The 144179-nt window shown below is 43.5% G+C and overlaps 4 protein-coding genes across 4 annotated transcripts; 1 reads left to right on the forward strand and 3 right to left on the reverse strand.

Annotated features, from left to right (window-relative positions):
• Window positions 1–912: 912 nt before the first annotated feature.
• Window positions 913–14042, reverse strand: LOC142199917 (chymotrypsin-like elastase family member 1). Its single transcript, XM_075269845.1, has 8 exons — window positions 14009–14042; window positions 10196–10296; window positions 8412–8521; window positions 7131–7259; window positions 4211–4347; window positions 3024–3169; window positions 1308–1457; window positions 913–983 (listed from the first exon to the last, which is right to left on the reverse strand). Exons 1-8 carry the CDS (start codon window positions 14040–14042, stop codon window positions 963–965), a joined length of 828 nt encoding a protein of 275 aa, XP_075125946.1. The 3' UTR covers window positions 913–962.
• A 5116-nt stretch (window positions 14043–19158) lies between these two features.
• Window positions 19159–64284, reverse strand: TTC21A (tetratricopeptide repeat domain 21A). Its single transcript, XM_075272006.1, has 29 exons — window positions 64258–64284; window positions 62304–62433; window positions 61313–61423; window positions 60217–60383; window positions 58143–58259; window positions 56812–56969; window positions 56555–56639; window positions 54477–54575; window positions 52264–52456; window positions 49404–49501; window positions 47789–47989; window positions 46084–46213; window positions 45629–45786; window positions 44947–45162; window positions 44081–44319; window positions 40425–40497; window positions 39612–39722; window positions 37088–37226; window positions 36259–36362; window positions 34988–35176; window positions 32277–32387; window positions 31262–31343; window positions 29166–29316; window positions 27434–27595; window positions 25649–25844; window positions 22896–23120; window positions 21069–21189; window positions 19376–19443; window positions 19159–19300 (listed from the first exon to the last, which is right to left on the reverse strand). Exons 1-29 carry the CDS (start codon window positions 64282–64284, stop codon window positions 19223–19225), a joined length of 3939 nt encoding a protein of 1312 aa, XP_075128107.1. The 3' UTR covers window positions 19159–19222.
• A 302-nt stretch (window positions 64285–64586) lies between these two features.
• On the forward strand, window positions 64587–93973 carry GORASP1 (golgi reassembly stacking protein 1). Its single transcript, XM_075271499.1, has 9 exons — window positions 64587–64747; window positions 76869–76949; window positions 79612–79815; window positions 81448–81534; window positions 82108–82238; window positions 83261–83402; window positions 84154–84298; window positions 84464–84616; window positions 89403–93973. Exons 1-9 carry the CDS (start codon window positions 64685–64687, stop codon window positions 89642–89644), a joined length of 1248 nt encoding a protein of 415 aa, XP_075127600.1. The 5' UTR covers window positions 64587–64684; the 3' UTR covers window positions 89645–93973.
• A 24810-nt stretch (window positions 93974–118783) lies between these two features.
• WDR48 (WD repeat domain 48) lies at window positions 118784–141974 on the reverse strand. The gene is made up of 19 exons (XM_075271500.1): window positions 141897–141974; window positions 138591–138731; window positions 134748–134826; window positions 132821–132903; window positions 132270–132399; window positions 131430–131518; window positions 130363–130464; window positions 129802–130026; window positions 128461–128535; window positions 128248–128350; window positions 127783–127880; window positions 126285–126392; window positions 124693–124789; window positions 124516–124611; window positions 124032–124140; window positions 123830–123917; window positions 122578–122654; window positions 120480–120672; window positions 118784–119791 (listed from the first exon to the last, which is right to left on the reverse strand). The coding sequence occupies exons 1-19, from the start codon at window positions 141942–141944 to the stop codon at window positions 119696–119698; spliced, it is 2037 nt and encodes a 678-aa protein (XP_075127601.1). The 5' UTR covers window positions 141945–141974; the 3' UTR covers window positions 118784–119695.
• Window positions 141975–144179: the final 2205 nt, after the last annotated feature.

A 144179-nucleotide genomic window follows, 5' to 3' on the forward strand; every position in this document is an offset into this window, starting at 1 on the left:
TACAGGAAAAAAAAAGAGGCCTTCAAAGAAAAGAACACGGTCCCTACAGTCAAACATGGCGGAGGTTCCCTGATGGTTTGGGGTTGCTTTGCTGCCTCTGGCACTGGACTGCTTGACCGTGTGCATGGCATTATTAAGTCTGAAGACTACCAACACATTGTGCAGCATAATGTAGGGCCCAGTGTGAGAAAGCTGGGTCTCCCTCAGAGGTCATGGGTCTTCCAGCAGGAAAATGACCCAAAACACACTTCAAAAAGCACTAGAAAATGGTTTGAGAGAAAGCACTGGAGACTTGTAAAGTGGCCAGCAATGAGTCCAGACCTGAATCCCATAGAACACCTGTGGAGAGATCTGATGGCAGTTTGGAGAAGGCCCCCTTCACATCTCAAGGACCTGCAGCAGTTTGTCAAAGAAGAATGGTCTAAAATTCCAGCAGAGCCTTGAAAGAAACTCATTGATGGTTACCGGAAGCGGTTGTGCGCAGTTATTTTCTCTAAAGGTTGTGCTACCAAGTATTAGGCTGAGGGTGCCAATACTTTTGTCCGGCCTGTTTTTGGAGTTTTGTGTAAAATGATCAATGATTTGACTTTTTTTTTCATTCTCTTTTGTGTTTTTTCATTGCAAGCAAAATAAATGAAGATATTAATACCAAAGAGTTTGTGCTAGCAATCATTTTCTGGAAGAAAATGAGTATTATCTGACAGAATTGCAGGGGTTCCAATACTTTTGGCCAACACTGTAGTCACATTGTGCTTACCCCCTGAACAGGATCTATCTAGAACCCAATGGTTTTACGTGCAATGTTACATTCAGTATCACCAGGCTATAGGAATAAAGGACATTCATTAACAATATTATCATTGATATTTGCAATTTATTACATTAATTCCATATCAGGAAATCCAGATAATAGTTTAACAGGAAAATGTAGATCTGGAAAGGATTCTTAAAAAACTTAATCTTCATCTTTGGTCTCCTATTATCTGTACGTAAAAAATAGAAAACATTAAAAATGTAGAAAACCAGAATCAGTACTATATGCGGATAAGGTTATGTATCAGTGGGGTTTTCCACTAGGACTTCCCTGATCACTAGAGGGGGGTACAATGTCCCCAGTAACTCCACACTGGACATCTATGTGATAATCCCATTCTTCACCACCATCCTAGTGATCGTTGGGTCCCCAGAGACCATATATTGATCATCTATTATTTGGGTAGGAGATCTATGTACTTGTGGGAAATCCACTTCAAGGAAAAACTTGCACAAAACACAAACATTCTTAAGATACGCTGCCATACACTTACTCCGTCTATCCATTTGTTGAAAGCTGACACTCGTGTAAAGACGGTTGGCTTCTGGCGTGTGCTGCAGAACGGCACCAATCCATAACTTGCGATGCCATGAACTTCCCAAGCGCCATTCCTATAGCAGTTCAGAGGACCACCGGAGTCTCCCTGTTTATGCAAGAAAGCTATGAGATCTATATGGTTATGGTCACATGACTGCGCTGATTCTTGGCTGTATTTTTTTTAATGGGCCCATTGACAAAGCAGGCAGAAGGGGTCTTTCGATTTAACTCTAGGTTAGCATCTGTGCTTGGGTTTCTGTTCTTCAGATCCCAAAAAAACTAAACCCAATCCGCAAAAAAATCTGCAACGGAAATGCTGCAATTCCAAAATCATTACGTTTTTGTAAATCCCAACATATCAATGATACCTGCGGAAACGCCGGAAGTTTCCCTATAGGTATAATAGGGGCAGAAAGTCTGCAGAGGAAAGCTTTGCAGACTTTCTGCAAAAACCCCCCCAAACTTTATGCATTTCCGCCACAGTCTTTTCTGAAGCATTTTTTGTCTATGGCTCCCTATGTGTAGTCCACAGGATAGGGGATCATTGTCACATCCGTGGGGGTCCAACTTCTGGAAGCCCCGGTGATCAGGAGAACAAGGTGGCAGGTGACTGAGAGGCTCTTCCCTATGCATGGAGTGCTAGTACATTTGTGTGAGTCGGGGGGGGGGGGGGGGGGGGGTCTGTGAGGACTGCAGTCTCTGGCAGCTCCAGGACCAAGAGGTACACTACCCAAAAGTATACTAAGATATTGGTAGTACCAATGTGGGTAAGTGGACGCGCTCACTCGAGTACTAGTTTAAAAAGGTAGGTATTTTATTCATAAAAGGATGACGCGTTTCAGGGTTTTTGGAGTATAACAATACAAACTACCCCTTCTTCAGATCTAAAAACAGACAAAAAATCGACAATAACTGCATTTGTTTGACCCAAAAAATGTGTACATATATATATATATACACTTTGCTATGTCATTCAGATATAGTAATTAGCATATTAAAATATAACCTCCAAGGGCAATAAAAACATTTCGTTGTAAAGAAACTTCACATATTTAAAAGAATTTTTAAATTCCTCCTTAATACACTAAAATAAAATAAGCTGATAAAGATCACATACATAGTCCAAAATTTTCAAAAAATGGATACTTTAACATCAATTGATACAAATATCATTTTAAATAAAAGAATGAGACAGGTTACCTCACTTCTTACGGCTGGAACAGCATGCAGTAATGTTTACTCATTGATCAGTGTCTTTTTAAAGTGAAAAAAGACCGCGAAAATACTTTGGCTTCGTATCCGAAGCTCACTGCTATCGCGAGGTCCATGTCTCGCGCATGCGCTATTGCACTCTAGCGATCTGTGTAGATCGGGCAGGTTCCCGGCTATTCCGATCTCCTAGCGCATGCGCAGTTCATAAATAGGAACCATGCACTACCCAAAAGTAGCTTCTCAGAAGCTTTTTTTTTTTTTTTATACCACTTTTATGTGGCAAAACCCAGTGTCTAATGAGATCACACCTGTAGTGCCGAGTTTTATAGCAATCTGACATTTCCATCGGGGCTTTCAATGAGTGTATTTACATACATGCCTATATACATATGTTTGCCATTCATCTGTTAGATAAAAGAGGCATTCCCTCTCTATTATAGACCCTACACCTAGAACTTACACTGCAGCCAGATCTCACACCGTCGCCTCCAGCACAGATCATACTGTCTCTTGCATCCTCGCCCCACCAGTCTGGTTGTGAGCAGATAGATATTGGCACAATTGGGAGCTCAGCTTCTTGCAGTTTGGGTGGGATGCCCCCTCCGACTGAAATGGCAACAAATATCTTTCTGTAACTGTGTCAATGACTAGATATTATATTTCACAGTACATTAAAGGGGTTGTCCCATGAAAAGCATCCTATCTATACTGCTAGTTTATGTGGATTTAAGACTTTTCCTAAATACATTGCTTTATCAAAACTGCTTTGTTTGGCCGCTATCTTAATTTATTCACTTCATTGTTTACATGCGTTTCTATGGCCACTGGGCTTATCTGCTCATTTCCCAAGTGACATATCTGCCTGCTCTCAGGGGGGAGGGAGGGGCTGAGTGCTGGGAGCAGCTCTGAGCTGTGTATGTCTCTATCACAGACAGCAGAGCTCCTCAGATAGGGGGGAGGTGAGTGCTCCGAGATTTCTGAGCTGTCTATCTTCAGCTTTTCCACTTATCAGCCGGTTTAATTGAATTTGGCTGATACGGGCTGAGATAAGGAGTCCTTTACCTCTGTATGTAATGCAAGCTGACTCAAATCCAGCCCTGCTACATCAGTTTCCACATCAGCGTCATACTGTGGTAATGCATTTACAACCAATCCCTCATTACTGACTACAAACATAGCAGAGCAAGTGAAACCCCGCCCACCAATGTGCCGAGAAAACCAGGAAGTGACGAGAGCACACAGCCTGCAGGCTGCAGAACAAGAGTTATGGGAATACCCCTTTAAAGGGGTTGTAAGAGCTGTACTTTATTTAAAAAACAATACACTTTTTCTAAGGCCTGGTTCACAGATGTGAATCGGGCCTAACTTGGCTTTCACATGACCGAGTTTCAGCCATGACACATGGTCGTGTGAATGCGGGGTAAGGGTTACAGCTCAGTCTCTTTCAAGTGAACACCTCCAGGAATCGTCACTTTGGGTTGCAGTTTTCGCCAAGACGTGGCTGACATTTGGAGAAAACTCACCTACTATGCCCCCACTGCACATCACAGCAGGTTAGCTGCTGGCAAGAACAAGGCTACTAACCCACTGCAAGTATAGCCTGAGCAAGATGAGAAATATTTTACTGTACAAACTGATTCAAGTTACCGTAAGTTATCCCCCATCCGGTCACAAAGCAAGTGCTGGTACTAGGCAGGATGTCATCGGGACTCGCAAGCCTTCCTATTGCTACATATCCATTATAGAAGGCATTTTCACTTAGATGTATCATAGCTATGTCAAATCTGAAAAGGAAGACAAGTTATAAACATTTAATAATGATGATGTAGAGAATATAACACTATACATATATACATATACAGGTATATGGAGGCCTGTACTCCTTCTGGTCTACATGAGCAGTAGCATGCATGGGCAGGGGAGGGATTCAGCCTTTGTTCACACTGAACATTCAGTTTTGCATAGATTTGCAGTTGGTGTAGTAATCCACAGAATAGTGGGGTCCAACCTATCCGTGTTTCCCCTCCGGTTTTGGCTGGACTTCGGGCTTCCTTTCCATACACTCCTCCTCCTTGAAATATTTGGGAATTCACTTGACTGGGTAATACTCTCAATTGTATCAGGCGAACTTCCCACAGCTTTATAGGCATATACAGTGCTGCCTTGTCAAATGGCGGGGCTTGCCTCTGTCTTTCTTCGGCCACATTGCTGCAGTTAAGATGACTGTGTTGCCTAAAATACTCTTCCTTCTTCGTTATGTGTGGGCCGGGAAGAGACACAGGCTGTCCCGTCAGCTTTTGATGACCCATAGATCTCGAGGTGGCCTTTCTTTTCCAAACCTGACACTGTATTATTGGGCTGCTCAATTGTGTAGGATCCCGGCTTGGTCTACTCTCCATGCATACTCTAAGTGAATGGAGATTGAGAAGTTGTGGATGGCCTCCCACCACCCTAGTTCACTGATCTGGTCAGCCCCATATTCACCCCCTGGGTACTGACCTCCTGGGCTCTATGGTGCTTACTAGAGAGGTTTGGCGCACCTGTTTGACTCGTTTCCCTATTTCCTCCTCTAATTCCTCTATGACTGCATTTCTCCTACACCCTCATTTTTCACCTGGGCTCGCTGGACCTGTGGCTGGGCTGTGGCTGAAAGCTGGCCTTTTTTGGCTAGCTGATAGTACTGACTATCGGACCCGGGCTCTCTTGCCATTCGCTGAGCTCCGGTCAAGATTTGGCTTACCTGGATCTAGCGAGTTCACTTATGTCCAAATCTCCCACTATGCAGCTTCAGTGTTTCAGGGGACTGTTGCGCCCACCCCTACAATGTTTGAGCGACTCTGCAAGGCTGGTGCTGGAACACAGGGGTTAGTATCGGACATTTACCGCATTCTATCAGATCCCACCCTAGAGGTCTTGCCCAAACACCCATACATGTCCTGGTGGGAAACTTATTTGGGTCATCCCATCTCAGACGCTGACTGGTCCCTCATTTGGGATAGGGGGCTCAAGTCCTCGAATTGTGTTGTTCATGAAGAGAATTCTTTCAAAATACTGATGCACTGGTACCATGCTCCAGCCCTTCTCCACTCCTTCGACAGGTCCATCTCAGATTGTTGCTGGCATTGTGGCGCTCGCCCCGCACATATCTTTCACCTATTTTGGTCCTGCCCTTCCCTTATCCCTCTCTGGTGCCAGGTTCAGGATCTATTACAGCGGGTGTTGGGGGTGCGATTTCCTCTCTCTCCTAGGATGCTTCTCCTTCATCTCCCGCCTGTCAAGTTGCGCAAGCCAGTCCTTAGCCTCTTTTTATTTCTTTTGATGCCTGCTCGATGTTTGATAGCTAAACATTGGCGCCAGCAGGCCCCCCCCATCCCTGGAGGAACTATACTGCAGGATCAGGAGTGCGTGTTCTCTGGAGTACCTGACCACCATCCTTAATAATGAGGAGGAGCGATTTCACCCCAATTGGAACTTATGGGACACATTCTGGGCAACCCAGCCTACATGACTTTGTATTTCACTGCACTCTTCCGGTCTTCCCTTATCCCTGTTTTCCCCTTGTTTCCTGTCTTGTCTTTGTCTATTGGTGTTTTTTTTGTCCTTTTGGTTGTGCAATATATCTATGTCGGTTTAATAACCTATGACATTGTCATTTTGATGGTCAGTTATCGAATCTTTTTATTGCTAAAAGAAACTTCTTAAATAAAAAATTTTATAAAAAAAGAATAGTGGGGTCCAAACAAATGGCTTGATAGGTTTCCCTGGCTCCCCAGGGTGGGAAGATGGATACCACTTCAGGCCCGCTCCTCGGTGTGGAAGAGTAGTGGGAAAGCTCTGGGGCAGCAGTTTGGTGCCCTAAGGTCAGAACAAAAGGCCTCAATATGTTTGGGAAGAAGGCACCATTACACCAACACGTCAACTAGTTCTTAGAACCGGAGCACCACCTGTATCCTACACCACAGCGGCATGGGCTTAAAGGAGGCTGGCATCACATCCCCATTGTGTCTGTCACCGGGGACCAGAGAACCGCTCACTGGTTCTACTACTGTGAAGTTCATATTTCATCAATGACCACTTAGGATGTCTTATAGATGTGGACCCTTGGATTTCCAAGAATAGCCAAGTGGGTTGCCTGCCATACAAGTAAATGTAGAGACCAATGGCCATTTCTCCCTTTCCTGTGGCCTCAAGACATGGATTAGGATACCCCTTCTACAAAATAGATGCAGATGTCAAAAGATTTGACCCCCATCTATACGGCATTTATGGCATAAAAGGGGATCTATAGGAAAAGAAAAACAGAATATGGGCTGGGGCTGGATGAGTTATGTGATGAACCCCAATGGAGCCCAAAAGATCCAACTGACTATAATGGGTTCTGTTGGCTTCCTGTGATAAACAACAGCACTTTTTCATCCAGAATTTTTAAAACAATTTGCAATGGAGGCTTCTAACAAAACCTCCTAAACAGATGTGAATAAAGCCTAAGTGGAACCAAGGGGGTCTAGGTGTTTCTGGCCAAATCTGTATTATAAAGGTTCTATAATAATTCATAATACAACCTTACCCTTTGGCGATGTTGGTGTTATCCCAGTTTTCATGAACAATAATTTTGTCAACAGCAATGAAATATTCAGTGCCATCATCTTCATAAAGGTTGTGTTCTCCGAAGGCAGCTCTGTACGTAACGCCTGTGCTAAGGAAATAGAGATCGAAATCATGACCTGTTCTTTATAGTCTGGTAGATCAGCCGTCCTCACAATGAGCCGTGAAGAGTTATAATTCTAACCATGTAATATAATGTATAGAAATTCTCCTATAAGACAAAGGCCATTTGAAGAATAAAGTTCAATCATAGATAACAGGGATTCTTTACTGTAAAAGTAGTATTCTGCCCTAAACGCATTGGAATCACCATACAGCGACAAATGTGGTGTCTTCACAGTAATTCCATTTTATAGGGCCATAAGCACTAGATGTGCCTCCAAACAGGCCCAGATACATTGAAGACCACTGAGTACGATAGGTGGTGGCCCAGGGGAGGTTAAAAAAAACCAACAAAAAACCCATTTATACTTCCTTTACCTATTTTGGGCCTCCTTGGGGCATCGTCATGCCCATGTCACTGCTAAGGCCCAATCACAGGCCTCAATGGTGTCCCTGGAACAATCATGTCACCAAGGAGATTGAGAGAGAGCGTTGGTGCTGCAAGGCTCGGCCTCCTCCTATTATATTATGATAGCCGAAATGTATCAGAGAACCACCTGAACCCTAAACAAAATGAATCTTGGGGGATTTGCCCACCCCAAGTTACCATATTCCACCTACTATACAGCATATACTGTATATGTGCTTGATATTTATTATATTGATTCCAAGTCCTTCAATTACTGGGACAAAGGCTCAAAATATATAATTCTAGATCATTTCATATAACCAGCCCTCTGATCTGTGTGGATGATCTCCTGACTATTTCAGTGGCATGGCATAGACCCATGATGGCGAACCTATGGCACAGGTGCCACTCAGAGCCCTCTCTGTGGGTACCCATCTTTAGAACAGATGGAACTGTGTAGAGGCCACCGTGGAGCAGATTGTACTGTGTGGGGGCCACTGTGGAGCAGATTGTACTGTGTGGCGGCCACTGTGGAGCAGATAGGACTGTGTGGGAACCACTGTGGAGCAAAATTTACTGGTAAGATTAAACTGTTGGCATGTTCTGATAAGTTAGTGGGTTTTGGGTTGCAGTTTGGGCACTCGGTCTGTAAAAGGTTCGCCATCACTGGCCTAGACAATAAAATAGTGAAATGGTTGATGTTTCCTTTAAGATTTTCTCTGATTTACTCACAATTCCACACAGTGGGCTGCAGTCAGAACCCAATCTCTGCTGACCAGAGTCCCACCACACAGATGGTAAAAGTATTCTGGATCGTCGTCATAGGCAATTTGTAAGGATACCTGTATAAAATATGGTAAGTAATATGCTCTAACAAAACAGAATTTACATTGATGAAAATCCAATCCAGTGGTTGGAAAAGTAATTTCTGATTTGTGACTAGTTCTCTGTGGATGATCAGTATTGCCAAGAGCCAGGACAAGATTTGTTCCAAATTTTGCAAAAAAAAAAAAATGTGGGTTCCAAGCCAAGCCTTTTGCAGTTTAGTTCAGATTGAAGTGGCTAAAGTGGTGGCCACCATGTGGAAAGCATGAGAGAGTATAGACTTTAGGGATTAAGCGGGCTCATCCATAAAGACTTGGAACAACCCTCATTATAAGGTATGAATAGATCTAAGGTCTCACGTGACTCAAAGGTGGTATAAAATTCCAGGCAAATAGAGATGGTGTCAATTATGTGGGAAGAGATTAGAGAGAGAAGATGTCAGACTGAGAGAGATATCGGTATGAAACTAATGACAGTACCTTGTAGGGTGCCTTCTACACTTTCCAAAGATGTCTTTCTTATTTTGCATCGCAGCCCCATTTTCATGAAAATCAGGATTTTATTTGTATACAAATTAGCTTTAGAGGAAATTTTTTTCCTGCCAGGGCTTCACTCTTTGCTCTAGATAATCATGTCTAACGAGAGGCAAAGTGTGACAAAGTTTGGAGATGTCACTCAAGGAATGGGGAGTGGAACTCATTGGTAGGAGGGAGAAGATAACTAGTGCAGCCCTGGCAGGAGAAGACACAAAAGCCTAAAGCCTTTTTTATCTGTATATTTATCCCTTAAAAATTGTTCACTTATTCAATAATAAAATTGGAACTTTTTCTCGGAGACAGCCGCTACACCACTGCGTTGTTTTTTTTTTTTTTTTATAGGCCATTACTGGCTGGAGTAACTCCAGCCGATAACGGGCCCTGTTTACGTACTTCTCCTGGCTCTGGGCAGGCTTCGGGCCTACTTGTGTGACGTCCCTGACATCACATGACCAGGGCCTGCATCCTTATGCGTCACGACGCAGGCCCCGGGTCACGTGACGAACAGTACGACATTGAAGATGGCCGACATCAGAGGGAAGGGCAACGGAGCAAGGGATAGGTAAATAACAGTGTTTTTTATGTTTGATCTCCCCCCTCCCCTCGGGTCTTTGATTAGTATACTCTGGGATGTGAAAAGACCCCAGAGCATAATAATTGTTAATGGGTGCCCACAATGGGGTATAATACTGCGTGCAGGGGCCACTATGGGGCAAAATAGTACGTGCAGGAATGTGAGGAGGGAAGACAGTCAGTCGGGGTGTTCGTCATCGGTCAGGGGGCCCCATGTCAAAAGTTCACCCCGGGGCCCTGCCATTCCTAGTTACGCCACTGGATAGAAAGTCTGCAGAGGAAAACTCTACAGACCTTTTGTGAAAAATCCTGTGAAAAAAAGTGTTTTGCTACGTGGGGCCTTAGCCTAAAGAGCTAGAAAGGGGTTAGATACAGTCCTAGGAGGCCTCAAAGTGTCATAAACTCTGAACCGACAAACCAAACCAGATCTGAATCTTAAAAGGATTCTCATCCCTACTTATACTGCCAATGGTGTTGCTTAGCATATAAAAAAATATGATGGAAAACAAATCAATTCCCGAATAACTTCATTGTTGATTGAGAGAAGGTCACAATCCCATAGTCACGTATAGATATACCTACCTGCCACTTCCAGCTATTTTTTATGGCTTCCTGCCCTCCCATGACTCTCTCTGGCCTCTGCTCATTGTGGACGGCGTGATTATAACAGGAGGCAAAAACCACTAGAGAATAACATATAGACAGATTTTCCCATAAATCCAACAGTGTGCAGATATAATAGGATTTATAGCATATGTTTCTGCTCACAAACTCTGCAGCCACTGAAAAACATCCACTACTGGGCCTGAACAGCCGAATTTCCTCAAATTGTTACTGACAATATGGAACAACTCCAGCAAATTGGCAAGTATTGGAACGTATACTGCGGTAGTCCCCTCAGCTATTATACTGAAGGGCTACTGGGCTACCATAGGTCTGGGGCTACATGGATATTCTGCACCCCAGGGCCTTTTAAATGGCTGAATTCCCGTTCACACGTAAAAACCTCCTGGCTTATTTTGGTCCTGAAAAAAACCGCTTCCTAATTAGGAAGCTTTTTTTTTACATTGCCAGGCTTTTTTTGGAGCTTTTTTTTGTAAAAACCGCTTCCAAAAAAAGCCAGGCTGTTTTCCCCTCCCATAGAAGTGAATGGGCTAAAAAAAACGCTAGCGGTTTTTTCCGCGCGGTTTTTTGCATAAAACAGCTAGCGTTTTTTGCAAAAAAACGCGCTGAAAAAAACCTGCACTGTTTTTGCCTCCCATTCACTTCTATTGCTTTCTTCAGGCGGAAAACGCCTGAAGAAAGGTCATGTCGCTTCTTTTTTCTGCTAGCTGAAAAATAACTAGCAGAAAAAAAAAGCTAGTGGAAAAAAAAGCTAGCGGAAAAAAAAAGCTAGCTGTTCACATAGGGCTCCATTGTAAAGGGGCTGATTTTGAAGCGAAATCCGCTGTCAAAAAACTCCCCTTTGCCCACGTGTGAACTAGCCCTTAGGTTGGGTTTATCCACTGCACATGCAATGCACATAACATGCACCCAGGATACTATCAAAACCAGATGAGTGCAGCTGAGGAAATTTTATATTTAATGGGTACAGGAGGGGGGACTACACTGTGAAACAGCAGCACGCTGCCTCACTATGCCAGGGGTCGGCAACCACCGCCCACACTATGATCTACTGCCATTATTTATGGAAGACTAGTTGTAGTCACACGTGTATTTACAGGTACATGTAAAATTCTGCTGCCACTACAGGCCACTTCTAAGGCTGGGTTCACATCTGCGTTTGTTGACCATTCTGGGATTCCATCACCCAATCCAATTGCAAAATGCAGAGAGAAAAGTCATGCAAACAGGACTTTTCTCTTTGCATTTTTCAGGGGAGAATTGGGCAGAAACCCGGTGGACCCCATTATAGTCTATGGGGTCTCCAGGCAATCGCTTTTGGGGTTCCGTTTTTTGGGTCCTCAAGCAGACCCAAAGAATGGAAACCTCAGCACAGGTGTGAACCTATTGCAATGGGCATACACTTGTTAAAGTTGGTGAGAGATTTGGGCAGCCATGGTCCCGCAGGATCCTTGGGCCCTGGGCGGCTGCCAAAATAGGCCATATTATAAACCACATCTGGGGATCATACTACATAGAGTAGGACTGCAGAGTCTGTGTTAGGGCCGGGCAGAGAGATCATTGGAGACTTCCTACATACACCTATGTACGCATAGAAATCTGGTTATCCTGCTGGTCATCTTCTAGTATCACATAGTTGCCAACATTTGACACTTTCGTTCAGGGACACTATGGTGATGCAGACGATTGAGGCAGGATTGGGGTTGGAGTGTCCCAGAGAGGCTTTCTACAAAACACACACAGCTTTCCAAATCTTCTCTAAGTACTCAGACCTTTCATAGAAGACAGCAGCAGCGAATATACCATTGGAGCAACATGAGCACGGGCATGGGGACCAGTGGCGTAACTACCACCATAGCAGCGGTAGCAGCTGCCACAGGGCCCGGGACATTAGGGGCCCGGTGACAGCTGCTACCGCTGCTATCATTATTCTCGGAGGTCTTTTCGGACCCCCGAGTATAATGATCGGGGCCCCCTGTTGGTGGAATACTTTCCACCAACAGGGGGCCCCGAAGCTGCAGCAACGGCTGAGACACAGGAGCTGCAGGTCTGGCTCCTGTCAGCGCTGCAGGACGTTCCCCCCCTCTCTCCCCCCTCCCTTTCTCTGCTGTCCTCTGCCCACCAATGAGAGGAGGAGGCGGGGCTTATCCCTGCCGTCCAGCACAGAAGAGAAGAGGAAGAAGCTGCTCCAGGAAAATGAAACTGAAGCTACACAGGTACGTACTGGGGTTACTATACTTATTACTATCAGGCATTTGGGGGGATTACTTGTGTTTTAGTAACTCCATGTGCCTCATAGTAATAGCAGTTAACCCCATCATCTCCCTCACATTAACCCCTGTTTGTCTCACCATAAGAGTTACTGATATGTGAGACATATGGGGGTAATAGTAATGAAGATACTTTATTATTACCTCCATGTCTCTCACATATCAGTAACTCTTATGGTGAGGCATACAGGGGTTAATGTGAGGGAGATGATGGGGTTAACTGCTATTAATATGAGGCACATGGAGTTACTAAATTGTAATGCACAGGACCAGATTTTTTTTTTATCCACAATTTGTCCTGGTATAGCGGTCAGCGGTGACAGTATTTAGTCCTGTAGGGGCCACTAAGGGACATAATACTGTGTGCAGGGGGCCACTATTGGGTATAATACTGTGTGCAGGGGCCACTAAGGGACATAATACTGTGTGCAGGGGCCACTATGGGACATAATACTGTGTGCAGGGGCCACTATGGGGCATAATACTGTGTGCAGGGGGCCACTATTGGGTATAATACTGTGTGCAGGGGCCACTAAGGGACATAATACTGTGTGCAGGGGCCACTATGGGACATAATACTGTGTGCAGGGGCCACTATGGGGCATAATACTGTGTGCAGGGGGCCACTATTGGGTATAATACTGTGTGCAGGGGCCACTAAGGGACATAATACTGTGTGCAGGGGCCACTAAGGGACATAATACTGTGTGCAGGGGCCACTATGGGACATAATAGAGCGCGCAGGAATGCGTAGGAGGGACTCAGTCGAGATCTTTGGTGTCGGGGGGGCCCCATGTCAAAAGTTCGCCACGGGGCCCCGCCATTCCTAGTTACGCCACTGATGGGGACCCAGTGGGTAAGGGGGCCCAATGTCACCTTAAAGCAACTTCCTATTGTCTATTAGAATGTATATACTTCTTGAGCTATTAAATTACTAATATATTGTTATAGAGACATAAGGATGTTTCTCTATGATAAGGAATATCAAGGGGCCCTTATGCTGTTCCTGTGCAGGGGCCCTATACTGACTGTGTCCACCACTAGAGGGTAGTATAGAAAATGGGAACTGTCTGTAACTGCGATATGACACATGACTATTGTGGCTAGTGAGTGGCTGAAAGGGCCACATGCCAGTAGAGGATGTCACAACTGTATCTGCAGAGACTGGCAGGGAATTGGAAGGTGAGCTTAGTATTAGACCCCAAAGTACAGACACCAGAGAATGAAATTCTAGAACCCTATATTTGCTTAGCTGTTAAAGTTTTCAGAGGGTGAAGCAGAAGAACGAAATAGATTGAATGCAATCCTGTGATGGTAAATGCTTGTTGGATACTAGACATGACAGGTTGTTATATCATAGGAAAATCCTTATCATGGGCATCACTCATCACTATCCAGCACCCTATATGGTTTGGGAATGGGCCCAAGTAGAATTAAGCAGGTGCATATAATCATTTGGCCACTAGGTGTATAGCTGTAAATATAAAAAGTGACAACTTACCCTGAGAGACCACCAAGAGCAGCTTTCCAAGCATTGTAATGTGAAATCAAACAGGACATCTCTTATTCCTCCCCTAGATTTTATAATAAAAGCCTCGGCCTTCTGAATGTGACAACCAATGACAGGGCTGAATGTCAGCGTGTAGAGCAGATAATAACCGTTACGTCATCTCCTTTATCACATTACACCGCAGATGTCAATTTCCCAACACATTTATTAGATGCCTCGGGTATAATACAATGTCACATTAAGCCCGAGCATCTGGTGCCCATTGGAATATATAGTATATAGGCTTGGAACTCATAGGAGCAGGGAGTAGGTGTGCAATATAGCAACACTATTTTTGTGTGTGTACCTGCTGAGAGCACCTAGTTTTTTGGGGGGGTTTTCTTACAAGTACGAGATCATACCATCTTTTACCCATGTGCAAAAAAAAAAAAAAAAGTAGGTACGTGCCACATTAAAAAAGCGCTCAGGCATCGCAAGCCCTCCCTGAAAAGAGAAGGGTCCCTGAACCACCCCAACCCGGAAGCACCAGAATATCACCGACAAGGGTGGAGGCAGTGCGCTAAGCAAGGTAAAAGGCAACTCATACTTACCCGAACGCCCCACTACCCAGGAGTGTGGCCAAAGGGCGTGCTACACAGTGGACACCATAATAGTCAATGGGGTCTACTAGTGTCCGCGTGTAGCCGCTGTTTTAGTGTTCCGGCTCTCCGTCATTCAGGTCACCCAGTAGACCTAGCCTTACCGCTCGTTCACATCTGCATCGGTATTCCGTCTGGTGGAGTCTGCATGAGGACATCCTCGAATGGAACACCAAACGTAATTGCAAGCGCTGTGCAGTAAGAGTACACAGATCCCCATAGACTATAATGGGGTCCGTGTGCTTGCTGCCAGATCTCCGCACAGAACATGTGGACAGGAAAGTAGTTCACAATCTACCTTCCTGTCCACATGATACGTGCGAGCAGCGCGTGGCCAGCAGATGGACCCCATTATAGTCTATGGGGTCTGTGTGCTTTTACTGCACAGCGCTTGCAATTGCGTTTGGTATTTCATTCAGAGTCCCCATGAAGACGGATTACAGACGCAGATATGAACCAATCCTTACTTAATACCTACCACTGTGCACCCAAAACCTGAACAATTAAATGTCATTTGTTCTACAGTAATACTAAGGGGTATTACATGTGAAAATATCAATCTCAATAAATGAGTTTGATATTCCAGATATATTCTGTACGTTTGGCATGTAAGCAATATTCCACTGGCCTTGTAGACCAGATGTCTAATTCACACATCAAGCAGTTCAGAGCAGTTCATCTTAAGGATTATTTTCAATACTGTCTCAGTCTCCCTTTCTTCTAAGGATATTTCCAGGAGTATACAGTCACATAGAATAGAGCACGCAACGCAACAGTGAAAACCAGCCCAGATGTACATGTAAAACCTGGCTCGAAAACTAGCTGAATATGGCTGCTTTCTACCATGGGTAGGTTTGCTGAGGGATCAGAACCACTGCAGACCCGCTACATATGGCCTTGGCCTATATGGGTAGTGGGAATGGAGGGGAAGGTGGTAAGGGTATATTTTTTATTTTATCCAGTAATAAATAGAATCTGCAATACTCACCATAAAATCTATTTCTTGTGTCATCTACTACAAATGAAACACATGGGTTACATAATGTGGCCCCAATTCAATATTTCACAGCCTTCTTGTACCCGAGGGGCAGCTGTTTTCACGGATCCCCTGTACATTTCAGTGTATGGAGGAATCCATGAAAACGGCCAAAAATAGGACATGTCCTATAATTTATCAGTCAAAATAATAGTCATGTGCACAGTCCGAATTTACTGACAGTGAAGTTAATGCTGCCGTGTGAGTGTCGTCTGAATGTAGCTTAAAGAGGACCTTTCACCATATCCGGGCACATGCAGTGTTATATACTGCTGGAAAGCTGACAGTGCGCTGAATTCAGCGCACTGTCGGCTTTCCCGATCTGTGCCCGGTGTGAAGAGCTTACGGCCCGGTACCGTAGCTCTTCTATGGTCAGAAGGGCATTTCTGACCATTAGCCAGAGACGTCCTTCTGCCTCGCGGCGCCAATTGCGCTGTACTGTGGAGCGGGGAGGAACGCCCCCTCCCTCTGCTCACACAGCTTGTCCATAGACGAGCATTATCAGGAGAGGGAGGGGGGAGTTCCTCCCCGCTCCACAGCACAGCGCGATAGGCGCCGCGAGGCAGAAGGACGTTCCTGGCTAATGGTCAGAAACGCCCTTCTGACCATAGAGCACTACGGTACCGGGACCGATAGCGCTTTACACCGGGCACAGATCGGAAAAGCCGACAGTGCGCTCAATTCAGCGCACTGTCAGCTTTCTGGCAGTATATAACACTGCCTGTGCCCAGATATGGTGAAAGGTCCTCTTTAAGGCTAAGGCCTCCACGTTGCGGGAATGCAGCTTTTTATGCAGATTTTGCTACAGTTTTTTGAGCCAAAGCCAATAATGACTACAAAAGTGATGGAAAATATATAGGAAGCTTCTTATACTTCTCCCTTCTGCTCAATATACTCCTGTCTTACAAAATATCTTATAACATAACAATCCACTCATTTACATATAGCTCTAGTCACTGCCTCCATCAAAAACAGTATACTCATGTCCTACTGTTATAAACCATGGACCGTGTGTGTCTGATAAATAATACAGTCACCTGCATACAACATGGGGCGTAGTACAGGTAGTGCAGGAGCTGCAGTCACATCTAGGCCCTTGGTTCTGAGAGTGACAGTCTCTCTGGTTTTTCTATAAACTGTGACACTCCTGTTTACATTATTCCTGTGTTATGATGTTGTGTTCATAACCCATCTACTACAACGTCACTTTGGTCCTTGGCTATTAGCAATGATATCACTATGTTCATTATCCTTGTTCTGTGACATCACCGTGTGCCTTGCGTCCATACGGTGATATTACTGTGTGCATTATATAATCCATGCTGTGACATCACTGTGTGCATTGCACCCATACAGTGATATTACTGTGTGCATTATATCCATGCTGTCACATCACTGCGTGCATTGCATCCATACGGTGATATTACTGTGTGCATTATATAATCCATGCTGTGACATCACTGTGTGCATTGCACCCATACGGTGATATTACTGTGTGCATTATATCCATGCTGTCACATCACTGCGTGCATTGCATCCATATGGTGATATTACTGTGTGCATTATATCCATGCTGTCACATCACTGCGTGCATTGCATCCATATGGTGATATTACTGTGTGCATTATATAATCCATGCTGTGACATCACTGTGTGCATTGCATCCATACGGTGATATTACTGTGTGCATTATATAATCCATGCTGTGACATCACTGTGTGCATTGCACCCATACGGTGATATTACTGTGTGCATTATATCCATGCTGTAACATCACTGTGTGCATTGCATCCATACGGTGATATTACTGTGTGCATTATATAATCCATGCTGTGACATCACTGTGTGCATTGCACCCATACGGTGATATTACTGTGTGCATTATATCCATGCTGTAACATCACTGTGTGCATTGCATCCATACGGTGATATTACTGTGTGCATTATATAATCCATGCTGTGACATCACTGTGTGCATTGCATCCATACGGTGATATTACTGTGTGCATTATATAATCCATGCTGTGACATCACTGTGTGCATTGCATCCATACGGTGATATTACTGTGTGCATTATGTAAAACATGCTGTGACATCACTGTGTGCATTGCATCCATACGGTGATATTACTGTGTACATTATATCCATGCTGTGACATCACTGTGTGCATTGCATCCATACGGTGATATTACTGTGTGCATTATGTAAAACATGCTGTGACATCACTGTGTGCATTGCATCCATACGGTGATATTACTGTGTACATTATATCCATGCTGTGACGTTACCGTGTATAATTACTTTTTCCTGTGACTTCACAGTGTTTATTATTAATGTACTGTGATATCACTATTTCATCATGCCCATACTATGACATCACTGTGTGTAATAGCTCACAACTATCCATATAGTATATTGATGCTATATTTTTACAGTGCTATAAGTTATATCTTGGTGACCCTGATTTTGGGTCAGAGCCTAGGAACATTCAGGGCTGTCAATATGGAAAGTAGGGTGGCACTACTAAATGCGTACGGGCAATATGGTAAAGGATAATAGGATCAACCTCATGTTACTTTCTTGTGGTGCTCACAGTATATAAAGATACAAATACAGTCCAGTGGGAAAAAAGGTAGAAAAACTGGGCACTCACCACATGAAGCGTAAAATAAAAATCCAGTCTTTATTTCATGAATCCATATAAAAACACACGGGAGGAGGCACGCCTGAGAAGAGTGAGCGACAGCTGTTTCGTGCAGACAGCACTTTTTCAAGTTCAATTTTCAAAACTGAGCTTGAAAAAGTGCTGTCTGAAGCAAATTTTTTCTGTTTGTCAAAAACCGACGAGAATTTTGATGCTGAATTTGAAGCAGAATTTAGAGAAGAGTGCCACTGTATTTTGCCTTTATCGGGCAGGTCTCATGCTTCGTGCCAAATTCCGTGCACACAGAAAAGGTGTATTGTCTACCTCTGTTATTTCAATGGGAGTTCTCAGTCAGAATCCATAGACTAGTACTGGGATGGGGGAGGGTGTTCCTCACAGCTTAGCGTCATGGTTGGGCGGTAAGGAGCGCCCCCCTCAGTACAGGGCTATGGACAAGTATTGTCGGGGAGGGGGGACATTCCTCACAGCCCAACTTGACTGTCAGAAATGCCCTTCTGACAGTGGGCTCCGATCATTGCCGTTACAACGACACCAATATCTCCAGCACCAGGGCACATAATGGGAAAGCTGGCAATGTGCTGAATTCAGGGCTTCAGCCTCTTCAAACAGCTGATCTGCTGGGGTACGCAGGTAATAGACACCCACCAATCTTATATTGATGACCCTACTAAGGTTCCCAGAAAACCCCTTTAAAATATTCAGTCAGTGCAAACTCAGAATTAATACTAACCAAAATGTAATAGCCAACCAAATACAAAACCTAAAATAACCTTTTATTACAGACGTCAGTTCTTGGGTCACATTAATATAAAAGGAACACTGTGGTAACAGGCCATATACAACAGATATTATATTAGACTGGGGTCCTATGGCTTCAGATTGGCTTGAGCTTTATCCAGTATTTCTTTTTTCATTTTGGGATATGTGGGGTGAGCTTTAAGTACCTGGAAAACAATATATTGTAGGTAATGGACATAGAGAGGACTGGATGTTATAGGCACAATACAAACTGAATGTACCTTATGGCAAATATCTATGGCGTCCACATACTTCTTGTCCTTTAGATAGTTGAATGCAAGTCTAAAACCTGGAAAATAACATGACCAAAGTATTAAACACACAGTATGGCTCCTCATTTAGATCGGGGGTTTGTACTACTATAGACTACTACATGACTTTCTGCTTAACTTGCTGCAGTTACCCACTTATCCACTTTCTAACATGTATTTCCCACCCTTAGGATATCATCAATATTAGATCTGCAAGAGTCTGATACCCAGCACCCCCGCAGATCAGCTGTTCCAGGACAGCATGGCTCCTGGTAAATGTTTCCATGCCATAGAAGACTATGGGGCAGCGCTGTAGTACCCAAAGCCGCCTCTATACTTTGTACTGTGAGTGAGCAGTGTGACTCCTGGCACGTTAACATTATTGGGAGCCACGCTGGTCCCCGAATAGCCCATGTGTTGGACCCTCACAGATCCATGGCCTATTTAAAGGATAGGCCATCTAGATTAGAAAGGGCATAACCCATTTGAAAGAGTTAAGTTACCACATTGAGCCACAGTGTTGTTAAGTGTTAAGTGTCAATTTAAAGTCTGCTACATCTGTATTTTTTTGTACATACTACATACAGTAGTTCATGGTAATAAGCAGTGTGCTCCGCTCTATTCCTGCTATTCTCTTAGTCTCCAGCAGAGGGAGTTTTTACACAGGGGATTGATGCAATTTACTTGCCCCCACCAAATCTTGCCTATTTCTTATACTGAATAGATTCTGATCTTTAAGGAAAATGTAATATTACCCCAAACAAACACGTTTTTTTTAGTAATCCAGTATGTAAGGAAGGTTATCCAAGCCTTAACGTACTTCACCTATAAATTGCTTTTGCAATATGTCATGAAACAAAAGCACCCAAACAAACAGAAGAAGAAACAATAAGCTCCATACTGCTAACTTCTCCTGCAACGTCCGGGAAACACCTGTAGAAGGTTACGTGGGAGCATCATTTTATATGTAACTTGGGCTCTGTATGTGTCAGTAATGTCTAAAAAAGGGAGGTATCCAGTACAGTTCATGCTTGTGTCACAAGCAAGAGGGTCTGACAATGCCCAAAAGAGGTGTGACCACAGCAGCAGTAAAATGTGCAACAAGAAAGCTGCGTTTCCCACTATAGACACTTATCCCTTATCCGATGGACAGGGAATAAGTGTCAGATTGGTGGGTGTCCAAACTGTGGGAACCGCTATTGATCTCTGCCCTTAAAGTGCCCTATGTGAATGGAGCGGTGGGGCACAAGTTCACCCATTCACTTCTATGGGACTGACCAAGAACACTGTACTGAAAGTTCTATAGAAGTGAATGGAGCAATGAAGGAGATAGCCAAGCACAGCTCTATACACTTACATGCATGACCATGAATCCATTTAAACAGGGGGGATATGGGGTCCAATTCTTCTGATCTGTTGTGGTTCCAGTGATCCCACATTTTACCCCTATCCTATAAATAGGGATAAACTGGGATTCTGAGACAACCCCTTTGTCCAGTGATCACCACACTGTTTCTACTCTATACCGCTATCACCAGAAAGACTGGAAGAGATGTTTATATATTATATCTGTGATGATGAGGATGATGATGATGATGATGATCATCATCATCATCAAGCTCCTTCATCATCATCATCAAGCACCTTGTAGAGACGTACATACCTACAGCCGGGCTGGACTGACTGCTGTATTCCCAGGCCAGTTTGTAGTTCTCTGCAGCATCTTTATATGACTGTTCTTTCTCCATAATGAAGCCAATATATTCATAAGCTTTACAGCAAGACTGTAATGAATAATATAAGAAGGTGTTTTAGCACAGGGTGATCTGGCACTTTCCTTATTACAATTCCCTGCAAGTTACAACCAGAAGCATACACTGGCTGCATTTATAGGACCAACAAGACAAAGATGTGTAGTAGTCCAGGGTGCAAGAAAAATGGCTACTAAACCAAAAACATGAAGAAAGTATTGTAAGTAAAGTATTATTGTGCCGAGACCCAGGGCACTACCAGTCAGGATGAAAACAGGAGCAGAGTATTCAGAAGCAAAGATTTAAAGGGGTGAGATCAGTGGGGTCCGAATGTCAGAGGCTCCACAGATCAGGGGTTTATAGGGGACTGCGCAGTGTTCACTTGTCATTTCTTTCATAACAGTAGTTCTGGGTACTGTAGTGGAGTCCCATTCCAGTGTATGACACTGTCCAATACGTACTGACAATATCACTAAGTTGTTACAAGGTTTGGTAAGGAATTATAATCATTTTGCAGGTGAACTATCTGGACGCAATAAATAAGTGAATAGTGCAATTACTTAAACAAGAAAAAAAGTCAAGCCAAACTAGAGAAAGCTGTGACATCAGTAAAATTGATACATGGGGGCTGTGTGATTGTGTCTGCACTGTCCCCCTTCAGCACCACCTACATCCTCAGCCCAGCTCCTGCTTCCGTTTACATGATGAGCCCAGCCCCCCTCTGTCCAAGTTCCTCCCCACTTACATCATTGAGCATCTGGCCTTGTAGCTGGCAATGCTGGTTGCTGTGGAGAGAGTGGGGCAGAACTGAAGCTGGCTTCTAAGTCACAGAAAGGTATGATGGGTCTGTTTGGTTGGTTACATGACCAGGATCTAAAGCTCCTAAAGATACGTCATCAATATTAGTTCCATGAGGGTCCCCCGATCAACCGTTCTCAGCAGCTGATACACAGAGAATGGAACAAGGAGCAGACAGCACTTAAGTGAATTGGAGCTGATCTGCAATACCATGGTCTGTGCACTACACAAAAAACAGCATTGTCTGATTCCAGCTCCATTTTCTATGTATTATCTGTTGAGAACAGCAGATTCATGGGGGGGGGGGGGGAGAGATGTTAGACCTTCACTGATGCGATATTGAAGACCTATATACTGTAGGATACGTCATCAGAATTTTAAGTTTGGAAAAAACATTAAGGCCCAAAAAGGGTGTGGGACACTTTTTAAACAATTGTTTTTCTTTGAAAAACCAGCTTTCATTTCTTAAAGGGATATTCCCTTCTCAAAGATGAAATTCAGACTAGTAACCTAAAGTACCTTGCTTTATCTATCTTGCTCCATTTGTTAGATACAGCTAAATCTCTCCTCAGTGTTTGCAGTCATTGTCTAGGTTACAGACCTGCTCTCTAGGCCCTGCTGCCAGCTTATCGATGTTCTCTCCTCTCTGTATATTGCTCTCAGTTGCTGAGCCCTGGCAGCTTGTGCAGTATTTGTGTTACCTGTGTATGTGAATCCAGATGTAGTTGTGCAGTTTACAAGTACAAGCACCATGCTGGACTAAGCTGAACAAAGCAGTGTTTCCTGGCGCGTGGGGCCTCAACCTTAGACTGCTCTATATAAAGCCATTGGTTGTGATTGTCCAGATTTGATATAATTGTTCATTATGCCACATATATTGTTCTCGGTAAGTATACATTAGAAGGGTCTTGAGTATGTCTTAGATTTATCTTCCTTCTTACCTTATTGTATTTCACACAACGCTTTAGCAGATCTGTTGCTATGTCATATTTCCCTGATTTGATGTAAATGTCAGCAAGGAGCAGCCAGCTCTTCTCAAGATCTTCCGCATCTTCCAGGGTCCAGTGAGCTTTGGACAATCTCTTTAGCTGGTTTCTTGCTCGGGGAGTTTGCTTGAGAATCATGTAAGCCTGAGCGACTGCCAGGAGCACCGAGACGTTCTCCTTCTACGATCACAGGTGAAAACACATCGACTTTACGGAATTATAACTATAACTACAAAACCATAGGCAAACAGATGTTATAGTGATGGGGAAGTGCAACCATATTGGTTATTACTAGCTTCTTAAAGGGAACATGTCAGGACTATTGAGGGGCACTAAGCCACCAACAGATCCTAATGGGATGGTGATTTAGCGTGCCCCAATAGCAATGACAGGTTCCCTTTAAGTAGCTGGGTCGGGCTAGAAGGTGGAGCTTAACAATCCTATTGTCTTACTGTGGAGACACCAAAGGGGGTTGGATGCTGCTCCAGCCAGTGTTCTTAAAGGGAATCCTGTTTTAAGCTAAACCCCCGTTGGAATAGCCTTAAGAAAGGTTATTCTTCCTCTACCTTTACATGTCTTCTCTGCGCCGCCGTTCCTTAGATATCTCGTTTTTCATCCATATGCTAATTAGTTCTTTCGCAGAACTCGGGGTGGTCCCCAATGCTCAAACAGCACTGGGGGTGTCCCGAGTGCTGTCAGAAAACTATCCAGTGCTTCTTTCTTCTTGGTCTCCGCTTCTTCTTCCTTGTCCCATCACGTCTTCTTCAAAAAGCGCCGACTGCGCATGTCCATCACCATTTTCCTGTGGCCGAATGGGAAAGAAGAGGAGGAGGCGGCGAACAGAAGAAGACGGTGCTGGCTAGTTTTCTTGCCGCAAAGGGGACGCCCCCAGTGCTGTGAGAAAGCTAATTAGCATATAGACGAAAACCAGGATATCTAAGGAACAGCGACGTGGAGAAGACATCTAAAGGTTGGAGAAGAATAGACTTTCTTAAGGCTATTCCTACATAGCTAAAAATGGGATTCCAATGATAAAATCCCTTTTAAGCGAGTCACAAGATACACATCCAGTCCCCTGGAACATACAGAGACGTTTTCTCAGTTTTAGGGGCCATTCACACGGCAGAAAATGAAGAAGAATTGCTCTTCATTTTCTGGCCACCAGCTACCTGCGATGGATGGGATGCTGATGCAAGGTATTAGCATTCTGTTACGGCTGTCTGCCGCAGATTAGGACCAGATGAATGGACTTTATCAACATTCATGGCAAAATTGAGCAGGACGCTTGTTTTTTCAGATTTTTTAAGGATTAGTTTAATTCTTTTGGTGAAATTATGGTCTACCCCAAATGAAATGATAGAATTTAGCACAATATTAACAAAAATACATATATACTATTAACCCCTTAGCGACCCTTGACGTAACTGTACGTCATGGGTCGCATGGGGATGTATAGAGCGAGCACACACGCTGAGCTCGCTCCATACACGGCAGATGCCGGCTGTATAATACAGCCAGGACCTGCCAATAACAGCAGCGGTCGGTGCCCGAGCCGATCGCTGCTGTTAACCTTTTACACACTGCGGTCAAACGCGACCGCAGTGTGTAAACGGCGCCGGCGGCATGGGCGCCGCCATGTTTCCCTGATCGCCGCCCTCCTGAACGTCACATGAGGGCGGTGATCGGTTGCTATGACAGCCGGAAGCCTATTGAAGGCTTCCAGGCTTGTCTCTGCATGAGATCTATTAGACGATGCCAGAGGCATCGTCTAATAGAAGTGCTGGGATTCTGCTATTCACTGCAGTACTGTAGTATTGCAGTGAATAGTATGAGCGATCAGACCCCCTAGGTTTCAAGGTACCTAAGGGGTCTGATCATAAATGTAACAGAAGAAAAAAAAAAAGTTTTTAAAAGTATTAAAAAAATAAAAAAAATATAAAAGTTCAAATCACCCCCCTTTCCCTAGATTAGCTATAAAAGTAATTAAAGAACATTAAACATAAACATATTAGGTATCCCCGCGCTCCAAAATGCCCGAACTATTAGAATATTAAAACATTTATCCCGTACTGCGAACGGCGTAGCGGCAAAAAAAATAAAAACAGCCAAAAAGCGTTTTTTTCAACACTTTGCCTCCTATAAAAAATTGAATAAAAAGTGATCAAACCATCAGATCTTTCCCCAAATGGTATCAATAGAAACGTCATCTTGTCCCGCATAAAAAGACACCACAACCAGCTCCATACATGGAAATATGAAAAAGTTACAGGTGTTAGAACATGATGACACAAAATTTTTTTTCTATTTTGCAAAGTTTATCATTTTTTTAAAAGTATCAAAACATTTCAAATACTATATAAATTTGGTATCACCGCGTTCGTACTGACACGTAGAACACAGGTAACATGTCATTTGTACCAAACAGTGAACGCTGTAAAAATTAAACCCATAAGAAAATGGCGCAAATGCATTTTTTCTCCAATTGCACCTCATTCTGAATTTTTTTCCAGCTTCCCAGTACATTGCACAGCATATTGAATGATGCCATTACAAAGTACAATTTGTCCCGCAAACAATAAGCCATCATGTGACTCTGTGAACTGAAAAATGAAAAAGTTATGGCTCTTGAAATGTGAGGAGGGAAAAACGAAAATGCGAAACCAAAAAATGGCCTGGTCCTTAAGGGGTTAATGTATTTTATGCCTTACCTCAGTGTTAGCCATATCTGTCAATGTGGCGATTGCAGTATCAATGTTGCCTTTGTCTTTGGTAGCCACAAGGCAATAACACTGCAGCATAGTTAGCTGGTTCTGTCCATGTGCAGTACGAGGGTGGAACTCCTTCAGTAACTTCTCTGCTGTCCGAATTCCCAACTTCTCGGAATCCTTCTTTTCACCTGAAAGACTGAATCAGACATGAACCAAATCATGAAACTTATTGACCAAAGGAGAAGACTTATTCATTTGGAGGACAGGGTTATATTACTTTAGACATTGCAACAGATGTCTGACTAACAAACCTGTTTTGATTGATTGATTCCAAATGTTAAAGAGGTTTCCATTCTAACCAGCGGATATCACCATAAGTCAGAAGTATTTGTAATATTTTGATAAACTCTGTACTGCACCTTTGATTTGATGCAACTAAAGCTTGCAGTGGGTGGGATTACCATGCAAAATGATACAGTCATGGCCGTAAGTGTTGGCACCCCTGAAATATTCCCAGAAAATTAATAATTTCTAACAGAAAATGATTGCAGTTACACATAATTACTGGCACCCTCAGCTTAATATCTGGTTGTGCACCCTTTGGAACAAATAACTGAAAGCAATCGCTTCCTGTATCCATCACCAAGCTTCTTACATAGCTCAGCTGGAATTTTGGAAGCTCCTCTTTTGCAAACTGCAACAGGTCTGTCATATTTGAAGGGGGCCTTCTCCCAACAGCAATTTTAAGATCTTTCCACAGGTGTTCAATGGGATTTAGATCGGAACTCATTGCTGGCCACTTCAGAACTCTCCAGCACTTTGTTCCATCCATTTATGGGTGGTTTTTGAAGTATGTTTGGGGTCATTGTCCTGCTGGAAGATTCATGACCCATCTTTCTGACACTGAATACTACACTGCGACCCAAAATCCTTTGGTAAAAAAAAGTCCTCCGTGCCCGAGTTAGCTACATTGCTATAATTATTCACTGACTTTCCACACAATATAGCCCTGCTTCTATGAAACATTTCTGCTTCTAAGCATGAGAAACATGACACATCAAGAAACCAAGACAAGAAGTATAAGGGTAAGTTCACACAGAGATTTTTGGTCAGGATTTGCCTCAAAATCCTGATTTCAATGGGATTTCAATGGGAGCTGGTCAGGTGTTTTTCCCGGAAAAAGACGGGAGATGCTCATTCTTCAGGCCATTTTGCCTCATGATTTGGCCTGTAGAGACTCCCGACTAGGCCCATTCATTGGGCCTAATCCGGAGCGGAATGCGCAACTGGATGCTGGTACACTGCACCGGCATTCAGTCGGGCTACCCGTTTTTTGGACCGGAACCTGAGGCGGCCTCCGTCTCAGGTTCCGGTCCAAAAAACCCTGTGTGAACTTACCCTAAGAGGTCTGATCTCCAGTACTAGAGGTAGAGGGTCGATGACCATGTATTCAGCCTATGGTCCGTCACATAAGCAGGGAATAAACCCACGGAACATGGTGTTGACTACATGTAAGACTGGCTTACACATGCATCTAAGATACAGATATGGAATTAGACTCGAAAAAACTTTTCATTTTCACTCATAACACAGCGTAGTTATCTATAGTGTGAATTGTTCCATTCTTTGCTATATAACTAGGACAAATATGCTGTGTATCCATTTTATTTTCAGGTTTTGGAGTATTAGTGGCCATTTTATAATAAGCAATAAATCTATTACCATCATTATTATTATTATTATTATTAATCATTGAGAACATTCAGTCATCATGCAAAATGATACCTGTTATCTTCTTCCAAACTTTCAAACACCTCCCCGCCAACAATCTCATTGTCTGGATTAAGACAGATCTGAACCATATTTGTGATGGCTCTCTGACCCCAGTCATTGTCTTTGCGAGCCTTATTAAAATACTTCAGGGCCTCATTTGGCTGTCCTATGTGCCTGGGATAAAAAAAAATGCAGAAATGTTTATAATACATGGAGTATGGAAGACTGACAAAACTGCTATATGCAATGATCTGCAGGACCTACACCGATCAGATCACATGACCATATGTGTACAGGCCTGGGGGAGAGCAGGAGGGAGGCAGAAGAAGAGTGTGAACTGCCACCTAAGTTATTGTACTCTGGTCTGGATCTTCATTAGTTTAGTAGGTCTGGCTTAGCATCTGTATTTAGAGGTCTGGGGGCTGAATTTAAGAGGTTATTATTTTTTATTTATTTATTTTTTATGTAGATTGTGAGCCCCATATAGGGATCACAATGTACATTTTTTTCCTATCAGTATGTCTTTGTAGAATGGGAGGAAATCCACGCAAACATGGGGAGAACATACAAACTCCTTGCAGATGTTGTTCCTGGCGGGATTCGAACCCAGGACTCCAGCACTGCAAGGTTACAGTGCTAACCACTGAGCCACTGTGTTGCCCCTGAATTTAAGAGGTTATTATTTATTACCGGGTCTGTATTTATTTTGAGGTCTGATCTGGGGTCTGAATTTCTTTGTTACAATAATGGCTAGGGACAGCAACTGGAGTGAGGGGCAAAAAAAAAATAAAATCTCAGCATTAAACTATGCATTTGTTAGGAAAAGTCATCATGCAGGTCTGGGCTAAAAGGAGAAGAAAAGGAAAGAGAATGTCTACAATCAAAGAAGACATCACCCGTGAGTTACTGGATCTATGGAAGAACTGCCCCATCATTATTCCAAAAAAGTTTCTGTGTAGCCCAGGCCTAGTCTATAACCAGGCATTGTCTTGTCTGCAGAATGTACTACTGAATGGCCTACCACTGTCAGCAACGATTGGACAGTGTCCCATTTATCAGTGCTAGCAAAGAAAGGTGGTGTTAGAGGGCATGCTAGCAGTGGGGAACAACTTTTGAGAGCAGCCCAGGCCAGGATCTATGGTCTACTTAATCTGCTATTGATTTCTTTGAAAACACCACAGTGCCATTGCTTCCCTTATAGAGTAATCCATAATACTAATGTTTAAAACCACTTTTCATAAATGAATAGTATATACGTGAACATCAGAAACGTTGTAATACCTCTTATTAAGATAATATCAGAGGCAGATCTGGATCACACCCCTTGTCTGCTCCTGCCTGGCACCGCCCACCTGACAGTACAGAGACTAAATAGTATATCAGGCACCAAAACTAACTACACTTATTGCTTGGGAATGGTGGGGGCTAGAGACTAAATTAGAAGTGTGCCAAAATTACTGGAGCAGCTCCTGTTAAATGCTACGCCGAGCTGGATATTAGGCCTGGGCGATTAATCTGAAAATAACCAAAACCAAGCGGCATCCTGGATAACTGACATGATGGTTATTTTGGTTCGGTTATTACAATATCTGCACTTTCCTTCGGACTGAACATGGCTGAACCGAAACTGCCATTGTTATACTGTGGGGCCTCTTCAGACTCCAGAGTATAATGAGCAGGGGGTCATAATCGCCCAATCCTAATGGGGGTGCTGATAGGTTCTCCTTAAGCATTGCTTACTTACCAGTAATAGAGGCCTTTACAAAAGTTATATCCTGGTTCAAGTGTAGTTCTTGAAGATTGTTCTAAGGCTGTATCAAGGAACCGCTCTGCTTCTGCAAGTTTTCCACTTCTTCTTAGAAGGTCAATGAATTTACTCAGTACTGTAAAATTATCTGGAGTAGACAAATACTAAGATTTGTATGTATGATAGACATATGCAGTCTTCAAAACATCACATATGGAACACACACATTAAAGGGGTTGTCCCACCTCAGCAACTCCACATACTACTAAGACCTCCAGGAGGAGTGATGGGGCAGGAAAGCCCTCGCTCCACATTCATTTCAATGAGACCTAATAATGATCATATTGACCCCATTAGTTGACCACTAGGGCACTAAGGCCTCTTAATAAATTAGCCACATGGGTAAGTACCAGAATGTAAATCTATGCCAGTCAGGAACGGTTATACATTTCCTCTGTGGCACGAACCGGTGTTCTGTTGTGGTGAGCAAGGCACTCTGGTGTTCACAATAGCATCGGCTGTCCAGTGTTCTGGTCTGTTGGAGGACAGAAGTCAGTCTGCTAAAATAGTGGTTACATACGGATCCCAACAGACCGCATTGACTATAATGGGGTCTGTCAGGCGTCCATTGTTTTTAAACTGAAAAGCTGTTCTGTGTAAAATCTCCTCAAAAGACAAGGGGAACGCCCTCTATCTGGAGAAGAAAGATTCAATCTCCAGAGGCGACAAGGCTTCTTCCCTGCAAGGACTGTGAATCTGTGGAATAGTGTTGATGCTTATGGGAATGTATACAATATTTATTGCCTTCACTCATGCCCTTCCTCATCCTTCGGTTGATCCTGGTGGACATATCTTTTTCCATCCGTACTATGTAACTATGATTTTGCAACTGAACGTCCAGAAGGTTAAGACAATTGCTGGACTTTTAACTAGTAAAGTTCTGAGGTTGTTTAAAGAAAAATAAAAAAAAGTGCATGCTATATTCTAAATGCAACATTTAACCAGATTTTTAAGTGTATTATATATACTAGTGCGTGGATATGGTTGGGGTTTATGGCTTTATAAGAGTTGCTGGTATTGTCTTTGTCAGTATAAGATAAGATAATCCTTTAATAGTCCCACAGTGGGGAAATTTCAGAATTTTTTTTATTTTTTTGGTAAATTGCCTCAGTAGATTTTGAATAAGTCCGTTTTTATTCATATGCTAACTAGCTCCCCCGTGCACCGGGAGTGTCTGTGTGCACTGTTTGCTCTATGTGTATGCACGGCAGAGATGAGAAATCAGCACAGCAGCCTCTGCTGTACATACACATAGAGCAGACCGTGCACACAGACACTTCCACTACACGGTGGAAGCTAATTAGCATATGTGTAAAAACGGACTTATTCAAAATCTACTAAGGCGATTTACATACAAAAGGTACATGTGAAATAGTCTTTCTAAAGGCAATGCAAGCCCCTTTAACAATTGTGAGAAGGTGACAGGCAGATTGCTGGAGTCCCAGTATATCTCCCTCAAATTCCTGACCTATGTGTGGTGCAGTGCAGGTCTTGAGTAGGCCTCAGCCCCAGATGTGGGTCCTGTGCTCATTACTGGGCCATAAAAGGCTGCAGAGCCTGCACTTCAGGGCAGATTCTGGGAGTGAGAGGAGGCGTCTGGGTCTGTCCTGGAGAGCTGAGTTTTGGTGAGACCAAACTGAGACTTGTTGTGTTTTGTTTGATCGTGTGGCTGGAAGTAAGCCACACGCACAGTTAGCCTTATTTTGTATTAGTTAGAGCTCGGACGAGCAGTAGTTTTGTTTTGCCTGAAGTTAAGGCTGTATTTTACTTTGCTCCTTTTGTGCCTGACCTGAAGGTTTATTTATTTTGCTGTTTTTACTAACAAACCTGTTTGCACCAGATTTTGTGTCCCTGTTTCTGACTGTTTGGGTCCGCACCATTACTACTACCAAGCTACCTTCCCCACACAATGTATTTATGAAATGTAACATTTCTGATTCACACATGCATGCACCAACACACACCAATAGTATTCCATCATTTATTTCATTATTTAACATAATCATTTAAAAAACCTTTGGGAAAAAGCTCACCTGGTGTTTTTTCAAGAACCTGGCGAAAACATTCTATTGCTTTCTCATAATCCTGTTTCTGAAACATGATGTCTGCCATCACCTGCCGGACAACAGAAAATACAAATATAAAAACAATTTAAGTGATGTCAAAATCACAAAACTATATCAATTCGCAAAGAAGATAATTTGCTAATAGTACAAGGCCTTGCAACATGTGCAGTCATTTACAGTAGGAGGTCAAAGGCATTGTCCGGTGGGCAAAAAAAATAAATAAAACAAACACAACCCCCCCACCCAAACACCATTTGATTCAGGTGACCCTAACCTATCTATCTGTGCTGGGTTGATATTCTGTCTTCTGATGGTAGATTGGTTTTGACCATAGCCCCAACTGGGCATTGCCTGTCTGTCAAGATGGGATCAGGACATGAGATCGGTTAGAGCTGGGGCGGGGAGATTGCTGTGTACCACTTCCTTTTTTGTTTGTAATCATTCTAAGTCTTTTTTTGACTGATTTGGCTATGTTTCCCCCTCCCCAAATGCAGAGTGTTGAGTCAATTGTAGATATAGATGTACATTAACTTTGGGCTTCTAAACCAGTTGTCAAACTGTTATGTTATCATTAAAGTGTACAAACTGCAAGGTAAAAGTGTATCGTCCTGCTTCAACAAGCAAGTGCTGAACAAGACATAAGGTGAATATGGACATTTATACCATAACCACAGGACCTTGTGAATGGAGTATCATTGCACTTGCATGACTGGCGTTCCATTCACTGGTAGAGCCGGGCAGCCCCGTAGTAGTGAATGGAGCACTAGTCATGCAAGCACATGGGCGCTCCATCCTCAAGAGGCTTTAGGGGGACTTTTGGTTCCCCATTCTCCTGATCACTGGGGGACTTGGCAAGCGGGTTCCCAGTGATCAGACACTTATATCCTATTCAGAGGACAGGGGATAAGTGTCCATAATGCCACTACCTCTTTAAGGAACTTAAAGTATACAGAAATGATAGCGAAAACTGAAGACTACTTACCATGGTAGCTTCTTCCTTGTATCTTGGGTGTTGAAGGAGGTCCTTACACTGTGCTTCACAGGAATCCAAATCATCCATTATTAAGAAAAGGTGGGTCAACTTCAAAAGTACCTGTTAAATGTAAAGCAGAAAGCTCAAGACTTGTTTCATTGGTCAGGCAGACTCTTGTCACACAGTTGACCAGAGCAATCAAGAGACAACAGGCCCTGATCAAAGACAACTTGGTGAACATGGCAGCTGGTCCACTTAATAACTGTAGGCTGTATCCCCCATATATAAACATAACTAATTGGTATATGTTCTGAATGGGCCAAATGAGGCCAAAGTGTCTTATCATATCTAAAAGGGGCTCTATCACTGGGAAAAGTCATTTTTAACTGAGCACATACTTGCATAGTCTTTAGAAAGGCTATTCCACACCTACCTTTTGTATGTAAATTGCCTCAGTAGTTTTTGAATGAGCCCTTTTTTATTCATATGCTAATTAGGCTTCAGTGTGCACTCTGGAAGTGTCTATGAGCACCGTCTGCTGTGTGTGTGAGAGCAGAGAGCTGAGTCATCATCAGCAGCAGCCTGTACTGTACACATAGCACACAGTGCTCGCTGAGAACTTCCGCTGCACGCTGCAGCCTAATTAGCATATGAATAAAAAGGGGCTCATTCAAAAACTACTGAGGAAATTTACATACAAAAGGTAGGTGTGGAATAGACTTTTTAAAGGCTATGCAAGGATGGGCTTAGTTAAAAATGACTTTTCCCAATGATAGAGCCCCTTTAACAAGAAAATGTGACATTGAATTTCAGCATGCTGATCTTCTTTTCCTCCAAAATCATCTGCTGGGGGAGAGTTGGGAGTCCTTTGTACACGTAAGACAATCAGCCAGTTCTGCAGAAATCAGCTCTGAAGGGCGTGGGGGTCTTTATTCTTCCACTCAGCAGAGATCAGGGTGGGAAAAGGAAATCACCTGCCACTTCCTATCAATGGAGGTAAGCAAAGTGGATGAATGAAGCAAGTAATTGTGTACCATTGCCAGGAATATTCCTAAAGGGGTTGTCCAGGATCTGAAGGCAATTGATCCTGATGACCTATCCACAGGATAGGTAATCAGTATGAGATCGGTTGGGGTCTGACCCCCAGTCCCAGTTTCTTTTTTTTTTTTTTTTTTCTAACATAGATTGTGAGCCCCACATAGAGCTCACAATGTACATTTTTTTTCCCTATCAGTATGTCTTTGGAATATGGGATGGAAATCGATGCAAACACGGGGAGAACATACAAACTCCTTGCGGATGCTTTTTTGCCCTTGGTAGGATTTGAACACCAGGACTACAGCACTCCAAGGCTGCAGTGCTAACCACTGAGCCACCGTGTAGCCCACACCCAGTCCCAGTTTCGTCCGCAGGAAGCCACATGTCAAATATACGTCTGGAAATGGCTCTGCTCCTATTCAAGTGAATGGGAGTGGGGTTGTATTTCCGTGCACTGCATGGACTCCAAGCTGTATACAGTGTACAAAGCTCCTACATATTATATTGCTTCTGGCAGGCAAATTAAATGATCGGGACAGGTTCCAGGTGTCGAAACTTGTCCTGTGGATAGGTCATCAGTATCAATTACCGTCTCTTATGAGACATTATGATTGAAACTCTAATATTGACAGTAGCTGGAAGTAAGAAAATATAACTAGTAGCCAAATCCTCTGATGTAGGAAAAGATAGCTACTAGCCAGATCACCTTCTGCTTTACTTTAATGTTTGTCTCATATTTGCAAAAAAGAAAAGGTCCACAAATTATTTGGATGACATATTGGGGAGATGGAGAAGAATCGAGCTGTCAGTGATCATCGTGGACCTTCAGTGAATGGAGGACAAATGTAGTTATATACATGTATATAGCCAGTGGCAGGTCTGACCTAGAACAAGCGGGATGCCACTGGTGACATCAGCTGGGGGACCTGAATACAGACTGAAGCTGTTACTTCTGGAAAAGGAGGGCTAGGGAGAGGTGAGTAATAGTTTCATATGTTTATGACTCCCTCAGCAGCACTATATAACAAAAAGAATCAGACAGCCCCTTTAACAATTTATTTGCAGAATACTAAAGGAAAACTTAAAAAAGAAAAAAAAAAAAAAAAAAAGCATGCACAGCGCCATATATCTTGTAGTGGCTGTGCCTGGTACTGATGTGCAGTCCTATTTGCTTGAAAGGAACTAACTTGAAGAAACAGCTGCAGTACCAGGCACAACCATTGTTGCAAGGGGTAGTACTTTGTGATACCAGCCAATGCTAATTATCACAAATGTACACATTTCACTTGCCTTTCTCATACGGAAACCTGGAGATGTTATTGCAGAGACACACCACAAAAGCCACCAGAAAAGATGTAATTGCTTAGCAATGAATCCCATACATTGTGTTAGTGAATACATTCCTGAAGTGTGACCTTACACAACCGCCGCTTGTACACAATGATATACACTAGAGGTTCTCGCCCGGAGTTATTTTGAGAAGTAATGACTAACACTTCCAGCTTTTCCTCTATGCCAGGACTCACATGTATGCTACTGCCAAATCTATCGCCTCCATCCGGAAATGTGCTGACAAGATGTAACGTAGAACAAGGTCACTGCGAGCTCCGTCCTGACAGCACCTTCAGAACGTCTTACCATGCTTTCTAGAATAAAGTCCTTATTATGTACAGAACACTAACCTTATTATCGGTGTCAGAGTAACCTATCGCTTCCTGGTAGCGCTTCAGAGCGTTCGGGTAATCCTTCTCCTCCAAGTAATAGTCAGCAAGTTGGACACAAATCTTAGAGGCGACTTGCTGCTGTCTAGTGATCGTATCTGGCTGCTCAAGAGGGACTCGCTTCAGTATCCTAGTCTGGAGGTCAAGGGCCTACAAGAGGAAGATCAAAAGTCAGTACATCCCTTCACTCCCAATACTTATAGGTACGCATATGACAATTATGCAGAACGTCAAACTCTTTTAAATCCTGCTTATTGTAAACTGTCTTAAAAGCAAAGCCATGAAATAAGGTATTATACATTCTCCGCATCTTACCATTTAGCCTCATAAATGTTTAAAAGCTGCAAAGTGTAAATGTGACTCATAAAAAGAGACAAATTATATTCCGATTTACAGAAAAAGAAATAGCGCCACCACCTGACATTAAAAAATCTAGCGTTGTGGTTCAGCTCAGAGACATCTTTACAAGTTATTCCCTATTGCAGAACACTGGGGGTCTGAGCACTCAGGTGCTCACCGATCGGGAGATGGGTGGGGGGGGTGGGGTTCCCCTGTTCTGAATGGAGTGGTGGTCAAGCAGCGCACTCCATTCATTTCAGCTGGAGTTCTGGAGATAGTTAGGGTCCGTTCACACGCGCGGAACACATTGAAATCAAAGGGTTAAAAAGCCTCCCATTGATTTCAATGTGTTCCGCGCGGAAAACGGAACCCATTGAAGTCAATGGGAGTCTTTTTATCAGATTCTTACCCAAGTTATCGTGCCAAAATCAGCGGCACTTTACTCAGTGTGAACGGACCCTCAGTGTGCTTTTGCTTGGGGTAGGAAACACAGATAATAAGGTTGTATAGATAGCTCAGATCCAAGGGCGCAAATGGGAGCACAATGTGCATGGTGTGCAATGAGTACATAGCTACAAGGGGAAAAAAATGTACTTAAGCAGTTCCATATATAGCCAGCTACTCCCGGTCCTGCGTGGTAACCTTGGGAGCAGTCATCTGGCAGCAAGCCAAGCATTAGTTTTTCTTGCACCCATCCTTGGGTGCAGGCACCATCTTATCATATAACATTATACCAACTATATCTAGCATTCAGCTTTTAAGGATAACAATGTTTTAAGGATAACAATGTTTTTCATACATTACATGATTAGAACACAGCAGAGGTCTTGTTATCAGTATGTATATAATTTCCCAACATACATTTAGGAAGTGCATTTTCCAAAGAACATTACCTTGCTTAACGTTTCGACAAACAATTCTTTCTTGGAGTTTTTATATGTCTGTCCAAGTAGCATAAGAAACGTGACATCATTAACCATAGAAGGCAAATCAGAAACTGAAATCAGACAAGGCATGGTAAAGGTTAATGTCAGTATTCATCTACCAAAGGTACATTGGATTACAAATAACGCTTAAGTTACATGCACACGACTGTGTGTGGAGGCCGAGGTGCATTTTATAATGGAATACACTCGGATGACATCAGAGTGTCGTCCATGTACCCTCTGTCCACCATTGATTTCAATGGGAAGGGGGGGGGTTCTGTTCCCTCACCACGGAGAAGGATAGGACCTGCTCTATAGTCAATGCAATGGAATGGAGCATTGGACTACCCATAGGGAAAGCATCAGCCTGTACACTCAGTCATGTCGATGTCCATTTAGGCATATGAAGAGGTAATGCTATAATCTGTAATAGTCCATGGAGTCTCCTGCGGTTTAGTGCTATGGAGTCACAGGGGATCTGTCTGCTGCCATATAGTGCATTGTATGTTGGAAACATTTTGATTCTAGAACACAATACTTTGGTAATATGACATGTAAAGGAGTGTAACAAAATGTAATTTCTGTCAAATATCTATGAAATCCAATAAATCCTCTTCTCTATGAAATTGATATACAGTGGGGCCCCAGACACCTCTATGGGTGCTGAAATACAGCATATATTGTTCCATACCGTATATCTATTACAGGACAGTCATGTCCAAACTCACAGGCCACTGTTTGTCAGCAGATTTTTTACAAGTAGGATATTATGGAAGTATTATGTAAAGACACCTACCGGGCCCATGATCTAGGGCGTGCTGGAGAAGACTTTCTGCCTTGCCGTAATTTTTTAGTTTAAGGAATAGTTCTGCAAGATCACTATATAAGAAATCTTCAGGGCTCATCTTCAGGGCCGCTTCATAATAGTTTACTGCCTGTAATGGGATAAAACCAATGTAAGTAGGAGAACTGACATACAACATGGCCGCCCTTCTTCTGATGGGATGAGTGTAGGAAGAGGAAAAAAAGGTCTGTGACGCAGAAATGGAGTTGGATGGCTTGTAGGTTGTCAGCAGGGGGCGTTGCTGGTACAAAAGATCTGGGGTATAGGTGCAGGATCGTTCTCTGGTGGTATTAAAGTACTCCGACCTCAGGATGCTGATACAGTAGATTACGGTGGCTGGGCACAAAAGCCTATGGTTTCCTGCCCCACCATTTCCCCGAATCATTGTGGCCCTCTGAGTAAGGCATAGATTTCATAGGCATATGGTATCACGACATTACTAATGGGGACACTCTGGGGGAGTATTATTGGGATAATCTAGGAGAGTATTTTTATTATTTAGTTGGAGTTTTATTTATATCAGGGGCACTATTAGGGGCTCTATTACTAATGGGGACACTCTGGGGGAGCATTATTTCTATGGGAGCACTAAAGTGGAAACTAATACGGTACAAATGATCACAATGGAGACACAATGGGAAGTCCTAATGTTCATGGAGGACACTGGGGCCACTATTACTATTGGGAACACAATGAGGGAATATTATTACTATTGGGGTTTGATGGGAAACACCATTACTAACAGAACATTATCACTATTAGGGGCCTTATGGGGGCGCTATTACAGGCACTATCTATGGGAGTATTATTAAAATTGGGGGCATAATGGAGCACAATTGGAGGCAATAATTACAGTACGTGGCACTATCAGAGCATCACTGTTATTTCCACAGGTCAATATTTGGGGGCACTGAGTAATTCAGTATTAGGCATAGTACACAGTCCAGTCATATTAATGTGACCACCGCTTACTTTTGACGTCAACGTTAAATAACCAATCACATAAGGCACGTGTCATCAGCCATCTGGGTGCACTCATCATTGTGGAAGGCATGACGGATCAACACAAGTATGCATCTATCCTTGCGGACCATGTTCACCCCTACATGTGAATTGTTTTTCCTCAGGATGATGGCATCTACCAGCAGGACAATGTGACGTATCATAAAGCTTGCAGTGTACGTGCGTGGTTCGAGGAGCACCAGGATGGGTTTACTGTACTTCCTTGGCCAGCAAATTCCCCGGAATTGAACCCAATCGAGAATCGGTGGGACCACCTCGGTCGGGTTGTTCGCACCATGGATGCTCAACCGCGTAACCTAGCGCAGCTGGCAACGGCACTGGAGTCGGCATGGCTCAACTTCCCAGATAACATCATCACAAGATTCGCTCTCTTCCTGCACGTCTCGCAGCGGTCCGCTCTGCCAAAGGTGGTTATTCTGGATTTTGACAGGTGGTCACATTAATGTGACTGGACTGTGTATAAGGAACACAAGCTGAATAACATTTTTAGGGCACCAGGATGGAGGGAAGATGGAAAACTGGGGAACCCAAGATGTATGTGTTGAAAAGTCTGGAAGAGATAATTACTGCGATCTGGGCTACATAAAGAAAATCTACAATAAGATGTCATCTTGGGCCATTGAATATAATAGGTATGTATTTATCCTGTCACTGCATATGATCAGGATTATTGTTTTAGCATAGACATAGACTGGGGACCAGAATTCGGTACATATGATTTTAAGACTATAATAACGTCTCTGGTGTCACTGGATATAAAGGACTTACTACATGGAGGGAGTCTGACCACTGTCTGAACTAGAGATGAGCGAATAGTATTCGAAACGGCCGTTTCGAATACCTTGCTCCATAGGAATGAAAGGACGCAGCCGTCACCAGCGTCCAGCCGCTTAACCCCTTGCAGTTCGCCCGCTCCCATTCATTCCTATGGGAGCGTGGTATTCGAAACTGCCGTTTCGAATAGTATTCGCTCATCTCTAGTCTGAACGTCTTGTGCCCCTTCATCTCCTGACGGCTCCAGTTAATTCTTGTCCCCATACAGTAGATACAGTAGAAAACTAACAGGGAATGAAGTCTCACTTACCTAGAACTGCTAAAAAAAATATAAGAGGGAGTCAGCAGAACCCAGTATATCAACCCAGCCCCACAAATCAATAGTTTAGGATCATCTGAACCAAACAACGTTACCCCCTTGTGAATCGCCTCTATTTCCGACATATCACAGTTGTTATCAACATGCAACTTAGCTCATTAGCATATTAACATAAAGGGCAATACCTTGGCTATGGAGGCACCTGAATCATATGGGGAAAATACTGTTTGATTCAGGTGACTCTAACCTATCTATCTGTGGGGTTGGGTTGATATAGTGGGTTCTGGTGACAGACTCCCTTCATGGCCTTAAAGCAATCAATGATAAACGGATAAAATAATAAATGAAATCCACAAAAACCTTTTTGTACTGATGAGTTTTCACAAGGGACAGGCCAACTCTTTTTGCGAGCGTTGCATCATTGGGCTTCTTGCGTTGTGCTTGGTCATAGACCTCCAAAGCTTTCTCTGGCTGATACAAAGTATAGTTTGTAAGTGAGATTTCTGTAGGACAAATATAATCAGAATATTCACATTGATACAAGGAGAGCGGTCCATCACTGTGCTGGGCGGGGGTTAGTCTTTCATAAGAGTATTGTCAGGATGACCTCTAGTTTTTACTAAAAAGTCCTGCTCCATATTATATAATCCTATATATCACAGAGCTCAGCTTCTCTCCTCTATTATATAACCCTGGAGCAGGGAGGGGATGAGTAGAATTCTCTTGTGGGCTGGTTAATTGATTTATTGCATCATTCTGTGTATCATCAGCTTATTATCTACAACTTAGCAGTGTTAGAAAAAAACAAGGAACAGCAGAATGTAACAGTAGCAATTATTTGAGTGTATTTTGTAACCCCCCTCTTTTTTTTATAGACTAATATGGGCAAAATAACTAACTGAAAAGAGAAGAAAACATATTTCTTTAATAAGATATACTATAAAGTTTCTTACATTCTCCCGTTGTATTCATTTATGAGGTGTTGTTTAACTGGAGGTAGACTTTAACTCTTTTTATATTATACACAGTCCCCTTCAATATGTATATTATACCGCACCTTTACATTATACAATCCCTCATCCCTCTATATTGTACACAGTCGCTGTGTTCCACTGCATACTAGACTATAGAGCACTCATGTATAACCCAAGACTGCTATGAGATTAGAGATACCTCTTGAATATTCATGTAGGCATCTCCCAGGAGAAGACTTGTGTGTGCACCTGGCAGCTGTTCACTCAGCTCCCTGTCAGGAAAACGGATATAAAACAGATTTACAAAGGTTAATTGCAAAGTTTTTCAAGCTCGCAAATCCCTTATAAGAGTTGTAAATATATAGCAGAAAGGATAAAACTATCCTCAGTCTAAGTCTGCTGGGTACGGCGCCATCGGTCATGGCTGGAGAATGATGCCTTGACAACAGGATTGGTAAAGAGTTAAATCAATGATATAATGGTATAAAATGATAAAGTAAGTAATACTGTACTGTTCCTTCCCTACTCTCCTTCAGGATCTGCCTTGGTTCCTTGATAGTCTCCGTACTTTCAGCGATGATATCTCACAATGAACATGTGACCACTGCAACCAATCACTGATGTGATGTGTCACTACTATGCACAGTGATTGGATACAGCGGCCGCATGTATGTGTCTGTATGATTATTTGGAGCAGGTATGGAGATCAGTGCAGGACCAGGGATCATTGGACCAAGGAGCTACGCAGTAAGTAAGTATCAGTAAGGTGAGTATGACTTCTTTTAGCATTTTATGCCATTCTTGGGCATTTTTCAAAATAATTTTACTTAGACCAGGGGTGGGCAATTAATTTTCCCACATAAGAAATTGAAACTATTCTAGAAGGCCATGCGCGCTGTGGCAAATTTAGCTCCACCCACTTCTACGCTGACCCCGCCCATTCTCAATCATGTTTCCATGTGCCCCCATAAAGTATAATCCTCCTACAGTCACCCGTACATTATATGTCCCCACATTATAATGTTCCCCTCCAACTGCCCCACAGTATTAAGTCCCTCTCCCAATGCCCCAGTTTAAACTGGTGGAAACTAGAGGGGACATGAAACTGGAGCAGCTGGAGGGGGACATAAAACAGTGGGGGTAGTTGGAGGGGAACAATAAATTAATGGCAGATAAAGTGGGACATTAAACTGGGGGCAACTCAAGGCAGACAGGTCCCACTCCAGCTACCTCCATGGTTTAATGCCCCCTCCAGTTGTCCCCAGTTTAATGTCCCCCCAGTTTAAGTGCCCCTTCATCTACCCCCAGTTTCATGTCCCCGCCTCCATTTCTCCCCCAGTTTCATATCCCCCTTCATCTCTCCCCGTTTCATGTCCCCCCTCCATCTGCCTCCAGTTTCATGTCCCCCCTCCATCTCTGCCCCAGTACAACATTCCCCTTCTATCTCTGTCCCTAGGTTACTGAGACACACACACACACATACACACACACACACACACACACACAGAGTCACACACAGACACACACACACAAACACACAATCTCCACTCTGCATCTCACATTCCCCTCCCCTCTCAGTAACTTAGGACACACACCACACGTCTCCATCTTCTTGCACTGTACTGCCGGCACTAAGACACGCCCCCTAGACACGCCTCCCTAGTCAAGCTATGTGGGCCAGACTGAATCAGTCAGAGGGCCGGATATGGCCTGTGGGCCGTACATTGCCCAGGTTTGACTTAGATGGACAATTCCTTTAAGAAATGTTCTATGCTAGTTTAACAACAGATGGGAATTAAGGCTTCATTATCATACAGAATTATTCACAAATAATATGCAATATTATGTCTAGCAGCATAATAGATAGCTGACCTGAAATGTAATAATAGCTAATACACTTGAGATACATACATAGTCCAGTAATGGCCATCTTATACTACACTGGTGTGGATCTGGGGATAATATCACTCCTTAAGGAGTGAGAACCTTCACAGGTGTATGGAGACTTATAAAGCCAATTTCGCTCCACTAGAGGATTAGCTGCCCCCAGAGGGCAGCAAGCAGAGGCACTGTTTTCCTATTTAAATCTTGGAAAACAGATTTGCACATTTTTCCCATAATCCCCCGGTGGAGCGAAAATGGCTTTGTAAGTCTCCATATGCCTGTGAAGGTGCTCACTCCTTAAGGAGTGATATTATCCCCAGATCCTTGGTCTACAGTCTTTCACTCTACCAAACCAGTATCCCTGCGCTGTGCTGAAGAGATCCAACAGATCGAAACAGCGCTGCCCACAGCTGGGATTGTGTTCCTTTTGGAATAGATTTACTGGTTTGGCATATCCTCACATCATAGCATTAAGGCTTGTTGAAAACGTTGTGCATGATGTTTAAGGGAGCTGCCCCTAGAGGGCAGCAAGCAGAGGTACTGTTTTCCTATTTACATCTTAGAAAACAGATTTGCATATTTTCCCATATACACTGGTGTGATGAAAGAAATATCATCTAGTATTCTTATTTAGTATCACACACAATGATGAAATATGGCTAGGTTATGCCACCATCTTATGATTGGATGGGGCCCATCCTCTGGGATGATCCAGCAATATGGCCCTCTAAGGTCAGTGTTTAGGGTCAGCTGTGTTTCCCTCCACATCTCGATGGGTGAGAGCACTGAAGAAGGTGTAAAGTCAATCACTTATAAACATAAAGTGATGGCATATACTATGTTATACTGGTGTCTTGTGGCCGACCATCTCTCTGCTTCTGCCAGCAGCCATGCTCGACTCTTCTTCTTCTTCCTTCCTGTTGCTGTTCATGTGGTGTCCTCATGTTTGGTATCACACACTGTGCCCATAAGGTACATGCACCTCTCCTCTCTAAAATGGGACCAACTAAACGTTCCCTGGCCAATCCCAGCCTGCACTTGGTTATATAAGGCACTCACTGTGCAGGATTCTTGAGCAAAGGTTCCTAGTCCACTAGTTTCCGGTCCAAGATGTCTTAATATTACTGATCCATTACCTGTGTAATAACCTTGTCTTGTTACCTGACCTTATCGCTGTTACCTGCTTTGGCTTTGCTGTATATCCATGTAGACTGCAGCTTCCTGTCTTGCCTTTGCACCTGTACTGCCAGCCCTGACTACCTGCTGGATCTTGACCTTGCATGGATTCTGCCTGTTCTGACCTTTGGACTGAACCTGAAATACTTTGTCTGCCCCTTGCTGCTTCACTCCTGCATCTCTTGGCCTGCCTGGTCAGCAACTAAGACTACAAGAAGTAACAACCAGGTGGTCTCTCCATAGCAAAGTCCTTTGGACTTTGGAGTAGCCCAAAGTCATACCGGTTTGGTAGCACAGTGGGTTCACATCTACTTATTATATACCATTGATATGCTATCACTTTAATAGATAGGGATAACCCCTTAAAGGGGTGGTGCAGGATTAGAAAAGGAGTTTACTTTTTACATGCTCTGTGTCTCCTACAAGAGCTAACTCCAAGTCAAGTGAATAAGGATAAGCTGCAATACCAGACTGAACCTATGAACAAGAGTGGCACTGTTTCTGTTACAAGCAGATTCTTTTTTTCTACTTGTAGACTATACATTAAGTTATTTGTGGCAGTCTAAGGGGTAGTTCACACGGAGTAAACTGGCGTGTAATCTTACATGTGTAAAATAAGACTCCCATTGACTTCAATGATATTTTTTTACACGTGTAAAAAAAAAAAAAACACGCCAAAATACACATCAAAATACACTGGTGAAATGTCATTGAAGTCAATGGGAGTCTTATTTTACGCGTGTAAAATTACACGCCAGTTTACTCCGTGTGAACTACCCCTTACTGGATATTTACCTGTAGCAAGCAATATATAATTTCTTATCCATTCGGACTTTGAGGTATATGTCGGCCATCTTTTTCTTCACCTCAATGTAATAGGGCTGATTTGCTTTGACCTCTCTGAGCATGCTCAGTGCCATTTCCACATCACTTTTACTGAGACACATATCTGCATTGGCCACTACTATCCGAACCTCTTCTGGGGAACCGCGGAAGGCATGGATGGCATCTTGTATGATCTTTGTAGCCTCGTGCTAAAACAGAAGATACGATAACAATAAGCAGTTCCATTTCATGAAGAGTAATGTGCTTTTTGTATTAATCTTTGTGGTGACGCATTTCTCCTTACAACAGTACAATTACAAGTCAAGGATTTTTTTCAGCAGCGGAGCATTGAAGAATCTGTAAGTAAATCTGTCAGTAAATAGTGCTTAACAGTGCACTGTCGCTCCATTTATTTCTATGGAAATACCAAATTCTAGTGCTGCACTTGGCTTCTCTTCAGCAGTGCCCTCGAGATGAATGGAACAGCAGCAGTACTTACCCTCGCCACTACAGTGAGTGATCAGCGGGGCCGTGGTATGTAAATATTACCTGCGCCGTCTCGGGATAGGTGATATATACGAGGGTCCCAGGCGTCAAACCCCTGCATATATAATACTGATGGTCTACCCTAACAATTCCAGAAATTAGATAACCCCTTTAAACTTATATTGTACTCCTATAACAATCTATACACTGTGTGCTGAATCTGATTCATACTCAAACGACAAAAGAAGCCCCCCCCAAAAAAACAAACACTGAGATTATGGGATTCTAATTCTCCAAATTAACCTGTTTATTTTTGGAAAAAAACAGTAGTGATCTAGTCATGGTCTTACCTGTTCTCCATTTAGGCAAAGAAGTTCTGCGAGTTCCAGATAAACAGAGACACGTTCACTAATGCTGAGTGAGTCTGATTTTTGTCTTGCGGCCGCTCCTCTCTTCATCTCAGGCAGGCTCATGCACATCCTTAGCACCCGAGTGGCTTCTGCTAGATTTCCTGTTTGTTTTAGGACCCTTGCTTTAATCAGATGATAAGATGGATGTTCCCGCATCTAAGAAACACACAAAAAATATGAATAGCATATATATACAGTATATATATAGGAGTGTTTATGAACAAAAGAGAGATCTGAACCAAATGAATATTTGGTGTGACCACCCTTTGCCTCCCATCAATTCTATGGTACACTTGAAGACAGTTTTTGAAGGAACTTAGTAGGGAAGTTGTTCCCGTCATTCTGGAGAACTAAGAACAGATCTTCTGTGGATGTAGGCTTGCTCCAATCCTTCTGTCTCTTCATGTAATCCCAGACAGACTGGATGATGATGAGATCTGGGCTCTGCAGGGGCCGTATCCTCACTTCCAGGACTCCTCCTCCAAAGGGCGATCACAGAAAATAGTGACTTTTATGCAAGAAAAAATGTCTCTGGCAGTGCAGCTCAGCCATTTTAAGCCTTATTAACTTTTGCACGAAGAATCAGTTACAATATAACGTACACAGGGTCAATGACATTCACCTTAAAATTGTGGCTGACTCCTGTCTCTAGGGACTGTGAGCACTCAGCATATTGTCCTTGTGATAGATGTATCTGTGCCATTAAAAGATGGGCGTCAGACCACTCAGGGTTCAGATCTATGCAACGCAGCAAGGTCCCTTGTGCACCATCAAAGTTGCCTGCAAAACACAAGCAACATGACAATTCTCCAAATACAATGTCCGTGTGAGTCTATGAACAATAGATAGCACACGGATGTCATCTGTTTGCTATCTGTGAATTTCATGGACCCATAGAATATGCAAAATGGAACAAAACAGAGCACGTCTCCATTCTTCTCCCATGAACCAAACATTTGTGGAAAATTAACAGAGGTCAGTTCGCATCCATTAAAAGAAATAGGTCCACATGCAGTCTGTGACATCGCGTTTCAGCAAAACATGTGAATGATGTCTAAGTCGCTTTCAATGACATACCTGACAAATAGATGATCTGAGACATGAAATACAGAGGCTCTGGTAGACAGGGTGCTACTGTGATCACCGGTGCCAAAATCGCAGCCGCCTTCTCTAGGATGGGTGAAGCAGACTGGCCAGGGTCCGTGGGCTAAAATAGTGATAAAAATGATTTACAGTCAGAAATATATCAAGCGGATCCAATGATGGGATGAATTCCTCCAAAATGGAGTAACCCGCGCTAGTCCAGTTAAAAAGTTGAAGCATAACCCACTAGTGCCCCTTTTTCAAGTGTATCAAGGAGAGTCAATCACCTCCCCCAAACATTGTAATAAACAATATATTTTTGTTGTGTATATATCACTTTTGTAGATTTGGAGATAAATCTTGCATCAACCATCCTACTTACTGCTCAAGTAGGATGGGTGATGTCATAACAGTAGGAGGATCAACTGTGACTGCACAGGGTAACATAGGCAAGTGGTGGTAGGGGTCTGAGTGGCAAAATCAGTGCAGAGAGGAGACCTTAAAGGGGCTCTATCATTTGGAAATTGTGTTTTTACATAGTGATTTGCCTGAATAGCCTTTAAAAAGGCTATTCACATGCTGCTAATAGATTTTGAAAAGACACCGATATGTGAATGAGCCTCGCATGCACCCTGAGCATTCCCCAAGCCATCGTGCACCCCCTCCTGTGTCATACCTTGGTAACACCCCCTCCTTTGCTTGTGCTCCTGTGATACCTTCCTCCTCCGTAGGTGTAACCATCTCCAGTCTCTGTAGCCTCGATCCCTGTGCCTTGAAATCTCGGGCATGCGCAGTAACACTCCCTTCTGAGTGCAACTGCACATGCCCGACCGCCATTTTAGGACAATGGAAGATAGCACACGGGAAAATGGCACACGGGCTTGCGCAGTAGCGCTCAGAAGGGAGTGTTACTGCGCATGCCCGAGATTTCAATGCGCAGGGATCGAGGCTACAGAGACTGAAGATGGCTACACCTATGGAGGAGGAGGGCATCACAGGAGCACAAGCAAAGGAGGGGGCGTGACAAAGGTATGATGCAGGGGGGGTTGGGTGCATGATGGCTTGGGGAATGCCCAGGGTTCAAGAAGAGGCTCATTTACATATCAGTTTTACCAATATGTAAAAAAACCGGGAGGGCCTTTTCACAATCTACTAGCAGCACCTGAATAGCCTTTTTAAAGGCTATTCAGGCATATGACTATGTAAAAACATGATTTCCAAATGATAGAGTCCCTTTAAGGTCCGCCCTCAGTGGAGCAACCTCCTCATTTGAATAAGACTTCAAATTTGTTTTTTCCATTTCTACAAACATAACAGATGTTTTCTGAGAGACAGTGAAATCGGTGACGGGAAAGTTGTGCCAATGCACATTCTCTACTAACTGTATTATTAGCAGTATTAGGGTGCATTCACATGGAGTAACGTACCGCGTGACCTGGCACATATACGTCGTGTGAGATTTTGAGCGCCATATACGCTCCCATTGATTTCAATGGGAAATAGTCTTCTATACGCCGCGTTATTTTGCGGCGTATACGATCCAGGCTCACATTGAAATCAATGGGAGCGTATACGGCGCTCAAAATCTCACACGGCGTATACGTGCCAGGTCACGCGGCACGTTACTCTGTGTGAATGCTCCCTTATGTAGTATTACTTATATATTGAATTTTTAAAAATAAGAAATGTTCTTTCATACCTGTTTCGGACAATACGCCAAATATTCTTTGACAACATCAACAAGAAACGTTGGATTGAGCTTTTCAAGATATTCCACTCCGAGGGGAAGGCCATTTATTGCTGCGAAGTGCATTTCCACCGCTTCTTTCAAAAAATTCACCACTATATTTTCCTCTTTATTTCTCTTTGAAGCAAGAATTGCCTCCACAAAGCAGAGCTCCTGCCATAGAAAAACATCACAACAGACTGATGAGAGAAGAAGGTGTGGATATATGTGCCATCAACAAGGTGCGCTGGGGTAGTATACCAATTTAGGGTTGCCATTTAGGAGTCACAGGATGATAAATAATCCCGCTGTGCGAGCTGATACAGAGATCATACTGAATAACACACTCCAGACACATTCATAAATGGTGGAACAGAATATTTAAAGGGGCTTGTGCCAGAGCTGCTTTAACTGTTAGGAGAATACTCTTTATTGCTTTTTTTTTGTGTGGTGGTTGAGTGGACAGGGGGCCTTATGCAGGGGCTAGTTACGGGGAAATTAAATTACGGGGTTGGGGGGGGGGTCTCACTTAAAAAGTTTGAACAGGGGACCTAATATATTAAACCGAACCTGGGTTCCTCAGGACTCTAAAACATGGCTGCTTTCCTCTTCTCCTGAAGTGACATCATGTCTGTTGGTCACATGGTAATGCCACATCTCCATCCCATTAAAATGAATGGGACTGAGCTACAGCAGGGTCATGTGGCTAACGGACATGAAGTCACTTCCTAAGAAGAAGAAAGCAGCCATGTTTTCTAGGTCCTGCACAACCTCTTTAATATCCTGTTAGAAGATTATGACTTAAGAACTTTGCTAGATTACGAAGTAAGAAAGATATTTAACCTATAGAATAGATAATTAGGGACCCCCTTACTGCTGGGGCGCCCACCGATCACAACGCTGAAGGCCCCCTGATTGATTGAAGCAACCGCTTCTCTATTCAATGGGGGGGCTCCGAACACTTAATAGCTATTCTATGGGCGATAAGTATTTACGGCTGGACAACCCCCTTAACAATCATGTGTCAAATTGTAGATTGCCGCAGCCACTTGCCTGTTGTGTGTTCAATAGTCAAGATCAAACTGCAGCTAAACTAGGCCGCCTGACGTAAAACTGCCGCAAAAACATGACTTCATTGTGAGGTGTGAACACACCTTTACAGACTGACACAGGACTGAAAAATGACTGTACCCCCTAGACCCGCAGGGGAAATAGACTCATACACAATCAAAAAGAACTTTTCAATACCATCTTATAATGGACAAGCATGCATTTACATGAGATGGAGTTCTTGCCCATTTCATCCAACACTGCTACAGAGCCTCTCTGGTAGTCAGCGAACATTAGTCACATGACCACTGCAGCCAATCACCGGAAGAGTCACCTCTATGGAGCCGGTGATGGCAGCAGCGTCAAGTGAATAATGCAAATAATGACAAGTGGTGACCATCATAGTGGGAACACCGAAGTGGCATTACATTTCATGAGTGAGTTACGGTTATTTTTTTATTCTATACCATTTCCAACTTTTAGGCAAGTTGTTAGAAAATCCCAGACAATCGGGAAAGTCGACTAAACCACCTCTAACCTTGGATCTTCCCAGGGACTGTTGTACTTCACGAAGGAAGTCAAGCTGCTGCTCCGCTTCTTCCAGGTTATCTTGTAGTATCTGGCACCATATAATTCCTACCACACAATACAAAGCAAATTAGCTTTTGAAGTTATATTATCAGCATTAATAGGGGTTTTTGGGCCTCAAAAGTATATTTTTTTTATACTGATGCCCTATTCAAAGCATACGGCATCAGTATCAGATTGTTGGGAATTCCAAACCTAGACCTGGCATCGACCGGCTGATCTGGGGCACGGAAGCTACTGTTCTCATAAGGGCCGGAAGCAGCTCTGCTCCTGATCAAGTAATAGGTGGAGTCTTTAGGGTCAGTGCACACAGAGTTTTTTAGCAGCGCCAAAATCCACTGCCAAAACTGGCTCCCATTGACTTCAATGGGAGCCACTTGCTTCTTTTTTCCCCTAGCTAGTAGCGGAAAAAGGAGCGACATGACCATTCTTGCCACAGATTCCATGGCTGAATCAGCCGCAGACCTCCACGGCGCGACACTACCCTCCCGACTAGGCCCATTCATTTGCGCCTGATCCGGAGCGGAATGCCGCGACTGGATGCCCGTGCACTGCACCGGCATCCAGTCGCGGCCAGCCATTTTTTGGACCAGATTCTGAGGCGGCCTCCACCTCAAACTCCAAAAATCCCCATTTGAGCCTACCCTTAGGGTAAGTTCACACAGAGTTTTTTGCAAGCTGAAAAAAATCTGCTTCAGGAATTAGGAAACATTATTTTGATGTGGTTTTTTACATGATGTGTTTTTTGAGGCATTTTTAGTTTGCGTTTTTTGCTCCAGAATACTGTATGGACCTGCAAACTTCTCTTGCGGTATTTGTAAAAATCATGTCAAAAACTGCGACAAAAAAAGCGCTGCGTTTTTTTCCGCCTCCCATTGACTTCAATGGGGTTTTCCAGGCAAAATCTGGCTAAAGGTCATGTCGCTTTTTTTTTCTGCTAGCTGAAAAAAAACGCTAAAGGAAAAAAACTGCATGTGATGCGTTTTTTTCAGATGGATTCCACATCAAAATCCGCCTACAAAAACTCAGAGTCTGCTTGGCTATCCTGTGGCTAGTTAATCAGTATAAATAGCGGTGAGGGGTTGGAAAGCTCCTTTAGGCAAAGGTAAAAAGCGCGCTAAAGTGCTGTGGGAACAACCGTGGCGTGAAAGTATTGCGATTCTTCCCGTAGTGCTTTGAACAGAAAGTTCACAGAGTTTTCCTCTGTGGACTTTTTGTTACAATTATATCTATGGGAAAGCCTCCGGCATTTCCGAAGATATAATTGACATGTTGCGATTTTCAAAATCGTAACGGTTTTGGAAATCGCAGTGTGTCTGTGCTGCGACTTTTTCCGCAAAGTGGGGATGGGATTTGCATGAATTCCATCCACTTTACAAGTACTGTAAAATGCTACAATTTTTCCCGTGGCATTTTCGCCGCAGGCAAATCGTGGCATTTCCAGCCTGTGGGGCTCCGGCCTTAGGCTACAGCTCTACATTGCAGAAAAGGTTGCAAATTTTGCTTCTATTTTTTGTGCCAGAAGTGGCTATAAAAGGGATGGGAAATACAAGAGAAATATTTAAACGTCTCCCTTCAGTTTAATCTGCTGTGGTTTTAGCAACAACGAAAAAAAACCGCAGCAATATCTGCAAAGAAAAAAATGCAGCTTTCCTGCAATGGGGGGGGCCTTAGCCTTTGGCATTGTAGTGTTTTTGCCCGCTGGAGAAATGTAGATTGCATTTTACAATATCAGCAAAAAGAATGACGTTCTGGTTACTCTCATCCACACCTTGTATTATCATTAAAAGAGGACTTGTCAGCTCTTCTATAGAAAAACACACACAGATATAGAGATAGATAGATAGATAGATAGATAGATAGATAGATAGATAGATAATATGATATATTAGATAGAAAGATAGATGAGTGATTAGATAGATAGATAGATAGATAGATAGATAGATAGATAGATAGATAGATAGATAGATAGATAGACGGAAGGACAGATAGGAGATAGATAATATGATATATTAGATAGAAAGATAGATGAGTGATTAGATAGATAGATAGATAGATAGATAGATAGATAGATAGATAGATAGATAGATAGATAGATAGATAGATAGATAGATAGACACGCACATATGTTAGGAGAGTTGACAGGTCCTCTTTATCTCTGTATCCCGGTTTGAACTGAACATTTTACTAAGTTTACTAGAAAAACATAGCCTTAACCCATGGGAATAAATATTACGGTATATATAATGTGAACAGTATATATAGCTCTATAGCCAAAGTGGCATTAAAATGTATAGTACTGTGCAAATGTTTTAGACAGGTGTGAAAAAATACTGCAAAGTAAGACTTTCAGAAATAGAAGAGTCAGTAGTTTACTTTTCTCAATTAACAAAATGGAAATAAAGAAGAGAGAAATCCGAATCCCATCAATATTTGGTGTGACCTTTGCCCTCCATCAGTTCTTCTAGACATACTTGCAGACAGTTTGGAGAACTAAGCACAGATCTTCTATGGATGTAGGCTTGCTTCAATCCTTCGGTCTCTTCATGTGATCCCAGACAGACTGGATGGTGATGAGATCAGGGCTCTATGGGGGTCGTATCATCACTTCTAGGAATCCTCTTCCTCTTCATTCTCTTCATTTTACTCATAAATTGATAAAAATAAACTATTAACACTTCTATTTCTGTAATTTTTTTTTATTTTGCAGCATTTTCCCCCACACCTGCGTAAAACCTTTGCACAGTAGTGTAGATATTCACTTTGAAGATGCAAGAAATAATGTTTTTATTATTAGGATAAGTTAGGACCTATGAGAGCTTCTAGGTGGTTCCCATCTAGGTTCATGGCTGTAGTATACCAGCCGGCAGCTTTAGTCACATTGCCCAGATACATCAGCTGAGTGCCCAGCTCTGTCGCCAGCTCCGCCTGTTCTGGAGAATTCCTGTATGTTCGCTCACAGAAGCCGAAGATCTCTTGTAGGATTGACTTGTTCCTTCCACACTGTAAGGGGGGAAAGATTATACAAAGTGATACAACTTTTTATTTTAACTAAAATATGAGATCACTGAAGCCTGTATCACACTACAGTGGTATAGTCTGTTCTCATCTATCAGAGGATCTTAGAATAATGGATAGTAAGTAGAGATAAGCGAACACTATTCAAAACTGCTGTTTCGAATAGCACACACCCGTAGGAATGAATGGACGCAGCCAGCACGCAGGGGGCCGCCGGCAAAGTCTGCGTGCCGGCCGCTTCCATTCATTCCTATGGGAGCGTGCTATTCGAAACAGCAATTTTGAATAGTGTTCACTCATCTCTAATAGTAAGGCAATGTGTATACATCCGTGTGCGTGTTGCCAATCCGTAATTATACAGCACAGATGGCACATGGATGATCTGTGTGCCGCCATGTCTCCACATCACCATTCACTGAGGTCAGTGAGTGCGGGCCACAAAATGGACAGAAACAGGACCTGTCCTGAAATTTACCTGGAGCCCACATGGTCATTTATATGGGGCCATAGAAATCAATGGGTCAGTGTTTTAGCCATGAAAAACACGGAAATGCACAATCATGTGCAAGAGGCCTAAAACTGACAGAAAGATGGGAACAAACACTTTCCACATCATTGAATGTAATGTTAAAAAGAAAAAGTAGAAAGGTTTTCTCCATCCACTTTCAGTTTTTTCAGTTAGAAGTAAAAGTGCTGCATTTTCCTTTATCTCTTCTGTCCAAAAGAAAAAAATGGAAACTGACGGAAGGAAGTAAATACTGTCAGTCTTCAGTTTTATAGATAGAGGTTAGCAGACGGCGAGTATGTGACAGCTAGCCTGCGGCCATTCCTCTGTTTGTGTCCCTAGCCTTAGGCTGAGTTCAGACAGGGCATTCGGGTCAGGATTTTGAGGTGGTATCCGCCTCAAAATCCTGACCAAAAAAACAGCTCTTATTGAAACCAATGGGAGCCAGTCAGTTCTTTTTTCCGCGAGCGGTTTGTTCAAGCTCCCGGAAAAAAGAACAGACATGTTCATTCTACAGGCGGATGCTGCGGCCGGTTCAGCCTCAGACGTCCACCCAAAGACACTCCCTCCCATTCATTTGGGCCTAATCCAAAGTGGAGTGCCGCGACTGGATGCCAGTGCACTGCACCGGCATCCAGTCACAGCTACCGTTTTTTAGATCCGGAATCTGAGGCGGCCTGAACTCAGCATTAATGTTCTGGAGTTACCTCACATACTCCAAAAACCCACTGATGGCCTCTGCTCTTCCTATAACATTATTCCTATATATTTAGAGTATAAGCTCCTCCAGGGCCAAGGACAAATGTTAAGTGATGACAATCTTTGTACAGTGATGCAGAATATGTTGGTGCTATATAAGCAACAAGTAATAAAAATACTTTACATATACAGTGTTGTGCAAAAGTTTTAGACATGTATGAAAAAAGTGCTGTAGCGTAAGAATGCTTTTAGAAATACATGTGTGAATAGTTTATTTTTGTCAAAGAACAAAAGATAAATCTAAATCCCATCAATATTTGCTGCGACCACTCTGGAGGAGGAGTCCCGGAAGTGATGATATGGTCGCCACAGAGCCCTGATCTCATCATCATCCAGTCTGTCTGGGATTACATGAAGAGACAGAAGGATTGGAGCAAGCCTACATCCACAGAAGGTCTGTGCTTACTTCTCCAAGATGGCAGGCATTGTGTGAATTGACTGTTTCTTTTGTAATGTATCTTTTTGTTTGTACTTGAAGGAAGGCAAAGGGCAAAGGTCACACCAAATAATGATGGGAATTCTCTTTTGTTCATTCACTTCATTTTGATAATTGATAAAAATGGACTATTAACCCTTCTATTTCTGAATGCATTCTTACTCTGCAGCATTTTTTCCCCACACTTGCCTAAAACCTTTGCACGGTAATGTATACAGAATAATATCTTATGAAATAATTTCTGCAACTACAATCTCTCAACAGATGAAATCTCAGACACAACTACAAAGAAGCAGGATCCTTACCAAGTTGGATATTACGCGGAGCTTCTGGAAATGTAGCACTGGGTTCTTTGGTTCCAGTGTCTCAAGTGCGCTCACCAACTCTTTCACATGGTTAAGTGCCTATAATGTGAGACATATGTTAGGGTGCACAGCAGAAGTATATACCTGGGTATATTTCAGGAGCCCTCTCCATGTCCTATATGTTTATGTTGCAGAAACCTTGCAATAGTCATCAATGTTCAATAACAAAGCTAATATACAGCAGCTTTGTCGTCTAGATAATGTCTCTGTTTTCAAGAATGAATTTATGGCTGATCTGGTTTGTGGGATCATCATTTCTTGGCCTTAGACATACCGTAAGGCTATGTAAAGGCTATTTCACTAAAAAAGAGAATGATGGAGTGTTTCGTCAGATTACAAGGCTACAACAATCCCTCGACCAAAATCCATCTGAGACCGGGGCCCCACTTTGCAGGACAATACACGCAGAAGAAATCGCTGCATGCCAATTATACCTACGGAAATGTTGGCGGTTTCCCCATATGTATAATTGAAGCAGAAAAGTCCACAGAAGAAACCTCTGCTAACTTTCTATGAAAAGCACTACACTTTTTCTCACAATGCTTTTTTGTTGTGGGACGCCACGTGGGGCCTTAGTCTTAAATGATTTTAGATGAGTTGACTGCAAAATGAAGAAAAAGCAGTCAACAAGTGTTCAGCACTTCTGTGAACTCCTTCAAGACTATTGGGAAAACAAATTCCAGGTGACTACTTCATGAAGCTGATTGAGAGAATGCCAAGAGTGAGCAAAGCTATCATCAAAGCAAGAGGGGGCTATACTGAACAGTCTAAAGTGAAAAACATTTTCTTGTTAGCTTAAAGGGATCCTATCATTCAGATGACATTTTTTCTAAGTACCTTTCTAAGTACACTTTTTTATTTACTTCCTTGAACTTATTTGAGTTCCTTCATAGTTTTCAAGTCTTCAATATCAATCTACCATTTAGGAAATAAAAAAAAATCATGGAATGAAAAGGTGCATCCAAACTTTGGACAATATGCATGTGTATCTCCTAGATAACCCAGGTCACCTACTCTACCTATCTGCACAAGGTCACACAGCATGCCCACAACACTCTTCCATAGAAGACTTTAGAAGGACATACTGTTTCCTGTGGACCAAATGGTTGCTGTACACCATAAGTCTCAATGCTCATAGCAGCAGCTCAGACAAGATGGCTGCTCCTATAATCATGTACAGAAATCTACAAATCGGAAAAACAAATTAGAAAATGACTATACTTTCAGTATTTAATTTTAAGTAGTACAAAATATAGGTAATATATTCCTTTTATAGTGTTTCTCCAATTATACAACTAACTCTCATAAGTGAATAGTGCTGGTGAATATAATAAACTTGGCAGTATATCTTGTTAAAGAAATAGGTTTCATTCTCTGCTTATCAGGTGAGTTACCTCTACATAGTGGTCTACAGAGAGGGGAGGAGGAGGAGGATTCTTGAAAAGACATACTGTGCTATACTGAGTGTTAGAGCTCTTTGAGCTCTAACACTCAGTATAGCACAGTATGTCTTTTCAAGAATATTCTTCATCATTAAAACAGAAATTTAAGCAAAATTGGGAAAAAAAAGTGCTTTACAAAAAAGGTGGGGATGGAGGGAGCAGGGTAAGTCAGATGATGGCACATGGGAGGGTAGAAGATACATAATGCCCTGGTGTAACAGAGCAGTAAACAACAAATACAAAACATAATGGAGAGGAGGTCACAAGTTGGTAGTGTGTTATATTTTTTAAGATAAGCGACTACTACTACACAGAATGAAGCAACCTCCTCCTCCCCTTCCCCTCTCCATAGCATTTTGTGTAAGGCTGAACATAGATATGGAAGCTATTAGTGACAATAATCCGAGTGAAGAGACAGAGGAGACAGTCAGATAAGTGGAGAAGGAAACATATTTCTTAATAAGATACACTACAAAGTTTCTTATATTCACCTGAACTGTCCATTTATGAAACATGGTTTTTAATGAAATATATGAAGCTACTTTATGCTTGATGAAAGCAATGGATAAAACTAACCTTGGGTACATCTCCTTCTCTTGTGAGACAATAAATGGCCATCATCTGAAGAGCATCAATGTTATTCCTCTGCATTGTTAGGAGTCTACAAGAGCATACAGTAAGAAGAATAAGAAAGTATGGCCTATGTACTATCCAGGTGTATTCTGCACATATGACAATAAAAACGTTTTTTTTCCCTGTCTTATACATTAGCACCTCCTGTTTCACATGTACATCACTAGTAAAAGCTGATGCAATGTTAGTTCTGCTCTTACCGCTGCGCTGTTTCCAGGCTTTGATCCCAGTCCTGCATGGCTAGAACATATTTCATCTTTAATGTAAGTGCTGCTGAGAATTTAGGAAAACTAACAATGGCTTGGTTAATCATATCCAATGCTCCAGAATAATTCTTCTGCATCATGAGACATTCTGCCTGTTAAAAACAGAAGGCTAAATAAGACAGAGCATCGACGGTATACAAAATATAGGCTTGCTATACAATTTTCCAATATACTTTCTGTATTAACTTCTCACAGGTTTCTAGATCTCTGCCTGCTGTCATTCATTCTGATTATTTCCAGTGGATAAAAATCAGTCCACGGTCATGTGATTTACAGTCCATGGTCACGTGATGGCCGGCGCCCGCGTAATAGAACCACAGCGCCAGCATGTTGGCACTATTTATTTTATTTTTATATAGATTGTGAGCCCCATATAGAGCTCACAATGTACATTTTTTCCTATCAGTATGTCTTTTGGAGTATGGGTTGGAAATCCACACAAATACAGGGAGGACATACAAATTCCTTGCAGATGTTTTGTCCTTGGCAGGATTCAAACTCAGGACTCCAGCCCTGCAAGGACAGTGCTAACCACTGAGCCACTGTGTTGCCACGCACTCTGGCTCTATTGTGGTGGGGGTCGGAGACCGACAGACATTAAAAAGAGGTGGAGCTGGCCCCCCGAAGGAAGTGATGTTCCGTACCAAGAAGATCCGGACAGGAAAACAGGTATGAGGGGATGGCAGGGGGTTTGAGAAGTATTGGTGCGTTCCATTTCTGGAAATGAGAAAATGGAATGTCACCAGAAAATCTGAAAATTTGCCAGGGGGAGGGGAGGGGGGGGAGGGTCACATGACAGCCTCGGCTTAGTGTAAAAGAACCATTTTATTGCGGATAACCCCTTTAACATGCAACTTTGCCTTTATCTTCATTCTGACATCATGTCATTGAGGCAAAAAACAGTATCAATAGGACTTTGGTACCTGAGACCCCTAATAAATGCTACAGTAAAGTAGCCCATAACTATCTACCATTGCTTAGCCATACTTCTTCAGCTTTATCTAAGGAATTTACTTTTTCTTAAAGAAGTTTTCTGGCTAAATCACTCATGCCCCTATCCGAAATACAGGGAATACAAGCATTATCACTGGGGTTTAACTACAGGTACCCCTATTACCCCATAACCCTACTGATCAATAAGTCCCTGTGTCCCCTGTATGAATGGAGTTGTAGTGGGCCTGCGTGACCACAGCTTCATTCACTTCTATGGGAATGACAGAGACAGCCAATCACAAACACAAACAGATCAGAAAACGGCTACTTACCTTTCCAACAATCCCAAATAAATCCTTATTGCCTTGAGCCCCTTCATTAAAATATTTCAGACTCTTTGCAGGAGACGTCCCAGGGGTTAAACTCAGCCACCCTTTTAATACTAAGCCCTAGAAGAACACACATATAAGTCATGTTGGAAATAAAATTCATTCTTTTACATTTACTGTACATTAGGAACATTCAAACTGTGGCCTATTAAATATGTCGCCATGATGGCGGATCAGATCATTTTCTAATATGTGATTTACCACTAAACGCTAGTTATTACTGCTCACTAGACAAATGAAAAGACATAGTTCCTGAAATAGCCTTATAGTAAATAACCTATATAATACACAGTTTTTAAACACATGCTATATAGTGGCCTTAAAGGGGACGCTCACATAGTAGACGTATAAGGTGTATCCACAGAGTATGCCAGTAAGGGAGCCTTCACACGGAGTATACGCTCCGCTCATTCTGAACGTAAAACTCGTTCAGAATGAGCGCGTAAAAACCAGATCCCATTGACTAGAATGGGAGCCGGCATACGAGCGCTACTCATTGAAATCAATGGGAGGCTTTTTTCCCTATTGCTTTCAATGTGATCACATTGAAAGCAATAGGGAAAAAAGCCTCCCATTGATTTCAATGGGTAGCGCGCGTATGCCAGCACCTATAGAAATCAATGGGAGCTGGTTTTTACGCGCTCATTCTGAACGAGTTTTACGTTCAGAATGAGCGGAGCGTATACTCCGTGTGAAGGCTCCCTAAGGTGTGTTCTCATGAAAGAAATCATGTTACACCATAAATGTCTGATGGATATAGGTTCCACTTTTCAGATCCACATCAATCTTTCAAAAGAAACTCCCCCAGATTCTGTCCATTGGCTTGCGGAAACAGCATAGCTCTCAGTAAGCCCAAAGATCTAGGTCAGTCTGTCAGTGAGGTACGAGCTGGGGAACAGAACCCGGGAGTGCGGGTTGATTTTATAGATAGGTGTGGGTCCTAGAGGTATCAAATATCAGTGGATGTCTTTCATGGTGAAACCCTAAAAGGCCTGATAGATATGGGTTACTCTTATCTCAGACAAGGGTCCTCTAACTCCATCTACCTGGAAATGGCAAACAGAGATAGCTAAGATTAGAGAAAATAGCGGATCTCACTAATCTATGCTGTTTCTGTACAAGTGAATGGGAATTAAGAAAATAGTGCTAACACAGTAAGGGCTCGTTCACATCTGCGCCCGGTCTCCGTTCTGCAGGTTTCCGTTTCCTGCACAAAACAGAGGCAGGATACGGAAACCTGCAGGACTCTTTCATATACATTCATTTGAATGGGTTTGAAAGACGTCCGGCCGTGAGCGCCTTATGTTCTCCGCCGCGAAACCGTTTTTTTTTTTAAATCGGACACAGAGTCGGACATGCAGTACTCTGTGTCCGCTTTCAAAAAAACGGTTTTGCGGCAGAGAGCATAAAACGCTCACCACTGCTCACAGCTGGACCCGGTCTGACAGCTTTCCGTCTTCTGCCGGCAGAAGACGGAAAGCTGAGATCGGAGACCCGAACGCTAGTGTGAACCTAGCGTCAGCCACACTGGTTACACATACTCAGTTTATAACATCCTCAGCATAGAAAATGACTATGCTCAGCACATATGGGGACACATGGACTTGACCACTGTAATAAATTTTGACTACTGCAGACAAGTACCCGCTTAGCACTTGGCCTCCTGCTAATAAGTTAGCCATCTCGGTATAAATTATATATCTGCCAAACTACTTTTAGCAAACATATTTGACCCATGGGAAAAAGAGCCTTTCCTTTCAACATGTAACAAACTCGCCATAACAAAACTACCCTGGGCTATAATACCATATGTGTAACCCGGGCAGTTGAATCGGGTCCTGCAAGAATGAGGACCAAAAATAATCTGATGTAAGGCCTCATGTACACAAGTGAGTGTGCAGGATGAAGTGGGGAGGGGCATTTTATAGCTGAATGCATTATTATTAATATTATATACATTTCTGCCCTTAAAGGATTAAGACTAAATATGGCAGCCAGTCACTATGTCACTATTTACCTCAGCAGGCCTATTGGACATTTTTAGCATCCTGTCTATGTATTCCTGGGCTTTATCACTTCTCCCAAGCAGCCACAGAAGCAAGCCTGCATAGTACAAAGCCTTTGGACCTGCTGATCTGCGAGTCTCCTTTAATTTTTCCTCTAAATCCGAAACAGCATCGCGGTCTGTAGGGTTAAAAAAAACAGAAGAAATTGAATTTCGGGACTTGAAAAGTGAAGAGATTATGACTGGAGTCATAGAATATAAATATAAAGCTCCATGCTGGAGAATAAATCCCACCCCATGTATAAGACCTTGACGGCACTGGGCAGCACTGTCAGTGACCGACTGCTTCACCCTAAGTGTGAGAAGGAGCTATCGGAGATCCTTCCTCCCAGCCGCGGTCAGGCTGTATAAACATCAGGCTAAGAGAAGAGAGAGAGCTAAATGATCCTGAAGTCTTCTTTCTTTCTTTCTTTTTTTTCCTTAGCTTCTATTGATTCCTAGTATTTTTCTCAGCTTATGTGTGTCTCCTTCTGTAATATATTACTGTTATTAACCTGAAATTTCCCCATGGTGGGACTATTAAAGGATTATCTTATCTTAAAGGGCTGGCTGCAGGTCCTGATACAGTCAGGTGCTGTGCAGGAATACACAAGGCTGCAGTGTTGTTCAGACTGGGCTGGGATCCACTAGGTTCACCACCGATTATATAGTTATCCCATATCCTAGCTATATGTCATCAGTTTATCCCTGTAAAGGTCATGCCCAGCTGAATGTACACAGCACCCCCCCAACAAAAGATCACTCTGTTGCCCTGCGACTTCTTTCCTGTTGTAAGTGAATAGAGTTGCAATGCAACCCCAATGGTGCTGCGACTGTAACTTCTAGTCACCCTTGAGGATGCGGTGCAACTCCATGCAACTTATATATATTGGGCCTCGCGTACATAGTGAGGCAGTTCATGGACTGCAAAGTGGGCCTGTAGTACAGATCTGTATTGCTGTGTGGTACTGGAATTTCAATGGGAGCCATATTTGGGAACACCCAGGTCCTAAGGCGTAAAGCCCTAATGTGCACTACTGGATGTTCATGTTGACATGTAAGCTCTTACCAACAACTTCACTTTTCTTGTGTGCATACATAAGTAACATGATGGCACATAATGAGACTTCCGGAACATCCTTGATGGACTCCAGCTCTCGGATGGCTTCCTGCACTCGATCTGTAACCATAAGCATAAATACAATTACACTTAAACTGCAACTCTTTTATTAGGTATACCATACACACTATAAACTGGCATAGAGGGATGATATTTTAGGGACCATTTTGCACAGGGCACTTTCCTGCACCAAACATGCGCCATAACCCCCATTGTGTGAATGGAAGCAGAGGGGGGTGGGAACACCTAAAATCAACAGGTCTATTATAGCTCATGCCAGCGAGTGGTCAGGAGGGTTTATATGCAAAGATGCCGCAGCAAAGCACTTGATAGATGATAGGTTTCTGCTGGGTCCCCAACAATCACAAGAACAGGGCTCCTGTGTCATCCCATCTTAATAATGCGCTAGTCAACTTTATGGAACTGCATAAGAGAAGCCAAGTACAGCGCTCGCCTATCTTCCTCAGTTCCCGAATGGAGCAGCAGCACATGTTTAACCTTATCTCTATTTATATGAGAGGACAAAGGACCCCTTTTATTGTGATCGGTGGGGTTCCAGAAGTTGGATCCTCAATGATGAGACACTTATTATGTATCTTGTGAATAGGTTATAAGTGGCCTTAATGTGACCACTTTAACCAGCTCTGTGCCTCCTGAATTCTTACAATGGTTGGCAGTCCTGGCAGTTGGATCCACATCAAATTGGTACGCGATGACATATCTGAGCAGGACTGAATGGTAAAACCCCTTTAATTAGTTTCTCCCCCTTCAGAGTCTTTCTAGCATGCGGCGTAGCGTCTGGTGAAATCTACTGGTAAGCACAAGCAGCCTTGCCTGTACCAACAGCCATATAGTGATGCTATAAAGTAATACAGACAGACTTTGATAATAATTTCACAAATGTGACTAATTTATTCAATATTTCTGCTTCTGACATTACCTTCCATGAGGACACTATAAGCTTTGAAGAATAGAAGAACGGGGTCATTGTGATACCTCTGCAGACCTTCTCGTGTTACCTGCTGCATGTGGCGGTAGTATTTATCATTACAGTAGAAAATTATGGAGGCCTGAAAAAGAAGAAAATATTCAGTCACATCAGATTCATCAGACATCTTAGACCTAATGGACAACTTCATGTTTCTAAGGTTTCGATGATGGTTCCCTGACATTCTTGTACAAGAGTTGAGGTTGAGGTTTGTTCATCCAATAGAGAACTGCTTATTGTTTCTATAACTTTTTACATTAGTCACCGTAACAGTAATCTGCTTGCGGACAATTTAAGGCTGAGGCTCACCTTTGCGTAGCTTTTTTTGTTGCAGATTTTGCTGTGTTTTTTACTGGCAAATCTATGATTAAAAACCAAAAACCAGCATATAGTATATAGCCCACATGTTCACTCCATAGTGGGATAGATCATCAATTTAAAAATCCTATAAATATCCTTTAGGGTATGTTCACATGGTGTAAAATGAAGAGGAATTCCTCTTCATTTTCCGCCTCCGGCATTTTTGCCGCAGTCTGGCTATGACGGGATGTAATTTTTTCTGCAGTGTTTCCGTCACTTGGGGCCCCGGCCTTAAAGGGTGCAAAGAACTAGGGATGGGGGAATGTGATGAAAGGTTCTTTTTAATTCATATTATTTATATATAGCTATATACCAGTGCATTAGTTTATGCGCGAGTAATACACAGGCAATATAGTCAGACAACCCTAAGGTTGTTGTGTGGACCATGGACATCTAACTATATATGGAATCAGTGGCAATTACAATAAAAGGGAGGGGGTGGGGGGTTTGAGTGCAGTGAAAGGGAGGTCCAGCCACAGTTAATTCTCTAGTGTACCACAATCTGCTTTGACAGTATGCTAAATGGGTTAAAAGCTATCTCTGATCTGTTGGAGTAGCTGTATACATTACAGCCGGTGTCCCACTCCTGATCAACCTCCTTGCGATCACTATGACAGGACCGCCAGGCACAAACATGACAAACATTGATGTCTTTGGACAGCAAACAGATCAGAACTTTTCCATATCTAGCGAATCGGCTGAAGGTGCCCCCACTATCACAGGGTCCAATGCGGATACACTGTTTGTTCTATAGTTAAGAAGGCCCTACATAGACTAAAATAGTGACCAAATGGTATAGAGGAATAGAGAGCCCTGCCCACCAGGGCTTAGAACCTATAGGGCAGTGATGGCAAACCTTTTAGAGACCGAGTGCCCAAACTGAAACCAAAAACCCACTAAATTATCACAAAGTGCCAACACGGCAATTTAATCTTAAAACTGTGCGGACAATTACAGACCTGCAAAATACGATTGTGTGATTTATAGAGCTTTCAACAATACAAATAACTTTTAATGTTCACTATTTACATCACACAGATCTGTTTTATAGCAACTATGTAAAGTTATGACCTGTAATAATATCATGTCTGCTATAAACCAAATATTGTGTGATATAATGGTGAAGGGGCTCCCACTCAATCAAATCTGCTCCATAGTGACCCGCATACAGGACAATTTGCTCCACAGTAGCCCCTACAAAGTCTAATCTGCTTCACAGTGGCCCCCACACAGTACATTCTGCTCCACAGTGTCCCCCACACAGTACAATCTGCTCCACATTGGTCCCCACACAGTACAATCTGCTCCACATTGGTCCCCACACAGTATAATCTATTGCAAAGTGGCAACAACACAGTACAATTTGCTCCACAATGGCTTCCACACAGTATAGACTGTTGCACAGATGGGTGGCAGGGCTCTGAGTGCCACCTCCGGCGCCCGTGCCATAGGTTCGCCATCACAGCTACAGGGGAATGGGGATAGGGACAGAAGGCGAGGGTAACACAACAAATGTATAATCTATATGTATAAGCGCTCATCTCACCATCGCCTGAGGATCAGTATCCACCATTCCTATGACCCCGCTGTCAGTGGTGTCTTATAAGAAGTTCTCAGCTCTAGACTGTCAGCCCTGTATACTACTGGCTAGTCACTGACTATACAGCACACTGGGATGACTGCTCCCTCCTATAGGTTACCACCAGTCTATGGTTCTCAGACTATGAAGGATCCCTCACGATCCCGCACTAGATCACATGACCGTGAGATCCCCGTGTGCGCGTCCCTGGTTACCAGCCCTTCCTCTGTTGTCATGTGGCGTCACTACCCGCCAGACATTCCAATCGATTGCAGATTCCTCCACCCTGCTCCGGCCAGGCTGCTATCAGCGCTGGATTGGTCGGCCTGGCGAGCGTGTAGTGTACTGCGTGTGACCGGGTCGGGTTGTCGCTTGTCACAGTCCGATCTCCGCCATGGGGCTGTCTCTGAGCTCGGAGCCTGCGGATGGAGGCAATGAGGGCTACCACGTCCATGGGGTGAGTGGCCTCTACTTGCAGATGGATGGATGGACCGGGAAGTTACATGCACTTGGCAGATGACGTGGGGTTTTCTGGCTGTGCTAGGACTGCAGCCCCCATAGTGTCTTGCGTGCTGGGATCTCTACTCCTTACAGCTGCTTTCTTGTATCTGATCTTGTATATGGAAGCTTTCCTGTGAGGAGTCATCAGTTGTTCCTCAGCAGCCGCCTACAGAGAGTAACAAGATAAGCTGCCATCAGTCTGTGGCTAAGGAGCAACTGAGAGGGAAAAAATCAAAGGCCCTGTTCAGACCTGGCTTTAGGTTGCAGGTCCAGGTAACCTGTCACATGTGGTGCATTAGGGTGAGAGTGCATGACTCGGCCACTATGCGATGGGTGGCGCTGTGCTGGTATATTATGTATGTTGTATATTATCAGCAGTGTCAGGAATCGGTTCCTCATTGGTCTGAGTTTGATGACCATTATTGATTATTTTGTTTACTTGTACAGCGCCACCGTATTACGCAGCTCTTTACAGACATTGTTAGTCATTGGCCATCTATTTTAAAGGGGTTGTCAAGGGCAGGTACAATCACTTATCTGTTCCTGATGGACCTGCGGTTCCATTATTATCCTGTGGTCATATGATCAGAAGCAGCGCTCTGACCCTTTCCCTTCTTCCCCGATCTCGTAGGTAAGTTACTTGTACTATAGGGGCTGGATTGCTATGCCATCCCTCCGTAACACAAGAAGGGAAGGATCCTTAGCACTGCTTCTGATCACATGACTCAGGGATGAGGATGAGACTCCTATCCCGGGTTCATCATAAAGAGTCATGTGGAACAAGTAAGTGATTCTACACTCCCTGGACAACCCCTTTAAGAATTCTTGAAACAACAGTTGGACTATCAGTGAAAGACTCCTCCAAAAGGAAGAGCTCCGCATCAGTAGACAGATGTCCCAGCAACGCTAGAGGTCATTTGTGCCAGAGCTGAAATCTACATCAGTCAGAAACAGGCGTAAATTTCAGCAGTAATATGTCAGGCTGAAGTCATGGTCCTGTGGTAGAGTTGCACTACGTCTGTGCCCATCTACACAAGTTTTGTGGTGTAGATGGGAGAGTAAGTTCCCCCCTATATTTTTAAGCTTTCCTGCCCTTTGGCATTTTTTAAAGGGGTTGTTATCCCCTATACATGGGAATAGAGGACAAGTGTCAGATCACTGAAGATTTCACTGTTAGGACTCCAGCAATCAGAATTGGGCCTGAAATTGCCACTGAAGCCTCCCTGTGAATGAGGCGCTAGTGCACTTGCATGGACTGTGCTCCATTCACTTCTATAGGGGTGTCAGAGAGTGCAGTCCCAGCATCCCCATAGTAGTAAATGGAGCGCCAGTCACTCGAGTGCACTAGTGCATCATTCACAGAGAGAATGCAGAGGAAAATTCAGTCCCTTATTCTGTTGATCGCAGGGTGGACCCAGCAGTTGGATCCCCATCAATGTGATAGTAAAAGTGTCTGCAATAGGACCACCCCTTTAAATCCCTGAAAAACCTCTAAGGGCTCCTGCATTTGTTGTGTGTACAGATCCTCCATATGGCTATGCCATGAGATCCGGGGTATTCTATATAAAATTGTGGACATACAAACTTACAATACTTCCCTATCAGATTCTATGAGCACAGTACTGTGTCTCTATTCAGTGCAGATCTGTAATACTGCCGGGTACATGGGGCAGGACAGGGGAGAAATTTCAGATTCCGGTTACATACAGGAATGGCGCAGAATCTGGAGGCTCAATAACTTTTGCTCATAGTCATAGAAGTCAGAAACCCCTTTATTGCCTGCAGCAAGCAGTGACATCAGCTTTCTTGAACTGTTGAGTTGCGTTGGATCTGATCTGACAGTATTCACATGATTGAAATTACTTGAGGATAGACAGCTACTGGATTAGACGATGCGTATATTTTTGACACCAGTGAAATTCAAGTATTGACTAATGTTAAAAATATCACGTCCTCTCTGAAAAAGTAACAGCCGGTTCGTAAAACTTAGGCCAAGGCCACACATAGCAAAAAGCTGTTGAAAAACACTGTGGAAACGCTTGTGTATTTCACCGCTTTTTGACTGTGTTCATTGCCTCCTGACGCATAAATTTATGGGGAATAAAACCCACCATTTCTATAGGTAAAATTAAGATGCTGTGTGTCTCAAAAACGTACGTGTTTTTGAAACCGCCACATTTTCTGCAGCTTTTTTGCCCCCCACAATTTGTGGATGAGAATAAATGCAAGTGCAACACAGGGACTATTAAACACTGCGTTCCAGAAAGGGGGGCCTCAAACAATAAAATGAGATTTCCTCCCCATACATTTTTAGGTTAGAGCTCCATGGTAATACAAGTTTCCAAAAAAAGTGCAAGAAAGTTTGGGAAACATCCCGCTAGGATTTGCAGGCAGCACTAGCCTTATGTTGTTATTGATGTCTATGGCAGCTTTGATGTCTTGTTCGTGCACGTGCAGACCTACTGAGTAGATTGGTCATGTCTGCCCTGTAGTGATCATCTTAGGGCTGTATGTAGGGCAGGCTGGCTAATCAATCCTGCAGGGTTAGAGCTTGCCACATGGCCAGTGCACATCTGGTGCCTAGCATTTTGGATTCTTTTCTGTTGGGGTCTATGATAGTTCTTGTTGTGATGATCCTGAAAAAGTTTGCAGAGGACATGGCGCTATATGTAAGCAATGGGGAATATTTCTCATGCCTTGTTCGCCGGTTTTATGGCATGAAAAAGCAGCAATTCGGTGGTGGAAGGTGGACTACCCTATTGTTGCGGAAACCCTATTACCATGAATGGGATGCAGATCGTCACTGGTTTTGACATGGATTTTGGAGCAGAATCTGCATAGAAATCTGTGTCTAATCTGACATGTGTGAACATGCCCAAATATCTGCAGTAAGTTTTCCACTAAATGTGACCCAATCTCTTATCCTTGGCTATATCATCCGCCACAGGTTAGTATTGCTTATGCAGCAGCTTTCTAATAAATTTGCTTTAGCAGTCATTTGCTCTGATCTGTGTGACCCCCACCGGCAATGCCCTGCAGATGGAAGCTTGTAGATTGGAGGGGGACAGGGGGGGGGAGCTTGCAAATCTGCTCCAGATCTGTCATTACATAAGTCCGATCTGTTTCTAAAACTCAGCACTTTGCTAATACAAATCTATTAAGGGCTTTCTATACAAGCGTTTAGTGTGAAGTATATCTACCGTCATGGGCTGGAATATACTGTCGTGTTTGGACAGGCACATTCTCCCTTGTTATGTCTGCATGCCTGGTTACTTACAAAACCTTCTCCCATTCACGTGGTTAGTGCGGTGAATCATTCAATGTGCTGTCCCCTGAAATGTTTTGCTGGAGAACTAGGACTTACTGAAACTGTATTTGCTCATATCATATGTTCCTCTCTGTGTCCAGCCTGGAGCCTTCATCATCTTCTTCCTCCATAGCACCAGAGACCGGGGTACACCCACCATTACTTGTATCTCAAGGCCTGATCAGCTTCGCCATACTAGCCTATACAAGTCACCTAGACTGATGAATGTCACATTAGCGTGTTCATTGAATTGATCATTTTTAGGCCAAGGTATTGCAGAAAATCTGCTTTTTATGTTGCAGATTTTACTGCGTTTATGAGCCAAATCCAGGAGTGGATAGAGCAGGAGGGAGAAGTCTAAAAACTTCCAATATATTTCTCATTCCCTCTGTAGCCACTACTAGGTTTGGCTCCAAATACCACAGCAAAATCTGCAACAAAAAAAGCGCAACTTTTCCACAACATGGGGCCTTACAGATTCTTCGGCATTCAGCACTTGTACAGCTTTTGTAAGATATTGGTTGTCTTTAAAAAGTTGTCTGTATCCCAAACGCTGCAAAGATGGAAAATGAGTTGGGTCTTTGAATGTTTTTTTCTATTGTGCAAAAGTGGTGAAATACATAAAAGCCATGTAACTTTGGTATCTTGGTAATCATACCAAGCCGTAGAATAAAGTTTTCATGTTGTTTATACCATAGAGTGAATGGCATAAAAACAAAACCTCAAAAACAATGGTGGATTTGCTTTATTTATTCAAGTTGCCCCTGTTAAAGGGGTTGTCCCATCTCAAGGATCCTATCTATATTGGTAGCTTATGTAAATTGAAGACTTTTCCTAAATATATTGCTTTGGAAATGCTGCTTTGTTTGCCTGCTGTGACTTTATTCCTCCCATTGTTTACATACTGTTATCATAACCATGGACCTGTAGGACAAGTGACATCACTCACTGCTCTTGCTGGCAGGATAATCAGTTCAGCTAATAACAGTTTACTGATAAAGCCTGACCTGTTATTTCTATATGTAAACACACAGATAACACTGAGTCAGTTCTCTACAAGCATCTGCATATTATTGATCTGCGTAAATATTGTGATACCTCATAGTGTTTTTCAGCAAGCTGGGGGGGGAGGCAGAGAAATACAGGAAGTGAGAAGAAGAAACAAAGCCAGAGTAGTGCAATGGGAAAACCCCTTTAAATATTAAAAAGAATAAATTTATTCTTATTTATTATTTAGATATTTTTAGTTAGTTCTGGGGAATAGACTAGAAAGGATAGTTTGGGATGAGAAACATTGGCTTAGGCCCCTTCCACATGACTGTGTGTAGGCCTCCGGATGTGAATAGCACACACAGCATATGGATGTCATCCGTGTACTGGCCGTGCTTCCGTGGCTCCATTCATTCAATGACTGTGGGCTGTGGAAGCACGGCCGCAAAACCAGATAGGATTAGGACCTGTCCTGAGTTTTGCGGCCTGTGTTGTCGTGTGCACGGGCCCACAGAGATGATTGGGTCAGTGTGGTATCCGGGAAAACTTGGATAGCACACTGACCTTGCTCACGGTTGTTGGCTGTTCCACGCTGTTCTATAACTCCTATAGTGGAGAATGGGAGTTATGGAAACAGTGTAGCACATTTAATTCCGTAAGTGTGAAGCTATGGAAACAGTGTAGCACATTTAACTCCGAAATGTCTGTAAATGTGAAGCTGTGGAAACTGTGTAACTCAACTGTGCTATGCTGATTCCATTCTCCTCTATGGGAGGACTTGGGAGTAGTTATTCCTATCTTGTCAAGGTGGGAAATACCCTTTATTGGGTTAATATTTTTCTATTGCCTTAAAGGGGTTGTTTGCTTAGGATAGACCAGAAATATGTGATCATTTGGATCAGACAGACAGGTCCCTCATGGATCAGCAATTTGGGAGGTACAACAATTCCCTTAATGCTTAAAAACTGAAACAGCATTTTCTTTTGCAATATGTGGCACCAATAAGACTGACATGAGAGCTTTGCAGGCAGAATGTCTGTACCACATTTTTCCGGGCTGGAAATTCAGGTTGGGCGTAACCCGGCTCATTGCTGGCGTGGCTCTGGACAAACAAGTAAAGTTGTCTCCTCCCTTGTAAATGAGTCTGTGAAAGGTTGTGATGTGCTCTGTTTGATCTGGCAGGTCAGTAGTCAGCAAACCCACATTATATAAAGTGGAATTATTAACCCCTACATGAAGCGAGCATATCTAGTAAGTAGTGCGAAACCACACATAAAGCACACACTGCAAAGTACTCGCACTACGCAATGTACTGGATAGGAGAACAGTGTATTGTAGAGCAAGAGAAGCTGAACAGATATATACAGCTATATAGACCTAGAGCTTGGAAATATTACTGTATTCTGAATTTAGGGGGGTGTTCCTATTCAGGACCAAAAGTCCCCCTGCATCCCTCATGTGAATGAAGTACCAGTGCACTTGTGTGACCAGTGCTGTATTTACTGCTATAGGACTGCCAGGACTGCAAACCCCTACAACCCCATAGCAATGGGTGGAGCAACGGTCATGCATGTGCACTTGCACATCATTCACATGGAAGCGGGATTTTTGGTCCGCTGTTCTCCTAACCATTAGAGCTCCGAGTAGTTGCACCGATCTGATACCTATAAGTGTCTACAATGATGGAAAGTTATAAAAAAATAAGGTTGTTTAAATTTTATTTGTTTACATAAGATTCTTTTTTCATATTCAGCCTCACACCCAAAACTCTATGGAGAAGGGAGGGAGGGAGGGAGTAGAAGGCTCCTTCCAACTGGTTAATTGATTTATTGACTCTTTGCACTCATAGCCTCTTATCTACCAACCTAGCAGTGTAGTAGCAGAGTGTAACAGCAGTTGTTTTAGTATCTTTTCTACAGCATCTTCCTCACCACTCCCCTTATCATAGACTAAGATGTACAAAGTAACCCTGCCTTAATAGTGGAGAAGAAAACATATAAAATAAGATATTTTACAAAGTTTTTTTTATTTACGCCCGTACTATTCTTTTATGAAAACCTATTTATACCAAGACGTGCGCTGTAAGGAGATAATACAAGTTAAGTTTTACCGTCACACATTTATGTATCGTTCAGTGGTACTTTGCAAATCTTATTCTTTTCTATGATTATAATAGGCAGGGGGAGCTTAAGAAAGATGAATTGGTCCTCCGACATGGATTTGTACAACTTTCATTCTGTGATGAGAAGTTACCAATGTTGGAACAGGAATAGTTCGCTGTTGGGAAATCTCTGATAGCAGAATTGCAAAACTCTGTATTTAATATTGCATCACACATAGTATACAGATACGGTAACTCACTGGCAGCTTATTTCAACAGATGACAAGACCAGGAACAGGAGCAGGACTTCTCTTATGACAATTCGTTATAGTTGGAAAAGTCTTCTTATAGTAAAATGGTCTATGGCAGTGATGGCGAACCTTTTAGAGACCGAGTGCCCAAACTGCAAACCAAAACCCACTAATTTATCACAAAGCACCAACACAGCAATTTAACCTTAATACTGAGGTTGTATGTTAGAAAAAACAACTCGCACATTAACATCTTTTGTCTTAAAAGAAAAGCACAATAAGGGTATTTTTTCCTGGTGGTCGTATGAATGGGACGTTACAGAGCTTTCAATGATGCAATCCACAGTGGCCCGCACACAGTACGATATGCTCCACAGTGGCCCCCACACAATACAATATGCTCCACAGTGGCCCCCACACAATACAATATGCTCCACATAGGCCCGCCCCCACACAGTGTAATATGCTAATATAATACCCACCTCGAACCACTTCATGTGAACCCCCCAAAAAAATTTTCATCATCACATTAGTTTCGATGATATTATCATACTCTCAGAGAGTGGACACCTGATACATTCAGTTGCCTCCTAGGACCAATATCTGGGCTATGTCAAGTCATTTAGTGTTACTGCGCTTGTTCCAGTTTCGGTCACCTAGTTGTGTCCTTGCAAAAATCCTATATAAAGTAATGTCCCCATGAGATACAATTTGGAACAAAAACAATCCCCCGCACATTTGTCGCTTTGTCTTTATGTTTAACGTGGACATCATTGTATGTATTCTACACTAAGAATTTCAAAGGGTGAAATGTGTGAAGAAAATCTGTGACGTAACTTGTCTATTGTGGATTTTATATCTGCACCACAAGTTAGTTTCTACTGTGGATGAGGTGGAGGAGGCTTGTTAGAATCTCATGTACTTTGCCGCTGCTGTAATACGTTCTGGATTTTGCTCTTGGGAATTGTAGCAGAAAATAACCAAACGACCTCCCAATGCAGGAGTGACCGCAGCCTTATTAGTGCTTATTATACAGTTATTTGCTAGAATGTGTCTTTTCTACAAAAGTACAAAAAAATAAAATAAAAAATAATAATACTGCAATGAATCTCATATACCCTATTTACCTGGCCTCTTGTAAGATCTCACAAAGGACAAAATTGACTAGCCACTAGAGATGAGCGAGTAGTATTCGATCGAATAGTAGTTTTCGATCGAATACCTCCCCTGCATAGTTATTGGTGTACTCGGTCGAATACCACGCGGTAAACGCAGGAAAAATTTGATGCCCCTCCCACCTTCCCCGGCGCTTTTTTCCACCAATCACTATGCAGGGGAGGTATTCCATTGAATACTACTCGCTCATCTCTACTAGCCACAATTCCTGGCCATAGTTGTTTGTGTGTGCGATATTTACTGCGGTGCCTTTGTAACATTCCGTATAAAGATATAATCACAAAGAAATTAGACAAAAAAAAAAAAAAATTGTCTTTATCTTTCCAAATCTGAAATTGTGTGGGATAGGAATAGCAAAAATGCATAATAAGGCTCCTACTTCTTCAGGAACTTGCCCATTTGGCACTTCAGTTTTCATGTTTTACTGCTCGCTTTATAGTTTTATGAAGTCATAAGAAGATGAGTTATTGTGTTTGCTGTATATGACTATCTGCTATTCGTTTACGTTTTATTACATGGCTTTTGTACCTTTTTACAGACCATTACAAATAATTATATGGATTTGTCAGTAATCGACAGTTTCCTATATATGGGCATGTTCACACAGCGATTCTTCTGCCAGGAAAATCTGCAGCAAACTCTCATATTTCTGCCATTGCATTTCTGCTCTGCTGATGCAGTTCTGCACATGGATTTGCTTAATTCAACTGCTCATTCTTGGAATCCGCTTCACTAATCTAATAAATGATATAAATTTATTGGATTGGATTTCTAATCTGTGTAGGATATGTGTAACTATTAACCATTGCAGACACCATCACCCAGCTCTCCACAGATTTTTTTTTTTTAAAGTTCCACACAAAGTACCGTATATACTCGAGTATAGGCCGAATTTTTCCCAGTTTTTTGTGGTAAAATTATGGGCCTCGGCTTATATTCGGGTCGGCTTATACTCGAGTATATACGGTATTTCCGTTCTGAAGATGATGGGGGTTCTGGTAGCTGTGGCACACCATAATGTGCTGTGACCTTGTTTACTCCAAACCTCCTGGATCTTTCTGTTCTCAGCACCTGCTGTGTAAGACACAACAGATGTCTCAAGGCTCTGGACCTGTTCCCTTGCTATTTTTAATGTTCAGTGTGTATTTAATAAGATAAGAGTCAATAACCGTATTCTGTTTCTGAGACACATTCCTGAATGTCTGCTGTGATGTGAATGCAATGCTCTGCGGCCTACAAGTCTGCGCCGCTTCCACCACACCCTCACTATCTGCTCTGCTTGACTTAAGGCCTGTACACCCATAACAGATATCAGTATGATCTCAATGAATCATACCGAATCTGAGAGGAAAGTCTCTGTACAACATTATGGTAGAATTAGCTGGTATGGGAGGCATATTACATATCTATAATATGGTTGTGGACATGAGGCCTGCAGCTCCTAATCATATCTGGAGTGAGGGAACTAAATATTACCTGACGCTAGGTTCACATCTGGATCCATCTCTCCGTCATTCAGGTCCGGAAAGATGGACCGCTGTTTAAGGCTAGGATCAAATTTGCACCCGGATCTCCGTTGTTCAGGTCTGCCAAGGAACCCGAATGACGGAGGGCCGCACTACTAGAACAGTGGTTACCCGCAGACACCTTAGACCAGGGCTGCTCACACTTTTTGAGCATGTGAGCTACTTTAGAAACTGACCAAGGGATAAGATCTACTACCCACTTCTTGTGGGCGAGGCCGGGGCAGGCCAGGGGTGGGGCCTGTGGGCAGGGCGGAGCGTGAGAGCAGGAGACAGCTCTCCGGTGTCTGCTTGTTCACAAAGCAGGCTGAGAATCATCTCCGGACACTGGCAGGCGGGGCCGCCACAGCCCTGACTGCGAATGAGTGCAAGGCTCCGGCCTGCCAGTGTCCGGAAATGATTCTCAGCCTGCGCTGTCAACAAGCAGACACCGATCCCGCGGTAGATCGCGATCAACGTATTGGGCACCCCTGCCTTAAACAAATGGACACCAGCGAACCCCATTGACTATATACTGGGGTCTTCCGGATGTTCTTCGGGTGACTTTGGAACACATATGAAGTTAATTTTAAAGGGGTTGCCCTAGATTTCATAATGATGGGTCTTAGGATAGTTCATCATTGTCAGATCGGTGGGGGCCCAGCACCTGGAACCCCAACAATCACCTACTATGGACAGATGATCTGCACGTGTGTACCCAAAACAAACAGCTTTATATATGGTGTAGTAGTTGTGCTGGGATATTAGTGCTCCGCTCCCATTCAAGCAAACCGAAGCTGAGCTGCAATACAGTAGCACAGTCACTACACAGTGTACAGAGCTGTCAGCCATTCTTGCTCTATAAACAGTGCAGGTCATCTGGCCAGAGCAGCTGATTGATGGGTGTTCCAGATACTACACCCTCCACTGATCACATTTTGATGAACTATCCTAAGGATAGTATCAACTCTAGCACAACCCCTTTAATTATGAGAGCTACATTCACCGGCCACTTTATTAGGTACACCTGTCCAACTGCTCGTTAACACTTAATTTCTAATCAGCCAATCACATGGCGGCAACTCAGTGCATTTAGACATGGTCAAGACAATCTCCTGCAGTTCAAACCGAGCATCAGTATGGGGAAGAAAGGTGATTTGAGTGCCTTTGAACGTGGCATGGTTGTTGGTGCCAGAAGGGCTGGTCTGAGTATTTCAGAAACTGCTGATCTACTGGGATTTTCACGCACAACCATCTCTAGGGTTTACAGAGAATGGTCCAAAAAAGAAAAAACATCCAGTGAGCGGCAGTTCTGTGGGCGGAAATGCGTTGTTGATGCCAGAGGTCAGAGGAGAATGGCCAGACTGGTTCGAGCTGATAGAAAGGCAACAGTGACTCAAATAGCCACCCATTACAACCAAGGTAGCCAGAAGAGCATCTCTGAACGCACAGTACGTCGAACTTTGAGGCAGATGGGCTACAGCAGCAGAAGACCACACCGAGTGCCACTCCTTTCAGCTAAGAACAGGAAACTGAGGCTACAATTTGCACAAGCTCATCGAAATTGGACAATTGAAGATTGGAAAAACGTTGCCTGGTCTGATGAGTCTCGATTTCTGCTGCGACATTCGGATGGTAGGGTCAGAATTTGGCGTCAACAACATGAAAGCATGGATCCATCCTGCCTTGTATCAACGGTTCAGGCTGGTGGTGGTGGTGTCATGGTGTGGGGAATATTTTCTTGGCACTCTTTGGGCCCCTTGGTACCAATTGAGCATCGTTGCAACGCCAAAGCCTACCTGAGTATTGTTGCTGACCATGTCCATCCCTTTATGACCACAATGTACCCAACATCTGATGGCTACTTTCAGCAGGATAATGCAATGCCATGTCATAAAGCTGGAATCATCTCAGACTGGTTTCTTGAACATGACAATGAGTTCACTGTACTCCAATGGCCTCCACAGTCACCAGATCTCAATCCAATAGATCATCTTTGGGATGTGGTGGAACGGGAGATTCGCATCATGGATGTGCAGCCGACAAATCTGCGGCAACTGTGTGATGCCATCATGTCAATATGGACCAAAATCTCTGAGGAATGCTTCCAGCACCTTGTTGAATCTATGCCACGAATAATTGAGGCAGTTCTGAAGGCAAAAGGGGGTCCAACCCGTTACTAGCATGGTGTACCTAATAAAGTGGCCGGTGAGTGTATAGTTGCCATTGATCCCGCTGACAAGACCCCCGACAATTGATTTTGCTGGAGGAAGTTGCAGTTGATTGCTTATTTCAACTATAGCGACCACTACGGGGGAAATGTAGTATTACACACAGACCTTCAAATAAAACTGCTCTGACTTAGGCTTAGTCCACTCATTGAGGATTTGTGAAAGGCAAATTTGATATGTTCTTACTAGACGATCTGTGGCAGAAATCCAAGGCTGGTACAGATGTGCCAATGGATCAGCACGAGCCCTATTACTTGTGTAAAAACTGTAAGAGAAATACACCAGATTTATTATGCCTTGTATGCCCGTTTTTTAATGTCACAAATTTTTAATTAGGTTTTTGAAGTTTTGTTTTGGAAATCTGTGCCAGCGGTGGGCTAGTGTGGATCTCCCCCAGGTATACGGCCCAGCGTAGGAGATATATATGATAACATAAATCTTCATTCTTTGACCAAGTACAGCATTCCAGTATACGGAAATATTGCAAATCAATATAATACATTTTATTTTTTTCCCTAGGTACAAGACAATTCTCCTGCACAAAAAGCGGGACTCGAGCCATTCTTTGATTTTATTATTGCCATTGGACATTCCCGGCTGGTAAGTGATGCATGATGCTTAAAAGCTAAATGTAGGAAAATAAATAGTAATGTATAAATAGGATAGGACCGGCTCTATAATCTGAACGGAGCGTTGCAGTACCCTTGGACAACACACTCTGTTGTGTGCATGGGGCCTTTTCCTTATCAAATAGGCGTGTCCCTACACGACCTGATACTATCAGCAGTAAATAGACAATGTCAGACTGTGTAGGGATATGCTTCTATCTGGGAACACTCAGCTGTCAATTTAGTTATATATTTCCAGGAGTAACAACAGAGGAACAGCCTAGTATACAGTTGTAAGAATGGATGTTGCAGAATTATTTCATGGAGAATACAAGGACGGACCACATCCGATATATCAGGAGAACTGACGTGTCCCATTTATGGGTTAGGACAGAAACGGTGCATGTTTTCTTTAGCATTTATACCAGAAATCCATTTTTTGTTTTATTCAGGAAATGCTACAGATTTTCTACAAATTTCCCTTTATACATAGCACAGAGTGAAATCCACAATAAATATCTTCAGCAACATGTGGATGAGATTGACAGGGACTATAAAATGCTACATTTTTTATGCAAGCCTTTCCACAATGTCAAAAATGCAGCATTTCTGCTCTGTGTGTCCCCAGCTTAAAGGGGCTCTATCAGCAAAATGATGCTGTATGAGCCCCACATGTGCATGAATAGCCTTTAAAAAGGCTATTCAGGCACCGCTAATCTTATTTTAAACCCCCGCCCGTTTTCAAATAAAACTATAAAAACATATATGTAAATCATCCCTTTGCACGCACGCTGGGTGGTCGTGCACGATCCGACGTCATCTTCGGTTCCGCCTTCCTCTTCTTCCAGCGACGTCCTCCTGTCCTGGCTCTTCTCCGCCTTCATCTTCTGTTCTTCTGGCGGGTTGTGTTCAAATACTGCGCACGCGCCGACGCCATTTTTGTTGTAGTTCTAAGTATCCCTTAGAACTACGCGAGCATGCGCTGTACGCTCGCGAACTTCTTCACTCCGGAAGAAAAGAAGATGAAGGCGGAGAAGAGCCAGGACAGGAGGACGTCGCTGGAAGAAGAACGAAGATGCCGTCAGATCGTGCATGACCGCCCAGTGTGCACGTTCAGGTATCATTTACATATATGTTTTTATAGTTTTATTTTAAAACAGGCGGGGGGTTTAAAATTAGATTAGCAGTGCCTGAATAGCCTTTTTAAAGACTATTCACACATATGTGGGGCTCATACAGCAAAATTTTGCTGATAGAGCCCCTTTAAGGGGTTGTCCACAGTAGGGAACGCCTACTTGTCAGTGCTGTTCCTGGTTCTTTTCATGGTTTCCTGGTTAAAGGGGCTCTATCATTGGGAAAAATCATTTTTAGATAAGCACGTCCTTGCATTGCCTTTAGAAAGGCTATTCCACACCTACCTTTAGTATGTAAATCGCCTCAGCAGATATGAATCGGCAGCACAGCAGCCTCAGGATGTGCTTATCTAAAAATGAATGTTCCCAATGATAGAGCTCCTTTATTATTATTTATTAGCCACTCCACCTTAATGACGGACTAATTCGCCCTGTTTTTAATCTGTGTATAATCCTCCCGAGAGACTAATTGGCTGCTGCTCAGCGCTGACATAGAACGTGCCCAATGAACTGGTTACAGTAAGAATTTGGCAGCGGCAGACTGGACAACTTGGCATTGGCACCGTGTCGTGTCCACATATTATGGAGCAGATATTACAGATATAAACAGGATGAGGAACAGGAGGCTTAAGAAATGTTACAGGTTTATCTCTATCACTGTCGGTCAAACCTTATATTGTTTTCTGTAGGTGAGAAGAGTAAGTGCATGTTCAAGCAAGCTGAAAAAAATCTTCCTCAGGAATTAGGAAACTTTTTTTGACTCCTTTTTTTGCATGATGCATTTTTTAATGCAGTTTTTAGATGCATTTTTATGGACCTGGCAGCTTCATATTTAAAAAAAACAAAACAACTAGCAGTTTTTGATGCAGTTTTTGCAAAAAATGCATATAAAAAACTCATCGTGTTTTTTATGCCTCCCGCTGATTTCCATGGGTTTTGCAAGGTGGAATCCACCTGAAGATGGATGTCGCTTTTTTTTTTTTTTCCTCTAGCTGAAAAAATCTCCCATTGAAATGAATGAGAGACAGATTTTGAGGTGGATTCCGCCTCAAAATCCTCTTGCAAAAAAGTCAGTGTGAACATACATGTTGTTCTCCAGCTTCATGATCACATGGTCACAGCTCTAAAAATGTATCTTCACCCACATCTTAGAGATTATTTTGGGTAGAGATCGTTGTGATCATCAGTGTGCTGAAAGTGAGGTAACTGCTGCAAAGAGCAGAAAACAGGAAGTCTCAGCATATTATATGGCCTAGTGGACAGTGTCAGAACTGCAGGATTTTTCTTTTTTTTTCTTTTACTAATAACATGGTGATTTTTTTTTTTATTTTTTTTTAAACCTCACCAAAAATGCTTCAAAAATATGTTTGACATAAAAATTGATTAAAAACTAAGTCATTTTCTGGCAACACATTCCCTTAAAAAATAAAATAAAATTCTGATGCCTGAGGAGGAATCATAAAAGAGAGGTAAATGTCCTTGTGCATTTTTATAAATTCGGGTTTCCTTCTTTCTTTTTAGAACAAGGAGAACACCATGTTCAAAGACCTCTTGAAAGCCAACATGGAGAAACCAGTGAAGCTGGAGGTTTACAACACAAAGACAATGAAAGTGCGAGAGGTGGAGGTGACACCTAGTAACATGTGGGGAGGCCAGGGGCTTCTAGGGGCCAGTGTCAGATTCTGCAGCTTCCAAGGAGCTAATGAACATGTGTGGCATGTGCTGGTAAGTATGTGCTGGGTAATACTAAGGGCGGGTTCACACCTGCGCCCGGTCTTCGCTTTGCGGGTTTCCGTCTTCTTCCCGAGAAACTGGACCGGGGAACGGTCACTTGAATGGGTTTGCAATGTGACCTCCCGTGTGCGTCTTTGGCCTGTCCGCAACGGAGCCGTTTTTTTTTAACTGGACACAAAGTCCTGCATGTTCGACTTTGTGTCCAGTTAAAAAAAAATGGTTTCGCCGCGGACAGGCCGAAGACGCTCACGGGCGGTCACTTTGCAAACCCATTCAAGTGAATGGGTTTGAAAACTAACCTCTGGGTTTCTGTCCACTGTCCAGTTTCTCTGGGCAGAAGACGGAAACCTGCTGGATTGGCTAAAGCGGAGAACGGGCTCAGATGTGAACCCGCCCTAACTGGATGAGATGGCATGATGTGTGGCTTTATTATGTTTATTGGAAAATATGGAGAGGTGGATGTTTGCTGGGACCTGTAGGTGTCTGTAGAACATACACGATCCATCTGTGGATGGGGAACACCCCTTGTCATAAATAAGGTTCATTGTCTTGTAATCCTGCAAAATACACAGGGTTAATTATTGCAGAATATATTAAATTTTTTTTGAGGGGAGGGGGTGAAAAATCACTGAACGAAAACGTGATCCAGCCACAGTATGTGAATGTGTGCTTTAGGCACACGAGGTCAATAACTTTACACCGACCAGCCATTGCATTAAAGAGTACCTTTCATGTCATCGGGCACATGCGGTTTTATATACTGCTAGAAAGCTGACAGTTCGCCGAATGCTTTCCGGTTATGTGCCCCGGGGCTGGAGATATCGGTGCCGTTAGTTTCGGCACCGATCTCTACCCACTGTCAGAAGGGTGTTCCTGATATTTCCTCTGCCCCAATATCATTTAAAAATGTGGATATGCCATACATTTCTGATAGATGCAGTCCATCTGGGACCTGCAACTATCTCTGAAAATAACCCCTTCCCCCAAGTTCCACCCCCAGGTAGGGACAGGGGATGGAAGCGGGAGGAAGGGGAGACGTTTATGATATATCTTGTGGATTTGCCATAAAGGTTTTAAAGTAGAAAAACTCTTTGAAGGTTGTGGCTTCACCTTCTCATAACCTAGATCTCAATCCAGTTGAGCATCTGTGGGTTTTTCTGGAAAAACAAGTCTGATTCCTGAAGGCCCTGCCTGACAATTTACAGGGTTTACAGGATCTTAAGCGTAGTCATGGAACACACAGAACTATCTATCATGTTTCTATGAGTCTGGACAATTTTGGTGACACAATGGGGGTGGATTATGTGAAATGTATGTGATGCTTATAAATTGAGTCCCTGCAGATGATATTTGTACCTCCTACTACGAAATCGACTGAAAAATGTCACGTGACGTACAAAATTGCCAAATACTCGTCACCCAGGAGAAAAGAGGATAGAAATGGAAAAAGACAAACATTACATTTTGTGAAATCGTGCGTTTTTTTTGGCCGCCACTGTATATATATATATATATATATATATATATATATATATATATATATATATATATACATACAGACAGACATACACACACCTAGATACAGATATGTCCAGATTCAGATGATATTTTGTTTTTTCTTAGGATGTGGAACCAAATTCACCAGCAGCACTGGCCGGCCTACAGGCACACACCGATTACATAGTGGGATCGGATCAGATTTTGCAAGAGGTAAATGTAATTTTTTTTTTTTTTGCAGGAAACTGTTCCTTTCCATCCACTGTATGAGATCATCTAAGTTACCGTTGTTGGGTGTTAGAGATTTATATGGAAAATTTTGCACAGATGCAGCAGTTTGTGTTATAAGAGACGTCCTCCAAACACTACATGTGTGAATGAGGATTACAGGACACATTTTACCCATATTTATATGCAGATAAAGTCAGTATTATGGGATAAGGAACACACTAGGGGACATTTTTAGGGGCAGCCTTTAATAGTACTACTTATAAAAGCATCTGTGATGGTCCGGGAATTCAGGACTACCAATGAAGGTAAGTAGAACTTCCTGTCACCTCTTTGCAGTTTGAAGGGAGGACATTGGTGTTCCAGGGCACTTTTACTTCTTAGAGTCCATGGGAATTTTATATTGTGAATTTGTCCAATCCATCTAGTTTGGATTACCTGAAAAATAGTAGGTTGGTATCTAAAGTAGTTATATATTGTTCACATTAAATAAAAATTTTTGATACCTGTATGGAGCCGCAGACTAACGTAAAATGCTTGTCATGTTTTCTGGCCTAGTCAGAGGATTTCTATGCCTTGATAGAGTCTCATGAGGGAAAACCACTGAAGCTGCTGGTTTACAACACAGACACCGATTCGTGCCGAGAGGTGTATGTAACCCCCAATGGAGCATGGGGTGGTGAAGGAAGGTAACATTCACATTAATATGCTAAATAGACTTCATCCTGTACCTTTTACATATATGTGTGATATTTTTGTATCTTGTGATGTCAGAAAATAAAATTGTCTTATACATATTTGTGTTTGTATAATGGTTGAAATATACTATCCTTTTATACCAGATTAAGGGGTGTTCTAGTAAGAGCCTACTCACACAATGATTTGTGGTGCTTGTGATCCAAAAAAAAAATAGAGTATACTCTATTTTTTACAGTTCAGACTATGGGTGCATGAAGAAAATAGATGCCATGCCGATTCCACACTGATCCAATAAACAAATGGTTGAGTCTCGGCCCGGTTCTGTGAATAGCCACTAATGAGAGGTAGCACCTCTCCGCTATGCAGGTGAAAACCGTTAGATAAGTTGAGGGTCTGACTGCTGGAACCCTACCCATCACTGGTTCTCTGTGCCCTGTTTCGGAAGGAGTTGCTGTCAAATTTGAGCTTGTCTACTGACACTCCATTCAAAGTGTCATGGCTATCTGAGCCAATTCTATAGTATTTGTTTGAAGAACCAGCACACATTCTTGACCGCTAGTCCTTTCAAGCAAGAGACATGGGACTCTCGTTCTCTTAATCAATAGGACCCCCCCAGTGATCAGACCCTTCTCTATCTTGTGGAAAGGTGATGAATGATTTTAAGTATATTTAAAGGTATGTTCACACTGTCTCTGGAGGCTGTATTGGTAGTTCCCTCTGCTCATGATAGGTTGTTGGGATCCATCAATAGATTCGCACATTATGGCTTCCACTATGGAAGGCTACAACACATATATGTAGAAAGTGTTATCTCTAGACTACAGGTCATTGTACATAGCTTGTAAAATACTTTCATATTAATGTTCACATCCCATTGATCAGAATCACATTTGCTATCTGAAATGACATCTCTTGTGTGATGGTTGTATTGGTCTAAATGGTCATCCAATTCTCATATTAACTCTTCAACACAGCTTATGGTGCCTGACACTGCTTTTTTTTGTTTTTCCAGCTTAGGGTGTGGTATTGGATATGGATATTTGCATCGTATTCCCTCACAGCCCGTCACCCCAAACAAGAATTATGAGATAAAGCCTCCTTCACCGTTACCACCTCAGGAACCTATTGTACCTCCAACCAATGGATATAGTGAGGTATGAGACCTGTTCAATAAATGAAGTAGTACATGATCATGATATAACTTTTATATTGTAGCTGTATTCATGGGTGTTATTCTTTATATTATTACTTGTTATTAAACTTCATATTGTCTGGTTTTCAAAACCTATCCATAGAGGGCAGCCCCTCGGCCTTCCCCGCAACACCCATGCGGAGGGCAAGGTGTGGATTGGGGCTTGAGGCGCACATTTGGTGCAAGAAAGGGCCTTGTGCCAAACATACACCTCAATATCATCCCTGTACACCAATTTTCTGGCTTGGGGTATGTTTGTGCTGAGTTTTTTGCAGACGGATTTTGACGCGGAATCCGCCTCAAAATCGGCCTGCAAAAAAGGCACCCATTCACTTCAATGGGAGCCGCTAGCTGGAGAAAGAAGTGACATGCCCTATCTTGCCGCGGATTCTACGGCTGAGTCAACCGCAGCGTCCGCAGTTCGTCTCCCTCCCGATTAGGCCCATTCATTCGGGCCTAATCAGGAGCGGGATGCCGATATACTACATTGGCATCCCGTCGTGGCTAGCCGCGAAGAGAATTCACATGGCCGAAACCTTTTCCGCCATGTGAAGAGACCCTTAGGAGAAATGATGAATTCTCCCCAGTGTGACCCAAAATACTTTGCTATAGTAAATGACTAGTTTTAGAAATTAATATGGAAATCTTATAAACCGGAACCTGTCCATGTGCTGTATTATATCTTAAAGTGTCCCTTTTTATTCTGTTTTCAGGCTCCTCTTCTGGCCCCAGAAATCCATACAGACGAGGCTACAGAAGCGCTCCCCGACACAGAGACATGTTCAGACCATGCACATGTTCATCCCGGAGAAGCTTCACTTGTCCTTCCCCCTCCGGTACAAAGAGTTGTAAATCCAGGTACTGATTTAGGAAAACTCGCCCTTTGTATTGAGTTATTGTTAGTCTGGCGAAGATATGGGATATGAGACAACACAAGGCCACAACCTCAGTAATTTCTTGGTTTCTCCTGGCCCACTTCCTAATAACATTGACAATTTTTTTTCTTTTTTATATCTACAATAGGTTTTCCAGACAGCCTTGATGTTCTGGCGCCGGAGATTCCAGATCTTACAAAACTTCTGGATGTGACATCCCCTCCTCCCCTCAATGTTACGCCGGATCTCCCCACAGGCACAGACAAGATCTTGACAGCTGAAGAGCTGAATGCTTATATCGGTATGTCTCATGGTAAAATGGGTTATCTCTTGCAGCACCCCCGTTTTAAAAAGCAGTCCCTACAGGGGAAATGTAACATTACATGATGGACATTCAAGAAAATGGCTGTCCATGTAATGTATTGATGTAACAGGTCTGCCAGAGCAGGAGACTGTGTTACAGAACTACTCTCCATTCTGACATGGATGGGGGATTGAGTAGGGGGTTCTCCCCTATGATATTTATATGTCTTTTGAGACAACCCTTGAAATTGTTGAATATAACCATCAACATTGCTGAATGATGGCAAGACTGTCCCCCTTTTTGTCTTCTCTTTCTCACCTTCATCTCATGTTATCCAGTGATAAGTTAGTTTGAGGAGTGTATAGGGTTAAACATAATTTATTGGATTTAAGGCAGAGTTTCACTTAAAATGGTTTATGGCCCCTAAAGAATTTTTTGGTCATCAGTATGTGATCAGTGGGTGTCCAACCCCCAGATCCTGCACAGATCAGCTGTTTTATCAGCCTCCGGGTGACAGAGGTTACAGCAGTGGGCAGGGAGTGCGTGTAGCTGAGTGGTGCTGAGTGGTGCTGATTCCCTGGTACTACCGCTATACAGTGGACAGGGATACATGAATAGGAGCAGCTACATGCTCTGCCTGTCCACTGCTATAAGGTTACCAGAATAGCTGATCTGTGCAGGGTCCAGGTGTCAGAACCCCAGAGATCACCTACTGATGGCCTGTTTTGTAGATAGGTCATTGGTATGAATAAGCCTTTTAAGGCTGGAAAGTGCCTTTAAAAGTAGCTCTAAGATTTCTCCTGCTTTGATATTGTCCACACCAGATCTTAGGATCTTACTAGCGCTTTTGTCTAGACTATACAAAGAACATGAAAATCTGGCAGGAATACAATATCCCCCCTGCTGGTTCCCTCCCTGGTGATCTCACTCGCTTTCTCCTGCATCTATGGCCAGAGAGAATCCCGAATATATTCAGCATCTGCTGAGTAAACAGTGTTGGTGGCTAATTCAGGCTCCTTAACACTGAGTACTATTTTCTCTTTAAAGGGAATGTTTTGTACATCTACTTTATGCAATGTAGAGGGTTGTCTCATCTCAGTTCCCTTAATATGAGGGTACCTGCTGCAGAAGACACGCTCTGTCTCATGGTGGCCATTTAGATGTAGAGCCCACCCATGTAATATATGAACATGCCAAGTACTCCAGAACTAGTTGTGCTGTGGATATGGATGGGCACTATGTAAGTAAGCAAAATAAATAAACTGGTTTGTTTGTGGGCCATATACCCCAACCACAAGCCATATGAGTAGGGGTGTCCTCAAGTATGTTTGGGAGCAGCGAGAGTCCTTTTTAAAGAGGTTTTGAAAAAATAAAAAGGATTGTACAAAAGTTTTAGGTTGGAGAGTGCTGCAAAGTAAGAATGCTTTCAGGAATAGAAGGGATATTACTTAATTTTTGTCAATTAACAAAATGAACAAAAGAAAATCTGAATCCCATTAACCCCTTCCCGACATCCGCCGTAATAGTACGGCGCAGCCAGGAAGGACTTCCCGCAAACCGCCGTACTAGTACGGCGGCTGCATGCGGGTGTCAGCCGTATGTTACGGCTGACAATGCCCTGTAACACCCGCGGTCGGAACCGGGTCCGATCGCGGGTGTTAACCCCTGATATGCCGGCGGTCAACAGCACCGCTGGCATCTCCGGGGTTTCGTTTCAAAATGGCGCCGATTTCGGGGGGTGCCGGTGTTCGTAGGGGGCAGCCCAGGGTCTGATCAGTGACCCCGGGTCTTCCCCATCACTTACCCCCTTCACGCACCTGGTTGATCCTGCCTAAAAAGGAAGCTGTCAGCCTGTGCGTCTACACAGGCTGACAACTTCCTATACAATGCAATACACGTGTAACACGTGTATTGCAGCATATATCTATTGAAGCAGTGATCAGCAGATCACTGCTTCAATCCCCCATGGGGACAGAAAAAAAAAGTTAGAAAAAAGTAAAAATAAAAAAGTTTAAATAAGTTTAAAATAAATTAGAACTAAATAAAGCCCCAAAAATCCCCTTTTTCCCCATATAAAATGTTTTATTATGTAAAATAAAGAAAAATAGAAAAAAAATTACATATTTGGTATCGCCGCGTGCGTAATATCCTGAACAATAAAATTAAAACATTATTTAACCCGAACGGCGAACGTCGTAAAAAAAAAAAAAAAAACGTAGAAAACCGCACAAAATAATGATTATTCACCACCTTTCCCTTACAAAATGTTCAAAGTAAAGTAATCAAATGGTCAGATGAAAACCAAAATGGTACCAATAAAAAGAAGAGGTCTTCCCGCAAAAAATAAGCCCTCAACCAGCTCTGTCTAGCGAAAAATAAAAATGTTATGCCTTTCAGAAGATGGCGATGCAAAAATAATTGATTTTTTTCCCTTAATTGAATTTTATTCTGCACAAATAGCATCGCATTAAAAAATAATATAAATGAGGTATCGCCGTAACCGTACTGACCCCCAGAATAAAGGTAACATGTTACTTATGCTGTACGGGGAAAAAAATAAATGCTAAAAAGCAATGCTAGAATTGATGTTTCCTTTTACACCCCACCCAGAAAGAGTTAATAAAATGTAGTAAATAAGTTACAGGCCCCAAAATGGTGGCATTGAAAAGTACATCTAATACCGCAAACACCAAGCCCTCATATGGCCACATTGCCAGAAAATAAAAATTTAGCTTGTACAATGTGAAGACAAAAACCCCAAAAGTCGCCAAATCATTAGGACATAAGTGGCTGCGACTAGAAGGAAATGTATAAGCTGTGCGAGGGTTTTCAGGGGACCCCCCATATTTAGAGCTTATGAGAGATAATATACCAGCGCTGATCCCCCAAAATGCCCCTCTTCCCCGTCCGTGCCATAGGAGCTAGTGGGAAAATAGAATGGGATTTGGTGTACCCAATTTACTCCGCACAGTTTACACATTCACTTCGGGGTTACTAATGCTCACTACATCACTTGATAAATTCTTTGAGGGGTGCGGTTTTCAAAATGGGGTCACTTTCTAGAGGTTTCCACTGTTTTGACTCCTCAAGGGCTTTGTAAATGCGACATGGTTCCTGAAACTGATCACAGCCAGATCTGCCCTCTAAAAGCTCCTTGGTGCGCCTTCCCTCCTGCATCTCGCTGTGCGTCCATATATTAGTTTACACCCACAAGTGGGGTACTATGGTAGTCGGGAGAACTTGCCTAACAAATTCTGGGATGCGTTTTCTCCTTTAACCCCTTGTGAATGTGCAAATTCTAGGGCTAAACGAAAATATTAGTAAAATAAAATCAAATTTGAAAATTTCACCTCCATTTTGTATTAATTCCTGTTAAGCACTTATAGGGTTAAAATACTAGGTATATGTTGTTTTGGCTTATTTAAGGGGTGCAGTTTTGAAAATGGGGTGACTTATGGGGGGTTTTAATACAAGAGTCTTTCAAAACCCCTTCATAACTGGATTAGGCCCTTTAAAAAATGGGTTTTGGAAATTTCTTGAAAATTTTGAATATTGTTGTTTCACTTGTAAACCTTCTAATGTCCATAAAAAATAAAAGGGTGACTAAAGTTTGATGCCGACATAAAGCAGAGATCTGGGACATGAGATTTAGGATATAATTTTGGCGGTCTGACTATCTGTATGCAATGCACATCATTTCTATTTTTCAAAATTTCCACCAAATTTCCTATTTTTTCATAATTAAACACAAAACATATCAACCAAAATTTACCACTAACATGAAGTACAATGTGTTACGAAAAAACAAACTCAAAATCACTTTGGTAAGTTAAAGCGTTCCAAAGTTATTGCCACATAAAGTGACACGTCAGTTTTGAAAAATCGAGCTTGGTCAGGAAGTCAAAAAATGCCATCGGCGGGAAGGGGTTAAAGGGATTCTACCGTTAAAAACTTTTTTTTTCTCCCTAACACGTTGGAATAGCCTTAAGAAAGGCTATTCTTCTCCTACCTTTAGATGACTTCTCCGCCCTGCTGTTCGGTTAAAATCCCGTTTTCCACCGGTATGCAAATGAGTTCTCTTTCAGCACTGGGGACGGGCCCCAGCACTTAAACAGCATTGGGGGCGTCCCCAATGCTGTGAGAGAACACTCCAGTATTGTAAGCGGCCATTTTCTTGTGGCCAGCAGGCATGCGCAGTCAGCTTTGCCCTAGGCCCGAGGCCTAGAAGTTTAAAGCCAACCCCTGGAAGAAGATGCGGTGAGGACCCCGTTCCTGAAGAAGATGGAGGCGATGCTGGAGAATTCTCTCGCAGCATTGGGCATACCGGCAGAAAAAGGCATTTTAACTGAACGGCGGAATGGGGAACACATCTAAAGGTAGAAGAAGAATAGCCTTTCTTAAGGCTATTCCAACGTGTTAGGGAGAAAAAAAAAAGAAGATTTTAATGGTAGAATCCCTTTAATATTCAGGGTGATTGCCATTTGCCTTCCATCAGTTCTCCGGGGTACACGTGCCCAGAGTTTTCAAGTAGTTCGGTAGGGAGAACTTGGAGAACTAAGCCCAGATCTTCTGTGGATGTAGATTTGCTCCAATCCTTCTATCTCTTTATGTAATCCCAGACAGACTGGATGATGAGATCAGGGCTCTGTGGGGGCCGTATGATCACTTCCAGGACTCCTCCTCTAAAGGGCGATCACACCAAATTGCCAATCCAATGGTGATCAACATAAAATCCTGTGAAACGTTCATTTCCTTCATTAATCCTCTCTTCCCTCTCTTACAGAACAAGTCACAGTGTCTGAAGGAGCAGCACTTGACATCCCCTTCTCACCCTCTGACCTGGATCAGGAACTCGCCGAACAAAACTCTTTAATCTCCTTTGAGAATCTGGTGAGCAACTCCTCAGAAGTGGCTCCAGCAGGTGAATCTCTGGCCGAGGTGGACAATGCTGCAGTTTCTAGCGTAAATGACGAGAACATCCCTGAAGATTCTTCCACAGAACCGACTGAAACGAAGGAAGAGTAAATAGTAAAAGACAATAAATCCTCTTTGGTCTCGCTGACCAATGAAATGCAAGATGCATGTCATCTGACTAAAAAATGGTTCCTTTTTTTATTTTTATTTTAATTTTCAGCAAAACTACAAGCTTTTTATGCAAATGATGCCAATTAACATTTTACTTACCTGTCTGTCTTCTGGAATCATAAGGTCTTTGTAGTCCTTGTAGTCATTCACCACTGCATGGAGGTTTACTGTCACAGATTGTTAGATATTTTACCAAAGGTTGCATTGTTCTCCATACTATGACTCTCTCTATATTACAAAGCTACAATTTGTAGCATGCCCTGAAAACCTGGCACTGCCAGTGCATGATGGGAGAGAGAGTTTGTACCAGTTACATCACCAGTTTGTTGTACTAGTGACATCACAGGTTAGATATTATTGATTGATATACTGAATATACATCAGAGCTTGGTCTCATAGGGTCCTACAGTTCTCCTACTTGAGTTCAGAAGCTCCTTGTGGTACTTGGGGCCCCTTGCATGAGCTTCCAATGCGGATGGCAGCTGCAGATTCCATTGTGCCTAGTGATAGTCATAATTAGAACTTGGTATTATGGTTAAATCTAGATCAATTAACACTAAGGTAAAATCATAATATTTGGTTATATCCGTATTAGGTGATTTTATTGTATTGGAAACTGGTTTATGACCTAAAAAGGTTGATGAGCTCCACCATAGATATTAGAGGACCGCATACTGCCAATGCCTCCAGGATCCTAGGAGACAGAGCACACATTCTAAGACCTAGGCCGGGGCCCCACAGAACGGTTTTGGAAATCGCAGCAGGTCAATTATATGTATGGAAACGCTGCCCCGTAGATATAATTGTAACTGAAAGTCCGCGGAAGAAAACTCCAATGTGTTCCTGCCGCGATTTTTCCCACAGCGTTTTATAGCTGCGGGTCGTCCCGTAAGGCCGTAGCCTTAAAGGGGTTTTACAGGCTAAATAATGGATCTATTCTTAGGATAGGTCATCACATCAAGATCAGCAGGGGTACGGCCCCTGGCCCTCTGGCAGATCATCTGTTTGAAGAGTCTGCAGCATTTCGGTGAGCTCTGCAGCCTCTTCGGTTCTTGCAAAGCCCAGCAATGTACAGCCCAGCCCATTCTCTTGAGCGGGCTCTACAGTCAGGCCATGCGACCAATGAATGGGACATTGCATGGCCCGTGAAATATAAGCAGAACTACTGTAGCATCGCGGACACATCAAACTGCTGATCCAGGGGTCCCAGGATAGGTCATCAATTAACAAGTCCTGGAAAACCCCTTTAAATTGTACCTATAGATTCTGGACATTTCTGGCATGTCCTTGTGATATGTCAGATATTTTAAACAATGGGTAACCCTAACCCCCATGCGCTCCTAGAAAGCTAATAGGTCTGTAGACCACTCTGCTCACATCTCCCAACAGAGCCAAGCAAAGCCAATGACAGTAGAAGGGACACAGTGCACAATGGCGCTCTTCTTTCACTGCACCCAGCCCCCCATCAATAAAAGTTCTGATATGTCACTATACGCTTTATAAGTACACTTTAATGAAGCTTATTAGACTATGGTACGTTCTGCTATATACTATTGTAGTCAGCAACAGTATACATGTGTAAGTCCACCATAATAATGAGTCACACCGTAGGATCTTTATCAGCACCGGGCACTGTTTTGAGGGTATATTTTACTTTACTATGCCTAGACTATTGCACAAGTCCAGTGAACATTGTACTAGAAGTCAGGAGACCCCTTAAAGCTGCAGCAGGGTCAGGGGCTCCGTAGCTGTGTATTGATACAATGCATTCTTATTATATGACAGATTATCCTAAAAGCACAAGATAACGGTCCCTAGAAGAGACGGTAGGAGATTGGACGGTTTACACTGGCCAGAGTAAATGGGGTGTAAGTACATATAGCATCTGTGCATGCAGTTCATCTATAGCCCAGGAAAGGTTCTATATATATATATATATATATATATATATATATATATATATATATATATATATATATATGTTAATGTTTTCATAGATCCTTTTCACCAAACCAAGTACATTAAGTGTCCTTTGTGCCTCCGTCTGCCCAGTATGCATCAACCAGTGGTTATTACATCTGTCTAGGAAAGTGTAGTAGACCGCCCTTTACTATACAGAGGACCGCTCCCAAAATATATTCATATTCTTAGAATGGGACCCTATGGGTGATGGATGCCACTGTATAGCAACCGTCACAAGCCTATACACTAATGCAATGTATACAGAGTCTAATGTCTGATCTAAATGGAAATCATAGTCTTAAAAATGTGTTGACTTGTTCATGTTGATTCTTGTGTTTTATTTAAAGAGAATTTAGAGAAAATCTTCTGGGTTTCAGGATATAATTTAATGGTGTGTTTATATTTGTAATATATATATTTTTTATAATAGAATTCACATACAAACCTTTCCACTGAGACATTGGTGCACTTTGTAATAGTATTCATAGCACATAGAGATAAAGTGCCTCTAAGCAGCACTGTAGGAGTCTTAGGAGGTGGTTGTAGGTTCCTTAGGGCTTTTTCAGATGTCTGATAAGATCTGATTCTTTAAAGCTAAACCTCCAAACTTTCCATAATGAACAGTGCAGGTGAATATAAGAAACTGTGTAATATATCTTATTAAAGAAATATATTTCCTTCTCCAGGTATGAAGCAGAGTTACTTATTACATATTAGTCTATGGCAAGGGAAGGGGGAGGAGAAGGCTGCTTGAGAAACACATACACAAAATTAACTGCGGTGGCTACCATCTGCTACAGTGTGACTCGGATAGCTTTTTTAACACTGCTATGTTTCAAGATAAGAGTTTATCAGTGCACAGAATGGTGCAAGTTCGCATCCTCCTCCCCCTCACCTCTCCGTAGAGTTCTAACAAGTGGCTTAGGACACAGATTTTGTTAACTGTATGTTACAAAGTTTCTTATATTAATCTTCACTGTTCACTTCTGAAAAGTTCTTTATAACTGGAGGTATGCTGCAGTCTCAAGATAACTGCAGATGCTGCAGTTATCTTGAGACAGACTATCGGTGCAGATAATGGAATACGTGACTTGGCCCAATGACTATGATGAGTCAGTCCAGACCATATACTGCTCTGCTCTGAATAGGCTCTGATGGGAGGTCGTCATTTCTAGATTTGGCTTGTTACGCTAGATGTATCATTGTTTATATAGGAGAGGTCTGTGGTTATACTTTGGTTACTTTTTCAAAACAAATTATGTGTCAGTACTGCCAGCTAACCTGATAGGACGCAGTCCTGGGCTATGCAGGCTAAAGGGATATGGTGACAATGACGGCTTGTGTGTATTAATGGAGTTAGGACACGCTATGAAAAAATCAGAATGGTATGGAACATCAGAATACAAAATCAGTCATGGAGTCTGAACTGTCTGCAACAGGATCTCTCCGGGAACATTAAGGCCTCCTGCACACTACCGTAGTGGATTTAATGTCCACAAATACTGATCTGCACTCTGCTAAAAGACACGTCCGCATTGTATCAGTATGTTGTCCACAAATTAGGATCTGCAATTGTGGATAAAACTATGATGTGCATGAGCCCTAAGGCCCTTCATTTGTCTGTTTCACAATCCTTGGAAAATCTTTCGCACAGGCTAAAATTGAGGACAAGTTTTTGTTTTATCATTTATTTCTAGGTTTATTGTTCCTTTGAGACAAATCACACCTTTTAGGAGCCTTCACATGGAGTTTACGCTCGCTCATTCTGAACGTAAAACTTGTTCATGTAGTAAATCATTTTGGGGTTTTTTTGACAAAATTGCAAAATCATGTTGGTTTGTAAAGCTGGTCATCCTGTGACACGCATAGTACAGGTAAGGAAGGACACATCTGCATGTAGTCTCCATATGCCTGTAACCATGCATTAATACGTGTCCCCTGTTGATACTTGAGACTTGAAGATGTTTTATATGAATAAGCATATTTTCATGCAATACTTATAATTGACTTTTATCGAATATCCTTATTAAATTCCTTATCTGGTTATTTTTCTAGTGGAAATCTATGGTTGGTGGGAATTCAGAAACTTTGGTGCCAGTTTTTTTTTTTTTTTTTTTGCTTTTAGTCTCTATTTTTATGGACTGTTGTATTTTTGCGTATGCACTACGTGTATAATAAGATTCCTGAAGACAAAGATGTTGTTAATATGTTATAATATGCTGAGAATATAGATTGTATATAATAAACCTTGGTACATTCACAAATGCCAGTTCTTCCATTTGTAATAGGGAATAATGCAGTCAATAAAAATAATGGATTTCAACTAGTGGTTATGTCTTCATTACACGTACATTGTACAGTGGGTATTACTCATTGGACAGATCTAAATAAAAGATAAGATAATCCTTTAATAGTCCTACTATGGGGAAATTCAGTGTGTTACAGTAGCATGTATAATACAGTAATATATTACAAGAAAGAACACATACAAGCTCATAGCAGATAGAAAAAATACTAGGAGTCATAGCAACTGAAAAGAAAAAAAGACTCAGGATCATTTAGTTCTCTGTGTGGAGTGATCTCCGCTTAGCCTGATGTAGATTATACAGCCTGACCGCGGTTGGGAGGAAGGATCTCCGATAGCGCTCCTTCTCACACTGGGGGTGAAGCAGTCGGTCACTGCCCAGTGCTGTCACAGTCTCATACATGGGGTGGGATTTATTCTCCAGTATGGAGCTCACCACGGACAGTGTCCTTCTGTCACCCACCACCTGTACTGGGTCCAGGGGGCTCCCCAGGATAGAGCTGGCCCTTTCCCTTACGCTCACGGCCACAAAAAAATGGCCGTGGGCATATGCAGTCTGCTCTGCCCGATGGCTGAGCCGACTACGTACGCGTAGAAGTTTAACCACAGCGCCGGAAGAAGACAGAGAGAGGCTGTTCCAGAGGAAAATGGAGGCTGTGCTGTAGATTTCTCTTGCAGCGTTGGAGACGCCCCCAGTGCTGCGAGAGAACTCATTTACATACAGAAGTAAACCAGGATTTCTACCGAACGGCGGCGCAGAGAAGACATCTAAAGGTAGGAGAAGAATAACCTTTCTTAATGCTATTCCTACGTGTTAGGGACAAAAAAAAATGTCATTTTAATAATAGAATCCCTTTAAGGCTATTCCATACTTTACTGACACATCCTTCAGCCATTTTCTGCTCCATCCTTCTCCTGTAATTGGCTCTCCCCTCCTTAACCTGTCGCCTTAGCTCCTTTTGTACATCCCCAGGCATTCCTTATCACCAGCCTTGAAGGTTCTCTTTATCTTTGAGAAGAGCTTTTATATCAGAGTTAATCCATGGCTTGTTATTAGAGAAACTCCTCACCACTTTTGTGGGTACCGTGTTATCTACACAGAAATTAATGTAGCCCATTATGCAGAGTGTAAGCCCCCAATGTCATTCAGACAGGAATCCTGTAGCACTTCCTATGCAGCTGTATCAAAGCAATGCCTTGCAGCCTGTTATATAAAACACTAATAAATACAATGCCAGAGACCACCCTGCTATTTTATTTTGTTTACATACTAAATCTATATTAACCACTTCCAGACTGCCCATAGACTATATACGTCCGGATAGTGGTTGCCTAGTTCTGATAGGACGTACCGGTACATCCAGTCAGAACACAGTAGCTGCACAGAGATCGTGCAGCTACTGAAGCTGGGAGCCGGCTGTAACTTCAGCCGGAGCTCCCAGAGAGATGGCAGGGAAGATTTATTACCTTTCCTGCCATCTTGATCGCTGTATATACAGCGCTCAATGAGCGCCGTATACACAGCTATGGACGCTGCCATAATTCAGCTGCCCTCTGACCTGGCGGTCACGTGATCCGCCGGGAGCAGAGTCTTGCAAGAGCTGCTGGGTCCTACAGGACCCAGATCAGCTTTGTATACCATGTATATACAGCGTGCAGGAGGCTGGATTCCTCCTGCAACTGAGGCTAAATGTACCAGCCCCAGTTATAGGAGAAATCAGCCTCCAGTACAAAAAAAAATAGTGATCAGATGTCCCCAATGGTCTCTTATCACCTTATGGGGACACAATCTGGAAAAAATATTAAATAAAAATATAATAAAAAAAAGTAAAAAAAAAAAAAAGTAAGATAATAATAAAAAAAATTAATAATATGCTAATAAAACGCCGTTATTAAAGGTTATAGCCCCACCTCCGATGACACCATATAAAATAAAAATTACTGTAACGGAGAGGAAAAACTATTTTATAAAGTTTTTCAGTTGTACTTTGTGTTATTAAATAAAAATAATAATAATAAATTGAAAACCAGACACAATTTCACTCCTATTTTGTTTATATTTTCCCGGATATAAAAAAAAATTTAAACACAAAGCCCTATGCGCTCCCAAAAAAAGACGCAAAAATTAGTTGACATATGGGAAAAATGTTACAGCCCTCAAAATCGCACATACAAAATAAACCTAAAATGTGTCTGGTCCTGGACCACAAATTGGCCTGGTACTGAAGTGGTTAATTTTCGTTGATGAGACATTACAAGTGGAGTTGTAAGTAATACCATTCAAGGTCCCAATAGGTAATACACAAGGTGGATATAAGGCAAATACAAAATCAGATCACATATATCGAAGAGTTGCATAGGCAACAATTGGAGAGTGGGCAAAGGATGTCTCAGACAGTCGCTATAGGGCTAAGCAGTACGAGAAGGATAGAGGGGGAATATCAAAGTACAGATAAGAAAAGACAGGACTGCTCAGGTGGATTTACTTGAAAACGCTGGATGAAGTCCTAAGTGGCAGAACCCAACCACGTATGGAATGTAGGGTCGGTCTTAAAAGTCCATGGAAACCACAATAGGGTAATCTTATCAGAATGTTGTCTATCTTCAGCCACGAGATGCTCCATCTGGTAGATATGATCAATGTTCTGTCCCCACATGAGGCGAATGAAGATGTGGCAGGTGGATAGGGGCTGGGAGAGGTCCTACCTTCGTTTCCTCAATGCAGGGCAGACAGGACCATGTTGCTCAGCGTCCGGAGAGATGATGCACATCAGGAATGGTGAAGTTCAGGCTTGTTTATTTGGAAGACTGGACATACAGCATGTGATGGAAATGCAGCACTTCTCCAGGAATACAGGTGTAACAAGCAGGATGGTACAGCAAGTGTGAGCAACTACTCATAAGTGAAGTTTGTGATAAGTGAGTGTGAGTATGTGTGGTCGAAAACTGATGCCTTCTGCTGCTCAGTCCAAGGGTGTCTCTCCCAGAGAAAATGGAGACTAATGATAAGTGAAAACAGGAAACAGTTACCCTGAACCAGGAAGTGAAGGCATGTACAGAATTAACTACAGGCTGTCATACAGAAAAAGGACAGCAGGTGGCAGCAAGCATTAAAAAGAATACAATCTATGAATGAACGGTATGATTATATCTGGATGAAACAGCACACTCCCCGTCTGAAATTCCGTAAGGGATTTCACTATATATATTTTTTAAAGTCCAATAACCTAGAAAACAAACACAAATATGCATACAATGTAATAATAACTTCAAACGAGGTAAATGACAGGCAGTTCCTGAGATAATCCAAAGATACCCATCTTCGGATCGGAGAAGCCGCACTAGGCCAAACTATCTCCGACCTAGTTGTAATCCAATGAACGAAGTACTAGGGTAGTGTTCTGTTCATGGTTCATCCTACCGGAATGTCCTCAACTGGTAGTATCAGTACGAGCTCGTGGATTGGCCTCTGAAATATCTTAGGTTCACCTTTCCTAAGGACCTTCAGCTCCACCTTCCGGACCTTACCGTCTTGACTTGGGAAAGTCTTTGTAACGATTCCCATAGGCCAGTCGATTCTTTGAGCTTGTGGTTCCTTCATTAGCACCACGTCTCCTTCTTTCAAGTTTGGTTTATTCTGTCGCCATTTTCTTCTTCCTTGGAGAATCACGAGATATTCCTTTCTCCACCGGTTCCAAAAGTAATCAGCGAGGTATTGCACCCGTTTCCATTGCTTCTGATAGGTGTTTGCGTGAGTAAACTCTTCGCTGATGGTTAGTGGGTTCCCAGTCTTTTGGGTGAGAAGAGTAGCTGGCGTAAGAATGGTCGACATTTCGGGATCCATTGACACTGGGACGAGTGGTCTTGAGTTGATTATGGCCGAAACTTCAGCCAGGAGAGTGACCAGAGTCTCATGGGTGAGCCTTGAAGAGTTCACGTCCATAAGCATAGAGTTTAGGATGTTGCGTGAGATTCCAATCATTCTTTCCCAGGAACCTCCCATGTGAGAACTATGTGGAGGATTGAAGATCCAGGTACAACCTCTTTCTGCCAATTGATCCTGAATTGGCTTGATGTTGATATCCAGATCTCGACAAGCACCAATGAAGTTGCTTCCACGGTCGGACCTTAACTGTTTCACTGGTCCTCTGATCGCTAGAAAACGCCGGAGAGCGTTGATCAGGCTGGAAGTGTCCATAGACTCTATTACCTCTATGTGGACAGCACGTACACTCATACAAGTGAATAATACAGCCCAACGTTTGCTGTTGGCATACCCGCCTCGAGTTTTGCGTGCGGATATCATCCATGGCCCAAAGACGTCTAGGCCAACGTAGGTGAAAGGCGGTTCGGCACTCAGTCTGTCAGAGGGCAGGTCAGCCATTTGTTGATGTACCTGTTTTCCCCTGGTTTTACGACATTGAACACAGCGATGTAGTGCTCCTGCTACACGTCTTTTCATACCTATGATCCAAAGTCCTGCAGACCGTAATTTGCCTTCTGTAATCTGCCTGCCTTGGTGTTCGGTTTTTTCATGAAAGTGCCGGATTAATAGATCAGTGATATGATGTTTACTGGGTATGATGCAAGGATGTTGCTCTGAAGCCACAATCTTGGCTTGATTCAAACGACCACCGACTCTCAGCAAACCAAAACTGTCCATCACTGGATTTAAATGAGCAATGGGGCTTTTGAGAGGGATTTGCTGCTTGTGGTATAGGCATTTCCATTCAGTACTGAATACGCTCTGCTGGACGCAACGTATTATAAGGGACTCACAGTGAGAAATGTCCTCGGCAGAGAGTGGTTTATGGCAAACATGCCAACCGTGACAGTCTTTGTCTTCATGTGAGTTGTTATAAGATCTCGCAATGTGGACTAACCTTGCTATAGACTTGACAAGTTTCATCCAATTGGAGAAGCGTTCAAAGCGTTGGCAACCGAGGCTAGAGGTTGTTTTAGTGTTTGTTGTCAAAGCACTAACCTCGGAGCGGACTTCTGGGTCACCATCCGGATCCTGAATGCTGAAGACTTCCTGGACACATTCACTTCCCTTCTGTTCCAACAGAAACTTAGGACCTGAAAGCCAAGAAGAGTTAGCGAAGGAACTTATAGACATACGTCTAGTGGCATGGTCAGCTGGATTAAGTTCGGATGGGATATAGTACCATTGTTCGGGCTTGGAAGATCTCCTTATTCTCTCAATGCGGTTACTGACGTACACATAGAAGCGTCTTGTTTGGTTGTAGATGTAACCTAAGACGATCTTACTGTCACTGTAGTATTGTACGTTATCTATGTTGACGTCCAGCTCGTGCTGTATAAAGTCTGCGAGTTCTACTGCAAGCACGGTGCCACAGAGCTCAAGCCTGGGAATAGTGTGTTCAGGCTTAGGAGCCAACTTAGCTTTGCCGAAAACAAACCCAACGTGATCTTGATTGTCGGGTCCCGTTACCTTCAGATAGGCAACTGCTGCAATGGCCTCCATGGATGCATCCGAGAACACATGAAGTTCCCTTCTAGTGCTAGCAGCGAGTGAGGTTCTGGCGTAACATCTTGGTATATGGATTTCATCCAAGGCACACAAAGATTGTTTCCAGGTTTCCCATTTTGATTCCTTATCAGGGGGAAGTGGGGCATCCCAGTCTTTGACTGTTTCGGAAAGTTGTCGCAGAAGAGATTTACCTTGTATGGTTATTGGTGCTACGAATCCCAGCGGGTCGTATAAGCTATTCACCACTGACAGGACACCACGTTTAGTGAATGGTTTATCTGCGCAATTGATTTGGAAACTAAAGGTATCGGCTGACAGGTTCCACCTCAAGCCTAGGCTTCTCTGCACAGGTGGACAATCTGATCCCAGGTCTATGTCCTTGAATACTGGAGCGTAGTCACTCGACTCAAAGGCTCTCATGACAGCCGGACTGTTTGAAGCAATTTTGTGCAGTCTAAGATTAGCTCGGTACAGCATACCTTGGGTCCTCTTGAGTAGGTCGATCGCCGCTTCTTCTGTGGGTAGAGATTTTAGTCCATCATCTACATAGAAGTCTTTCTCTACAAAGTCTCTGGCGTCTATTCCATATTCGGACTCTCCTTCTTGTGCGGTTCTCCGCAGACCATAGGTTGCCACTGCGGGGGAAGGGCTGTTCCCGAATACGTGCACCCTCATGCGATACTCCACCATCTCTTTGTTGGGGTCATTGTCCTTGTACCACAGGAACCTGAGGAAATTCCTATGGTCCTCTCTGACTATGAAACAGTGAAACATCTGTTCAATGTCAGCGGTGATGGCAATGGGCTCTTTCCGGAACCTCATCAACACTCCTACTAGGTTATTTGTTAGATTAGGACCTGTGAGGAGGACATCGTTGAGAGATACGCCTTGATGTTTGGCACTTGAATCAAAGACAACTCTAATTTGCTTAGGTTTCCGTGGGTGATACACTCCGAATGAGGGTAGGTACCAGCACTCTTCATTTTCCTTTAAGAGAGGCGCTGGCTCCGCATGGTTATTCCGGAATATTTTGCTCATAAAGGTGATAATGTGTTCTTTCATCTCTGGTTTGTTGCTAAGTGTACGCTGGAGGGAGTTGAATCTGGACAAAGCTTGTTCACGATTGTTCGGGAGTCTTACCCTGGTGGCTCGGAAGGGTAAGGGAAAAACCCAGTGATTAGTCTTGTCTTTAAGGAACTCATTGTCCATTATCCTGACAAATTCCTTGTCTTCCATTGATGGGGCTACCTTGTTGTCATCCTTAGTTGTATGAAACACTGATTTTCCCAAGTCGTCTGCATAGGGAGAAGGAATGGCATCAGGTAGTTGTACGGGATCTGGGGGCTTCTCTTTCACATCATAGTGACGAGGGCATGGTTTGCAGAAAGTAGTTCGACCGTCCCGGCGTACATAGGTCTTAAAGGAATCAACACATGTTCGGTCCAAGCACACATTTCCTATGATTACCCACCCTAAGTCAAGTCTCTGTGCGTAGGGGGCGTAGTCAGGACCATTGCACTGTTGGCGGACCTTATGTATCCTTAAGTTGTCTCTGCCAAGCAGAAGTAGTATTTCAGCGTCTGTATCCATAGGTGGGATAACGTTGACTAGGTGCCTTAGGTGTGGTTGATGGAACGCAGCTTCTGGGGTAGGAATCTCATCCCTTTGGTTTGGTATTTGATCGCATTCAATTAGAGTAGGTAGGGGTATTTCTACGCCTCCATTGATGGGAGAAGCGATGAAACCTTGTGCCCTCCTGCCACTAGTTTCTATGCGGCCTGAGCAAGTGTTCAGAGTGTAGGGCATCGCTGGTCCTTTGATTCCAAAGACTTCAAAGAACTTAGGTCCAGCTAGGGATCGATTGCTCTGATCATCAATGATGGCATACATTTTTACTGCATTCTCTGGTTGCCCTTCTGGATAAACTCTGATTAGGCATATCCTAGCACAACATTTATCACTTTGGCTCTCCCCACATACTTCTGAGCATGAGCAGGAGACCGCTGTGGTAGACTTGGTGTTAGCCTGTGGCTCCCCGCCATGGCTTGTAGCCGGACTAGAGGTAACTGCGACTGCTGGATCGCTGGTGGCTGAGGTTGGATGCAAAGCTGATGGGTGTTTGTCACTATGACACTCTTCACACTTAATGGCAGATTTGCAGTCCTTGGCCATGTGTTCTAAAGAGGCGCAGCACTTGAAACACACCCCAAGTTCACTGAGTATTTTCTTGCGCTCCAGCATAGTTTTGGACCTGAAGCCTCTACATTTGTTCAACGAGTGTGGTTTTTTGTGAATGGGACACTCACGATTGAAAGATTTATCTCTTGAGGAAACAGTGTGCTGTTTATCAGTGGGTACCGCAGGTAGTGGCAGGTTAGTCTTTCTGACACTTACACTGCTCTTCAAATCCTTGCGTTTATGTGTGACGCTTTCATACCTTGGTGAGGATGTTGCTGTGGCTGCGGTGTTAGACTCCAGGAAGTCTAGGCTAGGGTCATTCCTCATTTGGGCCTGTTCGTCGATGAACTTGCAGAATTGAATGAATGGAGGAAAGGTGACATCATGTGACCGTTTGTACCTGGAGACACATACCGCCCACTTCTCTTGCAGACTATGTGGCAGCTTTGAGACGATTGGGTTCACCCCATGGGCGGTGTCTAGGTAGCACAATCCAGACAGACGAGGATCTTTTTTTGCAAGTTCCAGCTCCATAAGCAGATCACTCAAGTCCAGAAGCTTGTGGGCTTCCTTAAGGTTGATCCTTGGAACATTTTGCAGTCTCTTGAATAGGGACCTTTCTATGGCTTCAGCGCTACCGTAGGTTCTTTCGAGTCTTAGCCAAGCAGCAGCGAGACCTGATTCCGCTTGCCCCACATAGACGGTCCGAAGACTTTTGATACGGTTTGAGGAGTCAGGACCCAACCATTTAACCATAAGGTCGAGTTCCTGTTCCGCAGATAGGTTGAGGTCGGCAATGGCGGCCTTGAAGGTAGCCTTCCAGGCTCTGTAGTTCTCTGCACAATCATCAAACTTTGAGAGGCTGGTACTGATCAGCTCTCTGCTCACCATAAACCTGGCAAATTCAGACATGTCTGATCCTTCACTCCTTGTTGCCGTGTTAGCTTGTGGTGCTCCTTGGGCGTATAAGCTGTGTGGCGTGAAAGGGTGAATTGCTCCTGGGTAGAATGATGTCGCTGCAGGGTTGAGCTGTGGTTTAACCTCTGGAGATTTCGATGACTGCGGCTTGAACTGTGGAGATGGGCTGGAATGCGTCTTGTGGTCGTCTTGTGATGATTGCTGCTCCTGAGGGGACACATTATGGCATTGGTCTTGGGTCTCTGCAGATGCTGTGGGTAACACTGGCACCGTAGGTTGGGCTGACTTGGATGTTTCCACATTGTCGGGTAGAATGTCACTGGAGAAGGCATGTGCTGCAGATATCTGTCTCTGTACGTAGACTCTGGTACGAACGGCTGGATCATCTTCTTCCAGTGGTGGTAGGCAAATTGGGTCGAGGTTTTGCTTCAAAGCTTGCTCGAGTATTGTTACTTCAGCTAATGCAATTTTTTCCTCCATTTCTGTTTGAAGGATCTTTGCTTTGGCTTCTGCCTCTGCCTCTGCCATTGCTTTCTTGGCTTCTGCCTCCGCCTCTGCTCTCTTGGCTTTTGCCTCTGCCTCTGCTTTCTTTTCTGCGTAGGAACGTCTTAGTTTGGATCGCTCTGCGTTTAAACGAGCCTCTAGAATTCTGTCGCTGAGGGCAGAAGTTCTTGAGCAGGATGATCTGTATGATCGAGAAGAGTGCTTGGATGAGCCTGACCTGTTAGATCTGGCTTCTTGCAGATAAGTGATATGGAGCTCTGCTTTATCTTTGGCATCTTGCACAGCAGCATCCCTTTCTCTGTTTGTGGAATCTGCTTTGCTTAGCTCTGATAAGGCTTCATCAATATTAGAGTCTTTTAGGAAGGCAGCGTACCTTGTGGATAACCTCTTGTACCTTCCATGGGTCGCATCTAGCCGTTTTATAGTGTCCTGTAGGCTAGCTGCATCATTTTTGTGGCGTTGGATGCTTGACATGAGGGAGGTGACTCGTTCCCATAGGTCATGCAGGTTGTCATTGAACTCATCCTTCATGTAATGGTAGTTCTCAAGGACCTTTATGGTTGGCTTAAGAGAGCGTACAGGTCGTGAGTCTTGGCCTGCTTCTGGTGCTGACTCTACTTCCCGTTCTTCATGGTAAGCAGTATCGGGTTGTATTTGATCTGTTTCAACACTGGGAGACAATGCAGAGTCCTTTTCGGCCATTTTGGTTTAAGGTGCGCTGTCTCTTTAAGAAACTGGACTTTTGAATTGGGGCCTGGAAACCGCAGTGCAGCTTAATTAAGGTGTTCTGACAAGATTCCCAAGCTGTTTTGGAGAATCATGGGGTATTGCAGTCCGACAATCTGCATCAATGTTGTATAACATACAGAGAGTCTCTATACACAATGCAGACTAGGGTGACACTGCAGACAGTTTCTTAGCAGAGCAGAGTTGTGATATATGGGCAGGCAGAGGGGTTACTACAGGTTGGGGCCGGGCTTTAAGGCAGTTTTCGACTGTTCTGTCCCCACATGAGGCGAATGAAGATGTGGCAGGTGGATAGGGGCTGGGAGAGGTCCTACCTTCGTTTCCTCAATGCAGGGCAGACAGGACCATGTTGCTCAGCGTCCGGAGAGATGATGCACATCAGGAATGGTGAAGTTCAGGCTTGTTTATTTGGAAGACTGGACATACAGCATGTGATGGAAATGCAGCACTTCTCCAGGAATACAGGTGTAACAAGCAGGATGGTACAGCAAGTGTGAGCAACTACTCATAAGTGAAGTTTGTGATAAGTGAGTGTGAGTATGTGTGGTCGAAAACTGATGCCTTCTGCTGCTCAGTCCAAGGGTGTCTCTCCCAGAGAAAATGGAGACTAATGATAAGTGAAAACAGGAAACAGTTACCCTGAACCAGGAAGTGAAGGCATGTACAGAATTAACTACAGGCTGTCATACAGAAAAAGGACAGCAGGTGGCAGCAAGCATTAAAAAGAATACAATCTATGAATGAACGGTATGATTATATCTGGATGAAACAGCACAATCAAGCTTAACTGTCTATTCCTTGATGGACGGAGGGACAGTACGCCAGTTCAGTGATGAGGGAGGACTGTCCTAGCTACTGTAAGAAAGGCCTTTTTTTTAGTTTGGAAACAAGATTTGGCAGTAGGGAAAGCAAAGCTACTTGTGGTGTAAGCGGCAAGAAAGACCCTGTAACATAGGCATAAATGTCAAACGGTCTGAAGGTTCAAGCAGGAAAATGTAGAATTGTACCTTTGTCAGTTTTGCAGCACCAACACTGCAAAATTGAGAGCGTATAGTTCAGAGAGTTTAGCAGAGATGTAGATCCCCAGGTGTATCAGAGATGTGTGCTGCCAGCACAATGAGAAGCTGGCCCGGAGCTGGAATATTACTGCTGCTGGGAGAATCAGGCGAAGGCCCTCCGTTTTGGAGTAGTTTACTTTAAAGAGATCCTATCATTTAAACTCATTTTTTTCTGCCTATCACGTAGGAATAGCCTTAAGAAAGGCTATTCTTCTCCTACCTTTAGATGTCTTCTCTGAGCCACCGTTCGGTTTAAATCCCGTTTTTCGCCGGTATGCAAATGAGTTATCCCGCAGCACTGGGGACAGGCCCCAGCACTCAAACAACACTGGGGGCATCCCCAATGCTGCCAGAGAACTCTCCAACGCCGACTCCATCTTCTTCAGAAACGGGTCTTCTTGGTGTCTTCTTCTGGGGGTTGGCTTCAAACTTCTAGGCCTCGGGCCTAGGACAAAGCCGACTGCGTATGCCCGCTGGCCACAAGAAAATAGCCACTTACAATACTGTGTAAGTCCTATTGGATATTGAAAATGAGGAAGACAGAATTCCAGTTACTCGAACGTGAGCTGTTGGGGACGAGTAGAGGGACATCATTTTACAAAGGAGGAATGGCTCCACCCCTATAATTAGCCTCTAATGAATGACAGCCCCCCCCTCCCCCACTGAAAGATTGGCGTCATTGGTTTGATTTCCAATCAGCAGAGGAAGGGGTGCAGACAGTGGTGTAACTAGGAATGGCGGGGCCCCGTGGCAAACTTTTAACTGTATTATGCCCCATAGTGGCCCCTGCACACAGTATTATGTCCCTTAGTGGCTCCTGCACACAGTATTATGTCCCATGGTGGACCCCCATAAACAATTATTATACTCTGGGGTCTTTTCAGACCCCAGAGTATAATAATCGGAGACCAGGGGGAGAAAGACACAAAAAAAAAACTCTGTTACTCACCTATCTCCCGGCTCCGCTGCAGTCCTCCGCTGTAGTCGATCTTCAATGACGTCAGACGTCACATGACAGGGGAGGCAGGCCGGGGTCATGAGACATCAGACGACTAGGCCGAAGCTTGTCCGGATCGTGGAGAGGTAAATAACGGTGTTTTTTATGTTTCTTACCTCTCCTGGGCTGCCGATCATTATACTCGGGGGTCCAAAAAGACCCTCGAGTATAATGATAGCAGCAGTAGCGGCTGTCACCGGGCCCTGTGGCAGCTGCCTCTGCTGCTACGGCGGTAGTTACGCCACTGGGTGCAGAGATACCCTTTCCTTCCTCCTTCTGCTGATATATCTGTTGATAGGCTCCTGCAGGCTGGATATTGTAGCACACGCAAACTGAAGTGCGAACTCAGGCTTCCCAACAGTAAGCAAACATACATTCCCCCTACGCCAAACAGCAGCACAAGATGGGGTATTCCTGCCCCTGTGTGCTGTTAGGACAGGTGGAACTTTTAATTAGCTAACAGTTTTTCCCCCTATAAGAGGCCAGAGCGACCTCCTCCCCCCTGTGTTTTTTTCTGTCCTGTGCGACTGGACAGGTGGAGGAGGCTGTTGCCTCCTCTATGGTTTAGAATAAGGTGTCTTAGATCCTTTCTTCTCTTTCCCTTCTTTCTGAGTGAAAGATCTAGGTTTATACTGCAGTCTTTTGTCTTACCTGCCTTGTGCAGGTTACTGACTTTTTCAGCTGCAGTTCATTTACTGCCCTGCAGTAAGGTAAGCCGTGTCCTCTTTCAGCTTTCCCTCTGTGTTCACTGCAGAGACTAAAAGCACTAATTTCTATTGCTATGGGCACTCTGTCAACTTCACAATATGGAAGTCGATTCACCGCCATTATGGTAAGATCCAACCAAATTTTTTTATTTCTTGCGGTTTTTCAATGTGCATTTAATTCCTAAGCGGGGACTATATGCTGTGAACCTAAAAGAAGGGTTCATATACCTATGTACTGTCATTACTTATTAGGTGCATATTTGCTTATTGCTCACATGATGGTGGATGCTCTAAGGCATTTTGTTGTAAGGTTATGCATGTCTGCACTGCTGTCAGTACGGGGTCCTCCAGCTAGGAGCCCTTCATTTATTGTTGTCATCTCCTGGGTGAAGGAGTACATGAGATTTCTGGTAAGGTTCCCTCTCCCAGTTTTCATAAGAGGTCTTACTTAGAAATAGAAGCCCTAGTGGCTCAAGCTGTAGGGTTACAGACTTGTATGCCTGAATCCACAGTATCCTGGGTTCAATCCCAGTTGCACTTTGCATTCGTGATATAAAAAAAAAAAAAGTTAATAAGGTACTTGTGGTTCTCATGGTCCATTCACATGGAGAAAGTCTCTAAACTTCATGCTGGACTCTGTCTGCTTGAAAATCTCCCTCCTCTAGGTGGGAAAAGATCATATCAGCAGTGCATTATTTATAGGTGATACAGCGGGTTTCCATCCTAACTGCCAAAGGTTACTGGATCTTATGTAAGGGTCTGCAGTTGCAGTCCCTTGGGCCATATAGCGCATGCGGCCTGCAGAAGGTAAGTCTGAGGCCTGGAATCACAACCCGTGGGGCCTGCAGGGGCTTCATTTTAAGGGCTGGATGTCCATGTCCAGATAGTCTGGACCCTGTTGACCACAGAGACAGCCCTCTCCGGTAGAGAGCGCATCTATAGGAGATTCCCATACGGGCAATGAGGAATTGGATGGAGGAGGCTGTGTCATCCAGCTGACAAAAAAAACTCAGCAGTCTGGGTCAAGCCAATTTAGTTATTCCTCAAAATTTGTCTTTCATCCAGGTGGGGTTCCATCTTAAGGACGGGATGTCCATGGTCCAGCTAGCGCTGGACCCTGTTGACTATAAACGCCTCTCTCTCACTAGTGGGGCGAATCTAGAGAAAAGTTCCATAGGAATAAAGTGGAATTGGATGAAGAGTTCATGGTCCAATTTATCTGGACCCTGTTGACCACTGATGCATCCCTCTCTGGTGGAGAGTGTCCACGGTCCAGCTAAGGCCGGACCCTGTTGACTACCTATGTCTCCCTCTCTGGTGGAGAGCACATCCAGATAAGCGTTCCATAGGAGGAACATGAAATTGAATGTAGAGTCCACGGTCCAATTTATCTGGACCCTGTTGACCACTGATGCATCCCTCTCTGGTGGAGAGTGTCCACGGTCCAGCTAAGGCCGGACCCTGTTGACTACCTATGTCTCCCTCTCTGGTGGAGAGCACATCCAGATAAGCGTTCCATAGGAGGAACATGAAATTGAATGTAGAGTCCACGGTCCAATTTATCTGGACCCTGTTGACCACTGATGCATCCCTCTCTGGTGGAGAGTGTCCACGGTCCAGCTAAGGCCGGACCCTGTTGACTACCTATGTCTCCCTCTCTGGAGGAGAGCACATCTAGATCGGCTGGGTAGGCTATTTGGTCTCATCATATGTCCGCTTGATCACGGCTTATCCAAGATCCATCGGTCCTTCAACTTGTTCAAGCCAGACAAATACGTAAGGACCCTCCCTCTTCAGGGCATCAAGCAACTTTATCTAGACAGCTCTCCCATTCGGCAAATCCTTGGCCCCCCACACCTTCACAAAGGTAGTGGCCCCGGTCGTAGCCGCCCTACGCCTCCAAGGGATCTTATTGTCCCATAACTAGACGAATGGCTCCTAAAAGCCCGGTCAAAGGAGGTGCTTGCTACACAGTTGGAATCCACTGTGGCTTTCCTAAATGAGCTGGGCTGGCTAATAAACTGGCAGAAGTCAGTAGTGGTTCCATCTACCCCGATTCAATTTCTGGGGTTTATCTTTGATTCTCTCAGCATGATGATCTCCCTGCCTCCTCCTTGGAAGGAGAAGATTGGTCAAGCGGCTCATCACCTATCCACAACCCGGAAGGTTACTATCAAGACCGCCATGAAGGTCCTTGGTCTCATGTCCGCAGCCATCTATGCAGTTCTGTGGGCCCTATGGCACATGCGCCCCTTACAGTGCGAGATCCTGAGAGTCGGGAACCACAGTCCTTCGGGGCTACAGAGGCCTATCCAGTTATCCATCAGAACCCATCGATCACTGGCTTGGTGGTCCCAGCTCAGAGATGGGAAATCCACGGTCCAGACATCCTGGACCCTGTTGACCACAGATGCCTCCCTCACAAGATGGGGAGTGCTTCTGGGGGAGACCCCGGTACGTGGGACCTGGAACCAGCTTAGAGAAGGCTCATTTGTCCAACTGGCGAGAGCTCACTGCGGTGCACCGTGTGCTTCTAATGTTTGCACCCCACCTGCAAAGGAAAGCTGTGAGAGTGAGAACAGACAACTTAACAGCAGTCCGTTATATCAGCAAACAAGGAGGGAATCAGATCCCCCTCGCTTCTGCAGGTGACAAATCTAATATTCTCCTGGTGGAGAGGAATCTTTCACAACTATCAGCGGTTCATATTCGAGGTGGGCTGAACATCCTTGCGGATCAGCTAAGCAGAGGCCTGGTGACGACAGGCGAATGGTCCCTAAAATCCGGACATCTTTCATCATCTCACTGAGATGTGGGGTCTCCCCGAGGTGGACCTGATGGCCACCCAGTACAACTAGAGATGAGCGAACAGTGTTCTATCGAACACATGTTCGATCGGATATCAGGGTGTTCGCCATGTTCGAATCGAATCGAACACCGCGTGGTAAAGTGCGCCAAAATTCGATTCCCCTCCCACCTTCCCTGGCGCCTTTTTTGCACCAATAACAGCGCAGGGGAGGTGGGACAGGAACTACGACACCGGGGGCATTGAAAAAAATTGGAAAAAGTCATTGGCTGCCGAAATCAGGTGACCTCCATTTTAGACGAATAGTGGATTTCAAATCCGGGTCATATGAGAATGTGAACTTTGTGACTATGAGACAGGGATAGCTGTACAGGCAGGGATAGCTAGGGAGAACCTTTATTTAGGGGGGAATGTTATTAAAAATAACTTTTTGGGGCTCTATCGGGTGTGTAATTGTGATTTTTGTGAGATAAACTTTTTCCCATAGGGATGCATTGGCCAGCGCTGATTGGCCGAATTCCGTACTCTGGCCAATCAGTGCTGGCCAATGCATTCTATTAGCTTGATGAAGCAGAGTGTGCACAAGGGTTCAAGCGCACCCTCGGCTCTGATGTAGCAGAGCCGAGGCTGCACAAGGGTTCAAGCGCACCCTCGGCTCTGATGTAGGAGAGCCGAGGGTGCACTTGAACCCTCACTCTGCTTCATCAAGCTAATAGAATGCATTGGCCAGCGCTGATTGGCCAATGTATTCTATTAGCCTGATGAAGTAGAGCTGAATGTGTGTGCTAAGCACACACATTCAGCTCTACTTCATTGGGCTAATAGAATGCATTGGCCAGCGCTGATTGGTCGAGTTCCGTACTCTGGCCAATCAGCACTGGCTAATGCATTGTATTGGCGTGATGAAGCAGTGCTGAATGTGTGTGTGCTTAGCACACACATTCAGCTCTACTTCATCGGGCTAATAGAATGCATTGGCCAGCGCTGATTGGCCGAATTCCGTACTCTGGCCAATCAGCACTGGCTAATGCATTGTATTGGCGTGATGAAGCAGTGCTGAATGTGTGTGCTTAGCACACACATTCAGCTCTACTTCATCGGGCTAATAGAATGCATTGGCCAGCGCTGATTGGCCAGAGTACGGAATTCGGCCAATCAGCGCTGGCTCTGCTGGAGGAGGCGGAGTCTAAGGTCGGACCTGAATGGAGACTGGTGTGGAGCGATCTTAGACTCCGCCTCCTCCAGCAGAGCCAGCGCTGATTGGTCGAGTTCCGTACTCTGGCCAATCAGCACTGGCTAATGCATTGTATTGGCGTGATGAAGCAGTGCTGAATGTGTGTGCTTAGCACACACATTCAGCTCTACTTCATCGGGCTAATAGAATGCATTGGCCAGCGCTGATTGGCCAGAGTACGGAATTCGGCCAATCAGCGCTGGCTCTGCTGGAGGAGGCGGAGTCTAAGATCGCTCCACACCAGTCTCCATTCAGGTCCGACCTTAGACTCCGCCTCCTCCAGCAGAGCCAGCGCTGATTGGCCGAATTCCGTACTCTGGCCAATCAGCACTGGCTAATGCATTGTATTGGCGTGATGAAGCAGTGCTGAATGAGTGTGCTTAGCACACACATTCAGCTCTACTTCATCGGGCTAATAGAATGCATTGGCCAATCAGCGCTGGCCAATGCATTCTATTAGCGTGAACTGAGTTTGCACAGGGGTTCTAGTGCACCCTCGGCTCTGCTACATCAGATTGCTACATCTGATGTAGCAGTGCCGAGTGTGCATCAGATGTGTAGTTGAGCAAAACTGACTCAGCACTGCTAAGTCTCTGCATTCGCATAGGAATGCATTGGCCAGCCTTCGGCCAATCAGCGCTGGCTCTGCCGGAGGAGGCGGAGTCTAAGGTCGGACCTGAATGGAGACTGGTGTGGAGCGATCTTAGACTCCGCCTCCTCCAGCAGAGCCAGCGCTGATTGGTCGAGTTCCGTACTCTGGCCAATCAGCACTGGCCAATGCATTTCTATGGGGAAAAGTTAGCTTGCGAAAATCGCAAACTGACAGGGATTTCCATGAAATAAAGTGACTTTTATGCCCCCAGACATGCTTCCCCTGCTGTCCCAGTGTCATTCCAGGGTGTTGGTATCATTTCCTGGGGTGTCATAGTGGACTTGGTGACCCTCCAGACACGAATTTGGGTTTCCCCCTTAACGAGTTTATGTTCCCCATAGACTATAATGGGGTTCGAAACCCATTCGAACACTCGAACAGTGAGCGGCTGTTCGAATCGAATTTCGAACCTCGAACATTTTAGTGTTCGCTCATCTCTAAGTACAACGCCAAAGTGACGAGGTTTGCTCCCTCTACCGGGAAGACAATCCTTTGGCGGTAGATGCCCTGTCAATACCTTGGAGGTTCAAACTGGCATACGTTTTTCCTCCTATTCTGATGATTCCGAAGGTATTGGCGAAACTCAGGCAGGACCAGACTTCGGCAATAGTGATCATGCCGTTCTGGCCAAAAAAAGGGCATGGGTTACCCACCTCATCCTAATGAGTCAAGGGACCTACTGGAGGCTTCCACAAGTCCAAAACCTGGTAATTCTGAACTGACAGCTCTGCCAGGACCTGGACAGGTTCAACCTCATGGCCTGGAGGTTGACTGCATCGTATACGGAGATAGACGATTATCCCAGGCCGTTCTAAGAACGTTGGCCCATTCAAGAGCGGATTCAACTAACAGAAGTTACCAAAGGATCTCGGATAGGCAGCTTAATAACTCTGCTATCGAATCGGTCTTGGAGTTCCTACAGAGTGACCTGGATAAGGGGCTAACTCCAGCTACCCTGAAGGTTCATGTTTCAGCACTTTCCGCTCTTCTAGGGACCTGGTTATAACAAGATCCTCTATTAAAGTAATTCCTTAAAGGGGCCTCTAGGCTCCGCCCTCAGATGCAGCCCCCTGTCCCGCAATGGGACTTGGCTGCGGTTCTTCAGGGGCTTTGTTCTCCCCCCTTTGAACTCTTAACAGAAGTGGACTGGAGATATCTCGCCTACAAGGTAACCTTCTTGTTGGCAATTACCTCTGCCAAAAGGGTTGGAGAATTACAAGCTTTGGCTGCCTCGGAGCCATTCATTACCTTTTTCCCTGTTAGGGTTCAACTTGGGTTCATCCAGGGACTTTGTCCTAGGGTCGCATATATCTGCGCATATATTTGGATTGTACAGCTTCCTTTCGAAGAACCTGCTCATCAATACCTACGGCCATAACAAAGGTGTCAAGATGGATCAGGGAGGCCATCGCTTGCTCTCTTCGCGCTCAAGACCTACCAGTACCGGAATTGGACCAACTTCCCGGTCAGAGAGACGCTCGCTCTCCTTAGAGCAGATATGTTCTGCTGCTTCCTGGAGGTTTCATCTGATGTTCGCCAGACACTGCAGATTGGACTGGCGCAGCTCAGAGGCCACAGCCTTCGGACATTCTGGCTTGGCATCTGCTTGCCAAGATCTCCCACCCTAGTTGGGATTTTACTTGCTAGATCCCCATCTTGTGCTGCTGTTTGGCGTAGGGGGAATGGAAGATTATGAAGATAATCTGTTTTCCCTTAGCCCAAACAGCAGCACAGGGCTCCCTCCCATTGTTTATGGTAATGTTTGTATTGTTATAGTGCCTTTTATACTTTTTGACTAACACAGGGGGGAGGAGGTCGCTCTGGCCTCTTATAGGGGGAAAAACTGTTAGCTAATTAAAAGTTCCACCTGTCCTAACAGCACACAGGGGCAGGAATACCCCATCTTGTGCTGCTGTTTGGGCTAAGGGAAAACAGATTATCTTCATAATCTTCCAGTATATACACAAGATGCTTAGGTAAGCTATACAGGCAGTATAACCAGCGAACCTGCCAAATCAACTCTTTAAAATAGGATATTTGATTTGGGTGCCAAAACCACACCTAGTTGCTAGATGGGGGTGGGAGCAGTGACTACATGAAGGAACACACGTCAAACAGGACACCAATACAGAGGATTGTGTAATCCACCCACAAGCCCAAGGAACTCCCACAGTTTCCTTGTTCACCATTCAGACACAGGTGGCACCCCCCCCCATTACACCCCCTCCCCCATCTCTGCCCACACAATTTCTAAGCTCTTAGCAGTAAGAAATTTGTGGCCACTGTGACCATCTGGTGATCCGCCATTGACAGCCGACCAATGTCACCTTCATTTGTCGTTGTGAGCAAGAGACCTGGACTACTACAGACTAGGATCAGAACGGCAAATCCAGGTACGGTTAGCACAAGGAAACTTGGTGCCATAGCACCTACGTGTCCTGCCATTGACATCCAACCACCAGCGCCTTTGTTTACATTGGTATTGTGAACAAGAAACCTGGACTGCTATAGACCTGAACTGTATTGTCTTTAGAAATAAATCCAGGTTTTGTTTGGGATCCAAGTATGGAGTTGGTTAGGAGACATTGTGGTGAGGTGCTTCAGTCCTGCCTGATGGTGTGGGGAGCCATCATTTATGACGTCCACCCCCTATTAGTGATATTAGGGACCCTAACAGCTCAGTAATATGTGCAAGACATCATATGGCCACATGTGTTGCCTCTCAGTGCAGGGCTTCCAACTGGTATTTTTCAGTAGGATAATGCTCGCCCACACAAACAACTTCCCCAGGAATGACTCCGCCAGATTGCAATAATTCCACTCCAGATTGATCGCCAAGCAATTATGGGATCAGCTGGAACGCCAATTTGGGCAATCTACGATCTACAATCTTGTGCAAGATGTATAAGCCCAGCTGCAAGATACCATACAGGACCTGTATGCCTCTATGCCCATGCTAGAGTCGACCCAGCAGATACTCAAGTTTTTGCACAATTGAACAGTTGTCCCCATTGAACTACTTTTGCTCTTATATTGTAATCTCTTACACATATCATTTCATTCATGCATAGAAAGTTTCATATAATCCAACAAATCCTTCTTGGTGTTGCTGCACCCATTACGGTTTTCCCCATAAACCACACAATAAACCTTATTTAATCAAATCTTTTATTCTATACAACCATAAAGTACACTTCATTAAACTATTCTGTATGTTCCCCAAAACTACAACTGTATCAGAAGGGTCGTAGTGGAAATGTACAATTTTAATATGGGTTTCGAATACAATTCAACATAAATAGCTACTGTAATTGGAACAAATGAGTAACTGGATATAAATACACAAAACAAATTACTGATCCTTCAAGATATTAAAAAAGATTTGCTCAATATTCAGGACCGGATGTCTATACACTCCCATCTAGTGGGTGGAAATTTCATAAAATTGCAATAAACCTAAATATTAAACAATTATTCCATGCCTAGATATAATGGACTATGCACAGAGGAGGCGCTTTGAATTTATGATCTATGAAATGTCTTCTCGTGACAGTGGGATTTTACTAGAAGCCTCGTGAGTGTCGGCACAATGGTAAGGTAGCGATGGAATCCTCTTCGAAATATAAAGGGTGATCAGTTATTAGTATGGTAACCTCGCGGATGTGGCCGTCATAGGTCAGAGTTTTCCGTCCAGTTTGCAAGTCTACACATTATAGTTTATTACTAAGGTCTGTGCTGTGTATAAAATCCTTGGGAATCGAAAAGGAGACACGTGTGTGATAGAGATGAGCGAACACTGTTCGGATCAGCCGTTCCGAACAGCACGCCCCCATAGAAATGAATGGAAGCACCTGGCATGGCGCCCGGCAAAGTGTACGTGCCAGCTGCTTCCATTCATTTCTATGGGAGCGTGCTGTTTGGAACGGCTGATCCGAACAGTGTTCGCTCATCTCTAGTGTGTGATCCAAAGGAAGTCATCTTCCCTTGGCCATGTTATTTGGTAGTTTCTCTATGGTAACAGACCACACATTGTAGTCTGATTCATTAGTTACAATCTCTTCCATCTTTCCCTTAATTCTCGCTACGTAACGTCAGTAGTCGAACAAGAAGCAGGAAACAAACGTAAGAGAGTATGACCGCAGGATCGGCCAATATGGAGATTTTAACCATAGAGACACAGAAGTGTACATACCAGATATAGACACAAAATTGAAGGATATTCTGTAATCTATTTCCAGACTGTCTTTGTTTTATTATAGATTTGGATGCAAAAAGGTGGACATAGCCCTTGAAACGCTCCCTTGCCTTAGCAACAGGCAGTAAATTGCTTCCTTTTCGGCCTAGTACATGCTCAGAAAATGGCAGCTTGTAGTCATGAATGGTAACAGAATGGAAACTTTAGTGGAAAGGTTTCTTTTCCTTTATAAAGCTTTATTCAGACAGGGTGTTTAAAATGGATGAAAAGGTCGATTTTTTCATGGCCGATTCGGATCAGTGGGGTACTTGCCCTCACAAACTCGAATCTATTCGGGGCTCTGTCTCTACTTTTTGACACTCTGTTCACATGGCTGTCAAAAAAGGGACATGTGAATAGCCACAGAGACTCAGTTTTTTTCTACGTTTGGTATGGTAATTGGTTACAATTGCCTCTCACCTTTTGGGGTTGTGATGTGGGCACAACACCAACAGTTGCATATCAACAACAATCCAGATGAGAGTGGCACCGGATCAATCTGCAGGCATTGGCGAAGCGGGAAGGATGCAATGTAAAGAGATCTATGCACACTGGGATGTAGCACAACAAGGTCCAGTATTCAGGTTCACCTGGCCCGACATCAGCTGTTCATTGCACTTAATGAAGGGTTTTCTTTGTAACATTGTCTCAATAAAAGGATTTTGGGTAAAGTATACTGGACCGTGTTGTACTACAACCCAGTGGTTTTCCTCTTTAGCTTGAAATAGAGAACAGGGCACTGGTGATTTCTTTTTTGGCTTCATATTATATACACATAATTTTATTTTTTTACTAATAAAATTGCTACCTGATGCTTTTGATAAATAGCTGGTAATGCCAAGATCAATAGCTACAATACAGTAGGCTTTGTTGGTCTCCTGTAGCATCTTCTCCTGGTCAGTTGTCTGCTGCCTAGAATCCTGGACGCCTTCCCGCTCCAAGAGATTCCTTAGGGGGGCGGTCCAGACTACTGTGCAGAAAACAGATGATTTTATGTGTATTTTATGTATATTTAATTTTTAAAAACTCATTTCTAAAGTGAACCTGAACTTTATAGAAGAGCTCGGAGGAAGGAGACAAAGTAATCTTGAAATGAATCATGGATGGAGCAGATTACATTGATTTCTACAAAAGTAGCGCTACATACAGAACTCAGGGCTATATCTCGTGGCATAACACATGCCACAGTGCATTATGGAGAAAAACTTCTCAATCCCTCTATGCCAGTTTTTATGTGCAGAGGGATGGTAATGTGGCGCACATCTGGGGTAAGGTGCTTTCTGGCAACAACGTACGCCACAACTCACTTTCTGTGCCTCGATCGCCACGTCCCGGCCAACATATTTACTAGAATTCATACCGGTTTTCTGATGTGAGTTATAGTGGAAATCTATGCAAGTTCCTAACTGGCTTAGGGTCTGTTCACATGGATAAATTTGCCATAGATTTTGCTCCCAAATCCAGATCAGATTCCAACTAGAACCCGCCTCCCATTGTTTTCAAAGGGAGGCAGTGATGGCAGTAGGACACGGAAAAAAGCAGCATCCTGCTCCATCTTACCGCGACCGATTCAGCCGCGGGGTCCGTGGCTCGAAACTCCTTAGGCCTAGTTAGGAGCAGGATACCATGACCGAATGCTGACGCACTGCATTGGCATCACATTGCGGCTAGACTGTGGTGAACATGAAGAGAAATTCCTCTCCATTTTTCGCTGCATGAACACACCCTTAGATCTCCATTTAGAAGTTGGGACTGTGCGCATAACTTTAAGGTCATTTGTTATAAGTACCCACTTTCAGGATTTATAAAATCTGTATGACAACCTTAAATTTGGAGAGGTTTCCATATTACAATACAATAAGATGGGGTCAATGTTACAGTGCAACCAAACAGCTATGTCGATACTGGACAGAAAATGTGCTACCCTAATTTGACATGGATCAGAGCTTTTACCAAAAAGCTAAGGGGCATTTGTGATATGGAAATATTTTCCTTTGAGACTCAGAGAATTTGGGGATGATCTTAAAACCTCTATGAAAAAAACCCATAGATCTCACAATATAAAAAATTATTAATATTCTAGCTCATTCTTGGGTGGTATGTTTATTAATGTAAGACTTGAGTGACCCATGAAAAAGGGCAAAATAGGACATGTGAATCGCCATTCATGTGTGTTATTTCTTAATACCTTTATAGTAATTGTTTTTTTGTTCTGATACAGAGCCCCAAATCTCTTGCATTGTAAGTTTAGAAGATGTAGTTCTGGCTGCCGCCACTAGTTGGTGCATAAGGGCTATCTTCATGATATTTATACTGTACATTGAACTCTATGATAACCACAGGCTTTTAAGCTCCCTCTAGTGGTGAAAGCTGGAATGTCATTTTGCAAATCTGCCTCTGCAACAGATACAGAGATCTGCAAACGGGAAACCAAAGCTCTAACCACTATAAACATATATTAAAAAATGAATCGGACATCATTTAAAAATTAAAAAAAAAAAAAAAAAAAAATCACCTTAAGAGCTAGATTCCTGAATATCACCTACGTTTAACGAAAAGTTTTACAAACCAGTCCATCTACTTCATTAAACAGCATATCATGCCATGGCCAATAAACCTGTACATAATTCTGTTGGCAAATACTGTAATCTTACATTTCCAAAGCCAGCCTACTTAAATAGGAATGATCGGCCTACTTTTTAGGTAATAAAATTTCCCCCCCCCCAAAAAAAATAAAATAAATCATCCCATTAATGCTACGAAATTCTTGGACACAGCTCTGGTTCTGCCATAAGTTATCACAACGCAGAATTTGGCTCAAGGTGTGGCATTACGTTTCATTTCCTATGATGCACAGCATCAGGAGACACACTGTGTCTGGAAACATGGCATATAGTATTCCCTATACATTGTTCCACAAGAACAGGTGCCATCGTTCACTGATGTGTAGAGAATGCTGCGGTGTATTCTGCTGATAGAACATACAAGTCCCTTAAAGTGAACCCGTCATGTCTAAAAAGGACCCGTCACCAGGTCAGGAAATCGCTATGACACACATCACCTAATGTCACCTACATCAGGGCACTGGCGATTTTGTCTATTCAAAGCAGTTCAGCCTTTCCACAGATATAAGCCTTTTTAGGATTGATGCAAATTAGGGTATACTAGCCACACGGGGGTAACACAGTGGCTTCCGTGTGTGCTGTATGTCATGCCTAGCTGATATACCTCAATTTGCATCAACACTGAAAGGCTTATATCTGTGGAATGGCTGAACAGTTTAGATACACAAAACATCAAAACGCTCAGGGTGACAGATGGGCTTTTCATACCAAGTGACGACCCCTCTTTAACATGGAGTATGATCTAGAGGCAGCAGGTAATGGAGTAAGGGGAGCTGAGCAGATTAATACATCGTTTTGTGGGAGAAGCTTCAATATAAGGGATTTTATTCCCTAAAGTCCATGGTCTTTTTATGCTTAGGAGTCCAATGGATGACCCTATTCAATGGCTGACAGGATTCAGAAAGGGGCAAACATGTCAACAATAGACTAGGACCGCCCTCTGGACTCCTAAGCATAGAAAGACCTGTGATTTCAAGGAATGCAATACAATATGAATCAGCTCATCTTGCTCTATAACCTGCTGCCCACAGATAAAGTGCATGAACAGGTTCCCTGCAAGAGCTTACCTACTCTCCAATATGGCAGCACCTACTACTGATCGTAAATTGAGGAGAAAACCCACAAAAATCTTACTGCTTGTCTGTGACAACTAAACCCCCCACTTAGAACATACTATGTTTCTTAAACCCCTCCCCCCAGCGGATTTTTTAAAATGGCTCCCAGTGGCCTAGAAGGTGCACCCTCACAAGGGGGGGTCTATGCGCTTATTTCCAAGCTGACACAAATGGTCTTGGAACAGATCAATGAAAGTATTAGAAATCTTTATCAGCGACTCTGTACATTAAAACACACAAATAACAATGGTTTGCCTATCTGTGGTCATTTTATGCTGAAACCCAAGGAACGTAAGTGGTGGGGTCATCTGTTACGGTTAGGATGACTACGGGTATATGTGAATGTCCATACTGGCTCATTTGACACCTATGTATAAGAGTTCAGTAGGGCTTCCATACAGTACTAGTTTTTAGTCCACAACGATATTGTCAGTGTAGCTGCTCCTTGGAATGCTTTCACGTCGACTTCTGGCGGTAGTGAAGGGTTAAGTCGCCACCGCTCTTCCAAATGAAATGTTTCACAGTCCGCAGGTCCATGTTAGGATCCAGAATCTGTGGGAAAAAGAAAAATGGAGGATCAATGGTTACGGAAAATAACTATCAATCATCACCTGACTACAAGATCAGAGACAAACGTCTGACTACCGAGACCCTTACCATTACTAGAATAGAGATCTGATGCCAGGCCGGCCTCCGCAATCCTTTAACCTCCGTGTCAGTGTTTGTACTGAGGCCACCAGAACCGGAGATGATCTTTGACTAAAAGTGGGGGAGGGGTTTCTGTACATATATGATGTCTGTGTGTTGTATAAGGATATACTGGAAAGCGTAACGGTGACTTCACTGTAGAAGGGTGACTGTCATAAGAATATTAGGGCTAGTTCACACGGGTAAGTTGACAGCAGATTTTGACGTGGAATCCACCTCAAAATCTGCTGCCAAAAATGGGAGCCGCGCGCTTCTTTTTTCCGCTAGCTAGTAGCGGAATAAAGAAGTGAGATGCCCTATCTTGCCACAGTTTCCGTGGCTGAATCAGATGCGGCGTCCATGGGGCGAGGCTCCGGTCCATTCATTTGGGCCTAATCCAGAGTGGAAAGCCACAACGGGATGCCAGTGCACTGCATCCCGTCATGACTAGCCGCAACAGAATATGTACACGCGCAGTTCATTTAACTCCGTGTGAACTAGCCCTTATCAGTTCTGAAGTCGCCGTGAATACAGAATAATAGAGTCTAGGTACCTGATCTTGACATAAGAGCTCAATCTTCTCTTCCGCCAGCACAGCAATGTCCTCCTCCTTCTCTTGTTCTCCTTGTTTTTCGTTATTTGAGGAACTGGTGGTCTGAGACTCTGTATCCACGTTGATAATTTTCTCGTAGACATGTTCCATAACCTTCCTGACCTGCAGCATGTCACTAGCGGACAGTCGGTCTCTGCAGATATGGAGGGGGGGGGGGGGGGGGGAGGGGCACAATATAAGCTCAGAACAAGGAAAACTTTCTCTGCATAGGACCTGTAGTATTACACATATTGTAAGCACTGCCTCCTCATTGTCATGTCCATTAGTCAAATTCCCCTGGATCCCCCGGGCGGGTACAGGTTGCAGAAACTACTAGTCTTTTCTTTGTTCCTGACTTTACTACTGATAACACTGACAGGCCAGGGTATATTTTCTTATAAGTATTTTTAGATCTATATACCTTCCCTGCTTTCCTTGGAAACCTAGAAAACTAAAGAAATAATGTAAAAAAAATCCATTGTACTATAGATATACATATATCCTATACCATGGGGTCAAGCCGATAGATGCATATTAATGAATAAAATGCCTTCATACCTAACAACTGGACACAGGATGAGGGATAACTTGCAAATGGGTGAGGATCTCCCTGTTCAGACCCCTACAGATAGGGGGATGGGGAATATCTGTCACGAACATTCTAAATGCAGCATGCACACCAGCTCACTCCGTTCAATGGGAGCACCGGAGATAACTGAGTACTGTACTGTTATCTCCAGCACTCCCATTCAGATGATTAGACCGGTGCACACACTGCACGACCACCATGCCACCACCATTCCATTTAGAATGAGGGCGGAAATACCCTGTGCTATTGATCATGGGGGTCTAAACGGTTGGACCCCTACCAATCTACACAATTGTGAGAGAAGCTGAGCTCTGTGATATATAGGGGTATATAATAGAGGGAGAGGAGCTGAGTTCTGTGATATATAGGGTTATATGATAGAGGAGAGAAGCTGAGCTCTGTGATATATAGGGTTATATGATAGAGGAGAGAAGCTGAGCTCCGTAATATATAGGGTTATATGATAGAGGAGAGAAGCTGAGCTCCGTAATATATAGGGTTATATGATAGAGGAGAGAAGCTGAGCTCTGTGATATATAGGGTTATATGATAGAGAGAGAAGCTGAGCTATGTAATATATAGGGTTATAGGATAGAGGGAGAGAAGCTGAGCTCTTTGATATATAGGGTTATATGATAGAGGAGAGAAGCTGAGCTCTGTGATATATAGGGTTATATGATAGAGAGAGAAGCTGAGCTCTGTGATATATAGGATTATATGATAGAGAGAGAAGCTGAGCTCTGTAATATATAGGGTTATATGACAGAGGAGAGAAGCTGAGCTCTGTAATATATAGGATTATATGATAGAGGAGAGAAGCTGAGCTATGTAATATATAGGGTTATATGACAGAGGATAGAAGCTGAGCTCTGTGATTTATAGGGTTATATGATAGAGGAGAGAAGCGGAATCTGTGATATATAGGGTTATATGATAGAGGAGAGAAGCTTAGCTCTTTGATATATAGGGTTATATGATAGAGGAGAGAAGCTTAGCTCTTTGATATATAGGGTTATATGATAGAGGAGAGAAGCTGAGCTCTGTGATTTATAGGGTTATATGATAGAGGAGAGAAGCTGAGCTCTGTGATATATAGGGTTATATGATAGAGGAGAGAAGCTGAGCTCTGTGATATATAGGGTTATATGATAGAGGAGAGAAGCTGAGCTCTGTGATATATAGGGTTATATGACAGAGGAGGGGAGCTGAGCTCTGTGATTTATAGGGTTATTTCATGGAGGGAAAGAAGCTGAGCTAACTTAAAGAGCAGAGAAGAATCAGAGAAGCTCTTAACAGAATCCCATTTACTTCAGTAAGAGTACTCATTAGATATCAGACAGGTATTCTTAGCTAGATTTTCCCTAAAATGATTCCCTTCCCCTATTTATAGCAGGTGAAGCTGCTGACGCTGTGTCAGGTTCTTGTAGACAGCACTAGCTATAGCAGAAGATTTCCACAAGTCATACTCACTTCTTCAGGGTTTTTGCTCCCGATGATGAATGTGGTTGGAGGTAGAATGGAATTTTATTGAATTTGGGCATATTTTTCTACAAGACAGAATTCACAGAATTACTACAGCGGAGCCTGTACAGCAATTCATTATAAGTGCATGTTATGCCTTAAAGCACATCTGTCATCCGATCCCACCGCCCCTCCCCCCCAGCTTATCTGGGGTGAGATCCGCTTTTAAGAAGTATTATGTACATAGAACTTGACTTTCGTCTGCTCTGTAAATGGCCAGGCCAGTTTGCTGATCACATGACCAGCCAGGGGACCTGTTGGTGAATTCCCTAAACACATGGGGGGGAAGGAGGCATGGCAAGGGCATTCAGGGGACAGGGCCACATCTTTTGGGCCACAAATCTGGGGTAAATGGTAGAGGAAATGTATGACATCTACAGGCTGATATACGTTTTTCCCCAGGCACATAGCCCATATATGACGAGTATTCTCTGCTATTACCAAGGCATTGAAAACTGGCATCCGCCCTACAGTTTTTATGTATTTTGTTGAATTAATTTAAAAAAAAAAGCACAAACATTTTTTTCTGCAGTGTTTTTCGTTGCATAATTAATTGAATTCTCCTCTGCAGACTTTCTGCCCCTATTATACCTATAAGGAAAAACGCCAGAGTTTCTGCAAGTATAATTGACATGCAACAATTTTTAAAAATGTAGGCGCTTTTTTAAAACACATCCTTTCCGCAGCTGATTTTTTTCTGCAATGTTCGGATGGGATTAGCCAGAATGTCATTAACATTAGTGGTAATGCGGAAAACGATGTAGCAAAAACAATGTGATTTTGCAATGTAGGGCTTTTATCCTAAAGGAGTTTTCCCATGAACATAGTTACATAGTAGATGAGGTTGGATGAAGACATCAGTCCATCAAGCTGTAACCCTACAATCCCTACAGTGTTGATCCAAGGGAAGGTAAAAAAAAACAAAAAAAAAAACATGAGGCTCATGACAATTGCCCCAATACAGGGAAAAAAAATCCCTTCCCGACATAACATAACCAATGTAGACAGTTAAAAGTTAAACCTAATCCTGGCCACGGACAGCAATAGCATAGAGCAACTTGGGACAATTAACCACCAGTCCTATAAGGACCTGGTGGGTGGTTTAGTGCCCCAAATCACCCCGACTGGTCCCCTTTAAGATATATATATATATATATATATATATATATATATATATATATATATATATGATGGTACTTACATCCACAGTAATATCAACCACCCACTGTGGAACAGTCTCATTGAGCAGCATGGATTCAGTCTCTCCACCAGAGTCTCTACAAAGTAACCTAGAATAGACAAGCAGAAAGGAATTAGGAAAACGGACATAACTTCTTATTACACCTCCTACATTCACATTATTTGGCCCTTGTATTCCACCATGACGGTAGATCTGATAATACCTGAAAAGAGTGCGGCCGCCGGCTTCTCCAAAGATGACTGGAGTATGAGGTGGTACTTGGAAGTAGCCATTGCCCTTCTGTATCCTATTCTCCTGCTCACCATTTGCCACTACACAAGAAATACACACAAGATTACTGAAAGTCTATAAGGGGAATTTATTAAATCCCATTTCACACTTATATTTGCAACCTTTTTTGCTATTTTACACAGTCTTGGCCTCGGACCCTCAGGATGCCGTGGTATATAGTGATCACAGCATCCAGGGGGTTAATCCGCCGGAATCGATGTATCTTCCGACTCTGATGGCTAGTCCTGGAGCTCGGTATTACAGCGCAACGTAATAGTACGCTGCAGAGCAGCAAGAGGTTAATGGAAGGGCTTGAAAGATTCATCACAATTTACACCAGAAAACTTGACTAACTTATTGCTGAAATCCTGATCAGCTCAGATTTATTATAATATTTCAATTATAAGGGTCCTCACCGTGATTTACTTCATTCTCCTCTTCCTCCATGGGGTTAATATGGGTTCTTGGCCAAAACTCTAGTAACGCTTGTAACAAGAGTCCCCCGAGATTCACTACAATACAAACAATTCATGTTAGCAAACACAAGTGTCCTATCCTATCAGACACGTAACCAGACATCGCTAAACGCTTACATTTTGGATCGGACCCATCTGGACTGCTGAACCCGGCGTCTTTGGCAGACACCCACGCTGCAAAGCAATCGCTCTCGTCTAAAGTGATGGTCAGCATCTGTTAAGAAGACGCACTGTCAAATGCCAAGGTTACTAACTACAAATATAATTACAATGTCGCTGAGAAAAGACAAGCCGCCGGATAAATACAAGATTTATTACCGTATCAGGTTATATGCTTCTACATTAACCCCTTAATAACTGGAGAGGTTTGGCCTAAATAGACAGATAAATGGCCAGACTATTTAGAGATTTTATTGGGATATTCTTAAAGTGTACCTAGCCAGGCAGTTATCTGCCCCTTGTGTATAAATCACTGTTAAAGGGGTTTGCCAGGATTGTTTAATTGATGACAGATTACCAATTAAAGATCTATGGGGGTCAGACACTTAAGAATCGGATCAGCTCTATGAGGAGGCATGTGCTGTTTCCGCTTCACAGGCCATGTGACATCATGTTTACTCCCACTCAAGCGAGTCGGCTGTGTTGCGAATCCAAGTACAGCCACTGCGCAAATGTACGGCTCTGTGCTTGTTACGTAGTGAATAGGGTGCTCAGTGCTCACCCCAAACCCCTTTAAGTCCAGTGATCGATGGTAGCAATCACCTGACCACAAATGTAATGCCACCATGCCAGATCTGGTAGAAACTGAGAATGGCAGTGACTTGGTTGCAAGCACTCGAACAGAAGGCCTGTGAAAGGAGAGTTAGGCGCGGTTCACATCTGCGTTCGGGGAGTCCGCTTGGGGACCCCCCTGAACGGAATACCGAACGCAATGACAAGCGGTGAGCAATGAAAACACACAGACCCCATAGACTATAATGAGGTCCATGTGTTTTCCACGCGGTGTCCACATAGAACATGCAGAGAGAAAAGTACTTCATGAACTACTTTCCTCTGCATGACTTGTGCGGACACTATGGGTGAAACATCCAAGCTCGTCCTGCCCACCCCATTACTGACATCAGTATGGACGTGTCATCCATTCAAAGGCCCGGTAGTGCCGCTACTCTGCAAATGTAACAACAGTGGACATGGTAAGTTTAGCAGACAACACAGACGAGAGCATGGGAACGGCAGCAAAGGGTGACAATAAGCATTTCACGGTTTTGCAACATGTTTTATGTGCACTGTGTACAAAGATTTTCATATTGGTCCAGAAACCCCCTTTAACATGTCTTAGTCACACGTCAGGAGTTTGACTGCGGAGACCATATACTGGATTATAAGTGATATGCTGGACATATAGAATTCTCTGGAAGTAACATGGGTGACACGGGCAATAAAACGCAATTTTACGTTTTGCCCAGCATTAGCCTTTAAACAAGCCACGCAGCTTGTTATGAGAATTGGTTAAAGGGAAGAAAACCGAAGTGTCAATTGTATCCTTATAATCCCCATTACTAAAGTTCAGGTCTGTAAGCCAGGGATGTGGGAGACAACTGCATGTATGTGAAAGAAACAGGGAACTAAGGAATGTCAGCGTACCTCGGACTGGCAAATAGTTAAAGGGGAAGGAACAGTGAAAGTGATATAAAAAATAAAACACCTACCCCTGTTTTCAGGTCAACAGAGAACCAGTTTGGAACATAAACCATCTTAAATCTTTTTTTAATCTCTTCTTCAAAATCCACTTTTCCCAAATCTTCAACTTTACAAGCCTGTAAGTCATACAGATGTGAGTGCACATGACCGAACGCAACTGACCGCACATGAGAACGGTTTTATCTAATCCCTTGTACCGCTGTGGCAGATTACATGGACGACTTTATCACAGATTACTTAGACAGGATCTGTCATCCCACCTGACACGTCTGTTTCAGTAAACACTTGTATTCCCCATGAAGTAATTCTGGAGTATCTTATCCTATAATTCTGTATTGTGGTGCTCCTCTGTTATTCCTCCTAGAAATCCATGAATAAACTAACAAGTGGGTGTTACCATTGCTCTGGTCAAGAAGGTATTAGTGATACTGGCAGCACTGACTGGATACACCCCTAACTGGTAACAACCAGATGTCAATTTATTCATACATTTCCCAGAAGAATAATAGAGGAACAGAACGCTGCTATAAGACAGAAGAGTTTACTAAAATGGATCTTCCAGGATATATGAGGGTTCGCCTTTAAGCACATATTAAGGTAGGATAATAGGAATATAGTTACCATGAACTGACCCATGTTTTAGGTTAAAGGGAACCTTTCACCACTTGGGGCACATGCGGTTTTATATACCACTAGAAAGCCGACAGTGCGCTGAATTCGGCTTTCACATTCTGTGCCCCCGGTGAAGAGCTATCAGTGCCGGTACCGTAGCTCTTCACTGTCAGAAGGGTGTTTCTGACAGTCTGTCAGGTCTGCCCTTCCTAACAGTAGCCTATAGCGCTGTACTGTGAGAGCAGTGAGGAGGCGCTATAGACGCTACTGTGAGGAAGGGCGTTCCAGACTGACTGTCAGAAACGCCCTTCTGACGGTCAAGAGCTACGGTACCAGCACCGATAGCTCTTCACTGGGGGCACAGAACATGAAAGACTAATTCGGTGCACTGTCGGCTTTCTAGCGGTATATAAAACCGCATGTGCCCCAAGTGGTGAAATGTCCTCTGAGTATATTTTAGAAATTTGGGACTGACTTTTACCAATTCTTTAGGCTTTTTTCTAGCAATGACTTTATTTATACAGACGGGATTTCAAAAGAAGATAATACCTCAATAGATAACACCCACAGTGACCCATCATTATATAACAATAGATGATGTCACAACTTATCTAGTCTCCTCCCTGCACAGAACACTGATAAAAAGCTCTCTCATGGATCTCAATGAGTTAACTCGAGACTACTGTTGCCATGACTATGCTGTAAAGCACAACACTAAATGCTGTTAATGCAAATAATGATTGAAATCTATACCAGCCCCTAGTTGTTGTACATTTCAGCTTTGATACACTGTAGCAACACTAGTCTCTGATATCGCTGAATTGGACTGACTTGTCTATGGGTGTATGAGTGTAGTAAGTCATTCCAGATACAGTGAAGATACACAGTATTTACCTTCAGCACATCCCAATATGCCACGTTGTTATTTGTGTCTTTGGTTAGTATGTGCCTCTTGTCATTCAGTATATTACACTGAATAATGCTTGCACCCCCTGCACAGACAAGAACATTCAGTGTCACATCATTGGTTTCTTATGGATTCTACATCTCCCTACAGATAGATACAACATTACACTAAATTGTGTCATACACTATATAGACAGGCTAGAAGTGAAATACTACTAATACAATACAGTCACGATTTATACAATCCTACTAGAAGACATTATGCCATATAAATAAGCTACTGATAGGAGACGGAGGGAATTTTCTTGAGGTTAAAGGAAATGACTGGCTACATCTCCAACCTAAAAAAATAATCTGCATGTTGGTGAATCTGGAAACGATTCCCATCTGTAGTAATGTAATCTGCCAGTTTAGATGTCAGGCACCCTATATGCAATAAATGGTTAGGTTTACCTTTAATAACTTGGTCAGGCTGTGAGCAGAACGGACTCATTGGTGTAGTACAGTCATTCTCATAATCTCCTGAGGATCTGAAGTTCATGATACCTTTTATAGGCTAAAAGAAAACTACGTCAGAATTAACCCTCTGAGAGGGTGGGGGAGGGGGGTTTGAAGCACTTTTATACGGATATCACAAACTCATGGAAGCAACAAGCTGACTCTTACCCATTTATTTACCGACGACTTGGTTGTTGCAACCCAAAGAGCGACCGGAGGATCCACAGACCTATCGAGCTCCATCTAGAAAGACAGACGGTTTAATATTTATATCACACAATCCACTGCAAGACTCCTGCATCTAGACCTCACTGAAGAGATTTCTTAGACCGCCCATGCATCTATCCATCACAAAAGCAGAACTAAGCTTTTCAGAGCCCAGAGTATAAGGACTGGAGGCTCAGGGCTGGTGATCAAACATAAAAAACAAAACCGTGTCACTCTCCTCACCCGGGCTGCAATGTGACTCTCTGTTCTTTTCAGGTCTTCTGACTCAAGTCATCAATAGCTGAGATTGGACCTCAGCGATCACATCGCATAGACGCAAGCATTGTCAAGTGACTGCTGAGGCCAATCATGGAGCCCAGGAGAGGTCAATAACACGGTGTCACAGTTTTTTCTGCTTGCTCACCTCCCCTGGGCCTCCACTTATACTCTGGGGGGGAATGAAGAGACCCCACAATATAATAGTAGTTTTAGTTCAGACGTGTTTGTTTAGGAATCAGTGGTGCCAATTTCTATCTAATAGGACACAGGACTATTAGGACACTTCTAGGCAGGAGTGTCACAGTCTTGTGGTGGTTATTGTTGTGTTCATGTATCTAAACCCATAGAAGGGCAAGTTCACAACAAGCTTTAATAACCTGCTTTTGGCATATTTGACAGATAGGCCAAAAAATGAATGCCAATGGTTCAATATAAAAGAAGAGATCTGTCGCTGTCCTTTTTTGGTCAGGTACAATATATCTGCTAAACAGATGATAAAAATGTGCTATGAACATACGGGTATGGAAGCTCTTACACTTTTCTATTAGTAGCCGTAAAAGATACATGGGAAAGGTGTCCACAGATTGGACAAGACGGGCAGGGACATAGGGTGCCATTAGAGCTCATAGGAGGCGGCAGCTGTTATTCTCCCCTACAGTACATGGCGCTTCAATGTCTAGGTCCTGCAAGGTAATACATATGGGCAGGGCACCCGCTGAGACTTTCCAGTTTTGTCAATTTTACCTCATGGCAGATGTGACAGAGAGAAATCCATTTTTTTCCCTATCAGTATGTCTTTCTGTAGAATGGGAGGAAATCCACGCAAACACAGAAAGAACATACAAACTCTTTGCAGATGTTGTTCCTGGCGGGATTCGAACCCAGGACTCCAGTGTTAACCACTGAGCCAAACCTCCCTTAAAGAGGACATTTCCTTTAAGGTGTTAATAATTAAAGACACTTTAAGGCTTAATAAAGATACTTTTCCCCCCTGACACAGAACATCTAGATTTACATTTTCACCTTTAAAACTGGTGCCTTTTCTTCACAGATGAGCAACCTCATATCCGGATTCCTCAGATCCGTGCAGTAGATCTTCCTGTCTCTCCCTCCAGAGTACACATGGGTGAAGCCTTCATTTACCTGGAGTGCCCAGACCCCTTCATCATGGACCCTATAGGTAGCTATACACCGCTGCTGCCCTAGAGACCACAAGCGGATTGTTCCATCTGAACTGCCTGAAAGACACTAAAGATATAAGGTCATTAGGTAAAGATACAAGGTCATCAGAAAACTCAAACCCTTAAAAAGGAAGAATTCAGACTTTACAAAACATTTTTTGGAGGGTGGACCCGCACAGATGATAAAGCTATGGCGATATTCTATGACTCCACAAATGGGAATACACCTTTAAAAAATCTGCAGACAGCAGAGAAGGAACACATTTCTAGAGTTCCCTTCTATATGTACCTTTATAGATCACCCAATGTAATATTACATTTAGAAGACATTTTCCAACTTCCTGTAATAACCATTGAAAAAACACAGACCAATACGATGTAAACCCAGTGTGACTCCCCTTACCTGTGTGCCATCTCTGTTTAACAGCAAGGCTTTTACATTGTCAGTATGTCCTTTCAATTTCATCAGCTTTGCGCATGTTCTGGGATCCCAGACTCGCAGCACCTACAAAGCAGAAGGAATATTTATAGGGAAATCTGTAAAATCCGTCAATAGTTTACCTGAAGAAGTATCAATTTGTGGCTTGAAATGGTAAGACACATAGCAAAGAGAACGGTTTTCACACCTGAAAAGTTTAATCCCCTCTTCTGGTTCATTGTAGGACCAAAAGATCAGATTAAACATTATAAGAGATCCATCTAATAATGGTTAAGAATGAATCGTGCAAGACGCACTGAAGGAACGCCAATTTAAGCGTAGCCTAACCAAGCCAAGACGATATCAGAGCAAGACGGTTTCTGCTGACCAGGATGGGTTATTTCTTATGATATACATAGTTAATAATATTCAATGGACCCATTGCTGAGTAATGGACATTAAGGCTGTGGAAACGCAGCTTTATTTGCTGCAGATTTTGCTTTGGTTTTTTTTTGAGCCAAAGCCAGGAGTAGATTGAGGACAAGGCAGAAATAAGAACTTCCTATATATTTCCCATTCCTTTTGAAGCCATTCTTGGCTTTGGCTCAAAAAAACGCAGCAAAATCTGCAACATAAAAAGCGGCTTCTCCGCAACGTGGGGTCGTAGCCTCAAGGGGCGTTCCAGGATTTGGATACTGATGACCTAATGTTAAGAGAGGTCAATAATATCAGATGGGAGAAGTCTGATATCACCACCAATCTGCTGATAGCAGGAGCCGGGATACCAGTAGACATATTGTACAAAGGTAGAATTACAAAGATTGGGTAATGAGGAGAGTGAATGGGAGCTGAGCTGCAGTGTCCTGCTATCTGCTTCCAGCTCCATACACTGTCTTGTTGCCCCTGACAGTGACATCAGCTGATCGGTAGTGTGCCGGGGGTTGGTCTTCCACCAATCTGGATAAGGAAAAGTCATCAATAGCAAAAGCCTGGAAATCTTTAATTGTAGACAGGTAAAAAAAGGAGCATATAAAAAGGCAGCTCAGTGTTACCTTCTCAGTAGAGCCAGAAACTATAACAGTCCCCATCTGGTTCATGGCCAGGCTGTATATAGAGTCTTTGTTTCCACTCAGGGATGAAGCTGGTGAAGACAGACACTGGTTAACTAAATAATATCTTACAATGGCAACCAAGAGATATGGGCAAACCTATCGAAACCTAATATTAACAATCAGAAGGCAGCGCAAACATCATTAAAGGGAATATATCACCCCCCAAAAAATGACACCCAATTTAAAGGGGTTATCCAGGTAGTAATAAAGCTTACCAGTGTATTTCCTGTACTTGTACTAGTATACGCACACCAGTGCCCTGGAGGTAAGTTTATTTCTTTTGCAGAAGTTCCTGTTTCTTCTGCTTCCACTCCAGGTCGTGTGACTGTTCTGGCCTCCCCAGCTGTCCTCTGACAAGTAATAAACAGGGCTCCGGGGTATAGATTAGTAATAAAAGCTTAACCATTGCAGGGAATACACAGGATAGCTTGATTACTCCCAGGAGAACCCCTATAAAGGAGCTGCCCCTCAGATTCTCTTCCAAGGTGTCCATCTTATGTATGCAGTGGTGGTGAGAAGTCGCTTCTAGAATACGACCTGTACATTAGCAGGAATCACTGCACCGCCTGGGTATAAGTGGGAACCGGGGTCACATGTGATCACCCATACTAACTAAAGAACCGCAGGGGCACAATATGTATGGATTAACAATATCTACACAGAGGAGCATTGTTACTGAAGTCAATGAAAAACTTTTGTTTTGTGTGAATTAGAAAATGAATATTAATTTGTTGGACATCCCCTTTAACACGCAGGTTACCGTAAAGCCGTATTACTCACTAGTGACCGTGTTGTTGGATGCAGTCAGTGCAGTGAGAGTATTTACATCCCAGAGGAATATCTGTCGGTCCAGGCCTGCAGATGCCACTAATTCTTTGTCTTTTGCATATGCTAAGGCTTTCACATAGTCCTAGGGGTAGAAGACACAGACAAGTATGTTATTAACCAGCAAGAATTGGTATGAAGACTTGGGCAAGCTTAGCAGGCTAGATCCCAAATACTTGCCAGGAATGGGACGGCCTCTATTGTACTTGTCAACTAATTTGCAAAAACTAGTCTGCCAAGGCAGACAAAGGTATCCGTGGACTCCTGTGCAAGTGCTCTACCAAATGGTATGGATAGGTTATTAGCATAAATTGACTTTTTTGGAACATTTTTGAGAGTCTTTTTGATCATTTTATGCTAAGATTTCTGGAGCTTTTACTGTAGTGTAGAGGACAGAGGGCAATACCCAAGAAGTGGGCCTGCAAAAGAAGTGAGCTATAGCATACTATACTGAGTAGATAGGAGATACCTGCCCAAGGAAAAGGCAAAAGTCTGACTTTATTTACCTTGTGTGTTCTCAAGGTTGACATGCAAAACCCCTTGTGTGCGTTCCATACTTTGACAGTGGTATCAGAAGAAGCCGATATTACTGCAGAATACAGAAAAGCGGAGATTACCAAACCTGTATAACATCAAAAATATGATACCTTCAAGGCAAACATACATGTGGTAAGATCTAGGAGGAGTATATTATCCTGCTGCCAAAGGATCATAATATCCGATAATATCCACAATCCGCTGCCTGGGTAGAGCAAGACCATGTTCACACACAGCATATTTGTTGAAAGACAGTCAGTATAATTATGTGAATTTGGTTTTACAGAACAATTGGGAGAAATACAAAATGTAAAACCTTATTATTGTTTTTTTGTATTGCACTGCAGATTATAGGTAGTAACCAGAAAATATCCTACACGTGTGAACGTGGCCTAAGAGGTCATATACACATATCAGGATTACCACATCAACAAATAAGTTACTGAAATGCAGAAGCAAGAGCCCCCTATATACAGTACTAGGCAACAGCAGCCAAATACTGTCACATCCTAGACTGCGGCACTACAGAGTATACAGAGGAGCACACTGCACAGAGTACAGAGGAGCAGACTGCACAGAGTACAGAGGAGCAGACTGCACAGAGTACAGAGGAGCAGACTGCACAGAGTACAGAGGAGCAGACTGCACAGAGTACAGAGGAGCAGACTGCACAGAGTACAGAGGAGCAGACTGCACAGAGTACAGAGGAGCAGACTGCACAGAGTACAGAGGAGCAGACTGCACAGAGTACAGAGGAGCAGACTGCACAGAGTACAGAGGAGCAGACTGCACAGAGTACAGAGGAGCAGACTGCACAGAGTACAGAGGAGCACACTGCACAGAGTACAGAGGAGCACACTGCACAGAGTACAGAGGAGCACACTGCACAGAGTACAGAGGAGCACACTGCACAGAGTACAGAGGAGCACACTGCACAGAGTACAGAGGAGCACACTGCACAGAGTACAGAGGAGCACACTGCACAGAGTACAGAGGAGCACACTGCACAGAGTACAGAGGAGCACACTGCACAGAGTACAGAGGAGCACACTGCACAGAGTACAGAGGAGCACACTGCACAGAGTACAGAGGAGCACACTGCACAGAGTACAGAGGAGCACACTGCACAGAGTACAGAGGAGCACACTGCACAGAGTACAGAGGAGCACACTGCACAGAGTACAGAGGAGCACACTGCACAGAGTACAGAGGAGCACACTGCACAGAGTACAGAGGAGCACACTGCACAGAGTACAGAGGAGCACACTGCACAGAGTACAGAGGAGCACACTGCACAGAGTACAGAGGAGCACACTGCACAGAGTACAGAGGAGCACACTGCACAGAGTACAGAGGAGCACACTGCACAGAGTACAGAGGAGCACACTGCACAGAGTACAGAGGAGCACACTGCACAGAGTACAGAGGAGCACACTGCACAGAGTACAGAGGAGCACACATCCAGGGAATTTCATGGAAGACCTCTGTGCAATGCCAAAGACAACATTTTGCTCTACTGGCTATGTAACACATTATTGGATGTGCTTGTTTAGGCTGCCTTCACACGGAGTAACGCCGGGCTTGTAAAAATCCTCATTCACAGCCGTACACGCGAGCGCTGTGGAAGGCTCCCGAACACTTCCCATTCACTTCAATGGGAGCGCTCATAACGCCGGCTTTACCAGCGCTCCCATTGAAGTGAATGGGAAGTGTTCGGGAGCTGTCCGCAGCGCTTGCGTGTACGGCTGTGAATGAGGATGTTTACAAGCCCGGCATAACTCCGTGTGAAGGCAGCCTTATTCAGTTTTCTCTGCTTTAGTGCAGAAATCACTTCTTATTTCACTAGTCCTCACTCCTTCTGGTATTGCTTGTGCTTGACCAGCAGAACATACTTACATGTCTTTCCATTACAGCACAGCACTATATCGTTCACCCAGTCTGTATGGTGCTCCATTGATGCTATGTACGGGTCTTGCTGGAATAAACAAGAGGAAAGAAGAGCATTATTCATATCAATCAGACCTGCTGTGAGGACTGGAAGAGTAAAGAGAGTCTGTCACCAGGACCCAGATAGATAGGTCAGGCTCAGCTTTATGGCGTCTGTCATATAGAATAGATATTGTACTAATCTTTACAGGTTGTTGCAGGTATGGTGATACTAACTGTATGTGGGGTTTTTCTTCTTCTTTTTTAATTTTTTTTCTGTAATACGACTGTGGACCCCTGAGTCCATCTGATGCGACAGGGAAAAGGGAATAAAATAATTTTCCCATCCCTGCACACCGTCAGCTGCTCATGTCCTCCTATACACTGGTTAAAGTGGGAGTACGAGTTCATGCAGCCCTGCTTTAACCAGACAGATGTCTAAATTTACATGGGCTACAGACAAGAATCTTGGTTTTAAGACAAGATCGCGGCTCTAGCCTCTGTGACTTCGTAGTTAGAACTGTAAAGGGCTAGTTCACACGGCCATAGATGAGGCGGATTATGGCGCGTAATCCATGTCATAATCTGCCCCTTCACAATGGAGGTCTATGGAGACCGCCAGGCTACTTTTTTCCGGGAGCAGCATGTTGCCGCTCACGGAAAAAAGAATAGACATGCCCTTTCTTCAGGAGGATTCTGCGGTACATTGAGCCACAGCGTCCACCTGGTGGGAGCAACCTCCGGAGTCGCCCATTCATTTGAGCCTACTCCGGAGGGGGAAGCCACGGCTCCCCATGTCACTCTCGGTGCCAAAATCCGCCTATACGCTCCCCGTGTGAACTAGCCCTTAAAGTTACAGTGTTCCTGACTGTAATGCATTTGGCTCAAGCCTCAAGCGGGTCACGAGCAAAATTGTAGGTTTTAAAGGGCTTGTTACCTCTATAATTAAAGAGGACCTTTCACCGATTTGGGCACAGGCAGTTCTATATACTGCAGGAAAGCCGACAGTGCGCTGAGTTCAGCGCACTGTCTGCTTTCCCGATCTGTGTCCCGGGTAAAGCGCTATCGGTCCCGGTCCCGTAGCTCTTTACAGTCAGAAGGGCGTTCCTGACACTCTGTCAAGTACGTCCTTCTGCACAGCAGCGCCTATCGCGCTGTGCTGTGTGAGCGGGGAGGAACGCCCCCTCCCCTCCTGATAATATTCATCTATGGACGAGCACTGTGAGCAGAGGGAGGGGGCGTTCCTCCCCGCTCCATAGTACAGCGCGATAGGCGCTGCTGTGCAGAAGGACGTTCCTGACTGACTGTCAAGAATGCCCTTCTGACTGTAAAGAGCTATGGTACCGGGACCGATAGCACTTTACCCGGGGTACAGATCGGGAAAGCTGATAGTGCGCTGAATTCAGCGGACTGTTTGCTTTCCAGCAGTATATAGAACTGCCTGTGCCCAAATCTGATGAAAGGTCCTCTTTAAACAGATATAAAGCCGGGGACCATCTAGATGGTAGATTATAATTCAGCAGCATAAATGGGGTTTAGTACATGGACAGGAGGTCAGTTTCTGTGGCAGATTATTATTGTTCAGCACACGTGTGACATTTTGCTGCTTTTGTAAACTTCTTTCCATCCGTAGTTAAACCGGCATCTTATGTGAAGGTCCCCCTCACACTCCTCAAAACCTAAAAATATACATGTGACTATAGCTGGTACCCAACATCTAATTACAGAGTCCCATAAAGCTGTTATATAGGGACGTGCCTACTAGGTCCTCATAATGTACAACAGTTATAACTGTTCATGGTAGGCTATGTACACTGTACTATTATGGCTCCCATCCAGGGACATAGACTCACTGCTCCGACTTATAATAGAGTCCTTCAGATTCTGGTGAAGTGTCCATCATTGTGACAGAGAAATAAGTGATGCATAATTGTACTAGTTATTCCCTATAAAATATGATAGAAACCTGTGAATGAAGCCTCGACACAGATGTGAACTAAGCCCTATATGCAGCAGGCACTGGGGGTCTCTGTTATACAAAAAAAAGAATTAAGTGGTTGTCAGGGTAATATATATATATTTTTCAATGTAGATTGTGAGTACCATATAGGGACCACAATGTACATTACATGTATATATATATATATATATATATATATATATATATATATATATATATATTTTTTTTTTTCCCTATCAGTGTGTCTTTGTAGAAAGGGAGGAAATCCACGCAAACACGGGAAGAACATACAAACTCCTTGCAGATGTTGTTCCTGGCGGGATCCGAACCCAGGACTCCAGCGCTGCAAGGCTGCAGTGCTAACCACTGAGCTACCGTGTTGCCCTGAGGCAGGATAATATTTGTAAGCAAGGGGGCAGAATGAGTTAAAGGGGTTATCCGGTTTCTATGATTAATGGCTTATCCTTAGAATAGGCCATCAATATTAGAGTTGCAGAATTCCAACACCCCGGACCCCACAGATCACCGGTACTGAGGCAGCACAGGAGCGTCTTGCGGCTCACTGACCATACAAACTGTAGCGACGAATGTAGGTCCTCCAGTGCTGCCGCATAGATTTCAATAGGACAGTGCCTAGACTCTGTGACTACAGTTTGTATGGCAAGTGACCACTGTGATTCTCCTGCACTGCCTCTGTATGGGCGATCTGCTGGGGTCCCAGGTGTAGGACACCTGTGGATCTAATATCGATGGTCTGTCCTAAGATAGGCCATCAATCATAGAAACCAGGTAAACCCTTTAAGGCCGGGGCCCCACAGGACGTAAACACCGCGATTTGCCTGCAGTGGAGACGCTGCAGGAAAAATCACAGCATTTTACAGTGCAAGCAAAGGGGATGGGATTCATGCGAATCATATTCCCACTTTGCGGAAAAAAAAGCAGTGCGGACACACTGCGATTTGCAAAGCCATTGCGGCTTTGCAAATCGCAGCATGTCAATTATATCTACGTAAACGCCGGTGGCTTTCCTGTAGATATAATGGGAAGAGAAAGTCTGCAGAGGAAAACTCTGTGAACTTTGTCTTCAAAGCACTGCGGAAATAACCGCAATGTGTTCACGCAGCGGTTCTTCCCGCTGCGCTTTATCACTGCGTTTACGGCCTGTGGGGCCTTAGCCTAAAGAAGCTTCTGGAATCCAAAAATTTTACGCAACTAGCAGGGGAAAGGGGTGGTAATAAATATGCACAGGTACTTACCTATGTCCCTGCACTGGGATGACCATCACCGCTGCCAGTATACAGCTGAGAGCAGTGACTGTCTGCAGTGGTGTAGGCGACATGACGTCACCTCTGCAGCCACACGGAGCAGTGAAGGTGATGGCCATCTGAGAGCAGGACGCAGGTAAGTATCAGTGCAAAGTAATATCAGCATTACTCACCTCACCAGTTCCTGTTAACCCCACCACTTCCAATCTAATGCTTCCTGGGCTCTTATTGTACACACACCAGAAATGAGAGGGCATCTTCTGAGAAGGTCCAAGAAGAAGAGACCCAAATGGTCCCAAGAAGCCCCAATGGCTGGAGATCGATGAGGTGAAGATTTTTTTTATTTTTTTTTTACAGAAAAACAAAACTAACCTGCCGGACAATTCTTTTACCTCTGCAAATCCAATACTTTGTGGTCAGTGAATTCTGTCCAAATTTTTTGGTCAAAGGAAGACAAGTAAAATAGCCATACCCTGAAAATACCTGCCATCTCCCTATATCTCAGCTTCCCATACTAAGTGAGACATTAGGGATAACCTCAGCTGTCGTGCCCATGGTTAGGCTTTATATCTGGACTTCGTCATGTACCTTGTGCTGATTGACGCTCCATATTCTGATTATTGAGTCTCGTCCAGCTGTGAAGAGTCTGTTCAGTGCAGGATCCAGTTGCAGGGCGTTCACCCCATTGCGATTGTATTTCTCCACTTCATCCCGAATTACATAGGAAACCTGTGAAGGATGGGGGTGCACTGTTACTCTTTAGCCAATGAACATACAATCTTGACTATATACACTGTGTAGGTGTAGATAGATAGATAGATAGATAGATAGATAGATAGATAGATAGATAGATAGATAATCTGTAGGAAACCTGTCTACAATCACATCCTGGATCAATTATACAGAACTAAGGTCTAGGTTAAAAAAACTGTCCAATGCTTGCTCAGCTCTCTCTCCAGTATTCTGCATTCAAAGCGACACGGGCTGTCCGACCATCTGCTTGATTCAAAACAGAGCAAAACACCCCAGGTCTTGAGATCCATGGGGGTTCCAGCCTTGGGACATCCACAAATCAGCAAATTACCCCCAATCCTGTAGGTAATGGGTAACTTGGTTTGGCTGGACAACCCCTTTACATGGTGTCATCCAAAGTAGGAAGTCTTAGAGTGGTCTGTATGCAGCAGCTCAAGGAATCTGTATACATTAGACAGCTGTCAATACATGTTGAGGTTTCAGCTGTCGGACTCTCCCGGGGATAAGCATCAGAGGAGTGTGGCACTGCTTATCTGTCTCTGCCCATTGAGCAAGCTTGCCAAGTGGCAAAGTAACTCTCCTCTAGTGCATCGATATGTTTGACCCTTTACCAGGGTTTGCAAAATGACATGCAAGCCAAACCAGAATATTCTCCATAACATAGCCTGCAAACTCAAACAGCAATGTGCAAGGGATATTTAGATAAAAAGGTGTCAGCAGACTGATGGTATGTGTATGGGCTGCTACAAGGGGTTGTCCAGGGAGTTTAGATTAATTTACCAGCAGACCCTTGATGATGGACCTGGAGGTTTCGGCATTACCTGTACGGTCACAACACTGGTTCTGATCGCATAACCTGGGGTTTGGAACCAAGTAGTAACCCCAGGTCCACCGGATCAGGTAAGTTAATCTAAACTCCCTAGAAAACCCCTTTTACCCTGGCACAGCCTCTGTACTAGGGCCATGTAGTTCGAGTCATGGAGTCACTAAGCCAGTTTTACTGACCCCCAAAATAAATGAATTATTTGCATGATATAATACAATTATTAATATTGTACAATTAATTAAAAGTCTAGTTTATTTTTTTTTTTGCATATTTACTTTCTTAGGAATGCAATCACTAGTTTTCTTCCGGAATTAGATAATTTTTACCGCTTCTGTATGGCCGTGACTGTTGGCCGTATATGAAGAAGTTGGAGTAAGGCTGTGGAAAAATAAAAGTCGGTGGTTTGGCCTCCGGGGATCTCAGCTGCAAAAATAGCGTCTATGGGTTAATATTACAAATCTTCAGTGAGATTCGCCTCTTGGATAAATTCTCTCTATAATATGGCTTTAACACTTCCTCATATAAGGACTAAGAGTGGTTTCATCAGACTTAACGCTTCACATACATTTACTGCTAAGGTTGGCCACGACGCACTATCCTAGCATTAACAGCTGATCGGCCTGGGTTCTGGGATCTGGATCCACAGTGAGCTGAGCAGCAGGAGACGACAGACCCTTTAAGATTTCTATTCAGCTGTTTCTTACTCAGAACTGCACATTACTGATTTACTACGACCTTATGCACCCAGTAAAGAATTTTTATAGACATCAACCAAAAACATCCCAAAAAGCATCCTGTAAATTTTCAAGCAGACATATTGTGGATTATATTCACTTCTTCCTTCATCATTTCCAAGAGCTAAAACATCCTTAGCCCCAAGGGTATAGTCACAAAGCTTATTTTAACACATTTCGGTGTCAGAATCAGCATGACAACAACTGAATTCAATGGGAATTTCAATGGTAATCCGCAAAATAGTTTCTTATGATAGAAAAACAAAGAGTGTCTTGGCCTATCTTGGCTTAGCATCACACCTTAAGGTCCCACTGACATCTACAAGAAGCAGAGAAAAATCCATTTAATGCGGCTCAATCTAAGTCAATATCTGCGTGAAACCGCAATGATCCTGCAGGCGATTTCTGTATAGAATCAGCATCAGATTCTCTACCACAGAGTTCATCCCTGTAGACATTAAAGAAGACCTTGGAAACATATGGTTTTATATACCGCTAGAAAGCCAACAGTGCGCAAAATTCAGCGCGCTGTCGGCTTTCCCGTTATGTGCCCTTGCCGCTGCTTACGGGACAGGTTAGCTATTCCGTTATCCCAGAAAGCTGGGTCACCTCCTTAAAGTGGACCTTTCTTGTCCTCGGGAACATACAGTTTAATATAGCACTAGAAAGCTGACAGTGCGCTGAATTGATGGCACTCTTGGTTTTCCCACTATGTGCCCCGGGTGAAGAGATATCGGTAACTGCACCGATATCTCTTGCCCCAGGGCACATAGCGGGAATGCCGACAATGCAATGAATTTAGCGCACTGTCGGCTTTCTAGCAGTATATAAAACCGTATGTTCCCGAGGACATGAAAGTTCCTCTTTAAGGAGGTGACCCAGCTTTCTGGGATAACGGAATAGCTAACCTGTCTGGTAAGCAGTGACAAGAACGTAAAGGCAGACCCTAGAAAATCTGACAAGTTCTCCATAACAATCCCTACATGGGTTGTCACAAAGCTTTCCAAGGAACTGAATTTTCTAATGAACACTTATGATATGGGAGCCAAAACACCATCAACTTCCTTAATAAGGGGGTGCAGGTGTTACAAGCAGAGCCCTGATATGTGACCTTGACACCTTCCATCAGCCTGAATTAATGCATTTTGACAATTTCTAACACCCCCCCATCACATCAATGGAAGCATCCAACAGGTCAAAATAAAATACACCAGACCCTAATAGGAAAAACCATTTTAGTAATGAGGGGGGGTGTGCTTCAATGTAGGAAAGTTCCACGTGACTACTATGTAATGGTGGGACCTCACATAGGTGATCACTGCAGCGGCTCAGGGTCACGTGATGTAGCCCACTATAGGTAGCTAGAGGTGGTGGGCAGCTAGATACACCTGGGAGATGGTCCTGTACCCGCAGCTGGCTGTGGACGGGTGCCTTCCTGGGGTGCTGACAGCCCCGCCCCATCTCCTCCAGTCCCCGGACACTGCGGATCAGCCAAACAACAAGGGAGACCCCTATTTCAAGAGAGCACCCCCCAATCACCCGTCACCATGGCAGGGATCACGTCCCCGCTACCTGTCATACCTGAACTTTCCTCCGCCCCGCCGTGTTCTGCCTGTGATGAGCTGCCATCTTGCATGTTGACACTCTGTCGTCACTTCCCAAATCCTAACACTTCCGCCCTTACCCGAAGGACATGGTCATACGCCCTCATTACGGTCAACTACAACTTCCGCCCAAACGAGGCCAAAACCTCTTCTTCCGCCCTTAGTGACGTGACGTCATTTCCTCACGACGTAGTTAACTAGTTCAGCGCTGCACTTATGTTACACGTTCTGGTGGCAGAAAACGGGGTCGTCTAATGTTAGGGAGTCGCTAGGGTTTTATTAGGGGCAGCCATTGGCTTGTCGTGTTATGAATCAGCTATATATTTTTTTTTGACTTACGAAAATTATATAAAAATTTTTCAAAGACCAATGCCAGTTCTTACACATATAATTTTGCGGTACATATATAAGCTTTTAATTTTTTTGAACGCCTTTTATTATGACAAGCCCCTTTAAATTTAGGGATTCACTCTGAAAAATCTATTATTCATTCCTTAAAGTAAATAATTAGTATGTAATAGCAGGAGCCCCACTCTGGAATCACAGGGACAGGGGGCCATGACTGCCCCATTATAGTAGATGGAGCGGTGGCTCAGCATGAACACCCCTATTCACATGGGACACTCAAGGACGTGTTACCCCTGTGCTCCGAGCACGGCACCGTCATATCCAGTATCTGACTGGGCCGACCACCTGGAGGCGCTGCACAGAAAGGGGCACAGCAGACTCTACCTGCTCAGGAGGATGAGGGCCGCTGGAGTCCAGGGGCCACTTCTTAGGGCCTTTTTGAACTCTGTGATTGCTTCAGCCATCTTCTTTGGAGTGGCCTGCTGGGGGAGTAGCATACCAGCCAGGGACAGAAATAGACTTGACAGGCTGATCAGAAGGGCCAGCTCTGTCCTGGGGAGCCCCCTGGACCCAGTACAGGTGGTGTGTGACATGTATGAGACCTTGAGACGGTAAGTGACTGTCTGCTTTACCCCAAGTGTGAGAAGGAGCGCTATGGCAAGTCCTTCCTTCCAACCGCGATCAGGCTGTATAATCTACATCAGACCAAGCCAAGATCACTCCGCACAAAGAAAGAAATGATAATGACCCTGAAGTCTTCCTTCTTTCTTTTTCTCTTCCTTAGCTGCTATGGACTCCTAGTATATTTTCTCTTCTCAGCATATGTGTGTCTACATCCATAATATATTACTGTGTATTATCCTGTATCTGTATTACTATGCTGCTGTAACATACTGAAATTTCACCACTGTGGGACTATTAAAGGATTATCTTATTTTATCCCGCCTGCTCTGGCCACTACATGCCCCTTGATGTGAAGAGATCCTCCTCTTCTTATTCTTCGCAGTGTTAGCAGCAGCACTTCTCACTACAGTGCATCCTGTACATGCATTGTAGTGAGAAATGCTGCTTCCTACGAAGAATAATAAGAGAAGGATCTCTTCACATGAAGGAGCATACTGGATACTGGATATGGCGGTGCTGTGCTCGGAGCACAGGTGGAACACGTCATGCTCCGTGCACAGAATTAGCATATAAAAATAAAGTCTGCATTTTAAAACTGGTGTCCGATAAAAACCTGCATTTTAAAACCTAAAAGTGTGCCCTCACCCTAAGACTAGTTGCAGATGATCGTGTGTAGTTTGCGGTCCGCAAACTAGTAATCAGTGTTCCTTTTTTGCAGACCTTGTGTCATCTGTGTCAGTGCCGTATGTCCGCTAAAATGAACCTTGTGTTATCAGTGTGTGATCCTAGTTTACGGATCCGCAGAAAAAAACAACACAGGAGAATCTTATGATGTCCCTAGCTTGTCCACAAATACAGATGGCACACTGATGACACACTGAATACATCTGTGTGTTATCCGTGGTTTTTATTCTCTTATAGGCTTCTATGGTCAAGTCCATTCCACAAACACTGAACAGAATAGGATCAGTGGAAATCATGGTCTTGTACATGGGCCCATAGAAATGAATGGGTCAATGTGCTATCCGGGAAAAACACGGATAGCACACTGATCTTGCCCACGTTCGTCTGCAACTAGGCTTACTCTAGGTTCACATCTGCGTTTGGGTTTCCATTTGGGTGGCCTGCATGTGGACTGCCCAAACCTTTAAATAAGCCTATCTTAATGTAGCCTTTAGAAAGGCTATTCTATGCATACGTCTCATTTTCTGATCCTTGCAGCTGTTTTCCAGAAAAAAACGCTTTTAGGCCGAATCCCATCCCATCCCCACTTTGTGGAAGAAATCGC

The sequence above is a fragment of the Leptodactylus fuscus genome, chromosome 4 (genome assembly GCF_031893055.1).
Source record: "Leptodactylus fuscus isolate aLepFus1 chromosome 4, aLepFus1.hap2, whole genome shotgun sequence".
Classification (NCBI taxonomy): Eukaryota; Metazoa; Chordata; class Amphibia; order Anura; family Leptodactylidae; genus Leptodactylus; species Leptodactylus fuscus.

Coding starts and splice junctions, on each gene's coding strand:
- WDR48 (XM_075271500.1), bottom strand. CDS start 141,944: ATGGCAGCTCATCACAGGCAGAACACGGCGGGGCGGAGGAAAGTTCAG. Junction 130,465..131,429: donor TTTCTGGCTCTACTGAGAAG/GTAACACTGAGC, acceptor TCTGCTTTGTAG/GTGCTGCGAGTCTGGGATCC. Junction 124,790..126,284: donor CTGTTGACCTGAAAACAGGG/GTAGGTGTTTTA, acceptor TCTTCTTAACAG/ATGCTGACCATCACTTTAGA.
- GORASP1 (XM_075271499.1), top strand. CDS start 64,685: ATGGGGCTGTCTCTGAGCTCGGAGCCTGCGGATGGAGGCAATGAGGGC. Junction 82,239..83,260: donor GCATGGGGTGGTGAAGGAAG/GTAACATTCACA, acceptor TTGTTTTTCCAG/CTTAGGGTGTGGTATTGGAT. Junction 84,299..84,463: donor ACAAAGAGTTGTAAATCCAG/GTACTGATTTAG, acceptor TATCTACAATAG/GTTTTCCAGACAGCCTTGAT.
- LOC142199917 (XM_075269845.1), bottom strand. CDS start 14,042: ATGCTTGGAAAGCTGCTCTTGGTGGTCTCTCAGG. Junction 8,522..10,195: donor AAAATAGCTGGAAGTGGCAG/GTAGGTATATCT, acceptor TATTTTATACAG/GTATCCTTACAAATTGCCTA. Junction 7,260..8,411: donor GCAGCCCACTGTGTGGAATT/GTGAGTAAATCA, acceptor CTATTTCCTTAG/CACAGGCGTTACGTACAGAG.
- TTC21A (XM_075272006.1), bottom strand. CDS start 64,284: ATGGTGGATACTGATCCTCAGGCGATG. Junction 60,384..61,312: donor CAAGAAAAGTGAAGTTGTTG/GTAAGAGCTTAC, acceptor TTAACCCTACAG/ACCGCGATGCTGTTTCGGAT. Junction 31,344..32,276: donor ACAAGGAAGAAGCTACCATG/GTAAGTAGTCTT, acceptor GTTGTCCGGCAG/GTGATGGCAGACATCATGTT.